This window comes from Westerdykella ornata (assembly GCF_010094085.1).
Source record: "Westerdykella ornata strain CBS 379.55 unplaced genomic scaffold EI97scaffold_51, whole genome shotgun sequence".
NCBI lineage: Eukaryota > Fungi > Ascomycota > Dothideomycetes > Pleosporales > Sporormiaceae > Westerdykella > Westerdykella ornata.
The window spans coordinates 1-113,150 of record NW_022986901.1 but is presented as its reverse complement, the minus strand read 5'-3'; the positions used below and the strand labels follow the sequence as shown (position 1 = coordinate 113,150).

Below are 113,150 nucleotides of genomic sequence, written 5' to 3'. Positions count from 1 at the left end.
ACAAGCTGGAACCAGTCTTGTATAACCTTAGGATCCTCACAGAGAGCTCTCTTGTAATCATACTTTCGATTGAACTTAATTGTAAGCTCTGGCTGACGTTTGACAAAGGTTGTAGCCCAGTTCTGGCCGACTGGATCTCAGTGCCGTGCAGCCAGCAAGGAATCAGCCATATCTTTGACAGCAGCAAGCTGGGGAGGAAATCCTCGCGTGTCAAGATCAAGGATATGCCGAACAATCACCTCTTCTTCCGTCTTTAGTAGCTTCATTGAGTTGGGTATGCAGTCACATCGAAAGATCGCTCCAGCGTGTCGGTCTCGTAGTGTTGTTCGAGAGATGTTGTAGATCTGTGCAGCGTGCCGTTCAGAGATATTCGCATCTTGCTTAATAGCCTGGATCGCAAGCTGTACATGAGCTTCTTTTGAAGAAGGTAGATTATTGTGTTGTTGAGGCATCACGAATATACCGTAGTTGACAGTACAATTTGGTGGGATCTTGGCATAGTGGACGGCTCGCCCGTGTGGACGGCTCGCCCGTGAGGTACGTTAAAACATGTAGAAAGAAACACTTATGCACGTTGCAGTTAGAAAAGAACATATAGTAGAAACGATTACGCAGCCTTTTATTTCACTTGTTTACTCTCAACAGCAATTGGACATGTATTTGAATTATTAACACCTGTTCAGCAAGGCTTTATATTCAACATGGTTGCAACAGTATATTCAAGATCCTACTTGGCGTCTTACGGGTAAGGGATCGTATGAATCATGAGATGTTTTCAAGAATGCACACGTTGGAGTCATTGGAGCATGTGTGTACTTGAACAGAAACCATATATGTACGGTTGATTGGCCGAGGCCGTTAGTTCATGAATCCATCCCTAAACATTACCTGGTACCCTCTCGCAATTGGCAACACTTTCCATAATCGAAAGCGCCGCCGTCTCCAAATGCTCCAACAGCCCACCAAGCGCCCTCAACCTCGAAGCTGCCGGCACTATGCTGCTCAATTGTATATCCTCGATTTCCAACCCAGTCGTACAGGGTGACATCGTTCGGTAGATGACAACGGCAAACCAGCTGAAGTGCTTGTCGAGTTTTGAATCTCGTGGACGCTCTGCGAAGCCGTCATCGTGGGCGTATAGGCAAACGAAGTGATCTTTGTATTGTGGCCAGAGGATGCGGCTAAGGCGCTCGATTTCTTGGATGAGGTTCTGCTCTTGGGGAGTTATGAATTCGATCTTGGATTCGCTCATGGCGTTCTTCGTGGGAATGCGATCGAGGCTGGATTCATCGCTGTGGATAAAGCATCCAGCGGAGCAGGGACAAAATCTGCTTAAATGCAGAAACCGTCGTTTGCTCTAAGCCAACTGCTACATCATATGGCATGAGCTTCTGACAATGGTGACGGAGTCATCCGTGATGAAAGTCAATGAAATTAAGAGACAGAGGGAAGGGGTACGTGACTACTGTCTGTGTGTGGAAACTGGCAACACGGTGTACCACCTTTCATCCACGTCAACCTCCATGACAAGAGGAGAAATCGAGCTCTTGACCAGTCAGGTACATGCTGAGACGCCAGTGACTCTGGACTTGCAACATGAGTAGATACATTTTACATTGGCCCGCTTGGGAATCGTCAAGTATTCCCGTTTGGCTGTCCTCAGCCATGAGCCTATCATCTGCCACCCTACGGGGAAGTTGACCAAGTGTTCCGCTCGCAAATGCCCGACTTCTTACTTGCCGACTTATGCAACGTGAAAACCACAAGCAAGTATGTGTGACTATGGTGGGATCCCAAACGGTACTTTTGGGGTTTCCAACCTGTGCTCGTTCCGTTCAGCGGATCATTGTCATAGAGGTTATCACACTATAGGGATATAAAAACATGACACTTCCTCCACGAACACATCGCTATCGGAAAAAAGACCGTTAACATTTGCTCCTTCCACGTGTTCATCAGAAACCAAGCATGGACTTCACACTATCCTCTCTCACAGACGACATGGCAACATACCTAGGCACTCTGACCGAATACATCACCCTGAAATTCATCAAAACCGCCGCCGCAGCGGAATGGCACATAACAGAGGAAAAAGTGCGTTTGACAATCACCTACGACGCGGAAAAGGGGCAGTGGAGTGCCTACCTCTATCATAATGAGTATCCCAATCCTAATCCAGAGCTACCTCCCCTGCTTCCGGATACGTTTGCGCCGTTTGGAGTTGAGGTACGGCCCTGGAGGTAGCTGTGTTTGGTGGAGATTCTTAGGCAGTTGGAGTGTGCGGCTTTTGAGAAGATGAGTGAGTTTTGGCGTTCGCCTGGGGAGGATGGTCAGGGTGATCTGTGAATCGGTCTCAGGGCTGCAAAATTATGCGTTCAGTTGGAAAACTTGTGGCCTTGTTACATGAAAAACGGAGGTGAACGAAATACTAAGCATTCTCGAGAATCGATGTTTCAATTGTGAAGTCTGCTGTATTTGGTTTCTCATAACGGTGATTGCCCACGCGAAATGGGAGAGAATGTACATGATGGTACCTGGAGGCAACGGAGTAGCCTAATTGATACCGTTACTGTCTCCAAAGTTTAAGGTTATACTACCTTTGAATAATTTCTGCAATTATTTCCTCCTACTGGCGCTAGCGCCGTGATACATTCAATACTCAAGATCCTTGGAGCGGTCATAGGCAGACTGAGATTGATCTCAGCCTCTTGAGGAGAGTCTCATTCTGTGGTAACTGTAGTCTTCGCACTTGAACTCCCAAGTACTAGAACCGTGTCTATCATTCGGGATCGTGGCCAAGTACAACGGTACTTTCTATTCTGCCAACTTCCTTGAAAGGAATTTCTGTGCAAACAAAGCAACTATTGAGATCTTGCATTTCGTGATGTGGAAGGTACAACTCCCTTCCGAAGGGGTTGGAACTGGTCCACGGCATGTGACTTGGCAATACATGTGTTGCGCGAGAGGAAGCGTGGCGACTTGGTCACTTGAAAGGAGTATAATCGGCTTGTACCTTGTCATTCGACGGGACTTTTGATTGGGTGTCTCGGACGCTTTGCTTCTGGAGCGCGTGTCCAGCCAAAGCACAATCAACACAGGAGCATATAAATACCCTTGCAAGAGAGCAACAACAGATTTCTAGATAATTCTTCAACACTGTCCGATCCAGTCTTACCTGGATCCTTTTCAGATCCATTACTGCTCATCCATGGCCTCTCGCTCAGAAGAATTCCACACAATCAAACTCATCGAATGAGCCGCGCACATCCTCAATCTAGCCACTGACGAGCAAGACATATACTGTATCCTTTCTGCAGTAGATACTCTAGATTCTGTCCGGTACGTGGCGCATGTCATGTCTATATGAGCGACACCAGCTACGACCCAACAGGATCCAAACCAACCCTGGGAAACGTCTTCTTTGAGCCCCATTTTTATGGCGCCGACGAGACGAGGTGTTCTTGATGGGCTGCTGGAGCATATGGAACAACGAGTCAGTTCGGTCCACAGACATCCAGGTTTGATTCAAAATGACGCAACTCCAACTCAGAATGGGGCAACTCCGTCAGTTGCTTCTCCGGATGGTGGCCCGAACTAGGCCTGTGCCGACAGATATTGCGCTCGTCTTGGAATATTGGACGGCGTGTTCCGCCTCATTCTGCTCATGATGTATGTACTGTGCTGACCGCGTGGGACAATCTTCATCCCGGGTTTACGTTCAAGTTTGTCTGTCTTCTGTATCGATAGATTTTTATCGTAGCTCGACAATTGAATCAGAACGAGGAGGCGTTACACTCCCGCTATTCTGTATATGACTCACAGTCACTCAGTTGCAAAGACCACGAGCCAGGAGAGAACCAAATTGTTTTCGGATACCGAGATATAGTACACTGTCGATACCTTCCCATGCAGAAGAGCATTTAAAGCAGTCCGCAAGCAAAGCAAATACTTTTAATCGTGTATGGATACACGCAGCCGGTCGAGAGCAGAAGCAAGAGTGGAAAGCAAAGCAAGAGTGGAAAACAAAGCAAGAGTGGAAAGCAAAGCAAGAGTGGAAAGCAAAGCAAGAGTGGAAAGCAAAGCAAGAGCGGAAAGCAAAGCAAGAGTGGAAAGCAAAGGAAGAGTAGAAAGCAAGAAGCAGAAAGCAAAAGACAAAGACCACCACATCCTCCACTCTCCATCCCGTAATCCCAAGCATTCCCGTCCCCACGGCCCCGCATTTAAAACCAAACCCTTGTCAAACCCTTATCAACGTCGGCTATCATACTCATGTGGCTGTGCCATGAATTCCCTGCCAGTATCCAATGTACTGCAAGTGTAGTGAGTCCGTGTTTGACCGTTCTCTGATTTCCATCATCATCCTGCCGATATCCAATGTATCACAGGAGGTATTTTCGTCTCCAGGGTCACTGAGGGTGTGCTCGCCATCCAGTGTGGCGGCATCGTCGCTCCCTTTGGCATCCAGTGTACCGCGGGTGAGTCTTTGTTCTCGTGCTCGCCATCCAGTATGGCAGCATCGTCGCTCCCTGCCGTATCCAGTGTACCACAGGTGAGATCTCTGTTATCGTGTTCGTCATCCAATGTGACGGCATCGTCGCTCCATCCGGTATCCAATGTACCGAGGGCGAGTCATTCTTTTTGTGCTCACCATCCAATGTGGCAGCATCGTGCTCCATCCGGCATTCAATATACCGGGGGCCAGGTCGTTATTCTGAGAGGGTATCATGGAATTGGGAAAGAGAGTGATGAGGATGGTGATTCGCTTGTGTCATAGGAGCGAGAGAAAAGTGTGCTGATGATATCGTGAAACTGGTTCCGCCTCCGAGAATATGAGCGCCCTACTGCGATGGAGTGAGCATCCAATGTGCATCATCTCCGGGACACTCTTAGGTAGCCATGGCATCCATGCCCGGAAATGGCTCCTGAAAAGGTGGATCGGATTACCTCGGATTAGAGGGCCGTTTTGAAGGGCTCATGGAAGCCTTGCTCATCTCGTGGACATTGAGATTCGGATGGGTCTGGCGGACATTCCTGGTGCTTCGCCTGGGAGTGGCGGAAGCAGCATTGGCGTTCTTGCTTCCACGGGTCCGGCGTACGTTGCTGAGCGAAGCCTGGGTATCAGCAGCCTCTTGCAGCTCATGGGGGTTGGGGACAGTGGTACGCGGAGCCGGGGTTGCGAACGTGGAGGGCTGAGTGTTGGTCACGGACTGTTCAGGCCGGGAGGTGTAGGGCGCCTTCGTCGGCGACCTGACGCCGGATGTTGCCTCCAGATAGGGTATGCTTGACAGATCCAGCTTGGTGTTCGGGCGGGCCCCAACTGCGGTCGGCGGGACAGCGTCCTCTTTCACTGGTATCTTGCGGGCGTCGGGCGTCCGAGCAGGAGCTAAGCCGAAACGGTATTTGAACTGGGAAAGCAAGGTCTTGCGGCGCTGGGTGGGTGTATCATCGTCGGTGGGGAGACTGTCGGTGTTGCCCACCGTTTGAAGGCGATTACTGTCAACCAGGAGGCATTTCTTTTTCATCTCCGCGGTCTGTCTGGCATCCTTCTCCCCTTGATGATGTCCCAGATCAGTCTTTCCCTCCGCTTGTCGCCCAAGGTCCTCCTGACCAACTGCTGCCTCTGTCTCATGCTCCTCTTGCACTGACGCTCCCAGACCAACCCCAGGCTCAACTCCCGTTCCAACAGCGCCCACAGCGCCCTGGGTCTCAATGGTCTCTCCATCCTTCTCCTGCTCCGCTTCCTCCTGTTCAACTTCCTCCCGCTCAGGGGCGTTCTGGTCGTCCTCTTCATCCCTTCTCAAGGGGCTTTCTGGCTGCGGACGGGAAGATGCGCTTTCGTATTGGGACTCCGCCTCGGATGAGTACTCCGGATTGTAGGGGGCGGTCATGGACGCCACGAATCGCGTATCAATCTGACGGTCCTTCATGTACGAAAGGCCGTTCCCGTCGCCAGTACTGGAAGCAAAGGTGGTCGAGGTACTTTGGCCCACCCCCTTCGGATGCCCAACAGTTTCTTCAACATTGTCACCCCGGTCGACAACAGCCTTGCCCTTGCCCTTCGCTGACACCGGATTGGGCCGAATCTTCTTGCGCGCATGGGTAGAACCCTCAACGTGGTCACGATCTTGGTTATCCGTCCTCTTCCGCTTGTTCGTGGGGGAAAGACGGGCCTTCTTCAGGCGGAAAGTTCGGAGGCGCTCATGATCCTCCTCGACATCAGCGAACTGCCTCTTACGGCTGCTCTCAGCTTGCACGGCTTGCACGGCTTGCACGATCGGAGTACCGTTGGAAGTATCGTTTGGCACGAAAGTCGGATTAACACCCTGCGAGACCTCGCCAACAACCCGGTCGATGTAGTTCTGGTTAGGAGGCCCAGCAGAAGGCCCAGCAGAAGGCCCAGCGGAAGGCTCGTCTGAGCGCTCTTCCGCTCCCCTCGAGTTCGCCCTCCGGACCTGGTTCTTCCTTGCTCTCCTCTGCGAATTCAAGGCATTCTGATTAGCCCTCCTCAAGTGAGCCCGAAGAGTGGCGTCGTCCGCGGCCATCTCTCTCAAAGCGTCCACCATGAACTGGGCCTCTGCCTCGACTTCTTCTGCGCTTACCCCAGCGGGTAGAGGGGGCAGTCGGCGATTCCTCAGGAGAGTGGTGACGGATCCCGAGAGGTAGGCTCCGAGGAAACCTGCCCTAATCACGACCACCCAGTACTCGGACGGCAGCTGGTAGTCGGCTGGGAGACGGCGGGTGATGGATTCGACAATATTGTAGAGGTAGGAACCAACACTACGCAGAGGTCCACCGATGGCTGAAATGGTATTGCCAATGGCGGGTGGAAGTCGGGATCCAAAGGAGAATGGGTTGGGAACAGCAGAGTTGAAGGACCCGGTGGCACGCGCGACTCCAGCGACTGTCTTTGTCACGGTCTTGGTGACGGTAGCCTTTGCAGCACCCACGACAGTCTTCGTCGAGGTAGCAAGCGGGGTGCTGGTGGCAGTCTTGGTGATCGTTTTGGTGGCAGTCCTTGTGAGCGGAGTCGTGCTGAATCCGCTACGCATAGCTGCACCAAGCAGTGTTTGTGGGACGCCCCTCACAGTTGGGAGACGGCGCGTGCCGGCAGCCGCACGACGAATCCTGTCAGGCATGAGGAGTGAGGTTGGAAGGATTGAAGAAAGAGGTATATATGAGTGTAAGAAGTGGGTTTGGAAGCGGTGTTAAGTCACAGTGTGTGGTTGGGTCGATCGCGGTGGTTGTGAGTTGTCACGGTTGCGTCGCGAGCGGCTGGTTGAGGAGAGAAAAGTTTGGTGGGCGAACGAAGAATATAACGGGCAGGGAGGCAAGGTGGAAATTTGTGTACGTAAGCGTTGCTATGACGGCAGCCCAATGTTTTGGGAAGGGCACGCGAGTTGTGGGCTTTCACTATTGTTTGTTTCTGTTGTTATTGTGGAGCGGTAGTGAAAGACCGAAGTGTCAAATTTGCTCCCCACGAGGTGACACCGCGGAGATTGGCAGCGGAATATCAGTATCAGCGGCATACAGACGTCTACGGGACTTGTTTAATCGGAAAAGTTCCATAAAACTGTTCTAATGGCTGTGAATGTACTGTCATTGGGTTGATAGGTCTCGGCGATACTGAGCACTTAGAATAGAATGGGCAAAATAATCGCCATGACCTTCAATTGAGGGAAACCGTATGCACAATGGCCCAATATAGAGGTGCCGTCCTACGGTCTCATTACTGCGATAATCTAACCATGTGGTCTGCTTCTGTGGTATCTCAAGAGTCCTGGGAGCGGACCGCCCATCGCGAGGCAATACAAACACCTCACACATCCCGCCGATTCCCGGTCGAAACCAGAGTGAGCACACCGGCAATATCTTCTACTCTCCCCCAAGGTCTCATATGCAGCCTCTCCATAGCATTTGACACATTGTCAGTCTGGCCGACCAGCGACATCAACCCACATATACGTCTCAGGTTCTGTGTGTTCAGTGACTATACTTAGAACTTGTTCTCCAACTGAAAACCGTAGCCGGCCTTGACGGGGAACATAATCTTTTCTGAATCTCTACCGCCCGTATAATGTTCACTATCGCCCTAAGCATTGGGAGGGGAAGCGGAAGCGTCATCGTCTGCATATACATCGTTGTGGTTATTCGAAAACATCGGCGTGTAACCACCGTCACCGGAATCCACGCCGTCTTCAAAGGCTTCAATAGACCAACGCTTTGCTATATCGTCCGAAATCGCCGCCTCATCTGCGTGATCTTAGGTTGTATTGTCTGGGCTCCTCCTCCGCGTGCTTTGGATAGCCTCCGGGAACTTTCAAACGTGCAGGATTCGACTCAGAAAACGTCAAGACATCCGCAGAGCTGCCAGAGTTTTCCTCGCCGCCATCACCGGATGCCGACGAAGACGGGGAGACCACATATTGGTATGGTATGCGTAGTACATGGTCAGCGCCAGCCAGCTCGTCCCCTGACGGGAAGGCAGTCATAGTCTCATCGTATTCTTCAGGCCATGGCGGGCTATCCCTCCGCCTACGCGTCTTACGTAGCTTTCCTTCTCAGGCTTGTCTTTCTCAACATTGATTCCAACGTTCGGCGGCTCTTGGGTTATCAGCAAGACCTGGCGCGACTCCTGTCCCTCCAACTAAATATTTGGTAAAGTCCGGAAATCTGCTGACACCTACCGGTGAACCTTCCCAGTCATCAACCGCTTTCTCCTCGTGAAGCCAAATCATTCCCGCCTGCTCCATACCACCGTCTCCTCCGCTCTTCCTCAAACCCATCAGTCCCAATCCCAGCATCCCTGGTCCTCACCACATCAGTCCTCACCTTCTCTACCTCACCCTCCACCTTACCCCTATCATAACAATCCCTCTCGCCGCCCTCCATCGAAAACTCGCACCGAATCCCCCTCTTTCTCAAATTCCGCTTATACCATCCCCTCTTCAAGCCCTTCATAACGGTCTCACCCTCCTTCCTCAGAACCAAATGCCGCTCAACCAGCATCTCCACTTCGGCCTCCACGATGCGCTCCCACAATCGCGTCGGTTGCGTCCATAACGCTTCGTACTCAGGGTGGGACTCTAAGATACGCAAGACATGGAAGACGGCGAGCTGGGTTTTGGATGAGTGGGATGATTGCAGTTGCCATAGGTGGTGAAATGTGGCGCGTGCGAGGAACGCGGGTAGATGGTGGGTTAGGAGGTGGGAGCAGAAGGGGACATAGGGGTTCAGGCACGATGGGAAAGAAGAGGAGTCCTTAGGAGAAAGGAGCCACTGGGTTAAGGCTTCTGCAAGGTTCGAAGAGTGAGGTCGGGGGTGGCGCTGAGGCCATAGTTGTATGGGCGGAGCGGTTGTGCTGCTGGTTCAAGTTATAAGCAGTGTAAGGAGGGCCATATGCGCGGCTGTCAAACAGAACCTTACAGTGAGCGCATAGATTTGCAATCTGGGGGTCCGGAAGTTGTGAATTACTCTGACGTGCTCTAGGGTACTGGCTATGCTCTATGCGAAACATGAAAGAAACAGACAATGAACATGGTCGTCAAGCCAATGACGGTGTATACCTGTGCTGGGAAGTCGTCGAACAAAGAATGCCAAATGCGGGGACGGACACCCTATGAGGCAGTCCTGTGCTCCCGCTCCTCAGCCTCTTTCGCCCGTTTCGACCTTCGCATGCGTTCTTCTGCGGCTCGAGCTAGTATGTCGCGCCTGCTCAGGTTCCCAGCGGAGACCGCACCTCCAGCACTACTAATGACACCCGCATCACTCCCGCCACCACCCAAGACAAACTCCCCTCCCGTCCAGCCCCCATGATCATACACATCTTCCTCTGGGCCTGGGGCATACTCTTCGTTCCCAACGCTCCGCCCTCCAGCTGTCCAATCATCTCTCATAACCTCCTTTTCAATCTGCGTACACAGATTCCAAAAGTTGCGGTCATGCGGACCCCAGACATTATGCGCTAACTCGTGACACAGCGTCTTTCGTATCGTCTTGTAGTTCCGATACCCGTCATATGCATCGGTTCTTAACCGCAGCTCGATAACTTCCCCCTTGTTCCTATTTAATCCAAGAGTTCGTGACTCATGCGTTGTATGCATCGCCGGATCCATCTCCGTCAACAGAGGAACGCTGAACTTGTGCTTCCGCATCGCGGCCTTGATTCCGGGGTCATCGCGAAGCCGTTCGAGGAAGCGGAGCGATCGCTCAGGATTCGGGAGGTATGGTAGCGGACGGAGAGTGTGGAATGTATATTGCGCCTCGTCTTGCACCTTCTTCCAGTCCCGCGTTCGAGCTGGAGTGGCGGCTTTCACGGGACCTGTTCTGCGAGGTGCTACGGCGGCGGATATACTGGCGCTCAAGGAGGAGACCTCCTCAGTGGTACTTCCGAGAAGCGTGATCTTCTTTGAGGCGAGTGAGGAGACGGGTATGGTCGCATCCTTGAACGGCGGCTTCTGGAGGCCGAGTTTCGCGATGAGGAACTTTTGATTCGGAGGTGGTATTGAGAGCTCGGTAGCTACTTTGTCTGAGAGATCTTGCAGGGTGGCATCTCGGTGTAATGACAGTGTTACTGGCTTTCCGTGATGGGTGAGTGTTAGCTGGATATCGCTGGATGTTGCTTCTGTTGCTTCGTGCATCGCTACGTCATTCTGGGGGCTGTTCTCCGTAGTCATTTCGCGGAACTTCTGTAGCAGGACAGTTAATGTCGAATAGAGCTTGGTATGAGGTTAGTGAAGGAATCAAAGTCGACCTCAGCCAATCTGGCCCTGATGAAATACTCTCTCATGACGTGAGGTTGGATTTCTGAAGGCTTCCACCGAACGCCTCATCGGTGGATTTGTAATCCCTGTCCGATCGATAGCACGTGATCATCCCTGCGCCACTCCAGGGCTGGTTCAGTCTTCCAGATCGGGGTCAGCAATCTGGGGTAAACTTAATAGTTGTCAAATACTATTACGGCCGTTCCTCCAAAACGATTTGCATGTTTTAATCTTGCGACTGCAACTTTTAGACCGCGGAACCGAAGAGTCTCCAAAAGTCGCTCCACCGCTAAGTAGATCCAAGTACACCCAACGCCACCCCTCAAAGCACTTCTACCCTTACAATGCGGGATATCACCAATTCTATCGGAGGATACGACATCCAGAGCCCTACGCCGATACATCCATTGCCTCAGTGCCATTAACAGCAAACGAAACCTCCCCTGCGTCGCCAATGAGTCTCTTCTCGGACTCTGTCACGAACTGCACAGGGTAAGCACACGCTTAATCTTCTAGGAGGGTTCGAAAACTTACCTTTACGCTTCTCGTGGGATCGAAGAAAAGCGCAAAGCTGCGTTGTATGTCTTCGACGCTCACGTTGGGTCCGTTTCTTTGCGCTCGTAGCAGATCAGATGTGGTGATCAGATTACTAGCATATCGCAGACCCGTTTCCCGCCCGATTCGAGTCAGAAGAGCTAGCGCATCGGGAGACATGTCCACTTCCTCTTCTTGTGCCCTTATCGAGAGAATCTGCTGCATCTCCTCCTCCGAATAGGGGTGCGTGCTAACAATGACGACCCGGTCGAGGAAGTCCAGTGGCAGACCGTGCGGTGACCGGTAGTTCGTTCCTCGTATCTGCGTATTGCCTCGATTGCTTGCCATGATAACAATGGGTGCGAGTTCGTCCTCCAGAGCGCGATTGATGAAAGAGAAACACTCCATGTCGAGCATGTGCACCTCGTCAATGAAGAGAACTCCAGGCACGACCTCCGCCTTCCCTTCCTCCTTCCATTCAGCCACTTTCGTGTTGATCTGGTCCCGTACCTCGCTTCGGATTTCTCCTGTGTCGCCGGAGAAGAGTGCCAGGAAGCCTTGCGTACGGGAGTTGATTACGTCGATTTCGTGTAAACTGACGGTATGGACAACCTCGCGCCGCTGTTGTAGCTCTCCTTCGGGACATTGCACGAATTTCGTATCTATGCCCATCGCATCGTAATCCCTCGCCCTCGTAAATGATCGTCCGAGCTTGGTAATCTTCCCTGAAGCTTTGTCGATAGAGATAATATCGCCAGCTAACACCTTCTCCTTCGTCATCGAGTCGATCATCTTGGTACCCATGTCGTAGATCGTCTCCATGTCGGTGGTCTTTATGGTAAGTTTGCCTTGTTTGTTGCTCTGCGACGTGGCTCAGCATCTCGTTATGCTCCAAAGTCTTCGTTGTATGCTTACCCCCGTCACACTGCGATCTATCTGAATTTCCACCACCTCGCCTTCTATTACTTCGCTTTCCTCCGTAATCCGCACGCCGATGGACTTGCGAAACGCTTGTGTGAGGGCCTCCGTCTTGGACAACTCGAGTGAGAATATCTCGGATGACGAGAGCATTGTGAAAGGAACGTCTGAGCCTAGCGATTGTGCCATACCCATAGCAATGGCGGTCTTGCCTGTGCTTGGTGGGCCAGCAATCAGGACTGCACGACCTGCGATCTTGCCCTCCTTCGCCATCTGAAGGATCACCGCCGCAGCCTTTCGCGCTTTCTCCTGGCCAACTAGTCCTTGCGAAGCGGGTTTCGGTTCAAGTGTATCTGGTTCGACGCCAAGGCCGCGAATGTGAGAATGTGCCGCAATGAGGTTGAGCCCTCGGAGCTCCTTGCTCTCCGCAACGGTAGTGATTGGCTACATGATTAGCAAATGAACTGTTCACCTCTGAGCGTTTCACATACCACAGCCATTTTGAACAGCGTGACCCACGTCAGATATCCTCAAGAGCGTCAGCGTTAGTACGTTGTTGATGCTGCTTGACTGAAAGATGTCAAGCGTCGGATTAACCTTCTTCCATTGCACGAAGCTCTTGCTTGGCGCGTAGGAAGTTCTGACACCTAAATGGCTCCTGCGCTCGCCACGCGTGACACGAGCCAGTGACGACTTCCCATAGTTTTAGCGCCTTGGTCCGAGCGCCCGTACATAAACGACGCGACCACGAACGCAAGGTCTGTTGTAAACTCTACTGTGCCTCTCAGAGAAAGTTTACGCCTGAAACGGCGTGTGGTATGTCTGGACCACGGGTACCACCTTCTACGTTGACTGCTACACCTGCCAAAGAGAAAGGGAGGGGCAGAAATGCTGCTCTACCCCGTACCGATACGTACGTGTAACCGTTTCGTTTGTTTTACCGCCGTCAGGTTTTCCCGATTAACCATACTTGCTGTACAGCAACACTTCCAAGACCTCCTCTATGCACCCCGACCGTATCGAGCGGTTAGCCCAACCAGATGCGCCCAGAGGGCCTGCCAAGCGGAAGGAGGCACCGTCGTCCCGAGGGAGCAGTCCTCCTCATAAACAGAGACCACCTCCTCGCCCTGAAGACGGAGCGTTGAGGAACTATTCTGCAGAGCAGAGAGGACGATCAGCAACGGAACCAGAGCGTGTGGACCCCCGTCGAGATCCCCGTCGCAATGGGAGAGTTGCTGTTCGTACTCCTGGACCGGAAGCTACTCCGACTACACTGGGCGATGGCTATTTCGGAAATCAGCAGCCGAACGCAGCACAAAGTGCCCCGAAAGTGCCATCAATGGTTGGGACACCTACTACGGAAACCCCACCTACAAGAGGAGTAAAGGAGACTCTACCAAATAAAAGTATAGTTAACGGCTCGTCTGCGAGCGGTGCACTACAACCAAGGCTTCTAAAAGACCGAGATGGGCAGTCCTCGTCAGACCCAATAGCGCGTCTCCGAGAGCACAAGGACAGAGCTGCGCTTCGCGCACGAGAGGAGAGACTGAAGGTCGAAGATCTGCTTCGCCTGCGAGAGGAATACGAGAGATACAAGTCAGCAACGGACGACCAGATCAAGAAGTTTCTTGACATGGTTAATCGGCAAGTCGAAGACTCCAACAAGCGAGAAACTCAAATCAGCAAGGAGCGAGAGTCGTGGCTCCAAGAAATGCGCAAGGAGAAGGATGAATGGCGCGAGCAAGTGAGAAAGGAGAGAGATGCGTGGCGCAAGCAGCAAGAGGAGATGTCTCAGAAGCAGAAAGGGCCAGGCGCCGCAGCTACAGATCAACTCCAGAAAAGGTTCAATGACCTCAAGTCTGACGTTGGCAATCTGAGGAAAGATTGTCAAACCCTTCAGACAAAACATCAAGCCTTGGCCGAGCAGCGAGATACGCTCCTTAAGGAATACGGCGCCCTTCTCAAGCAGGAAATCGGTGCTCATATCAAGATCGAGAAATTCGATGCGGTCAAAAACGATGTTGCAGATTTAAAAGCTGATATGAGATCCCTACAAGACGCCCAGGGCAAAACCAGGGACTCATTAGAGGCTTTGCGCATGGAAACTACCGAGATCAAGAGTGCTACCGGCCGACAACTTAAGGAATTGGCCAGCACTCAGGAGAAGGTAGTAAGGAGACTGGACAAGCTCGAAAACGCTCCGAGGAATCCCGAACCTATCAAAAACGACACTGCTGAACTAAAGCCTGTTGTTGAGAAGCTTGATGAGAGATTGGCTGCGATTGAACAAGACGTGAGCAGACTCAAAGACGATGATGGGCACGATATCCTGGATTCTGTCATCAAACTCTGCGCGCCATTTGAATCGGCTATCAAAGAGCTGCAGAACCGCCCATCACTTCGGACGGAAACCGAGATAGCACAGTTTCGCGAACAAGTTGCGGACAACATCATGTCCAGGCTGTATCAGTCGCCCGAACTACAGGCCAAAATCGTCGAAATTGTTCGCGCCAATCAGGCAAATCTTCTCCACCAAGCTCTTGCGGAGCAACGTGAGGGACTTCGCACTCAAGTTTGTGAGGAGGTCGGTACAGACTTACAGGGCCGCATCCAGAAAGAGATTACGGCTCAGTCTGGGAAATTCCAGGCAGACCTTTCTCGTAACCTCAGTGAGGAGCGGCAGTTCATGACCGAGCAAGTCCGCACGGCAGTGGTTGCTTGGCTATCCGACAACAAACAGTCCATAACCGAACCTCTTCTCGCTCCAACAAAGACGGCCCTGAAGCACCTGCAGGACAGAATGGATAACATATCCACCAACGAGTTATTCCAGCAGATGGTGCATTTCATGCAGTCGGAATATAATGTCCCCACCATCATCAACAGACTCAACGAGGTACTGGCCTATCAGCAGGTTCTGGAAACTACGACGTTGCCAGTCCTTCAAACCGATGTGGCAGCTGGGAAATCAGCTCTCGACAAGCTCGAAGCGAAAGTCGTGGAACAAGATAAGGCACTCTTGGAGCAAGCTGCCAAGACCGCAGCGCTTTCCGGTGGAGTTGAGGAGCATGCGAAGCAGCTCACCAAGCTGGAGGAAGTAACGAGCGATATGAAGGGTTTCTGCACGCGTGTCCCGTTCGTGGAAGCGCGCATGGCGAGATCCGAACAAATCATTAGGGCGCTGAATGATAACAGCGATCAGCCTCTGGAAGGCATCGACTTTGATCCTTTGGCGGAGACAACGGCCGAGTGAACGACTATGCGAAGGGGATCCCGCCCCGTCGTGATATAGCGGAGTGTTGGCGTTCGAAAGGTTCAACGAGTCTATGACTCTCATAAGCGATGTCTGGATTTGTGGAGGTTTCTCCTCGGTTTGGCGTTCAAGGTTGTTTGGATGGAAGACGGTGTTATGAAGGCGACTCTTCCGGCGGGATTTCTTTTGTCCAAATGGCCTTTCTTCTGAGCATATCATATACCCCTTTCCTTTTAGGGCGCATAGGCCCTCTGCATGTACATCGATGGTACTCATGTTCCAAGCGAAAGGCCACCAAGTGTGTGGTGTACTTTTTGTAGAGGAGGGTAATGAATTACAGGAATTATTCTCCTATATGCGTTTTTCGAGCATTGATGGGACTTTCTTATGGAATGGATTTTGTCCCAAGAGAGTTTAGTATTAGGCCGAAATATCACATCTGCCCCGGGGTCCCCACCAGTTGACTCGTGCCCTGACCCTTGCGTCGATCGGAAGCTCGGACCACCGCTTATTGAAGCTTCGGAAATCTTTTGGAGAGCAGCACTCACCGAGCTTCACGCTCTCTACTTTGCAACTGGACACCGATAGGGGGCATCACGGGCGTTTGGATAGCATACCCCCCAGTTCTATTAACCAGCGGTTCACAAACACGCAAAGAACACAAGAGCAGGGAGACCCATCCCGCTTCACCCATGGCACCACCACCTCCTCCATCCACGACCTCAATAGCAAACGCAAAACCAAAAGCAAACGCAAACGCAATCACACCTTCAAAACCCTCCTCCACTGCTCCTCCTCCCAATCCCAATCCCAATCCCAATCCCAACCCAGAAAGCACGACCGCGCCCTCCGATCTCTCCACCGAACAACCACCAGCACCAAGCAAGAAGCGCAAACGCAAAGCCACCCTCGCGCAAAAACCGCACATATGCCACAGCACCACGTTCCGGCACCCGCGCTGGTCGTATATGCACCTCGAGCTCGTGACGCCGGGCACGGCTGCCGCTGTTCGGAGTAGGTGTACCTCCGACCTCGTCAAGCAAGGAGACCAGTCTGAGGGTGAACGAACCCAAGGACACGAACAAGAAACCCCAGACACAGACACAGACACAGCCATGCCCGACCTCCCCCAACCCCCCACCTCCACCTCCCCTCCCCACCAACCATCCCACCACCCCCCCTCCCTCTCACCCCTAACAACACTCACCCTCCTCACCCCGCCACTAACCACGCACCTGGGCCTCCTGGGCTCCGCAATCCCGCTCGACATACTGCACACGCGAGGCCGGCACGTCTGGGTGCGGATCCCGCGGCAGGATGCGGGGGCGATGCAGGCCGCGTTGGCCGGGTGGATGGGTTGGTGCGGGGAGGATTTGGTTCCTGGGGAGAATAATGGGAATGGGAATGGGAATGGGAATGGAGGGGGAAGAGTGAGGTATGCGTGGCGGGTGCGAGGGGTGGGCGGGACGATTGTTGGTGTTGGCGTCGGGGATGGGGAGGCGGATGGGAGTGATTTATTTGGGATATGAAGAGAGATATCGATATCTCTACATGATTCATGCTGGCACGCATCACCCCGAAGAGCTCGGCCGCTTTCCCGAATAAACTTGAAATCGCTAAAGTAACTGCATTACTATCACTGCGCGGCGAAAGCAGAGAACGACACTACCCCTTCTTACAATCCTCTGCCCCCCATCCCTTCCCTGATCCATCCAGTTCGACGTCTTACTCCTCCTCCGCCTACGACTTGAAAATCCTCTCCAACCGCTCCAGCAACAAATCCGCATGATGCCTCTGAAACACCAGCATCGGCCTCAACCGCACCGCCCTCTCCCCACTCCCGCCAATATTCACCCCCTCGCCCTTCGCCCGCTTCAACACCTCGTCCCTCCGCGGACTATCCCACGCAATAAACGTGCCCTGCCCCTTCCCCCTCAAATTCCGAATCTCATCCGGATACCGTTCCGCCAGCCTCGCCAGCCCGTCGTACAGGTACGCGCCCGTCTCGGCGGTATTCCTCACGAGGTCCAAACGCTCAATCTCCTGGATAATGGCGCGGAACAGGATCGCGCGCGACGGATCGCCCATCCACGTGTTGAACTGGCGGTACGGCTTATTCGGCCGGAGTTCCGTGTTCCCGTAGTAGTACCCGGCCGTCTGCGCCTTCTTGGAAAACGTCACCATATCCGGCGGCGTCTCGAGGCCCCAGTGCTCGTGCGCCCAGAACTTGCCCGTCGCGCCGACGCCCGTCTGCACCTCGTCGACGATGAAGAGGATGTTGTGTTTCTTGGTCAGCTCGCGGAGGCCGCGGAAGAAGTTGGGCGAGGCGTGGTTGTCGCCGCCTTCGGATTGGATGGGTTCGACGACGACGGCGGCCGGCGGGTGGTGCCATTCCTTGATGAGGCGCTCCGTTTCCGCTAGGCAGCGCTGTTCCTCGGCCGCGTTTTCCGAGGCGTACTGGTCGAGTGGGTACTTGCACTGGGGGAAGGGGGCGCGCGGCCAGTCGAAGGCGGGGATGTCGAGTTTGTGGATGGGCTTGGAGCGGGTGGTGGAGAGGGAGCCGAAGAGGCGGCCGTGGAAGGCCGAGCTGAAGGAGAGAATGGAGAGGGGCGGGGCGCCGGGGGCTTGGTTGATCATGGACGAGTTGATCTCGTCTTGGGTAAAATCGACGTCGCGGCCACCTCGCTCTTGTTGACGCTTCCACATGAATGCCGCCTTGTATGCGAGTTCGTTCGCATCGGAGCCAGTTGTGCCTGTGAAGACCTGGTTGAGCCCCTTGGGAGCGACCTTCAGAATGCCCGTCTCGAGGATGTCGGCCCAGTCGTGCTGAGGGAAGTTACCCAGTGCAGGACGATTGATGATTGCGGAAACCATCTGAGGCGACGTCGCTGCTTTCCTCAGTGCCGGATTGTTGTACCCGACGGGGATAGATGCAATCTGAGCATACACATCGAGCAGCACATTGCCATCCGGATCCGCGACACTGGGAAGTCCGTCAGTCAGTTATCATTGCCTCCTCCAGAAGAACCTTCGTTCTTCATCAAAAAGCTCCAAACTTACTAGTTCCCCAAGCTCTTGGTGTAATCCACCATCATGTTCAACGCCCTCGTATCAAACACCTTGTTCAACTTCTCGATTGCCCTTTTGCTTTCCGGCCCGGGAATCTCAGTCTTCACGATTGGCTCCTTCGGCTCGTCGGGGAAATATGGCTGTGTTGCAGAAGCATAGTGTCGTCGCCATGCCGTTCCTACTGTATGCCTGGCAATGGCGCGGCCGGCACCGCCGCGAGCAGCGCAGAGGCGGAAGGCCATTGGAGAGGGTCAGAAAGGCAGAACGGAGAGAAAGAGTGAGAAAGGAGAGGAAGGCTTGAGTCCACTGAGAAGCGGGCGGATACGACGCTTTAAACTCTTTTCTAAGTGGTGTGAGGTGAGTTGCTATTGACAAATGACGTTGGGCTATCACAGCTTCCCTCGGCGGGGTTGCAGCCGTCACTAGCCGCATTGAGCTTGAGCACAGTACACGCCGTAGACGCCCGTCTCCACTCATACTTCCCCGCACAACAGTTTGGAGAGCAGCACTCAAGGAGGGACATAATGTCAATCCGTGCCACAAGATCGATTACTATACAGATAAAGGACACCCTTGCCAATACCTTGAAACCTTTTCATTCCCGAATGCATTATATATGCAAGAAGGTAGTGCATAGACCGAGTTCCTGAATGTCTGGCCCACGTCTGCAGCCACCGAGATATAACCCTAGAAATCCCAAACTCCAGTTCCAATTCAGCAGATTCAGATACTGCTGCCAAGAGAAAAGAGAAATGCAAGACCAGACGGACGCTTTATTGTTAGACAAATGTGGAATGGAAGTGCAAGTATACACCGGCTTTCCAAAACGAAAGAATATGAATATGCCGACCGATCCCTCCTTTACGCTCACGTCGTAGTTAGGCCCCACCGCCTTCTACAGAGACCTCTCTTGAACCGCGGACAGATTGTTCTGTCGCAGCATCGTCGTTGCTCTCATGCTTACAAGATCCATTGGTCGTCGTGGGAGGCGTTGCAAGTTGGATTGGACTGGTGGTCCCTTCTGACTTGACGCCCTCCAAGCCAAGATCTTCTAGACTTGCCGCGGCCCCAAGGTCGGGCGCCTGAGGGAGATGCTCGAACGAGGTAGATTCATCGTGATCCACGTCCATAGGCATGTCACTTGCTGGAGGCGGTGGGGGTGGAGGTGGCGGCGCTGAGTCGTCATCCGTTCGCGATTTCTTGGGCGACCCGACATCGTCGTCGTCTTCCCGCTTTCGCTTCAGGTCACTCGAAGGGGAGCCGCCTGGTGACGCATTGGGAGACTTTGTGACATCGTCATACGAGACATCCGGAACATCTTGATCGGCATCCGGGCTCTCCTTCGTAACCGGTGTCTTGGGTGTGTCCGACGGGCCGGAGGACTTGTCTTCAGGCTTTCCCTGCGACTTCTTCTGGTGCCTAGCGGCCCTCTCTTTGTCTCGGATGGCCTTTTTCTCTACCGCCTTGTCCATGTAGTCCTTGACGAACTTCTTGACCGTCTTCTCGTGCTTGTGGTCCAGCTTTGCTGTTGGATCTTTCACCTTGCCATGCTTGTAGTCACCACGGACGAGTTTCTGGGCGACCTGCGACACCGTTAGCGATATTGGAAGAACACATGGGGTTCATACATACGTCTTTAGAGAGCCTCTTGAGGTCCTCCTTGTCCAGTTTCTTGCGATAATGTGCGACGACCGACATGACGTGCGGATGTAGCTGTCAAGAGGTCAGGTACGAACGCATACTGTTATAGCAAAGAGGACTTACAGTTCCTTCATACAGCTTTTGCTGCTTCTCTAGTGGGAGGCTCTTCCACTTTTCGCTCTTCGACGGCTTCTCCGACTTTTGTTCGTCAGCCGGTTTCGGTGTACCGGATGCTGACCCGTTGCCATTGGACGAAACGTTCTGGGTGATGCTAGATATGATCTCCTGCAGTTTCTGCTCGTTTGTCTTCGCCTTGGGAGGAGGCGGAGGTGCCTGAGCAGGCAAGGTCGGCCTGGTCCATTGCGTGACACCAGAACTGTTGTAATAATAGATGGCTCCAGTATCAGCGGACGTTGCTTGAAACCAGCCTGCAGGAAGGGCGTTGAACTGCGGCCGCGGTCGTGGGGGTCGAGGGCCATTGAAAAACGGGCCGTTTCGAACAAATGCACGGGGAGCCGTTGGCGCTCCCGAAGCTGCAGGGCCTTTGGGCGCAGCAGCAAGAACCGGCGACTTGGACCGAGAGCGTGATCGTTCGCGTTTCCTATCGCGACGGTCGAAGTGAGCGTCCCAAAGCGGAGTTGCAGCATTCGGATCCCTCTTCATGCGTGGTATCCTGTATGCCACCTCCAGTTTGCTCCACGCCTCCAGCAACCTCGCTGCTTCACTCTGTACCCGCTCGTCCTCGAACGACTTGAGGCTCTCTATCGTCTCTTCGATCTTGGAATCTTGAATCTTGTTTCGGGTGATTCGAGGGAGTCGATGTAGTATGTCAAGCGCTTGTAGGATGACATTGACATCATCTTTCCAGGCGGTGATGGTAGACTTCAGAATCTCATAGCCGTGGACTCGGATGACTCGATGCGCCACCTTCTCATCGTCTATGCTGCCCTGTAGTCGACTCAGAAGCTTAACCGCAACCCACTTTTCCGTGCATTGCCGCAGTGCAGCCATAACCTTGTTCACACCACTCTCTTCCAAGCTCTTGGGCATGATATCATTGACATATTCTTCATCGTCCTCGGTGGCCTTCTTCTTCCGCGGCTTCTTCGCCACGGCCGTCTCCCAGCTGTAGCTGTCATCAATTCCAAGGGCCTCAATGGTCGCATGGGATAGCTTGGTGGCATTGTCGGTCTGTGTTCTCCCTCCGATGAAGCCTGTGCAGTTGGGTTCCCCACAATAACAGGGCTGTGGGTCGGCACCGTATCGGTCGACGTTGTAGTTGAAGACCAACTCCTCGCCGGCTTTGATTTTCCGCTCGGCAAAAATGCCCATGCGCAGCTTGTCCCCCACCACCCACTTGTCGACATAGCAATTGGGGTTGCAGGAGTGGTTGCAGAAGCGACCGAGGTTCCCTTTCTTTGTCGCGTCGACAAACTCGCCCTTGGTGAGCGACATGAAGTAGAAGTGCTTGATACCTTCCTGATCATACTGAATCATGCGCCGGCGAAAGGTGCGCTCGTCAATGACTTCGCCAATGTACTCGAATATGAAATCGCCTGGTCTCAGATCGGTGTTGGCGCGGAGACCGAAGCCCTTCTTTTCGGTTTTGATGACTGCCACGTCGGCATACTGCCTCCGTTGGAAGCGCTGGTTCTGGCACTTGCGACCGCAGCTGCAATCGCCCACGCACTCCATTTTGGTCGCACGATTGATGCAGTCAGAATCCTCACCGCAGGCATTGTTGGTGTGCGTCTCGGGGTCTATCGATCAAGTCAGCTGTGGCGGCCGGGAGAGTTGGCCTCGGAAGGCGCGTGGCAGACTCACCCCACTCCTCAGAACAATCGCACTCCAGCGCATGGTCCGTAGTACCCAGGGACTTATTCCCATAAGTGCATTCCGGGAGAACGATGAATGTATCTGTCGCGTCTTTGGTGGCATCGGGTAGGTCAAGGTAAAGTGGAGGCGGTTTGAAGATGATTTTCTTAGAGGCTGTGCGGGACAGCTTGGGCGCCTTCCCGGGCTCCATCTTCAAGGTGATGTCGCCGCCGACGGTCTCCTCGCGGTCTTCTGCACTAGGCGAGGAGGTGGTTGAGGGAGAAGATTTGGTTGGCGACTGTGAGGTTGAGTCGGATTTGGGTTGGGCGGGTATGGTGAGCGGTGGAGAGGGGGTGAGCGCGAGCGGGTTTTCGTCGACGTGCTCAACTTTCACCGCACCATCACCGACGCCCGGAAGGGGCGGGCCATCCTCGATCTTCATGTGACGCAGCTCAGGCTCCAGCGGAGCAATCTTCTTTTCAGGGTCGCTGTCCGACATGGCGGCAGGTGAATGGAGCGGGCCTCCGGGTTGTGGTTGTGGGAGGTTCAGGGAGACGAGGCGTTCGAGTGCGAGGGACGCTAAGCGATGAGCCGGTTCCTACAGCGCAGCAACAACCATGCCCGCGCTTTCCCAATGAAAGACGATAACCTCGAGTGTGGAAGAAGGAGCGCAGCGGCTACGGACGCTATGAGAGAAAGCCAGCGTCGCAGATTTCGTGGGTGATTCCGCCTAAGGCCCCAAAACGTCTCCGCAGAGCCAAGGTCGTCTGATCGCGCACTCTCCCAAAAGTACAACACTAGTATCCTACTCTTGACTATATCGCGAAGGCGGGAAAAGAGAATCGAACTGCATGCGAACGCGAGCGCTGTGAGAAGGGAACGGCGGGCATGCGGTGGGCATCCGTTTCGTCGGGGGAGCGGTTGGAGGAGACGCGGGAGAACAATTGAAGGGATTCGTTGCTGGATGGGAGGGTTGTGCTGGCCGAGGGGCGGCGCGTGTGAAAGGGGTTCTCCTTTGGAAGAGCAGAGAGCTGCCGCTGGATGTAATCGACTGCTCAGCTCGGTGAGTACCTTCGCGGTTCGTTTGTCCTTGCGCGAAGGCTCACGGGTGTCGATGAACCTTGGGCGGGTTCCGGCAGCCATCTCGTTTCGGCTCCGGGGGATGGCTTGGCATCTCCGCTGCTCCCACTTGTCTCTGAAGGACGTCCAGAGGAGGGAGTGGATTCTCCGCACAGAATGAAATCGAGTCTATTTGGCGAAGTACGACTGTTTTGACATGAGTTAGCTGTCTTGTCCTTTTGCAGTACTTGGGCGATCGCGACATTGGCTGCTCACAGTAGACATGTGAACTGCATTCTCCCATGTAGATACAAACACATATTTCTTTCGCATACATAAAAAAATGATTTATATACGCGGATTCTGAAACTCAGGGCGACTGACTGGAATGCGGAAAACCCCATATCTGTATTGCGTTTTCATCCGATATGAGTGCTGATGGCGTCGTATCTCTGCCTCTGCGTCGTTCCTCGCAATTGGGCAAAGGTAGAGAGCGCTCGCAACCTCATTGGTCCGAGGGCTCGATCGATGGTTATCCGCTTATGGAAACCGTAGTTGGGTAGAAAATTGAAAAAGGACCCTTCCTGCGGCTTTGCGTGTACCTAGGGAGACATGCTCGATTGCAGCAAATGAGACAGCAAACAAGCGATTGGTGTGGGCTTGAACCATGGTAGATAGCCGTCACGTCTCCCAATCGTTCCTCGAGTCGCACAAGTCGCCCCGTCTATCTGATCATTGGTGACTGGTCGCAGACAACCAACTCCACGTGGGAGATTGTCAGAATCTTGCAAGTGCGAACCACGCACCTGGTTACTAGCAAGTGGAGAAGTATCAGACATGTCCAACGATTGCAAAGCCTCGACCCTGCCAACAGATATGCGCAATGAATGCCGCTCTCACACGACCTAGGTAGTCGTTGACAGATCGTGAGATCAGCATGGAATCATCTCCGGAGCGGCGTTCCGATCCAGCAGCGCTATGTGGAGATGTGGTGATTGTATCCGCGCTCGACACGCGATGGACGTATGGAGGCAGAGTCCGGTGCACCCGTCCTCAACCTTGGAACTATGTGAAGCGCCAAGGCTTAAATAAATGAACTCTGCAAATAAATTGCAATTCCCGTGTTGTCTATTTTTACGCAGAATTTAAGCGCAGATATCGTAGCGAATTCATACTATTTTCATGCAGATATATGTCTCTGCACGAAATGTAGACGAATCTATGTACCCAAGATTCGGATAGTCGCCTAGGACGGAGTGTGTAACAATGTTGCATAAAAATGGTTCACTCTGCACAACGAACTGTACAATGCTCTAATAATGCCAATTGAACATTAGGAGAGATCCTCACGCGCCGTGTGCTTAGGAAAATACAATGCAACTCCTAACCATGTTCTCCGAGTTGCTCACCCACCCTGCTGGTCAGTCGCGATGTGCCAGTCCCAACAAAAACAACGAGAACAGCCGCATACGCAGCCGTAATGCCTAGAATGTCTCGCCATGAACCCTGCGACACCAACGCGAGCCCAATTGCAGCTATCACAACTGCGATAGAGGTAGTGACCAACTGCTTGACGGGAGCATCAGGTACGGTCATGACAAGCACGGGTGCGATGAGCGCCACTCCCCCGAAGATTGCTGCCATGACTCTGCCGAAGAGGTTGGCCGCCCATGGGTTATTCGATCTAAGTGGAATGTAGGCATTATCCCAGCTACAGCGGTGATTGTCTTTGATGAGGTCCCTAAAGTCTTGAGGAAGGATGTGCTTGTGGTAGGCTGTGAGCTCCCCTCGGAAAGGCTGCTGCCAGTGTTTCAGCACGCGCTTGTAGTCTTCAATAGCTGCGCCTGCTCTCTTCCATTAGTATTTGGTATCCCAACAGAAGAGTCTTCAGCAAACGGTCAATTCTTACTGTATCCTCGTAGCTTGGTCCTGATCCGCAGCAGCTGGTCTCTATCTGTATCCTTCTTCTTTACGATATCGGCAAGTTCGCATGCCAGCTCAACTTCGAAATAGTGCAGATTCATATGGTGTAGTCTCCCAAACGATAGGAAGTTAACGAATCCAAACCTGGCGTCGACGTTGTCATCGTATCGCTGTTCCATACATTCGTTGGCTAGAATCTTGAACAACTTCCCTTCCAGCTCCTTGACGGCAATATCCTCATGATATCGATACATGGGAGGTGTCAGCCTCGCCTTGCGGGCACGTCCAAAGAAAGCCGCGATGGCCTGTTTGATCTTTTGCAGGTTCGTACTTTCGGCTTTGCTCTTTTCATGACAGGTGTATTCATAGCGTGCCTCCTCGCAGATAGTGAGAGGGTCCTTGTTGCTAGCAGACTTCTCGTTAGACGCGTTGCCGTTCGTATCCTGTCTTTTGCTTGCGCTTGACGGCGGTGCTAATGTTGCAGTCCTCCCTCGACCCTCTCCAGCCTCCAGATCTACAAGCTCTAGGTCAGACATTGGCGGTTCACAACCGTGCCCAGGTGCGTGTGCACGGCGCTTGACTGACCCTCTAACAGTTCAAATCGATAATTTGACGTATGCGCGAGCCGCAACGAACAACTAGTCGTAGCGCATTTGTGGGGACGAGGGGTCGGAGTTCTCCGGAGACTTGTTACTGGACGCCGTTGGTCGACTACCATATGAGGGTCCAGGTAAACTGCGGTAGCAGTAGAGCTGAAAAGGATGAGGGAATCCATAGCCGGGGCAATGTCGTTATATTGTCAAGTGGGGACCAGTAAACGGAGATATCATTATCTCTGCTCTCTGTTAGATTGGTTGAGCGATCGATGTCGGCCAGACTAGGAGCTAGATTCATTTCGAGAGCAGAGACGTAAGCCAAGAAGTGTGTTTATGACTTCGGAAATCACATGTAGTGATGCCGGTGGAGGCAATGGTACCTAGTTAGGCCCAAGTACTGTTCAAGGAGTAACTAAGGCGTTGAACCTTTCAAAATCTTAGCAGTGCGCAATACGGTAATTGCAATGGACATACCCGAGCCTTGGACTGTGTGCGATGATGACAGACAATCAGCCATTTCTTCGACAAAGGAAGAAGAAGATGGCATAATCGGCTTCAGAGGTATCCGCCATGAACAGAATCCGCGGAATGGCAATGGAGACCCGTGGCGGCGATGCTGGAGCGTGTGGATGCACGATAGCGTGGGACACGTGGTTAGTGGAGGGAGAAGGCCAGTGTGGGTGGGCTACGTGGCATGCAGGGTGAGGCCCATGGATTGGTGCTGGTATATAAACGCGTATAGAATCCCGCTTCTGAAGAAGTTTTATGGCAAGTCGACAAGCACGAGAAACTGCTGCCTTTTGCACTTTCTCGCTTCTCGAGCGTTGTGTAAGCGCCCAGGTCGAACTGGATTCAAGGCGGGAGAGAAACGATGTGGTTTATGGGCACGACGGCGAATCGAGACGCTGAACGGAGGAACCAGCTCCGGTCCATGGAACGAAGGGACATGCTGCACACCTGAGGCGGACGATCTGGTATAGGATCTGAGGAAAGCGACGAGGTGAAGCGAAGAGGTTCGAGTGGTGAGACAGAGGGGGTAGCGGAAGGGTAGTGGTGGTGAGGGCAGTGATTGGGCAGCGGGGGTTCGTCTCAGAAGATCCCTCGTCGTTGCGCCATCCCGCGGCTGGAGAGGCTTGGCAGGCCCCGCAACCCGTGGAACCTCGTCCCTGGCTGTTTGGCGCGAAACAGCCCCCGGTCAGTCAATCCGAGCCTCCCATCGGCGGATCAGCGACGCGGCGCGAAGATGAAGAAGAAGATGAAGCCAGCAATTACTCGTTCCGGCAGCATCACGGATGAAGACGTTAGTAATAATTGGCACCACGGCGCGGACAAACGGCTTGAGGACGCCACACTGCGATTCTGAAGAGCTGATACCATGCAGGATGCAAAAACGACCGGGAACGCGTTCGCTGAGAGGACAATTGACCCTCGACAAATCTTTCCCGTGGCCCTTTTGGGGAGAGCTACAATAACAGAGGCCTCCATCCGAGCCATGCTGGGACCGCTCACTGCTCACTGCTTCTGGGAGAAGAGTTGACTGACGCACTTTCTGCTGGGAATGGTGGACCGCGCGCGCGAAAAGACAGCCCCTACCGCCTGCATCCCGGTCAATTTGGAGCGCCTTCCCCGTCCGCCTCTCCCACCACTCCCGGCCACCCACACACCCACCCTCACCCTCACCAACTCTCTCCTACGACTCTCAACTCTTCCTCCTCCTCCACTCCCTCCTCATCACCACTACCGCCGCATCTCCCCCACCTCCAACCCTCCCCGTCCGCAGTCCAGCCTCATGGAGAGCCTCTCATAATCGCTCCTCTCCCTCTGCCTGCGCTGGCATGAGCAGTCGTGTCCCTTCACCCTGCTCCTGATGCGCCTCTCCTTGTTCCACTCGTTACCCTTCCCTTTTCTCACCCTCGTTTGCTCCCCTTCCCCCTCCTAGCCGCCCGCCCTATAGTGCGGGGGGTTCGCCTTCGCGCGCGCTTCTGCAATTACTTTACGGCCTCGTCATCGTTCATTGCTCCGTTTGCCTGCTTCCCTTCATCGCCGTTTCGTCCCAAGTCCTTTTCTAGCCTCCTCCCCCCACTGTGCCTCTTTACGAGACACGACATGGAGCCTGCCCGGGAGCCACCGTGGGCAGAGCACGAAAAGGTTCGTGCCGCGACATGCCGCTGCCTCCCCTACCCCATATTCTCCTCGCCCAATTCTACCCCCAGCTAGAACCTGAGCTGATTGTACTCGCCTTGCAGCGTTACCTACTCGCCGAGATATTGAAGTCCTCATTGTCCTCTCACGCCCTGCTCAACATCATACGCGACACCGGTGTCCAGCCCAGATGGAGCGACTGTCCTCTGCCGCTCGGTACGTGCCTCCTTCGTGTATCTCCCTATCCTGTTCCTCTTCCCTCGTACCACCCACTACCCTCACTTCTCGACACCTTCATGCAGCGCTTGCCACTGACATGCCAATCGCATAGGTCGTCCCCTCCGGTCATGTCAGATGGTCTATGACGAGATGAATGCCACCTATCCTCACTCGGACTACAGACAACCGCGTCAATTGCCCGCCCCTCCAGCGCTGCCCTCTGATATGTCGAGGAAGCGCCCGCTTCCCCAGGAGCGCCCCCTCCAGCCAGAGACCACGACGACGTCCATAGGCGCCCGCATGATCCAACCACGACCCACGAGCATGTATGGCGGTCTGTACATGGGTGCCCCTCCAATACTCCCTGCACAGATGACGGCGGGGGAGCCGGTGAACAAGAAGAAGCGTGGGCGCCCGACAAAGGCAGAGTCTCAGGCAAGGGCTCAGGCGGCTGCCGCACGTGGCGAGTCCTATCCACCGCCACGGAAAGGCAGACCGCCCGTGTACCCAACAGAGCCCCCTCCACCTGCAGCGGAACCGCCAGCGTCCATAGCGACTCCTCCTGTTGCGCCAGCTCCTCTCCCGGCCCAGGGCACCGTAACCCCGCAACAACCGCCCGTTGATCAGTCGTCGGACACGTCTTCGGGGAAGAAAAGGAGGGGCAAACCTACACCTCTGGAGCTGGAGAAGCCGTCAAGGGAACGGAACGAAATGCAGTCACCTTCGGCGTACAGCTTAGGAACCGGAGACCAAAGTCGAAGTCAAGCGTATTCATCCTTTACGCCCATATCCGCTCCGTTACCTTCGGCTGACTCTCGAGATCGTGATGCTCGAATGGAGGGCGTCGAGGACACCCAGGCCCGTACCACTACACCTCACTCGTTTAAAGACACGGTCGGCATTTAGGCGTTTTCCTTGCGCCTCTAAAAGCACGAACGGCGGAATTGTCTTTTACAAAAGCGTTTGGATGGAACTCTTTCACGCAGTCATGATGACCTTTTCTTACGCCATGATTCCTTTACGGAGTCTGCAGCCCTGCTCTGCAGAACCTTTGACGCATGGCATGCGCACCGACATTTAATGTTGTGAGCTCTCTTCTTTCCTCTCGTCCGTCTTCAGGAGTCAAAATATCCTTGACGCTCGCTCTCAGCATTTCCTTGCAAAAGCTTCCTCTTCCCTTTCGACGTCTCGCTCCGCATGACGTTCAGGATGTGACGAGCAAACTAACTAATGTCTTACTATTTCGATGCTTTTATGACTCAGGACATTGCTTCCCATAGTCTGGAGTGGACCTTTGCTATCATGCGCGCATGTACAATAGCGGTTTGTCATTTCTGGTCATGTTTTTCCGTCAATGTTTTTGCTTCTCAGTTCGTCTTGGATTTTATCTCGTTGCAACGGCCTTGTACAAAAGTACGCTTAGCAGAGTATCTATAGTAGAGACCGATTACGGCTCCAATCCCGATCCAGTCTGGAAAGTCCATTGGCTCCCTATTCTCTCAGCGAGGCCTGTTAGCCAACCCAGGGCTCTGCAGGGCACCATAGGTTCACCTGTGATGCAGAGGCTGCAAGACGGTCCTCCTGGAAGTCGGAGAAGTCTGTCTGAGAAACACAACGGCAGAACTAGGTTTCGCGGGAGCACAGGAAGTGGCTCCGGTTCGCGCGTTTCAGCTTTTCGTGCCACTCTGCACCACCATGACCAGCGGGGCCGGAACACATGACCTCTGTTATCGCAGTGCATCGGATGAGTGCCCCGGTCCAAGACTCCGAGCCGCTCATGGTTCTAGTGTATCCTAGCGAGCATGATTGACTGATTAGCAGACATACAATATGCACTTAAGCGCCGCGAGAAACGAGGTCCCCGATCGAAGCGATCATCCCAGGTGATCTGACTGTATCCCAAGGTCCGCTATAACTTTTTAGTTGGTACGAAGGGGAGAGGAAAGAATAGCGGCGAGACAATGCACCGATCGCCACTGCATCCTTAGTCTGGGCGCTTGCGGCTTATCCACCAAGTAGGTAGCACCTTTTCTGATCGAAAAGAGTAACTTGTTCGACTTGCTGCTACTGCAGATGCAGATGCATGTACGTGTGCGGTTTTGGGTTAGACTTGCTGCAGATGTTGCAGATGCAGCTGGAGATGGGAAGCGGACAGGGATGTAAGTTAAGGAGTTTGGTTGGGCCCGATAATCTGATTTGATACCGAACGGGGTACATACGGGTAAAGAGGAGGGTTTGGAAAAGGGCAGGGATGAGAGGGCGTTTAGGTGCATGGGATCGGTTAAGAGAAGAGAGGGTTTGGAAAATGGGTGTTTGCAGTGGGTTTCACTGAGAACTGAGAGGAGGAGGATCAAGAAGATAAGCCTACTTAGTTTTTGCTTTGCGAGTTGTTCCCCATCACCTGCGATTGCAGGAACGGACATGTCGATGTGGAATTCCGCAAAACCCATACACCCTCATATAACACTGCTGGCTATGCTGATCATGATCGACGCTTGTCCCGCTCGGATCTATATTTATCGCACATTATAGACATGTATGTACAATAGATCTACCGTCCAGGTAGGTATAAGTTTATAACGGATAATAGCAAATCTATTCTATAGTACCAGCTTCTTTTTTCCACGCGCCCGGATGAGAGGACGCTGGCCTGGGTCTTGGCGGGTAGGGATCGAGTAGGGGATTGCATGTATGGGTGTGGGTAGGGGTAGGGGTGTGGGCGGCTATGGGGTTTGGGATATTGGGTTGGGTTATGCGGTACGGGTACGGGGTTAGGTGACGATGAAGATGACAATTGGATTTGGTGATTGGTGTCGTTATGGATTTGTGCGTAGAGCTGAGATGTTTGAAAGGGGAGTGTTTCCTTTTTCACTTTCCTTGTAGAAAATCTAGAAGTCCCCTGTTATAATCATACTACTGTACGCATGCATCTTGGTCGAAGTGCAGATTGTGGGATACTTCTGGGGAATAAGAGGGGATTTTTTTTGCTACTGTTATAAATTGTTATATCGATTCTATTGATATGTAGGTTGTGTAGATATTTATGGATATGTCGTTAAATCTTAGTTCTCTCTTCCCCCCAACGCCTCCAAAACAACTCCCTCACACTCCCCTACAACCTCCTTCCCCAGTAATCCCGCTTCACAAAACTCCCCCAACAGCTTCCTAAACTCGCTCCACACCTCTTCTCCCCTCCCCCCACTCCCAAACACCCCCTTCGCAACCATCCACCTCGCAAACTGCACCATCGCACCGGGTAAATGGCACGCACCGCCCACGCGCTCGCGCCTCATGAACGGATTATACAGCGTCAGGAACGCCTTCTGCGCGTCTGTGAGGCGCGGGTTGCTCTGGATGCGGTGGATGCTTTGCATGTCGACGATGGGCATGTCGTTTTCATCTTCGTCGTTGTCGTCCGGGGGCAGGGGTTCACCTGGGATGAGGGGCCGCGAGGTTAGCGGGTGGAAGAAGGTTGTTGAGGAGTGTGGGACGGTGAGGATGCGGTGGGGTTTCCTGCGGTTCCGTTCTAAGGGGATGCGGTTGTTGGGTCCTTGTGAAGTCGATGGGTTGGTGGATTGGGATGTTGGGGTTACGGTCTCGATGTCGGTGGTTTCGGCGATGGAGAGTTGGTCGAGGGTGAAGGTGACTGTTGTGGAGCCTCCGCCTATTATCGAATTGGGGTTGCTGGAGATATGGGGTGCTGTAGGACGCGTTGGTGTTCTGAGGGAGACCGGCTTTGTGGACGGGTGTAGGGAGCTTGGTACGCGTTGTTTTGCAGGTTTCTGGGCAGAGACGGCCGTCATGTTTTTCATTTCCACACCCCCTTCTTCAACGCGGGACATTTTGCCGACAACTGTTATAGCGGCCGCAGAAGTCTCATCTACATCCATGGCCATCGTATCAGTCACTCGTCCACTACCCGGCGTAGTTACACTCGAGCAAGCCGGGTCGCTAGTGATAACTTCCAGTTCGCGAGTAGTGTCTCTGGTTGTGGTTGCTGATTGGGGTAATGCAATTGGAGGTTTTGATAACGAAGAGAATCGAATCGCCTCCCTGAGCCATGAGTCGTCTCCCTCTTCCAGGTAAGCTCGGCGGTTGAAGGGGCGTGTGGGTGCCACTACGATGAACTCTTCCTCTTGTGGAATATCGTTCTCCCCCTCCTCGAGCAACTCTCCAAACTTTGTTGACGGTTGGCGAGCCTGAAACCCGTCGGGTACTGCAGGCAATGCGCTGAATCCACCCCTCCTCTGGAACTTCGCATCGAAGTACCCGTGAGAGGTGTGCAAGTGGATCCGGAGAGAATTGTAGTCAAACCATGTAGTTCCACAGTGGTGACAACGCGGTCTTTGATATACAATCTTCCCAATCTCGGACTTGCCCAAGGTCTTTCTGGGGTCGTTGTGCGAACCTCGTTCTACACGTTTCCTCCTCTGGTTTGCTAAAGCGAGGGGTGAGCATGCTTTGGGCCGAGTATAGCCCATCATTATTTCCAAGCCCAACGCTTCCGCGGTGTAGCTTTGCTTGGAGTCTGCTTCTTCTTCGAGGTCTACTCCGCACGTGGCGCGCAAGGGTAATATTATCCCGTCTTTCGGACATACGAGAATATCGTCATACGACGCGCTCCATCCCGATATAGGCCGAGTAGAGGCACCCATCTCTCCAAAAGCCGTCTGGATTTCTTCAGCGGTCAAGTCATCCTCGAAAAGTATGTCGATCCTCAAAGTATATCGACACATAGGATCTACCCGTGTAATCCGCGATTGGAAGTCCGATTCCGTAAAGACGAAAGGTGCAGCGTTTACTAAGGCTGGTTTCCCATTACTAGGTGTTGTACCTTTGATAGACGCTGATTGGGTTATTGATACGACCGTTTGAGGTCGTCGATGAGCAGGGGTTGCAGCACCGATCTGCCATATCTCCAGCCGGATTTTGAGATTGCCGTAGAATAGAAGTGGTCGTGGCAAAATTGGCTCGTGGTTCCGCTTTCCAAGAGAAGCACTCTTATTTAGCGGCTGGATCGTCTTGACAATAACTTGAAAGGTGCTGGCTTTGTGATAGCGCGCTATGTCTTCGAGACTGCACAGCAGGTTTCCCCTCCATAAGCGGCCAATTCGATGTTGCACCGCTTGTGTACTAGGCCGCCCTTTCTCTAACTCTTCCTGATGCAGCTGTAAAGCTCGATGTTGGTTCCTGGTCAGAAAAGTGGGGTTCCTGCATACTGCACGCGGGCCGTCGTGCTTCCCAACGAATTTCCTATCCTTTGAAGTATCACGAAATGCGTTTGACTTGCATCTGGTGACCATACTCGAGCGTCTGCCAGTTGCGGTCAATTTTGTCCTATGTTGATGTGCTGGAGTTTAGTCTTCAGATTCGAGGAAAATACTAACCAATACCCTGGATCATAGTCGTGGGCTTGCGTGTGGGTGCCTGAGGAAGGAGGTCACCAGTTTGCAGGATGAGTGACCTTCAGTTGTAACAATGTAATGAGGTTGCTTTGAGCCCGGTTCAACCTTTCTAGTCCGGCTGTGCATGGGTAATTGTGAGGATAGAAATCCAAAAGCTCCAAGTTCCGAGCAAAGAGTCCTTAGAAGAGTGGAAGGAGCGGTAAGGTCGGGGATACCAGTGTTGACCGAGGTAACTCAGAGAAAAACCTCCTGAAGAGCATATAGCTCCCCAGAACTTAGCAGGAGTGGTCTGGTTTCCGTTTTCATTTCACGTCCGTTTGAGGATCTTGCTAGCAGGTGCCAAGGGTTGAATTGCCTGTCTAGGCAAGGTTGGTTGTCGCGAAAAGCACGCCAGATCACCTGATCCGGTTTGGCGTCTGGACCTGAGCAAGTTACTTGACTGTTCATTATCCTTTCATCGCATCCAGAGGATTGAAGCTACATGTTCAGCCCCGAGCTAAAAGATGCAGAAGCAATTGGGAGTGCTTTCACGTGAATGTTGGCTTACGGTAAGCTTGAGCTGCCAAGGTGCATGTGCGTGGGGGAGGTGGGGTGCACATGCATGACGATCGGAGTGGTCCGTGTCCCTTCGACCTCATCGACGCTTAGGAAGCGGACATTTTCGCCGCGTCGCTCTGTCGGCCCTTCACACAATGTACATGCACGTTGGTCCGAGACTGCTGCCGCTCCCTGGAATCGCCCTTCGCTCCCCAGATCCTGAAACTCTCACAACCTTCCCCCGGCTCAGACATACCCCAACCTTCGCCTTTGACATTGCAACCTTCCATCACTCGCAGCCATGGCGTTGTCGCGACCTCGAAGACCCGTGAAGCCCATCAGCTACAAGGAGTCTAGCTCCGACGAAGGCTCCTCTGACGATTCTGACACGAACTCATCCAGGATCAACAAGAATCAGCCGACCAGGAAATCAACAGCACGATCATCCAACCCCAAGCAACCTTCGCTCAGACAGACACGACATGCTGTGTCATCTCAAGGCTTGGGCACCACGGTTGCGCCCTCGACTCGACAGCTCCGGACGAAGCGAAAAAGATCATATCGGGAGTCCAGTACAGAGAATGACGAAGATTCAGAAAAAGAAGTCATATCAAAACGGAGCGATCGGCGATCGCCCGCGGGTTTCGGTTCGTGGAAGCGCACAAAGACGCGACATGTGGTGCTTCCTCAAGAGTCGACCTCTTCTTATAGGCCTCTGCCACAGCGGGCTTCCAAGAGGCGGAAGATGATATTGGAGAGGGACGAGAGTCCAGAAGATGAAATCATACGGCCACCCCACTCTCGGGACGAGCCCATGGCGCGCATGCTTTCTTCCTCCCCGAGGGATAAGAATCTGCTAGCTATGCACTCGGAAGTCCTCGCGGGGCCCCATCAGTGGCATCCATATAATGAGGCGCTCCACAAGTCCCTCAACGGGCAATCCAGTCAGGCCAACCATTCCCAAGTCACCCGCTCATCAACTCAGCCCTCCAGCGCCATGAATGGTGATAGGGAGATACCAGACTGGCTGCGCCTCGATTACGACATCGTTGTGGACATTTTGACATACGCAGCTGAACCTCTCCTGGACGAAAACTCCGCGCCAACCTCGTCCGTAGCATGGCTCGCGAGAACAGCCCTGGTCTGCAGGACCTGGTCGAAACCGGCCCTTACAGCTCTTTACCGAGTTCCTCCAATTCTCGACAAAAGATGCCGACCGAACGCGAGACTTATTCAGCGTCTCACAGATCCCCAAACTGATACCTGGATGAATTATGCTCACCAGGTCAGGCGGCTGGAGATCGATCGCACCAGGATCTCGCCGTTGAGCGCGTACCTTTCTCCCCTTGTATCGTCCCTTAGAGCGGTGAAGGAAATCGACTTCTTCGACCCTAGCGATAGGCCGCCCTATCGAGAAGGCAAGGCGCGCATGCGTCGATGGTTCTACCCGGATACACTCTTCACTGCCATGGAACAGGCCGAGATGCGGTTACGCAGTTGGTCCTGGAACAGCACCTATTGCGCCAGAGGTCCACTTTGGATGAAAGACGTCCATGGCAATCGCGCGATGAGGACTCTAAGGGACATCACGCTGCGCAAGTTTCAAGCTGATGAGCGCCCACCTGGAAACAGCGAGCTCGAGGATAAGAATTCCCGAACCGAAGAGCTCATCGCCTCCTCTCTTGCTGTACTCCCATATCTGGAATCCATCACGTTCGAGTCTTGTACCGCGGTTAACGCACGGCTACTTCCGCTGTTGCCCGACAGCTTGGTTAACCTGAAAATCGTAAACTGCGGAGCACTCAATTCACAAGCCTTAGAAGCGTATCTAATCTCCCATGGAAGGCACCTGAAGACGTTGACGCTGAATCACAACCAGATGCTGGATCTGGACTGGTTGGTCGGCCTTAAGATTTGGGCACCCTGTCTGGAAGTGCTCCAAGTTGACACCCACTTCTACAACACGCTTGCTACCTCCACAAGCAATGAGCCCCTCTACGATGAACTTCTCACCGTGGGCGCAGTCCCAACATGGCCATCTACACTTAGGATCCTCGACATGCAGTTCCTTCGAAACTGGAGCCCGGTTGCGGCTGTCGCGTTCTTCCAGTCCCTCATCGACTCGGCCCCAGATTTGCCGCATCTGCAAGAGCTCACGATCACCGCCATTGTAGACACCGAATGGAGAGAGCGTGCCGAATTCCGGAAGAAGTGGACACACGCGTTTGAGAAGGTGTTCAAGCGGAAGTGGGAGCCTCCTAGCCCGCATCTCGTGTCGCTGGATGCATACTCTCAATGGAAAGAGTCTCAACAGGATCCGTTCCGGGACAACGCTGTCGACGTGCGGGGACATGATTCCCTGACAACCTCCAGCGACGAGCACTCCACCGCCGCCTCCCGCACAGCGACCCGCTCCGAGAGATGGAGTTCCAAGCGCCTGCGCAATCGTACCCGTCGCTCCCCAGGCCGCTACACGGAGACCGACAGCTCTAGCGAGCACACGTCTGACGAACCCGACAAGGAAGATGCCGAGCCCCTTATCAAGTTCGTTCAAGGCAAGTGTCACAAGGTCGAATTCAAGATTGACAATTCGCGACCCCAGGAGCAGATTTTCGATGAAGAGGATTTCCTGGACGATGATAATAGCGAGGAGGATGAGGAGTGGAATGGAGTGGATGAGGAAGAGGATGAGGGTTTGGCGTGGTAAAAGAGCTTGGCTTATGGGATTATGTTCATCCCATTCGATTGTGTTATTGTGAGTTTACCTTTGATGTTTGGGAAGATGATCTTTGCGACATCCCTTCTGGCTCGGCGTTTGGGATACATGGGCGGATATCGAGTGCGTTCATATGGGATATACCTCGACCGTGAAGGTCATTCGGATACTGGCGGTTGCGATTCTACGGCTTCTCAATCCTTATACTGGTGTTATATCTGGCGGACTTTCCTTCACATCAAGACGGTAATCGGTTTACAGTGTCTGAAACCTTATGGTTTGTTTTTTCGCGGGCTCCCTTTCAAAAGAAGATGGTCATCGTTTTACGGTTCCCGCATCCTTATGGTTTATACTTGGCGAGCTTTCGTACAATCAAGACGGGTTGTCGGTTTACAAGGTTAAACTTAGTTGCATCAACCATGGGGATGATGTTGGGCGGTAGCGGATATCGGTGTTCTGGATCGTCTCAGTGGAGTGGCTCGGGGTCTCGCCTTGACGTTTTAGACTTTATGCTCACAGCTCCAAAAGTATCTGTAGTAATACATCACTCGCTTCTACCCAGCTTTATATAAGCCGCGTGAAGGTGGCTAGTTGGAAAGCGGAATATCTCTTGACGGTTTCGTAATCGCATATGCGAGAGTATAATAAAAAAGAATATGTTCGACTAAATCTAAACTCATGACTGAGAGGATTAATAAACAAGATCAAGCATGCAAGTACTAATAAATCGATCAAGTTTGCAAGAGAGAGCCCGTTAGCTGTTCACACGCTCCCGAAGCCAACTACTCGTTTCTATGTCCGACACCCGCCCGACACGTATATATATCCCAAGCCCACATCTCCCTCAACAGTGGGTTACCATCCGGGCTGCTGTGGTCCGCCTGCATGTCCTTGCCCTTGTCCATATCCATATCCTCCAGGACCTCCTTGACCCGGAGGCGGTGGGCCACCGTATTGCTGGTGTGGCGGAGGAGGTTGTTGGCCATAGCCACCTCCAGTGTGAGGGGGCGCACCTCCGTAAGGAGGATTACCACCATACTGGTTCGGCGGGTGAGGACTGGGGCCGCCGTAGCCAGCTTGTTGACCATAGCCAGCGTTTCCTTGGTATTGGCCTGGTGGCGGAGCGCCATACTGGTCATATTGCTGTTGGTGTTGCTGGGGAGGGTAGGGAGAGTGCTGCTGTTGTTGCTGGGAAGGGTAGGGTGAGTGTTGTTGCTGTTGTTGATGGGGAGGATAGCCTTGCTGTTGTTGCGGGTATGAACCTGACTGAGGGGCCGGCGAGGAGTAACTGTGCTGACCGCCGGACGGCTGGTATGCGGTGGGAGGTGCGCTGCCTGTGTATGTTCCGCCTGAGGAAGTGGACGCATTGTGGTTGTATCCATAGTCGCTGGAAGGTTTGTGCTATAACACGGGTCGTTAGATGCCTTTCGTCACTTATCAACACAAGTACGTACCGAACCGCCTCCAAGCACGTTTCCAATCAAGCCACCAATCCCTCCGGCTTGACTTGAACCGTGGCCAGACTGCTGCTGGTTTCCATGACCATGCTTGCCGCCGCCCAATACGGCTCCGGCTATCTGGCCGACAAGGTTTCCGCTGCCGTGCCCACTGCTACCATGTCCGCCACTGTTTGAGTGCTTCCCCCCTCCGAGAAATGAGCCAGCGAGTTGGCCGACTAGGTTGCCTCCCCCTCCGTGGCTGCCATGCGACTGTTTTCCACCGCCTGTGAGCGCATTCAACGCGAAGCCCTAGAGATGGTTGTCAGCGGGACTGTGCTCTTCCGTCGTTGAGGGAAGCGCGTACACCAAGGCCACCAGCGCGAGAGCCAGTTGGACCATCGACGCCCCTCGTCCCTTCAGTGTCCCCGGGTGGGTTATACGGGTCTGTAGATTGCGCAGGGGTTCCTTTCGGTGAAGCACCACCGTCGTTTTCGGTCGGCTGCTCCCATTGCGACTTCCCAGTACTGATTTGGACGTCTGATATCATCAGCCCTGAAGTCGTAGTGACCGCTCAGAAATGTACGTACAGTAATATCTTCTAGACCTGTTGGAATACGGGTTAGCGAACAGTAATAGGTCGTAGAAGCAGCCAAACCCTACGTATTGTCCCATTGAGCGATCCAGCCCGGAGGCAGCTTGGGCAGGTTGGGGTCCGTAGGACCAGAATCTGGAGAGACGGGAGGTTGTGGTGGAGTCGGCGCCGCCATGTTTACCGTGGAGAGAATTCAAAGAAGCCCGGAATCGCCGAGGGCTTTCAAGGAGGTTGAGCAGTGTTGGTGGGAAGTTAAGGGGAGCTGCGTCCTAATAGGGCCGATCGCGAGTTCTGGCCTGTGTTTCAACGGCTTGCGGTGAATGCTTCAGGGCACAGCAATGTTGCTCTTGGCGCAAAGATTAAATGAAAGTCAAGTAGCTCGAGCGTGAGGAAAAGGAAGAGAAGGCAGCTTGGGAAGAAGTCCAGTTCTATTAAGGGGCCTGAGACAGCTTGATACATGGTAGACAGAAGACCCCTCCTACCCCGCTAGCGTATGCACAGCCACAGCCACTGCACAGCCTCTGTACCGCCACAAACGTATACTTACGCGTTCCTCAGCTGGAGCTTTCTCAATCTCCTCACCTGATGTGGACAGATGTGGATAGCGAGTGACATATTAGGGAATGCCTCTACAGGGTATTTGTCACACGGCATTATTTCGTTCATCTTTATCCTGTACTTCACCTGCAGCAGAAGAAGAGTTGGACTGGGCACGGAAAAATGCGGTCAGCTATTTGCGATTCACGTTAACTTCGCAATTTCCAATGTTGACTTCATATTTCACATCGTGTCCCACACTTACAAGCAACGGATCTTGATAGCATTGATGCATTACCAACTCCGGCCTTTTGAGACCCAGTATCGCGAAATGAGTAGAGAGTGAAGCATCATGGCCAGCTGATCGGCAACACTTCCCGCTTGAGTGGCACGGCTTTTTAGCACATTATGTCGAATACGGGCATGGTTATTAGAGACATAGAGGAAGCATGATTCTTAAAGACAGTTTCTAGCTAGGCGGAACGTGGTCATAGCTGGCATCGCTTTACTACTTGTGCTTCGCAAAGGCATGGATTCAAAGCAAAATGAATGTGTTCGGGATTTCTATGGCTCTAATTCTACGTAAAATCTTCAACAAAAAAACGCGCGGAGATACAATAAACGCCGGACTACCCAGTCTAGAACATATCGAAAAGCGGATGTCGTTGCGCTGTACGCAAATGACAATGATATACTCGTAACCTCGGACTTGCGAAGTTACTCAGTCAACCTAGTCGACAAAAACCATAGGAGTGCCAGAGGCGCCAGGAGGAGCTGGCTCTGCTTCGACGACGGGGAAGTCGCGCTTGTTGACACGGCACTGGTTTTCAGTATTGGGACCGAGGTTCTCATAGTCACGGTCTGCAGGATATCACAGTCAGCCGTATACCTCTGGCTAGTTGTTGGAGGCAACACTTACAGTTCTTGTAGAATTTGGCGCCTAGAGACTTGATGTACTCTTCGTAGGATGGTTTAGGCTCTTCCAGTCCTCCATAATGGGCCAAGGCATCGTGGACTTCTTTCGATCCTTTGAGGACGTAGACGCTTTCATCGCCTACCCAGAAATACGTGTCCGCGTACTGGATATTGTTGCATGCAGGTGCTCGTTTCTCCAGATCTTCATGCGAAACTTCGTAGGTGGTGCGACCGGCAACTGATCTCTTCGAGATTGCGCCCCAACCGGCGGGGAATTTGACATCAGTGCCATATACCAAGTTCAGACCCCGTTGGTATTGATCTAGAGCAACTTTGTATTCTGGATTGCCTTGGGCCTCTCTGAGTCCTGGCTTCGGGCAATTGAACAAGTCAGTAGCGAGATGGTACCTATTAGTACGCATTAGAACTGGTCTAGAGTGGAAAGTAGGTTATAATAGGGCCAGATACCACATGGCTCCGTCTCTGCGCTGCTGCGTCCCGGTTCCTGACAAGCAGATCGAGGATAATGGTCCAATAGCGGTTGCCATCGCAGACCCGCAAGCTCGACCATTAGCAGGCCGAAACCACGACCCGATGTCGCATTGCTGAAGGTTCCGGAACTTGACGGATCCAGTGCCGACTCGTAGTTCAAGGCCTTCTAGGGTACGATAGCTATCCCGAAATTGGCAACATGTACTCGGCGCCAAATTGTAACAGCCACCGATCTGTTGGGCTCCACAGTTACGAGATCCGTAGTTTTCAACGTCCACTGCATGGGCGCCGATGGCAAGAAGGGTGAGAGCCGAGATATATCGAGCCATTGTCAGGTAGATGATGTGAGGAAAATTGGGTATTGAATGAGATCGATTGCTGGTTGGAAGTAGTTTGCGTTGTCTGAGACGAGGCTGGTATGAACGAGGTTGGTTTGGATTTCCGAGTCTGTGACATCGAAGACCTTAAATACATGTTCCCAATGGCTCAAGAACAAATTAAGTATAGGACAGTTCTCAATGCCTTACACAGATTGCTCCTTCCGGGCGAACAGACATCGTAAGGCGTCACTGTGTTGGTGATCGTTCCAGGAGTACGTGAAGCTGCATTCCGGACCACAGGGTACTGCGCCTTCTCTCATCCGACAGAACAACCCCTTGTACTTCTTCTCCAAGTCAAATCACCTATTTCAAGTAATCCAATTGGTCACAGTCTAAATATACTCCTAGAGCACTGCGTTTCAAGGCTGGTTTTACCTGGACACTAGGCGCTGCCAGGCCAGTGACAGCATCAGCTATACCCCTGTGTAGCCGGTGGTTGTTCAGACGGATGTGAAAAGGTGGAGTACACACGCTGCGCCTTGCAATCGTTGTGATGTTCTGGTAGCCAAGTAGCGGAATTTCTCGTACGGCATGCTGGAGATGGTTGTGGCATGTGTAAGACGCGTCATTGCGGAAGTGGCGGTTCACATGTAAGATCAGTTGCAGCGACGCACAGGGAACTGACGACAAAAAAAAATGCGAGGCTTTCTGTTTTGGCCAGAAACACTTGTTTCTTCCATCATTTCGCCTCCCTCGGATTGTGTCGACTCATTCGCTCGCCCCACCAAAGATAGAAAGCTTTCGAACGGACAACCTCTTGGGACCCTCGTGGACGGTTTTGCGCCCTTCATCCGTTCCGTGGATCTGCACCGCTATCAATCCCGCCAGCTCCGTTTAGCACAGCCTAGGCTGTCTTGCGCACAACAGGTCCTTTTGGGGCGGCTACTAGCGGAACGGGACACGTACTCAAAAAGAAGAGCAATACATCTGAAGTTGCCGTTTCATCAAGCTCATCAACTATTCGACTCGCATCCTTCTCAACCAATCAGAAATCTCCCACCTGACTGCATTTTAACGCGATGGAAACTTCCGCTCATATCCAAGGTTACCAGGATGCGGACATTGCTTGCCCAGATGCCACGCGCTCAATGACAGGGGCCTGGATCTTGCCGGGCAGCCTCGAGGCGCGTGTGAGTGAGTTGAAAACCCAAGATCCGTCTCGCACGCCAGCACAGTGCTTTCAACTTCTGGGAGCGGTTTGGAAGGAAAACTACTACGACCGTTCGAATGATCACCAAATGGCGTTTTACTTCAAAGATCCTATCCAGACACGACGTACGAGGGTAGCTGATGGCATCGAGTACCGTGGGGGATGGTGCATGACTTTGGACCAGAAAGCCGAGGCCGGTAGATTGAAAGCTGTCAATCAGGACTGGGAGTGGTCGCGATGTTATCAGGAGGCCGGAGGAAGATGGGATTCCGGATGTGAGTTACGCCACTGTTTTACCGCATTATCCTCTGACGTTAGTGCCAGACTTCAATCACATAACGAATGAAGATGCGCAGTATGCAATACAGCACGCGCAGTGTAGCGATCCTGAAGATAGCATGTTGAGGGAGGACTTTGGGGTTTTGAATTCTGGCAATCCAGAATAGACATATGATTAGGTCCAGGAATTTTTGGTTCGATGTCGTTAGGTAGCAATTGAGATTGTACTCATTGGAGACCTACAATCCACGTATTGACAATTGGCTACATTCGTGAATATTCAGTGGTGCCTGTGACCAGAGTTGATTATTGGAGCCCTTCATCTCTGAGTCTTGCATTCAAATGTATGATGAGAGTTGTTACCGGTGGTGTTACTGGTACCATGACCTCTTGCCCCTCGTTGTTTGGTAAACTCGCACGAGACTGCAAAATGCTATCACAGGCGGTGTTCGTGATCAGATCACCAGAGCCTCCTGCTCCTCGCTCTTTGTTAAACTCGCACGAGACGGCAAGTGTTAGTAAATTGAACGGCTCTCAATCATATCGGCGCTAGATTCTAGCCTTTGCCTTGATCGCACGGCCTGTTGTATATGTGGCTGCGCAACTTGCACTGTTTCTCCATTATCAATGAGGTTACTGGATGACATCATCGTGGGGCGGGTATACAAGTTACTTTGTATAGTGGTTGCGTGCTTAGGCTTTCCGCCCCAGAGCGTCTACCGCGGTCGGGACGGTATACATTTTATAGCCGTTCCGCGCCTAGTCAGCTTCCGTCTATCCATAGATCTTAGTCTAATGCCTGCCTCTACAATTAAGGTGGGCAAACCTACTGCTGCGGCCTTAGCATGAACCGTAGTCTAACCCTTAGCCCTATCAGTATGTAATAGGACAATGAATTTATTCAAAAAAGTCATGTTTGCAGGCGGACAAAAACTGTACCCTACGCTACGCACTCGTAAACCCGTGTGCACAAGCCTCAAATCATGTGGGAGCTATGGCCTTGTGCCAACGTCGGATAGAAAAGCCTAGACTAAGCGCGGAACGGCTATAACATGCATACCCGTCGGTCCTGAACGCGGGCGCAGTGTTTCACATTGTAATCTAGCAGTTTGGGGCGTACCGCTCCAGAATTCTCCCCATCATATATCCGCTTCGCAAGAACATACTATGTTATTGGGGCAATGCATGGACTATGTATACGAAAAACTGCCAGTTATGTGATCTGTAAAGAACAGGGGAAAGCAAGCTCAGACTGAGAAGCCACAATGATGGCTTCCTTCAAGGAAGTTCTCGAGACGCATTTGGCGATTACAAAAGCCCCATGCGCATAACAGCCGTTCAGTCAGCGCAGCCTTGCCGCGGACTCTCGTGCGATGCGAGGTCTTAGAGCCTTGCAACAAGAACTGCAGAAGCCACCATGGTCGCTTCCCTCGGGGTGGTTTCTAGACGGATTCGAGGATTCCCAGAATAAACCTTGAACTGCTCGGTCGGCCTCGTGTGCATAACAGCCATTCGGTCAGATCAACCTCGCCGCAGGCTCTCGCACGATGGGAGACCTCAGAGCCTCGATGAAGCAGACGATGTCCTCCCCAAGGAAGAAAGGATTCTGATCAGACGTCATACATCTGATTCAGTGGAGGCTGTTCTCTTCGCCTCAAGGTTAGCGGGCTGTTGATATCGAGACATGAACACGTAGCCTTCCATTACTCTCCAACATATATAACACTAGGAACCGCCCATCCACGAACTTGCATAACCGACAACCAAACCGTCAGTCAAACAGCTCCTTGTAACCTATCCTTCAACTCAATCTTACTTTACCCGACCCAGAAACAATATCCTTCAACCCATTTTTCACGCCAGCGAACCTGAATACCACAATGTACACCTTCAATCTCCTCGCTTTGACCGCTGTCACTCTCGCTGGGTTCTCCTCGGCTGATTGCTATGGGGATGGACCATCATGGACCGATTCAGCTAAGACATCAATGCTCAAGGAAGAACAACTCAACAGCATCTGCTCCGGACTTATCGGTGACTACATACCCGGTGAGAGGCGCAGAACATGCTTGGAAGTCGTGGATATAGGAAAGCTAGAAGTCATGGTCCACCTTGTCAGTAGCAACTTCAGGACTATGGGTCTCGCCGAATGTAGGAGCGGGGTTTCGAAGGAGATCAGCGGATGCACGCATGGTGGGAAATCGAAATACACGAATTGGGAATATCAGTAGGTTTTTCTGCCGCTCGGTGGCGCACCCTCGACTAACTGTTTTTCACAGGGCCGACCTTAACAAGGGAAAATGCACCGCCCCTACACCCGAGAAGCGATCCCATGCACGCCAGTTCCAAGCTTGAACTATGAGGTGACAATCCAACAACAAGCACACATGGGAGGAAATCAAACAGGGTTCACTTACGTCTAGACTGTCGATGGAAGACCTTTTGTTATCTGTTTACCGTTCTGCTTAGAATGTCCGCTCGTTTATGTTTATAGAGGAATGTTAAATGTTTTTGCTTCTCATCGAGAAATGTTTCTCTGTGTTCAGTCCTATTGTGAAGCCAAATATTCTGATATCCAATGGCCTGAAGATACGCACGACTTGTGCGACGGGGAAGTTTCGTCAGCACATATAGAGAAGGCAAGTGACATTCTGTATATAGTAGCTAAAAGTAGACTTGTAAATTGTACAGATATAGTAGCATGCGACTAGTTATACTTAACTGATCGCTCATCACAGAAATTATTAGAACCAAGCAATTCCCGTTTATTATGACGCCAAAAAATAAATAAATAAGTAAATAAGCACTCATCATACGTATATTATCGTCCCTCGGCACAGTACAATACCATCTACGGAAAGGAAAACGCTCCATAGTTTGGCTGGAATTGTTGTTCATGGTAGACAACAGCACCCTGATGTTCGGACCCACTCGCGGCCCAACGCCTTTCTCTCAGAACAACCCGAAGGCGGCGCGAAGCTAGAAAACCCAATTGCATATTCTAGACTTAACCGGAGGAAACTAGTAGAGAGGCAAGTACCTGAAAGCGGAAACAGTTAGCACAAAGACGGAACGACATCGTGACCTGCATAGCGTCATAGGTTGTCCCAGAAACCGAGGATATGGACTTCCAGACGTAGCACTTACTATAACCTTCCATATGGCAACGCTGAAGATAGACTCCAATCAACTTGTCTTTCATCACCACATATTGCAGTTCATGCGCAACTACTCACGCCTAATACGCACCACCCGCTCTTGTTCATGATAGTATTTTCTGGGCAGAAAACCGGAATGTTGAATGGCTTCCATACATCTCTATAACCCGCTCTCCCCGAGAGACCGCTTTTGGTATAAACCACCAAATGACACCAGAATCCTAATGCAATATCCATGACTTTAAGTCCTCCTCATACGGGAGGCCGGTAAACAATGCTCCCACTCCCAGAATCTAATGATGGAACAACCTGATATGCTGCTCCACGAACGTAATCCCCAGCTTCTCCGCAGTCTCAAACACGGCCGAATCGTTCTGACTACCCGTTGGCGCGGCAATATACTTGGCTCCGCTCCGCGCAGCACGGAAGACGTTATCAATGAAGGGGAAGAAGGCGTCTGAGCTGACAGCCACACCCTCCAATTTCGCAAGCCAGGCCTTGCGCTCCTCAGGCGTGAAGACCTGGGGCACGTGGCCCTCTTCGAAATGCGATTCGAAATCCTCGCGCTCAATGCCGGAGTCAGGGACCAGGCCACTGCAGAGGAGGTCGATGGCGTTGGACTTGGACGGGCGCTTGGTGCCCTTCTTCCACTTGAGGTTGAGCGTACGCTCGTGGAAGCGCATCCACCAGTTGTCGGCCTTGTCGCCTGCAAGACGAGTGCAGTGAATACGCGCTTGGATATGTTAGTATGTTATGGGAGCTTAAGATGGATACGTTGCTCACATTGCTGACCCGCACCCAGACCGATAACCTGGCCGTTGAGCGCATAGCATACGCTGTTTGACTGAGTGTATTTGAGCGCGATCGTTGCCACTGTCAAATCACGGAGCGCGGATTCGGGAAGCGGACCTGAGCCCTTAGGTACCATAATGGTATTGAAGGTCTCAGAAGGCACAATCTTGGCATCATTGCGATGTTGTTGTAGCGTGATGCCGAAAACTGTCCTTGTCTCCTCGGGCCCCGGTACATATTCCGGATCAATCTGCAGAACCAGATACTTCCCGCCCTTCTTCTGTTGGAGGATCTTCAAGGCCTCCTCGGAATAGCCCGGTGCGATGACACCGTCAGACACTTCTCGGCTGATGATCTTCGCCGTGGGCACCTAAAGAACGTCAGTATCACCGAATTTGGGACGATGTTTCTGCACCGTACGTCTACTTCTTCTGAGAGAGCGATCATGTCGCCAAAGCTGGACATGCGGTCCGCACCGCGTGCCCGGGCATACGCTTGGGCGAGGCCAGAACTTTCAATGCCCTCAATGTCATCAACCATATACACCTTGCGTTCCTCTTCGCTGAGAGGAACACCAATAGCGGCGCCTGCCGGAGAGACATGTTTGAAGCTGGCAGCAGCCGGATAGTTCAGAGCTTTACTAAGCTCCTGGACCAAGGGCCAAGCATTAAGGGCATCGAGCAGATTGATATATCCCGGCGCACCGCAGAGGACTTTGAAGGGCAGGTTCTTCTCTTGTATGAAGACGGTCGCCGGCTTCTGATGGGGGTTGGCGCCATATCGCAGAGGCAACTGCTGCTCCCCATTGCCTGCGTACTTCTTGCGGAAGAAGCCAGAGATGGCGTTATCATAAGCTGCAGTCTGTTCGAACGCCTTGAGCGCATACTTCTGCCTGCTCGTCTCCGATACCTCACCATCCTTCTTCAACTCAGTAAGAAAATCATGGTAGTCCTTGGGGTCGCTGATGATAGTAACACGAGCGTGGTTCTTCGCCGCAGCGCGTAGGAGCGTCACCCCGCCAATATCAATCTCCTCCACAGCCTCGGGTATAGTAACGTTGATACGGGCAACCGTCTCGGAGAAAGGATACAGGTTGCACACAACAAAGTCGATCTTATCGATGCTGTTTGAGGAAAGGTCCGACTCGTCCGATTCTAGGTCTCTTGCGAGGATACCGCCGTGCACGGCTGGGTGGAGGGTCTTCACTCGTCCACCAAGCATTTCAGGAGCTTTCGTAATGGCTGACACATCCTCGACAGGAAAATTGGCTTGTCGGATCATCTTCGCAGTACCGCCGGAGGCCAGAAGCCTGACACCTTGGTCATGGAGGCCCTTTGCCAGGTCCAGGAGACCTGTCTTGTCATATACAGACAGGATAGCTGCGGAAAGTCAGTTATGAGAGCTCCTCTACCGTCCAATTGGCATGCTGTTTACCTGTTTTCTGGCCGCCCATTTTGTGTCAGCTCACGCGAATCTGTGAGTGAGATTTTGCAGAGGGGAAGGGAAATATATCAACAAGTACGAGTAGCAAACCCTTGAGTGTTGATTGAGCTCTAAATTTTGGAAGAGTTTCTGCCCCACCTTCACGTAGTCTGCCCCTCGTCCGATTTCGGCAAGGCTCGAACCTGATGTCGTACCCCGGATGAATAGTAGCGCCGCGCCGGCTTATTACCCTCCAGTACACAGTACAACTCCAACTCCTCCAACTCAGTAACCAACTCCTAGCAAAGTGGACTCCATGTTTGGAGCTTGGAGAGAACTCATTATTCATTCAAAGACACCAATGCCATTTTACAACTTCCCAGGGTCCTTGCTATATTGTACTAATCTGTACTAGTCTATACAGCTGAGCCTCGGTTGTATATCATCTCAGATCCGTACAAGGCGTATGTAGCAGTCTCTCGTGCATACCCATCATTGCACAGCTTCAAAATGGAGACAGGCACGGAAAGCCTGATTAGCCACCTCAAATCAGTCCTCCTCGAACTCAATGCCAACCCCTATCCCGAAGTACCTTGCCCACCCAACACTCCCCGTCGAGCCTCTGTAGCCATTATTCTCCGAATCCAACCAAATTATTCACACTGGCCTGCGATCTCGTCAGCGTTACCGCCTATACAGCATCCGAGTACAGGGCGCCGGAAGTCTTCCAGTGCAAGCTCAACCCATAAGCTTTCCTTCCAATCGATACTCGACGCTTTCTTTTCGCAAGATTGGGTCCGTCATGGCGATCCGGAGATGCTGTTTATAAAGCGTGCCACACGGGAGGGCGACAAATGGAATGGACATGTTGCTCTACCAGGCGGCAAGCGAGATCCGGAGGACGCAGACGACGAAGTGACAGCCGTGCGCGAGGCCATGGAAGAAGTAGGCATTGACTTGTCCTACGCGCACGCGTTGGCCGTCGGAAACCTCCCGCAGCGCGTCGTCACAACCTCATGGGGCAAAGTTCCACTTATGGTGCTGTGCCCCTACGTGTACCTCCTCACATCGCCTGAGTACCCGGCTCAACGCCTGCAGCCGACGGAGGTTGCTTCAACGCATTGGGTGTCACTCCGCGCACTCATGTCTCCCGCCCTTCGTACCTACGAATATGCTGACGTGTCGAACCGTCTTGCAAAATCGGAACTTGGTATCAAACGCTGGTTTCTGCAGACTATGCTCAGCCAGATGATGTTCGCCGCCATCCGTCTCGTTCCCTCCGCAAGTACGTACTGCAGCTCGATACCGGGTTTCATCCCGGCCCCAGATTCCGCACATCATAACACGGCATTTGGAAAACTGAAAGAAGTGTTACTGGGTCCGGAAACTGCATACCCGACTGCCCGCCAACGACCGCCCCTTCTACTGCTGTGGGGCTTGACTTTGGGAGTCGTATCTGATTTCCTCGAACATATACCTCCACATAACGCCCTAGAACTGTGGACATACCCAACCTTCACCAACTGGGACGTCCGATTTACAATGTGGGCCATGTCCTACCGATTCAGGAAGCGCAAAGCTGCAGAGATGAGCTCAACCGAAGTCCGTAATAGAACTGTCGGCACGGCACATGATGGACCAACTGTAGATGATGACGTATCCAGAGGGAATCTGCCTGAGCAGGTATCCGACGATGCCACCGGACAAGAGAAGCCCGGAGAGGTGGGCATAGCCGGGTTAGGTGTGGGTCGGGACTGGGGTAGACGTGGAAGGGACAAGATGATTGCAAGGGGTGCAGCTGTGAATTCCATGCTCGAGGGATACTATCCGATTGTTAGGAGGGCAGTAGCTGTTGCCTTGATAGGGAGGCTTTCTCTCGTTTCCCTTGTACTAGCATATCTCTGGAAGAGATATAGAAGGAATACATAGACGAGGGACTGTGTAGGTGATACCCTATGTTTCTGTAATATACGGGTCCAATTAGACGGAAAATTTCAACAGATGAAAAATATAGTGTCAGTGCCTGGAGGGCATTGGTGCGTTCAGTTAATAGAGAGCATAGGTCTGCATTCACCAAACGACGCGTTCCGCAGCTAGTTTACGTTATGCGGTATATTTTCAGAGCGGGATAAGAAGAACATCGAGGGTTCTGCTATTCCGAGGCGCACACTTTAACTTGGGTTGCCAGTTGGTATATTTCGTTCAGTGTTCACGCTGTCCACACTCTTTCGCCTCGGACTCCGCAGATGCATGTAACGCGCGGCGCAAACAAGAGTGGAAATAAACGAACGTGATTTGCTATGCCATACGACGCGCGCGCGTAGAGCGTGCGGCGTAGACATCACAAGGTAACGGCGTCGGCTGTGCAGGCTCCCATGAATGAAACTTTCAACCTCACTTCAGACGCGCAACTCTTTTAGAACTGCTCGCACAACGCCATAACAGCTGCACAAGAACGGCCATCTATATCATTCCCGGCATTCGAGATTGACTTCCCCAGCTCTCCAGCATCTCTTTAACCTAACACCGGTAGTGGTTATTCAGTGATCGCACGTCCAAATGGCACACTGGAATTCGACGTTGATGCTATTCTACTTTTTACATATTCTCTCTACAGCGTTCCAAGTGAATGCCCATTATTGGTTCTTTCCTCGCGCTCCTGGCGTAGCCTTCGGCCTGACACCTGATTATGGGCAAGTGTCCACTTTGTCCATTCCCTCCCATTTGTTCACGTCTAACACGAGTCAACAGCGTAGCTGCGATCCACCTCAAAGACGGAACGACTGTCCCCATAGCTCGGATACAGGGACGTCCCGACTACCAGGCTTTCATGAGGAAGCGAACGACCTCAACTACTCACGACAGTAGCACCCTCTGTCGCTGGTTCTCCCCAGTCTTGAACGTTCTTCCGTCGGCCTTGGGATTGGACGTTAATATTTGCCACCATCCAGATGTCAACAGCGTAAAGACCCTGCTTGGAACGCTCAAGGTAGCAGTAGAATCATATCTCGGCACCAACTTCTGCTATGCCGCACTCAGCTTCGATCACGTTCAAAAGAACTATGAGGAGAGCGTTGCTCGAGAGGCTCTCCGAGCTCTGGGGGTTAGTCCAATACTCGGCGTTATTCAAGCGGCCAAGTGCGAAATACTTTCACGCGAACCCAGGGGGGAGCCTGATTTTGACGCCCCAGGTTACGAGATTCCAGAGCCTCGGACTGTCCTTGCGATAGACTACAGCCTTCATTGGTTCAATGTTGGAATGTACACCTTCGACGAGGGTGTTATTTTGGACCCAGTCGAGGGCACTGTGGTTGGGCCTACAATCGAGAAGGACAATCAATTGCAGGCACTGAAGGAGTCATTGGAACATCTGTTCGCCAAGCCACCGCCGGAATTCAATCTCCCTGAAGATATCCACCAATTATTGGTGTATGGTGACGATTCGCACAATGAAGCTCTCTATCCCCTGTTGGAGAACTTCCTTGGTGCAGACTTGGTTCGAAATGCCAACATCTCCACTTCGGTATTCGATGGTGTTGCCTTCCTGGCAGAGGCAGCACATGACTACATGAATGACGTTCAATTTGAGGAAAAGGTTCGTCCTCATTTCGGTTGTATGTGGCGGTCCAAGTTGTATCGTAAACCAGGCCATAGTGAGCTATAGACAGCGCGATATGGGAAACTGTTTGGAAAAAGCACCCTTAGGCATCAACTTTTCTTGTCGCTAGACAGAGAAGTATAGAGTGCAGCGTTTTGACCCACTTGAACCGCATCACCAACTCACCGCCATTCACTGCAACACCATTGTTCCACCTGCAACTTGGTACCTTCAAAAGCACCGTCAAAACGAAGTCGTTCCTCATTATTTTCATTCTTGCCGTTGCCAGCGCCATCCCTAGCGCCCAACTAGTATGCTAATGCACTCCCTCCGTTTATGCGCCCCGCCTTTCTAGCATTGCTAAAACATCAGACAGTTGAGAGACGATGGATACGTAGGTGGGCCAGGATATACTCTGTGTAAATAATGAAAACTCGAGAACCTACTGTGTGCCAAATCGGAGCATGAAAGGACAGCTCAATGCCGTTGTAAATTCGAGTCGGATTGTGGATTAAGTAGCATTGTTTGACTCCGCCTGGGTTGTCCGATGACCGGCACTATATGCCGCCGCAAATCGCACCCAAAAGTTGTGTTCTGCGAAAGGCCGTGAACCATAGTTCGCTCGGAAATGTTCACGTAGACTGCTCTTCAAAATGTTTGCCTTGGATCTGTTCCTCTGGTGGCGTATTTTGTATCACTTCTCCCCACCTATAACTGACAGATTTTTACGAATACCCCTCTTCATCAAAATCATCGAAAATCCAATGCTCGGATAGCCTCGCTCGTTCCTCCTCAGACTCAGCCGCTTCAAGCGCATCAGCCTTCAGCTTGATTGCACGTTGTTTTGTCTCTTCATACAGCTCCAAGGGTACCCATCCCTCGGCGCCGATGCCAATAACGTCCCTACAAGCCTGGAGCTGCTCGTCTACCTCAATCTGCGCAGCATTCAGACGTTTACACTCGGCCACCTCCTCTTCTGTGAACGAAATCGGGCAAGGAGCCCTCGATTCACCTCCTGCGCTCGATTCCGGAGCGACAATATCCGACCAGTTCTCCGTTAGGTAAATGAGGTCAGCTCTGAGTGTCACGTTATCGCCTTCCCAGGGGGAACTCGCGTGATCAAAGAGTTTGCGCCTCAAGATGCTGAAGTCGTAGGCTAGAGCGTCGTAGTGCGTCGAGTTCAGTTTCGCAGTCATTGCAACGTAGAAGTAGTGAAGTTGACGCCGACGTAAGAGCAAGACCTGCTCGAACTGTTTGCTCTCGCTCAATTCGGGAAGTGTAAGAGATTCGGAGACGTCATCGCCGTAATTCTGGAGGCTGTTCGGAATGCCACACTGCAAGAAGAGCGGGAGTATTGCGCAGTGTTGCCAGTCGATCAGACTAGTGATTTCGAGTTCCTCAGAGACAAACACATTATTTGGTTGGAGATCGGGATGTCTTAGCGTCGGGCGGGTAAGGGTTTCGTTGCTATGCGGAATTAGATAAGGCGCAATTCGCAGGTATTTGTCCAGACTGTCAAGATGATCTAAAGGCGATTGCTTTTGATAATTGTAGACCTCTCGCCGCAGACGTTGGAAGGGGTGAAGCGGTTTGCCAAACTTTGTCAAATATGCAATTTCCTTCTTGGCCCCGGCTATAAGTGCCGCTGCTGGATCTGTATCTTTTGAATACTCAGTTGAGGTTGCCGGTGGGGAATAAAGTAGTTTGTAGCAGATGATCAATAGGAAAGTAAATCTGGCTATGTGAATAAAAGCGCTGGCACGTACATGGTCCACGATCAACCTGGATATCGCTCCGTTTTCCATGCCACATGCTGAGTCTTGTATCAGGACCAATGCAAAAGTCGCCATCGCCTGCAGAGTTCGAGATAGCAACCCCAACTTTACTGGACCCAGCTTGCAAATCCTTGGTGTAATACAGACTACCGCTTGCTGGAAGATCAAGAGCAAACAGTCGAGACTCCAGCTCCACGAGCTTGGTGACAACGGTAATTCTAGCCTTTTCAGAAAGGTCAAACCATATGTCACCCAAGTTGTTTCCTCGGATAAGCTCCATGAAAACATATTCGGTGCCAGCAGCGTCTCCGATGTAGCCGAGTAACTGTAGATCCGAGGGACAGGTATGCCGTGTGAACGGAGAAAGTCCATCGTCGCGACTTCGCTAGCTACGACAAGGTGTTTCGGCTCGGTGATTGGATAAGGGATGCGTCCAACGAACTGAAAGCCGTCACGCATCGTAAGTAGGAAAGTTCGATTGAATCCCCCTTCAGGTAATTTTTCAAAAGACGTCACGTCTTCTACGTTTTGATTGACAGCCGCGGCCGCGAGGCGCTTCAACTCCGATACATCAAAAACACGTCTTCGTTCAGAGTGCCTCAAGGCGTCATTCCAACTTCAGTCGATTGTCAGTAATGAGCGTTGGCTTTAGCGAATGGCGTTGACAAACATCCACCGCCCTGATGTGTATTCAAATAGCTCAGCAGGTTCTTCCATTGAGTACTGAGCCAGAGATCGAGTCGATCCTGTGCAGAAACTCCTAGCTCTTAGGAATTGTACCGTCCGTGGAAGAAGACGATAGAAGGCACCTGCAACTAGACGATTACTTGACTTTCGATAAAACGCCATGACACGATTGCGGAGTAGCGCAGCGCAAGAGAAAGGATTCAGTCGCTGCAGCGGATTGCAACTCGACCGGAACGCTGAGAAGGCAGCTCAAAAACAAATACTACGCTTTAAAGCAGGAGGCCTCCTAATTTAACAAAGTATAGCTTGTTAGCAATTAGTAGCGTCTTAGGTCTCAACTGCGCACGGTGCATTTTCGCAGAAAAATTCGATTATATAAGCGATCCGTCTAGTAGTACACAACATGTGGCTTTGTTTTTAAAAACCGAGAGACGCTACCGAACGCCGGAGATGATGCTACCGAAGACTGTACATGAGAGGAATGGTATGTAGGTGCAGGGGAACGGGTGCTGCGGATGCAAGGATTTGGAGTAACGGTTTAATGGGAAGCCTTTGCCTCCTTAGCCTGCTCCTCCTTGCTCGCCTCTTTCTGTTGGGCCTTCGCCCTTTCGGCCTCGCGGGCTTTCCGTCGAGCCTCTTCGGCCTCAATCATATCTGTCGTGATGAGTCAGTCAACATGTACTAGAAGTTACAGGGACGTAGGAAAATAAGTGAACGTACCCCTCCACTGATCCTCTCCAGGATACCGCTCATGATGTATCCTCTTCTCAATGAGATGCTTGTGCTCCGGATCATTCGGATCCACCACCTTGATCGTCTCCCACCTGCCCTTGCCCTTATTCGCATCACTTGCCTCGAAGGCGAAGCTGGCCAGCAGCACCGCCAATGTCGATCCTTGTGCATACATACGCGCCTGGACGAGTTTTTGGCTTGCACTCAGGTACGGGTTGCGGTTGACCATGACCCACGAGCCGCCCATGGAGAGCACCCAGAAGGCGAAGATGATGGGATAGCGGTTCTCCTCTGCCCATTCCTTGGCGCGTTGGAGGGTGGTTTTATTCGCGAGAAGGGCGCGCTCGCGCTCTCGCTCGCGCTCTAATTCGCGGCGCTTCTCGGGATTGTATTGTAGGTCGTAGTTGGCGGACGCGCGATCGGCGGCAATGACGGCTGAAATCGTAGATTAGCATCTTCCAATTGGGAAGGCTCAAGCCGAGGGATAGCATACCAGCGAAGGTTCCTGTAGAGGAGACGAGGAAAGCCTTGAAGGGAACAGTGAGGCCTCTGATAACTGGGAATCTGCGGTTCGCATAGAACATGCCAACGCCTCCCAGAGCGGTGCCAATGATACCGCCAAGTATTCCGCCTTTGATGGTGGCACTGTAGAACTTCATTAGATTTCGTCGCGCTTGGAATTGCGGCGCGCAACGCTTGACGTACTTGTAATGCGCCTGTTCCTCTTCCTTAGTAAGGACCTTCATCTTTCCAAATTATCTCAGTAGCAGTATCAAAAGCCGGCGTATCAGAGTTGGTCGAATTGGATCTGGCAAGTAAAGTTGCGTAGTGTAAATGAGGCAAAAAAGGTGTAGAGGGAAGGGGGCGACAAAGCGTTGGTTTTGTAGGCAGCTTGGACGGCGGAGATGGTATTTCAAAATGCTCATTAATGGTGACGTCGCCGAGCGTCCGGCCGCGGTCTAGCCAACATGAGGTAAGGCTTCTCGGCAGAAGCCGCAGCAATCGGCTTATTAAGCCGAAAGGGATCACTCCACCTGCTCATCTGTCGGGCACCACGCGGTTGTCCGGCACTTCAGGTCAGGGGTGGTCCGGGCAAATGCAGGAGAAGAAATCGGCAGGGTATTGAGGATTCTGTGATTATTGATTATATTGAGGTTGTTCACGCTGAATGCCTTGAGATACCGTTTTCAGTTGGCATCGTGCATGCGAGGGTTACCTCTCTGGATGATGAGCTATTAAGGAGACTGTGATTTCAACATATTTTGCCCACAACTAAAAAGTTACAGTTCCTGCCTTAGCAAACGACAGGGAAATGGGTTGAAAGTCCTCCTTAATCCCACAACTATTTTTCACAGCCGCGTGTGGTGTTTGTGGCGTTGGTGGATCATGCCGCCTCGGCATCTTCAAAGTGCCGCAATCGGCATCACGACAACGCCGGATACCCTTCCCACATTACATCTGGATCTAAACAAACTTCCGCAATACAATTCCAAATGCGTCTAGTCTAAACAGCCGCTTCCAGAGACGGTCGAGATGCCGTCGACCGACAAATTCTACCAAAATTCAACTGTCTCTCTCGTCTAACCTCTTCAGCATATATATGCTGCTCTACACTTGGAACTATTGTTGTGCGAAAATGTAATAATCCAGGTTAAGCTGGAGCTCGACGGCGGTTAAAAAGCACTAATCCCGCTTCGTCCAGCGGTCCCCTCCAACCCCAAAAGATCGCCACAAAACCCTCTTGCCCCGCCATATGCGTTGGAAGCCTACTAAGCCTACAAAACGACAAAAAAAAAGAGATTTTGATGGCGCGGCTGAGAATCGAACTCAGATTAACACGGCCACAACGTGTTGTGATACCATTACACTACCGCACCTTTTTTTATTTAAATTTCTACATTTAATCAACTATATAGCACAATTCTGGTGCTGTGAAAGTACGAAAGGCAGCGACAGGTTGCATACCCCTCACTTTCAAGAGATGCAGCGCTCATCACAACATGATCATGCTTAATCTCTAGTCGACCTCACCTTTTCAACAGCAGCGGCTTCGCTGACGTCCAAAACCTATCACAGTGTACCGACTTCAATGGCGACATGCGTCACTGCATCATTACACCCAGCAACCATCAAAGGTCGGGCTCGGACAACCCGCCCAGTAGTAAAGTACCGGCTCTTGATCCTTCTCTTGCCAGCATTGTTGCTGGTGCGCAAATGGAAGGTTCCAAACGGAGTTCGATGTTCCTGGATCCGGGTTTAGGCTCATATTCAATGATAGCTCCAGCAGTCCAGGAGTACGGCGACGATGGGCATTCAAGCCCGAAGAATGTGATATCATCGCTGGAAGAGACTATGCCGGTGATACGATCTGAGACACCTGTGGCTGTCCAAGACAAGGAAGAGGAGGGATTCTGAGTACTGGGCCTGTCAGCGAGGGTAGTAGAACATTTGAGGCACCCTTTGATCCATGAGGTGTGAGCTTGGACCCTATGACCCAAATACGATGCCGTGGGGTGGATATGTGCAAGTGTGAAGCATCCGTGGGCGCCCTCACAAATATGCATCTGTGTGTCGTGGTGATTTAGGTGTGGCTCATCTCTGGTGTAACTTTTCTTAAACACACTGGATGAGGTTGCTTTCCACAATGCATCTAGATGTTGCTAATAGCCATGTAGTTTGGATCACAAGATTAGAGCGAAGGAGTCCGTCGACACGTATAATCGGTTTCAGTAACACTAGACTTGTATAGCGATTCTGCTTTCATGCGCATGCTTGACTTCTGGTGAAGACTGACAACTTTCTCGGCAAAGCTACTTAGTCAGTTCCGTGGGCATCTTTCTTCTCATTATTTCATGTTCATTCTTCGGTCTATTGGGAAGATGACTTCACTTTCAGCTCGCCGTGAGCAGTATCATCGTTTATGCCCCGTTGTCCCGGTCAACTATGGTTCCATCTCACACCTAAGGGACAGAAACGGGTGAACAAGCGGGCTCAAGCTGTTGGGGTAAGTGAAGAGGGACGGAGTTATACCATAAAGTAGAGAATTAAACAAGGTTAGTAGTACATAATATGTGCCGATCATGGTTGCGAGGGTGCTGAAAAAAAGTGATAAAGACGGTGGGCAGACAGCTTAACTGGGGACGGCGACCCTGATGCAGAGATAGTGACTGTTCCTAATTGCCGGGATGCCGGTACTTGAGGTACATCTGCTGTCTTTGTGATATTTTCAGCACTTGCCAGTTTTGTCAGGTGAGTGGAAGGCGACGTGGTCGAAATGGACTGGATATTGGAATCCTGCACCTCAGCATCCGGCCCCCAAATCGGGGACAGAGACGGCAAATGACGATCGTACTTTGGACTCCTCTCGACATTGTTGTCCTTACTCCAGGGAGCGGACGCCGCTGCTAGCGTTGACGGTACGACGGGATATCTGGAAGGGCGAGTCCCGTACACGGGATGTTCCCGAAAGTTGTCTTCTTCACCAGGAGCTATATTACGTTAGCATTAGCTGAAAACCCGGGGCCTGAAGATGCGGTTCGGAACACCGTCCTGTCCCCAACAAGTTTGGGTACGGAATATTGAGGACATCGCTTACATGTATCAAGATCCTTCAAGGCCCGGATATACATTTTCACGCACGCTGTCCTGTCCATTGTCTTATGGTCGTCATTTTTATATGTCCGCGAAGACGCACGAGACCTCATCCAAGCCTCCAGTCCCGCTAGTGGAGGAAACTCTATCGGGTTCTTGTCGAACTTCAATATTATCAGCTGGTCCATGCCCACCAGAGCGTACGGTAGGCGCGTGATGCTATTCTTCGACACTGCAAGGACCTTCAATTGTCGCAGTTTCGATATCGTCTCAGGTATAGCCGTCAGCCTATTCTTTGACATATCTAGTATCTCTAGCAAAGGGAGCTCCAGGACGGGCGGTGGCACAGCTTCGAAGCGGTTATCCCGAAGATTCAGGTAACGTAACGTTTGACACATTGTTATACTTTCTGGTAGTCGGTTGAAACGGTTACTGGAGAGAGATAGTCTCTCAACAGCTCGGTGGATGACATCGACAATGTGCTGTGGTAAGGAGTCCATCTGCAGATGACCCAGGTCGATCGTTAAACCGGGAAGATCGCGCATCGGAGTCGAATCAGTTGCCCCCTCGGCTTCGGTACGTTCGGAGAAATCTTTCATTTGCTGCTGCACAACCAGATCGATTTCTTTAGATTTCTTACGATCGATCCTTGCATCTTGCGAAGGAGAGCGAACCTGTTGGGGGAAAATATTGGTCCCGGGCGACTTGGGGGTGACGGTGCACACTTCGTTCATCAACGTTCCTACGATTATTCTGCGATCATTCATAGGTTTCTCCATAAGCCAGGTGCGCACGATATCGTAGAAACTGTCAGATAGGATGCTTAATCTCCGGTCGCTGCTCAAGGCAGGAGATGGCAGACCTGGAAGTGCTGGTTGAGAGACGTTCGCCGAAACGGTTGGCACGTGAGGCATCGGAGTCCGCGGCAACTGGGGGCTTTTGTCGGAGTATGTCGACTGTGGATTGCGCTCAGCTAACGAGGATGTGAACGTCCAGAAGGAGGTGCGCCTAGGATCCAGATGGCTGGGCAGGGTGGGCGTTCCTTGTTTCGCAAATTCCGGAGCAAGGACGGAAGACCAACGCTGGCTTAGCCTATGCTGATCCTCGGACATCAGTTGGGATAAACTCTTGCTATATCGCGATATCTGTTCTTGCACAACATCGCTGTCAAAAGCGGAAGCTCTTGAAAGACTAGTTCGGATGGAGGCAATCTCGAGGAGTGCGGATTCCAACAGGCTGTCCGTAGAGGAATCATTGAGAGGGGCGAAACCGACGTCCGCTGCGTCACTAGGTGGTTCCGTATCGCTCGAATGGTCCGCTGAAAGATCCACCTCTTCAGGATTTCGGTCGGCATCCTCCTTCAACTGTCGATGCACTTCGTTGACGTCAATTAAAGAAGCCCGATGCTCATTCTCAAGACTCTGCAGGAGTGCTCTATCTCTCTCATCCTCAGCAATTACATCAGGAGTAATTTGAAGAGACCTGGAGAGCAGTTAGCTATATGCGAACTCATAGCAACCACCGACACCTGCATTCTTCTAGTCACTTTTTCCGCAGTATTCAAGGTCCCAAGCATCAGCGCTAGATTCGACTTGTAGGCTTCAAGTGCAGCTCTGAGGAGGGTGATTTTCGGCTTCTCGAATATGGCCCACTGCACCCTGCCCTTGAGCCCAAACTTGCCATCCTTGCCTTTTGAAATTTTGAGCATGTCCTCGGATGCCTTTAGAATTTCTGTGAACATCTCCAACGAGGCATCGGTCATGTCTTTCGTCTAGACGAGGGTTAGAAAGGATGAGTAAGGTGGGAAATAACTCACCATCTCAATACAATGCGCAAAGTATTTTGAATTCTGCACTTTGGCCAGAGTATCCCCCAGCGTCTGTACGACTGCACAGAACGTGCGAATCTCGCTGGCTATCATCCTCGCCTCCTTGGCCGCCGAGCCAACATCTGCTGCGAGCTGAGAGAGCACAAGAGTGACCTTGGTGCCTGCAGAGACGATGCCGATGATGCTGGCTGCTAGTTCGGCCATAATGAGAAGATGTCATAGGGAATTGTCCGTCGTAGGTGAACAACATTGCGAAAAGGAGAAATCCCAGGGAAAGTTGATAGTCTATAATACGATGCGCGAGGCTGAGTTCAAGGCCTTGAGAACTGACCGGAGTGTGGCGCAGGACGGAAATGTGGCGTCTGGATACGGTTCTCGTCAAAACGCGATATGAACGCTGGAACATAGAAGATGACGACGTAAATATCTGTCGGTTCTACAATGGGCATCGGGCCTCTGCTTTGACAACTGGTTAGGCAGTGTGCGTAGTTGGACATGGTGGTGGACGTGAAAGGAGTGGGCCAGGGCCACCTGAACTTCTTGCAGAAAGCATGCACTGTACGGAGTAGTAAGTTGTACGTGGATTCCAAGTGTAAAAATGTCCCATCTCGCACCACCCGAGATTCAATGAAGACATACAGTACATAGATAGTAGTTCGAGCAATGACGTTTTGTTTTCATCGGCCTTGGGAAGGGGACCTTCCTTCCTCGGCAAATCATTTCCCCGACGCATCTTATCATCCCGGGGCCCATCTCCCATGCCTCCAGCTCCCTCTACCACCACCCATCCCTCACCCCCGAACCACCACCCAAAATGAAACTCCCCCTCCTCCCCCTCACCCTCCTTCCCCCCCTCCTAACCGCCGCCCTTCTAACCCTCCACATCCCCACGACCCCCCTCGCCAACCCCTCCACCCTCCCACCAACAACCCACGCAACCCTGCAATCCGCCGGTCCCCCTCTCACCGCACACCTCACCCGCTCCAACTCCTTCCTCTTCATCGACGTCCCCCCAGGAAGCTACCTCGCCACCATCCACTGCCGAGACTACATCTTCGAGCCGTTGCGGATAGACATTACGCTTGAGGAAGCTGGTGAGGGAAGAGATGAGAAGAAGGAGGTGATTAGGGCGTGGCAGACGTTTTTCGGCAACGAGTGGGAGAATAAGGGGGAGAGTAGGGGTAGTGGAAGTAATGGGGCGGTCGTGGTGGAGGTGAGGCCTGTGGCGAGGAAGGAGTATTATGAACAACGTGGAGGATGTAAGTCTTTTAGCGTCATGCAATTGCGTAGTTTTACAGCTCTGCTAACGGGGATTATAGTTTCGCCACTCTCCTTCCTGAAGAACCCCATGATCCTCATGGCGCTCGTCTCGGGGGTTCTTATCTTCGGCATGCCGTACCTCATGGAGAACAGTACGTCCACCCGCTCGCCTATACATACACCCTAGACTCTCCCCCTCCCCAAGCAACCGCAAGGCTAACTCAGTACAGTGGACCCAGAAACCAAAGCCGAATTCGAAGAAATGCAGAAGAAGAGTCCCCTAACGAGCGGCGCCAACCCCGCCGAGGCGCTGCAGAACTTCGATCTCGCGTCGTGGATGGCGGGGAAGAAGGACTCCGGGAGTGCGGCGGCGAGTGATAAGAAGAGGGGGAATAGTCCGAATCCGCAGGGGAAGAGAAGGGGGTGAGGATAGCGGTAGAGATTACGGATCTGGACTTTTTGTTTGTTGGGATGCGCGGGTTGTGTGTATGATTACATGGACTGGAGGGAGTATAGAGCCGGGTTTGGGACACAGGGATTTCGGTCATGATCGGATCCTTGATTACTTGAGCTACATACTGTTAGTGAGGAAATAAGCTTTCGATCCCCCCTCCTCACAGCGCAGGCAGGCAGGGTATCTACGAAAGGCGGGCGCACACCATTAGCTACTGTACCCGTTCACCCCAGCACGGGCACTAGCAGTTGCTAAATAGCAAAAACGTATAATATAAATAGAAATAGGGCTACGGACGGATAAGTCGGATATTTATTGTAAACAGGGAAGGGCATTGGACAAAGGAAGGCAAGGTTCTGAAACCCGCATCAGATTCATCCATACCTATGCTCGCGCCACGCCCCGGCATCCCTCTAGGCTTATATCAACATCACAGGACCTTGTTGGCAGCTGCCTGGACACTTAGCCAAGTCAATCCCTCACATCAACATGCGCACACTCTGAACCTTTGAAACTGTTTCCATTAACCCTTCCTCCTCGAGTCGTCATTAAACAACGGGTAATCCGTCTCCAAACGTACGCTCCCCGGATATCTATATCTATCTTCTTGACAGACGGGAAAACTGGAAATGCGGGTGGTGCAAGCATGTCGGGATGCATCATAAACTCGTCCGTCGTTTTCTTTTTGGCCACGCGCCTCTCGAAAAGCCCAGTCACGCAGCCCGTAGTAGATCCCGCATTCCGCACCGCATGCTCTTGATTCGAAAAAGGCGTGAATGGAAAAGAAGGAACATCAGAAACGAAAAGATACCAAATGCTCGAAACTAGCCTACTCCTCTTCAGCGCCGAGTTCCATCTTGGCTCCCTTGGGCGCCAGCTTCCGCGGCTGGGTACCCAGGCCGTTCCGGTTCCTGAAGAAGAAGACGCCCTTGCCCTCGCCCTGGGCGCCCTCGCTCGGCTCCACCCACTGGCACCATCTCGCGCTCCTCCACAGGGCCCTCAAGAAGCCGAGCGAGCCGCCCTCGGTGTCGCTCCGGTAGTGCTTGCCCATGACCTTCTTGATGGCCTCGCTCGCCTCGTCGGCGTGGTAGAAGGGGATGGTCGAGACGTAGTGGTGCAGGACGTGGGTTTCGATGATGCCATGGAAGAGGGTGCGGCCGATGAAGCCGAATTCGCGGTCGATGGTGGCAGCGGCGCCGCGCGTGTAGGTCCAGGTGTTGGCGTCGTAGTGGGGGAGGGTGGGATCGGTGTGCTGGAGGTAGGTGATGGCGACTGGGAGATGGTATTAGTACGGGGGTGCTGATGCGGAGTTGGGAGACAATGAAGACTTACCAAGCCAGTGGTTCACCCACAGATACGGGATCCCGTACCAGACCAACAGGTTGATCCAGCCGTAGTTCTTTCCGACGTACGCGAGCGCCGACAGAGCCAAGCCGAGACCGAGATCGCTGAGCAGGATGAGGTGCTCGTCCTTCTTCTCGTACAGCGGGCTGGACGGCAGGAAGTGGTTGACGCCGCTGAACCAGCCATTGCGCTTGCCCTTACCCTTGCCCTCGGGCTGGCGCTCGTGGTAGTTGTGACCGGTAACGTTGGTGCAGAGGTACAAGATCCAGCCGGCGAGCTGCTGGCCCACCATGTGAAGGGCGGTGGCGATGGGAGTCTCCTCGGTAAGCTCGTGCAGGTCGTGTGCGAACTTGCCGATGCGCGAGGCGTACTCCTCCCTGGTCTTAGGCACGAAGACCATGTCGCGCTCCATGTGGCCGGTGGCCTTGTGGTGCTTGCCGTGCGAGATCTTCCAGGAGAAGTAGGGGACAAGCAAGGCGGAGTGGCAGAAGAAGCCAACGGTGTCGTTGAGGACCTTGGAAGGCGAGAAGGACTGGTGGCCGCACTCGTGGGCGAGGACCCAGAGACCGGTTCCGAACAGACCCTGCACGAAGGTGTATCCGGCCCACAACGCAGCCCGCACGGCAGTCGAGGGGACGTACTCTGGGGTGACGAAGCGGTTGAAGAGGAAGAAGGTGGCGCCCATCATGGCAACATCGCGGGCAACGTAGAAGAGACCCCTTGCGCCGGAGCGCTCAAAGCAGTGCTTGGGAATCGCATCACGCAGCTGCTTGATGGTGTAGTCGGGAATCTCGAACTCGTTGCCGTACGTGTCGAGAAGCTTGCCAGTCGAGGGCTTTACATCATCGACGGAGCCCAGAGAGGAGAGGGACGTGGAAGAGGCCGAGCCCGTGGGAGAGTCAATGGGCGATACGGACACCGAGTTTGCGCTCGATGAGACGACCGAGTCGGAGGTGATGTTCCTCCTGAGGAGAGGGTGTTGAGGACGTGCAGTGGAAGACATTTTGTACTGTGTGCGTGGAAGAGACTCGTGTGGTATCAATTGAAGGAGAACTGGGCCGACAAGAAGACCAGTGGTAGCTCAGAAATGAGTGTGGGAGTCTATTGACGGAGGAGGGATGTGGGGTGAGGCGGTAGTGATTGATCGATAGGGTCGAGGCGGGCCGGCGCACGGAGGGATAACAGGTAGGGGAGGGTGGGTGAGGAATTTGCAGCACGCTGCAATGACTGTACGGTACGGAGTACCCCGAGGTAGGACGAGATGAGAGTAGGGGGTGAGGAGGGAGGGAGAGCGACTTGCAAAGAGGATGAGCAGAGGAAGAGAGGGCAAAGGAGACGGGCTTTTTAACAGCTATGGCGCAGGCGGTATGGAGAAATTGACGAGACCCTGATGTTTCCCGGAGTGGTTTAGCTCACGCGAAAACGGCGTTCTCGACGGGACCTGAGACCGGGGGGGGAGGGCGAGAGGGGATCTACTACGTAGGAATGATTGGAAAAGGGACCTGCAGCAACAAGTGGCAGGAGCCAGCTGGACCACTGCCGTCCGCTTCGCCGAGTCGGCCGGGGCAAACATGATTGCAGTCGTGCCTCTCAACACGAGTTACAGGACATGTTGAGTCTCTTGCGCGCAGACTCAGCACGAGCGTGAGCCTGAGCGGTGGCAAAACGAATTTCTTGAGGCGTGGGAGGAGCATAGATCAAGAGCACTCGCCATGTTTCGGCGGTGGGTTGACCAGCAAGCGCGGATTGCGAATGAAATTATGGACACTCCTCACCACCGCCTCGCTTGGCGGCTTTATGGGGTAAGGCGGCAGGATAGACCGCTTTTTGGTTTCTCTGTCTTTGCTGCACTTTCTGTTGGCCCAATTGGAATGTGTGACTTGGCCGTGCGCACATGTTCTGTGTCTGGGCTGGCTGTTCGTGGTCGACGTGTAATAACCGAGGCCCTGAGAATTCACCAACGACCATTCGCCATCCTTATTCTCGGTCGTACGGAGACTGATCGACAGATATCGAGGTTCATTGAGTGGAGAATTCAAATCGGGACGTCTCTGCTGGCCTGCAGCGTGGGTGTTACGGGTTCGGGCGCAACTCAATGATTCTCGTTGGGGCGAGAACAGAAAATCGGGAAGCGGGCAAAAAAAATTCGAGATGCAGATCCCAAACCCCTGCTTCGATGCAGGGACGAGATGCAGCGGGTACGCTAGTCTGCGTAGGGCTGCCAAGGCGAGCTTCTCTCGCCCCTGATTTGCCCCCCTCGCCTGTGGCGGTGCGCCCGAAGTCGGGGGAGCTTTGGTCCTGATTCCGTCGCCTTATCGATAACGATAACAGCACGGAGCACCGGGAGCAGTGGGAAACGAGGCTGGCTGAGATGCGGGGCGATTCGATAGCCTCGTCTACCTAGGTACCTAGGTATCATCTGTATCCGTACTGTGTACTGCCATCCTGTCAAATATGGGACGACTGCCATTCAAAAGCCTCATATCCTTATCGAAAAGGGTGTTATACCACAGTATGTTATAGCAGCTGCCACGTTTCGGTGTTGTTGTACCCCGTACCGAGCATACCACAGTCATAATAATTCGGCACACTATCAGTGTTATGAGTTTAGGTCTGGACTCGGCTTGGCAATTATCCAGAGGCACCTGGCATCTTGCGACGGCGGTGATGTCATCGTTTGACTGTACTGTGTAATATGTATTTCAGATGCCTTATCTTCGTACATCTTTACTCTTCATCGTTCGAGCAGCCTATCATTCCAGCGTTATAGCCCCCACCGTGAACATTGCCCTCTTGTGCGCTGACAGTAAGACGTTGCAGACTTGGCGGCCAAGTTCCGCCTAGACGCTACGTAACTTGGGATTTCTTCTCTCTGGGCGACAACCCGCAAACCACTACCTGTTCAGCATCCCCATACACCGCGTCTACGACACTTTCATTGCACCGCGGATAGACCATCTGCTCCCTATACACTGCTCGGGACTATTCTGTCCCATCACGTATCCGTTAGGCACCATCGTTCAAAGTGGCGGTCTTCAGAACGTTCAACTTCACCACATCCATCCTCCATGATTCAATAACAATTGCGGGATCGATAAAATCTCAACCAATTGCGAACGCTTGTAGACGCAGAAGCAAGAGCAGTCCTCCGGTTCCCTAACACTCGCTTCTGGTCGTCGCAGACGACTTAGAACACTTGCCAACACAGCTAAGAAGCATATCTGCTGGTATCCACCATGCCCACTCTTGTGGTTGACAACTTCAACATTGTCTGTGCTACGCTGGGAGGATTCATCACACTCTTCGGTCTTGTGTCGTATCTATGCAAAGAGAAATTCTACCTATCCGAAGCACGTAAGATAGCCTCCATGTCAAGGTCGGAGCTGTATCCTCACCCCTTCCAGTAATCTCCCTCGTCGCCGGACTCATCTTCTCCCCCCACGCAACCAATCTTGTCCGACCCGAAGAGTACGTCCTGGGTTCTCCTGGAGCCCTCAACACCGTCACTCTCTACTTCACTCGCCTTGTTCTTGGCGTGCAGCTCGTCCTTGCCGGCGTCCAGCTACCATCCAAGTACCTCAAGAAAGAATGGAAGAGCTTGGCATTGCTTCTCGGCCCTGGCATGGTTGCCATGTGGGTCTGCACCAGCCTGCTGGTGTACGCTTTTGTCCCCCATATAAGCTTCGTTCAGGCCTTGGCTGTTGGCGCTTGTGTTACACCGACGGATCCTGTGCTGTCGAACAGTATTGTCAAGGGCAAGTTTGCGGATAAGAATATCCCCAAGGACTTGCAGAGGATCATCATTGCGGAATCGGGAGCGAACGACGGGTTGGGATATCCGTTTCTGTTTCTGCCGCTGTTTTTGATTCAGCATGTTGGACATGGGGGCTTGGGTGCTGATAACAGTGCGGCGAATGCTATGGGGAAGTGGTTCGGTGAGACTTGGGGATACACCATCATCCTCAGTGTCATATATGGTGGTGTGGTGGGTTGGTTGGCGAAGGAGCTGCTGCACTGGGCGGAGGAGCGGAAGTACGTTGATAGGGAGAGCTTTCTCGTGTTTGCCATTACTTTAGCAGTAAGTCTGAGGCGAACGTTACTACAGTCTTGCTCTACTGACTGCGTTTTAGCTCTTCATAGTGGGTACAATGGGCATGGTCGGCTCTGACGACGTCCTCGCCTGTTTCATCGCCGGCAACACCTTCACCTGGGAGTAAGCAATCTCCCCTCCTTCAATCAGACTCATCCACCTACTAACACTTCACCAGCGACTGGTTCCGCCTTGAAACCATGGACGACTCCTTCCAACCCACCATCGACATGCTCCTCAACGTCTCCATTTTCATCTGGTTCGGCGCCGTTTGTCCCTGGTCTTCCTTCCTCAACTCCCACGTCATGCCCCTCTACCGCCTCGTTCCACTCGGCATACTGGTCATCTTGCTCCGTCGCCCCCCCATCATCTGGGCCATGCACAAGAAAATCCACCAGATTGAAGAGATGCGGCAGGCGCTGTATGTTGGATTCTTTGGGCCCATCGGCGTCTCGGCCATTTTCTATCTGTACGTGGCAGAGGAGTTCCTTGACGGGATCAAGGTGGATGGAGAGGTGAGGGCAGATGCCGAGTATCTGAAAGAAGTCCTGCATGTGGTCATCTGGTTCCTGGTCATCTGCAGCATCGTCATCCACGGTCTCAGCATCCCGCTAGCGAAATTGGGCTTCTATCTCCCGAGGACGATTTCCGAGGCCATATCCAGAGATAGAGACGATGAGCCCGATGTGCCGTTCCATATCAGGGAGCATGACGGGTGGGCGGGACAGGGGCTGAGGAATCGATTTGGAGGCGCGAGTGGCGGAACCAGTACGCCGGCTTCGCGACGGGTGAGGCAGATTGGGAGGTCTATTATTCGGGGCAATGAGTCTACGCAGTCGAGTACGAGGAGAGAGGCTTTTGCGATGGAGGAGAATGTGACGAGCGGCAGAGACAGTGGGGGCAAGGAGAATGGCAAGGCGAAGGAAGAGTTGGTGTCACCAGCCGTCCTTGAATCGAATGATGGGCTGGTCGATGGTGGCTCTGCAAAGGAGCCACAGTCCGCACAGCGGACGATCCGTTTCCCGGATGAGTCGCATGAGAGCCTCGCTGCGGAGAGCAAGAGCGGCGGAAAGGGCGAGTCCGGCTAAGAGACGGATGGCACAAGTTGCAGGCGTTGAGTGACAAAGTATGATCGAGGATCCATACGAAATTAGGTTTGCGGGAGTAGCGAAGAGCTGTTGTAGATATGCCAGAGCTTAGTAGGTGAGGTGCATGTTCATGTCAGATGCAATAGTATAGATGGGAAGGGTTCATAGGATATTAGACGTAGCGAGACTTGGTCATGTATGTTGTTAATGGCTATCCACAAACGTAGTTCTGCAAGAGTTCTTGAGCTCTCTTCCTATCAGTCTGAGGCTAAGGCAGTGAGACACGAAGCTTTCACGTTCCGGGCTTGGGCGCGTTGAAACCATGAATATCATAAGACGTAGATGGAGCTTTCATTGAACGCAATAATATGGCACAGTATAGAGGCTTTTGAGAAAAATGTAGCATCGTTGGTAAGGAACGCGATATCATCAGACGAAATCCTCATCTGCTCCAGCTACGACGCCCCGCGAGTCGCGCTCTCGAACAGGTAATAGAGGAAAGTCCAGTGAGAAACGGTATCCGCCACTCTTGCGAGCGACGTCTACCGTCTAGACCTTCCTACAATAAATTCTGCCCTTGAATGAGTTGAAGAAAGAAAAGGCGTTGGGGATGCTCGGAAAAACCTTCTTATACCCGTGGGCCAGGGCCGACCAACCAATCAGCCCCCGCGGATTATCCCGCTAGCTGAGACCTACGAAACCACCAACACTGACGTCCGACGAAGCTCCCAGCAACAAACCCATCCCCCTCGCCCCTCCACGCGCCCGTCACCATGCTGCGGCAACCAATTCTCCGGTCGCTGAAGAGAGCCGCCCCGAGGGCGAGCCTCAATGGCTGCCGGGCCTTCTCTGCCTCAAGCTCGAGGCCTGCAGAGGTGGAGCTCACCATCGGTTCGTTGGCCCCCCAGGTCTATCTGTCCCAACGTCCAGCTAACCAGCTTCATAGATGGCAAAAAGGTGTCAATTGAAGGTACGCCCGCTCAAAGTTTACCAGCCTCCATCCCCGTACCGTCTAACGCGGCCCAGCCGGCTCCGCCCTCATCCAAGCCTGCGAGAAAGCCGGCTCCACCGTCCCCCGCTACTGCTACCACGAGAAACTCATGATTGCTGGTAACTGCCGCATGTGTCTGGTGGAAGTGGAAAAGGTGCCCAAGCCGGTCGCCTCATGTGCGTGGCCGGTACAGCCGGGAATGGTCGTCAAGACCAATTCGGCGCTTGTGCACAAGGCGCGTGAGGGCGTCATGGAGTTCTTGCTGGCGAATCATCCGCTTGATTGCCCAATTTGCGATCAGGGTGGTGAGTGCGATTTGCAGGATCAGTCGATGAGGTATGGATCGGATAGGGGACGATTCCATGAGATTGGCGGGAAGAGGGCGGTGGAGGATAAGAACATTGGGCCGTTGATCAAGGTGGGGATATCAGTGTGCGGGTTTGGAAGGTTGCTGATGATGGCGGCAGACCTCGATGAACAGGTGTATTCATTGCACGCGTTGCGTCCGTTTCGCCAATGATGTTGCGGGCGCGCCCGAGCTCGGCTCAACCGGCCGTGGCAACGACCTTCAGATCGGAACTTACCTGGAGACCATACTAAACACCGAGATGTCCGGAAACGTCATCGATCTATGCCCCGTTGGTGCTTTGACTGCGAAGCCGTGGGCATTCAAATACCGTCCCTGGGAACTCGCACATACCGAAACCATCGACGTCCTCGATGCCCTTGGTTCCAACATCCGGGTCGACAGCCGCGGAATCCAGGTCATGCGTATCCTTCCCCGCTTGAACGACGATATCAACGAGGAGTGGATCAACGACAAGTCGCGATTCGCCTGTGACGCGCTCAGCACGCAACGTCTCGTGAACCCGCTCATCCGTGTCGACAACGAGTTCCAACCGGCCTCCTGGGAGCAAGCACTCGTGGAGATTGGCGAGGCGTACAAGAGAATAGCGCCCAAGGGCAACGAGTTCAAAGCTATTGCTGGTCATCTTGTCGATACGGAGACTATGGTGGCTATGAAGGATCTTGCTAACAGGCTTGGCTCTGATAACTTGGCTCTGGATCAGCCCGGTGGCAGCGAACCCATTGCCCACGGCATCGACGTCCGCTCCAACTACGCTTTCAACTCCCGCATCTTTGGTGTAGAGGAGGCTGATGTCATCCTCCTCCTAGGAACCAACCCCAGACACGAGGCCTCCGTTCTCAATACCCGCATCCGGAAGCAGTGGTTGAGGTCTGATCTGGAGATTGGCCTGGTTGGCGAGGACTTCGAGAGCATATTCGAGTATGAGAACCTGGGTTCAAATGCCAACGACCTGAAGGCAGCACTCTCCGGACCCTTCGGCAAGAAGCTTCAGTCTGCGAAGAAGCCTATGATTATCGTTGGTAGCGCGGTCGCAGAACACCCCGACGCCAAGTCCTTCTTCGAGCAAGTTGGTGCTTTCGTCGAAAAGAACAAGGCCAACTTCCAGACACAAGAATGGAACGGCTACAACGTTCTCCAGAGGGCCGCTTCCCGTGCAGCTGCCTATGAGGTTGGCTTCACAGTGCCCTCGCCCGAGGTTGCACAGACGAAGCCCAAATTCATCTGGTTGCTCGGTGCCGACGAGGTCAACGAGGCTGAGTTGCCCAAGGACGCCTTCATCGTCTACCAGGGACACCACGGTGACAAGGGGGCACAGCTTGCCGACGTCGTCCTTCCTGGCGTCGCGTACACGGAGAAGTCCGCCACATACGTCAACACCGAAGGGCGCGTACAGATGGCTCGTGCCGCCGTTGGCCTTCCGGGCGCTTCCAGGGAAGACTGGAAGATCATCCGCGCTGCATCAGAATACCTCGGCGCTGAGCTGCCATATGACGACGTTGAGGCGCTCCGGGACCGCATGGAGGAGATCTCGCCTGCTCTCAGGCGGTACGATGTAGTGGAGGAGGTGGCACTGCCTGGCTTGAGCAAGGTGCAGCTGGTGGATCAAAACAAGGGCTCCAAGCCGACGGGAGCGCCGCTCAAGAAGCCGATTGAGAACTTTTACTTCACAGACTCGATTTCAAGGAAGTAAGTAGTTGACGTCCATTCGGATTGTGGTGATTCGTAACTGACATTCATAGTTCTCCGACAATGGCGCGCTGCTCAGCAGCCATCGCGGCGAAGAACCCCGAAACGAACTTCATGGCGCCTGGAGAGCCGAACCCGCAGGTGGCGTATGGACCTGATCAGTCGGCGGGGGCTTTGGCGGCCAATGTGTAAAAGAAGAATTCTGAACTTGGGGGGTGTGGGGGGGTTAGTGGATTTGTATATAGGGTCGCATGGTCTCCTGCTTTTTTGTGTGTGTCTCTTTTGTGCGAGGGGACAGCGATCTGACTGGCATCAAGATGGTAGATGTGTATAACAATACCAGAAAGGTCATATTTTCAGGTTTTATTCCTCTTATGCTGGCTGGGATTGGACTATCTGGGAGAACTGCTAACTGCCTGCCTGCAGGAAGGGAGATTGCGAGCGGATATTCGAGTCGGATGGAAGAGGAAGGAGAGAGTGTTATCGTGGCGCTGCGACGGAACTGGGAGAGATGTCTGTCAGAAGGAAGCCACAACATGCCGCTTCCAACATCGGGTCAGAGCAGCACTGCCACTACTTACTCTTCGCGAGGCATCAGGCTGGAGGCAGTGTGATGGTCGTACGCTCGATTGTGGCGTATATTGGTGGGATACGGACCTATTGCAACTCATTCATCGTCTCAGCCGCACGCAGCCACCGAGGCTGGAGATAGTTTGTTTATAACCGTCGAACTCTGGGGGTTGGATACTGATGCGGTTTTCCTGGTCCGACTGAGTCCTTTGAACTTTCGGCTTCAAAGTTATACGTTGACAGGCGCTGTCAAGCTACCCTAGGGCAATTGCGACGTCTGCTATACTCCTCCAACGGGGTGTACAACTGGATGTGAAAAGACGCCGACCGTCCGTACGCAGCTCACTCAATGGATATTCCGGTGGACGCGGATTCCCCGGAGTCAGTGACGTTTTGGACGCTGGCATACTACTTGGAGCAAGAGAGTAGCATGTCAAAGGTCAGGGCAGGGGTGAAGTACTATTTCGACTCGCAGACATTCCATATTGGGAACGCACTCGACATCCCTGATTACTTGAGAAGGTGCTTGGAGAAGGCTGAGGAGACGAAAACTCCGTTCATCGTGTGAGGATGGGTGATTGAATATTTCATTTACGGCAAAGCTAATGGGCCTGGCAGGATTCTGTCAATTGTGGGAGAACCCCAATGGCTTTCGGCAGCGCTGAGTTCGGCGCTGCCTGGAGTTTCTCACGGCTGGATACAGGATTTCCTCGATTTTGAGACGGCGCGGCACATGTGGGAGCGTGGCACGGTTGTGCTGCCGGTATTTAAGAAAGCCAGAAAAGGTATGTAATCCTTCCTCCCTTGCATTCCTGAAGATAAATGCTTAACTTGATTAGATTTGCGCTTCTTCATGCAATACCCAGACGTGCGCTCAGACTGGCACTACGACTTCCAAAGCAGCCATGACATAGACGCAAAAATCTCCTTCAGCCCCGTCGCCACATACGTAGGCTCCTCGAGGTCCGAAGACAATAACGAACAACAAGGCGAATCCACTCCCATCATCGCACTCGCCTGCCGGGATGCAAAAGTCGCAGACGCCCTGCAGCGGCACTGCGTAGCGGGCAACTGGAGCTGCGAACCGCTCTTCTCCTGCCCAGCGCGAATCTTCGTGGACCTCTTCGCCCTCCTGGCAGATTGGTCGAGAGTGTGGAGATGCGCGCGGGAAGAATTGGCTCTGCGGGACGCGCAACTGCATGGAGGAGGAGGGGAGAAGGCAAAAGCACCGTCCGTGTTGCTGCAGACGAGGGCGCTGCATAGGGATACCGCCAATGTGATTGCGTTGCGGGAAGAATTAAGGTTGCATGTCAGTGCGTTTCAGCGGTTCGAGGCGCTGCTGCAGACGGCCCAGGTCTCGTCTTCCTGCACGAGGGTTTTTGGGGGTGGGGAAGAGGTTAGGGATTTGCAGGAGCGGACGGCGGATTGTTTGCAGAATCTGGTGCATCATCAGGAGAGCTCTGGTGTTATACATCGGCAGTTGGAGATTTTGTTGAGTTTGGTATGTATGCGTGATGATGGACTGTCTCGTTTTTCACGTCCGGTTGAACGGCTCGCTGCGGTTTCTCGTGGGAGCTGGGTTGCCTGTTGAGCGCAAGTCATTTCCTGCAATCTGTTCGGGTTAGGGGAAAGATGGGTTTTGAGGGTTATTATGCCTCGATATACGGCTCTATAAAACCTATAGCTACAGCTGTCTATAACTGGGCAATTCCTAGCTGTTGAAAAACCGCAGGACGGAGGAATTCCAAAGAGGCTGTTCACTCGGACGTGGAAAACCACAAGAGGAAGGAAAACTAACAGTTTCCAGGCCTTCAACACCGAAACCGTCTCACAAGGACAAGCAGTAGCCCGCCTCAACGCACTCGCATTCGGCTTCCTGCCACTGTCCTGGGTCGCCGTAAGCCTCCCTTCACCACCCAAACCAAACCTCCTCCCCCTAACACAAAGAGAATATCGCAGACGCTCTTCGGAATGACCAACTTCGGCATCTCCTCCGTATGGTACCCGCTCTGGGCCTTTGTCGTCGCCGCCTTCGTTCTCCTCGGTTTCTACGCCCCCCGAGCCGTGCAGGAATGGCAGAAATTCGAAACGGCGCTTTCTGTCAAGAAGATCCGCGCATTCCTCTCATTCAGGGAAGAGGAGAAAACCGATGTCCAGGGTGTGAGGGAGAAAGCACCATCTAGGAACCGCCTAACACGGCGGCGCCGAAACGACGGCTACTCTCCAGCGCCGCAACAAACCACGACCACCGACGCCCCCTCCTCACAACCTTATCTCGACATCGTTCCCGAACCCGACGCTTCCATGCTGGCGAGTGCCGCCGCCGCTGCTGCTCCTACACCTGCTCCTACTTCTCGCCCGCGTTTCCGTTTGCCGCAACATCCACCCGGCCAATCGCGACTCGCACTCGCCCAGGTGAAACGAGGTATCGATCGGGGGAGACGCACGTTGCTGGTGCGGAAGCCGTCGCCGATGAGTCATTTGGCCGTCAATAGGCCGAAGGGGGTTGGGTGGAGGGAGTGGAGGCGGGGGATGAGGGAGATGGAGAGGGGGGATGGATGAGGGGGGTGGGGAAGGGGGTTGTGTAGGCTTGTGTACAGCCTCTGTTCAGTGTTCACATCCAACTGAACACCCCCCTACACTTCCTCTGTACTGCTGCTTTCTACATCTAATTTAAACAGCTGGCAGGGCAGCAATATAGGAGGTACTGCAATTAGCTTTGTAGCGTGCCTCTACATATAGTAGTATGTTTAAAAGGAAAATTTCACCTGTTGTATTATTAGGTTGTAGCTAGTTAGCTTGTGCTAGGTAGGTAATTCCACCTATAGAGGAATTGCAAATAGATGTTTAGTTAGACGTGGAAAGCTGCGGTATATTCTGGAAAGAGACGGGTTGGGGAAGGTGCAGTGGGTGGGTGGAGAAAATTGCAGTGTATGGGATTTCATGTAACAGTGCGTCGAAAGTGCCTAGATTGGGCGTTCATGTTTTGCGTAGAAGCGATGGGGAGGGGGGGGGGGAAGAGGGATATAAAGCGGTGTTCCCTTCTACCACTTGTGCCTATTTCTCCTTCCCCTTCTTCCTCTATACAAGCGGGAGTAAAAAAGATGGTGAAATTTTGATTGAAATGGCGCCTGGCGCTTCCAAATGTTCATTGCGCGGCGTTCGATTGAGAAAATGGGTGTACGTTGGTGATGGCCTGGTCTCCGTTTGTCTGTGTGTTTGGGGGCGCAAATATGCTCCTGTTGAGCACATGGGATTCTTGGAAGTGGAAAAGAGGGGAGTCTTGATGTTCTCGACGAGGAGCTCGAATGGTGGTGTGCATGTGCGTGGAGCCATTCGGCATCAGTCAAACTCCAGAACGAATGTGTATGTGTTCGGAACAGCCATCACGACGACCCTCATGTTCCTAGGGAAAAGAGATATTTAAAGGCCTCGTCTGTCTGCTCCTCCTTCTTCACAGGCACAAGGGAAGAGGTTTCCTCTAAAACTTTCAGGCTACTCGTTCATGTGGAGGATTTCTGAGCTCAAAAAGTCAGAAAATACTTCATCAATGTCTTTCGAGTTGTCAAACGGAGTCATTTAAAATCAGGGACCGATGTGTATGTATCCGGAGAAGCGACCACCTCGACTCTCATATTCCCCATAATCCCAGAATAAGAGAAAGGGAAAACCAAATTTAAGCACCTCTTCAGTCGTCTCCTCCTGCCTCTCTTCTCTCTTCCTTACACGACAAAAGGGAAGAGTCCTCTCGAAAACAACGAGTCCAGGCTCTTATGTGGAGGTTTTCTGGGCTTCAAAAGTTAGAAGCGACTTAATGTTTTTCGCGGTGTGAGACGGAGTAGTCTAAAATCAGGGACCGATGTGTATGTGGTTGGAAAATCGATCAACATGGGCGCCATGTTTCTTGGGAAGAAGGAGAGATTTAAGCGCTTTGTTGGGCGACTCCTCCTGATTCTTGTCTCTTTTCTTCACAGGCAACGCTAAAAGGGGAAAGTTTTCTCCAAAAATACGAGGCGGACCACGGATGTGGAAACTCTGCGGACTCAAAACGACGAGACAATGAGATAATGTTTTCCAAGTTAGGAAACGGGGTTGCCTAAAAATCAAGGACTAATGTGTAGGTGTCTGTGTTTAGAAAAACGATCACAACCTCCCGTATGTTTACAGGGAAAGAAGGACAGATTTAATCGCCTCGTCGGTCTGCTCCTCTCGCTTCTTCTTCTCTCTTCTTCACAGGCCAACGCCAAAGGGGGAGAGTTTCCACTCAAAGTAAGAAGTGGGGCTCGCATGTGGAGGATCTCTGGACTCGAAAAGATCAAAGAAGACCCCTATGTTCCTGGAGTTGGGAAACGGAGTCGTCCACATCAACACATTATCGAGTGCCACGTAGGTGGAAAGATCCATGACTGAAAAAAAAAAAGAAAAACTTATTCTTATGTCTTTTTCGCTTTCCGGTCGAGTCCGACGGCGGTCGGGAGAAAGTCTGGAGTAGCCGCAGCTGTGAGGAATGGTGCGATCTTTCAAGGCAGCCGTCACTTCGTCGAGGAAAAAGGAGCTCCATGGGACTGTAATTTCTAGAGCTACGGAGACGAGATTATGTTTGGATTAGCGAAAGGGCATACACATTCCACGCCGTCTGCACTTGCACTTCTTCGCATGTTCCACACACACTGCCACGGAAGCAGAAGCAAACAACGTATATGGGAGCGCATCTATGCGAATCCTCAACCTGAAACAAATTTCATGGAAATACGAATCGTCCCATGTCTTGCCATTAGCTTACGAACATGAATGGGGAATGGGTAATGGGTAGAGAAAAACTATGGACGTTGGCAATGATGGATCCGCTTCAAGCCGGCAAGATCAACTCGTTCAGGATGCTATGTCGCGTTTCGCGCGACTAGACTATTGCGCCAGGACAATAAAAAGGGTGAGCCACGAGGTTATGAAAATTCCAGGTTCTGGAGTTTGGGACTTGAAAACGAGGCATGGCAGACAAACGTGGGTCCTCCAGAACTCCTTCTGCAAATGCACATGATTCCGAGTCACAGGAGTCCATTTATTAAGGGTTCTTCTAGGAAGACCTTGGGTTGTTCTTACTTTCTTCACACACACGCGCACACATGTTGCTGCGTTGTCCTCTAAAAACGCTATTTCGAATTCATGTGTGTTCTGAAATTGGAAACAGCCGTCTACAAAACTCATGTTTCTTCTCGTCTTTGCAGCGCCTGACCACTAAAAGAAGCCGGAGAAGAAAAGGTTCTGGAATCGAAAATTATAGCGGTGGAAGTGTTTCAAATTGGCGCATGTTATGGCGCAGTCTCGACAACGAGAGCTCGTGTCGGCCTATGCCTGGAATAGGTACGGTCTGTAAAATGCAAAGAGGATGGTAAACAGGTTTTAAGCTACCCGGGGCATATATATCGCTCTAGGGATTGCTTATGGAGAGCTTGTTTCGCTCGCATTACCCTGGAATCCAGGCGATGTGTTCGTAAAAAAGCCGAGATCATCCGACATGTCCACTCTTGAGACAGAACCACATCAGCAACTTAAGATGTTTTCTGTTTGGCTCCAGAGCGATTAAGGACTCAAAGCCTTCAAAGAAATATACGCATGAAGTGAGGTGCTGAATTGTTAAAGCGTACGGAACTCAAGCTATGGACGGCCGAGACGTGCATCTCAAGAATGTCAAGAAAGCGTTCATGTTTGTCGAAGAAATGAGTCTAGAACACGTAAACCACACTCTGGCCTCACTCATGTTCCTAGTGTCTTCCCTCTTTTGTTTATTTGGAGAGGAGCCCACGGAAAACCTGAAGAAGAATGACGCACAGATCTATATACCCACTTGGAACATTGTTGTGCAGCCCTTCGCAGTTCACTATCTAACAAACAAGAGATACGCAACGCTGATGCAGGATACAAAATGGCTGGAAAAAGGAAAAGCAGTAAACTACGATCTATTCACAGTGTAGAAAATGTCCGGAGAGTTACCATTCCCATGGGTAGACACGCAACCCAATTTCTAATGGTTGGATGCTCAGAATACCTTGACAACAAATTAATGTTTTCCTTTCACGCTTGCAGCTCCCCCGTTTCCTGAGTCAGAAGTATCTCAATCCAAACACATGTGGCGTGAGAACTAAATTTCCACCAAACGCGGCGATGTGTAGGATAAGTTGGAGCTTTGAAGTTAGCAAACAGACGCCAACGCTCCAACCAGAAGGCTTATGTAGTAGATGTCTGGCCTCGACATCCATAACACCAATATCGCGTCTGCCGTTGGGACCCGCGAGGCAGTTCGATAGCTGAGCCACATAAGAAAATTACTCAGCGTTTAACGGCTTGTCCGTCTCACAGTCCGGCACTCATGCCTGAAACCATTTCGATATCGATGAATGTGTATACTAGGACCTAGATCCTAAAAGCGAACATGGCTGCCAGCAAGAAGGGCATACGACAGAACAAGAAGTTCTACGCCCTAGACATGATGTTCTAGATCTACAAGACGTTGGTACCTAATTTATGTTGCGTATCAAGGAAAATTCATTCTTTCTCCCTTTTCCTCCGACGGCTCGACAGGACTATAAACTCATCGTGGTCAATTCATGTCTCAATCTGCGGACTTCTTTTGAACCAGAAAAACACCGGACGTGATTGAACATGTGCAAGTCCGCGCATCTGTCCAACCCTCTTACAAATCTAGTGTAAGGGAAAAAAACAGAGGAGGAAGGATGCCGGGAGCTTGGTTATGAGACTTGGAGGCAATCGAAGAAGATGCTGAGCAAGCGGAGTACCCAGATTGCGATTCCATTCGGCGAGGAATATATTGAATTGATGGATAGTTAGGGAGTTTTCACTGGCTTCACTGACGCAAAACCATCCGTACTGCCCCGCTCTGATGACGAAGAACCTGAACGCCTTAGTCTTATGCATCACAAGTGCAGATTATGTGGTGAGAGATTCGCATCCAAAACCATATTGCTCAAACATGTTGTGCACTGTCCGAGGCCAGCGAGATACAACTATGTCAATCTCAGATCGCACATTTGCAACCGTTTCTTTAGAGTAAAGTTGAGTGCAGACTTGCCACCGATGTCCCACCGTCTCCTTGAGTCTTGTTACCACCTCCGCCCTGCGCCTTCGTGCACAACTGCAAAGCCGCACTCTTGAACGTCACAAAACAGTTTCCTCAATACTATGTCCTTCAGCTGGCAGTCACTTCGCGAAGGTACCGCAGACGTCATTAACTTTGGCGGTCCTCGAGCCTACGCGCACTGCCATCGCGGATGGAACTGCTGTGAGAGGAGCTGCTCAATCGCACAGTGCATACCTTCTAGAATAAGGTGGAATTCCATTTATGAGCCATTTCAGGTGCCTCCAACATCAAATACACAATGGAAAAAGCCACCATGCATACACATGACAAGCTTGGCTGGTTACACACGCTACTTGTGGCTAACAAGTTGTTCCCCTTAGTCGAGCAGCATCTTAGCAGCCAGAACACTGCATTCGTCGACCACAATTCAAAGACTGAAGCCTAAAAGAGATGTGTAAGAGGGGTGGTACAGCTGTGACTTGCAGTTTCCCTTTCTCTTGCAATGAAAGGACACAACGTTGTATTCTATGCGGGTGGCCAGCAGAGTGCGGCCGACTGCGGTTGCGGAAAATACCGTCGGCTCCCAACGATGAGCCACTTGAGTACGCTCGAAAGACATAAAGTCGGGTGCGCTGTGCTGATGTGCAGACTTGAAGGACTTCTGCCGTCCTTTCTTCCTCCGTTTTTACTAGGTTTTCCAAAGATGGATATCGGAGTCAAAATGTGTTGCTTTAAGATTCTGACTTCAAAATGTAAACATCTGGACAGGATTCCATATCCTCCAGAAACGAACAAAGCGGAAGTGGGGAGTAATATATGTACGCCCTCAGGGTATCATTTGAAATTCGAAAAACCTGGGACAGGCTGCTATGTTGAGGGGGACACATCATCTTGTCCTACAGTCAAGACGGCTTATCAAATGTCTGACAATAATTGAGTTTCTCGGTCCGCACTTGCCTACCTCAAAATAAAGACATTAATCAACCTCGCGATGCGCTGCAGAAGCAGGAGACTATTAGTCAAAATAAAGAATCAAAAGGACACTAAACCTTTAGATATTGTGGTCGCAGCCAACGTTGGTTCCCGCATACTCCTATATCCCTCTTCCCTCTAAGACTAGACGCAGAAATAAAATGCGTCTAATACTATAGAAGCTGCATTGGCAATTCCCTTACCAGCAGAATTGAACGTCACGGCGGATGGGGCATGGTGCCTTTGGTTGGACGAGCAAGCTGAAGAGATACAGAAGAACCGCTTCTGATGCAGATCATGTCGCAGCTCCAGAGAGCTGCAATAATTGAGAGCTCTTCAGCAGACTGTTCATGTCCTTGCCTCTCTCTCCAGACCCTAGGGTATCTGGAAAGAGCAACGATGTCCAGCATGCAACTCCCATCTGCAATCCCACTCGTCCCGTCCATTAGCTGTAATAACAAACACCAGGAGAAACGCATTATGTCTCAATCAAAAGCGTGCAAAACAGGGGAGAACACAATATCTGCAGAGCTCTATTCATTCATGTCAACAAACAAGATCACATACCTTAGCCCAGAAATGTTCTACAGCCTAGTAGCTCTTCTTAACATTGTATGTCTTTCCAAACACTACACTCTACAACAAGTTTCGACAGTTTCTATGTCTGCACCTCACATTCATACGTTAGACGGAGCGGGCAATTTCAAACCCGACGATATTAACGAATGTCGGAGATTATCGAAGATTCAGAAACGATAGGCAAAAAGGTTCCATGTTGTCTGGAAACCGGCAATTCTCTCTCGCTCCTCAAACTCCGAATTCTGGACCGCTATGTCTGTGGACATAGGACAAAGTCATCATTCACATCTCCAATCGTCCAGGTCCTAAGACGGAAGAACTCTAGTCGGGATAACCGCATGTGTCCGAAGATCGCTCCGAGCTCAGCTATAAAAAGCAAAGCGAAGCGTAGTATAAGACCATTCCTCCCCTTTCCCATCTCTCACAACATGGCAGACAAGTTCTATGACATCTGCCAACGGCTTCTGTGTTTGCTGCTCCCTTATTACTAGATGAGAGAAGAAAAGGGAAAAAGCCCAAGCAGAGCATATGCCCCTTAATACATGAGCGGGCGGACAGCGACGAAGAGCAAAAATTCGAGAAAGACTACCGATGTAGTGACTCAGCGAGCTTTGAAGTTTGACACATCTCGTGGAGACTATTTCCTACAGACTGACCTCTTCTTTGTTTTGCGTTTTCTCCAAAAGGGGTATCTTCGACCAGATGTCAAGCACACGTAGAAGGCCTGCATTATCACTTCCCAGCTCCTGACGAGGATCGAAAAGGAACTAGAAATGCGGACTTATCCCCGAAAATACGAAACAGTCCAGATAATGAGCAAAGAGCCTACAAGCAGCAGTAACAGCAGGATGAGTACAGATAATGAGCAAAGAGCCCACAAGCAGCAGTAACAGCAGGATGAGTACAGATAATGAGCAAAGAGCCCACAAGCAGCAGTAACAGCAAGATGAAGGGAGATTTCAAAGTCGCCTCGAAGGAGACTATGTGTGGGAGCTGTTGAACAGAAAGAAAAATAAAAACACTATGGTAGCATCCCCATCCTCCAGTTTATCTGCCTGAGATTAGAAGAAGTTATAAAATCAGACAATGGTCCCGTAACGTTGTGGAGTACCCGAGGGCCGGAAATCCGAAACGCCGGGGTGACCGGGGCATGAGGAGAGATATTCGGGACGGCCACTATGATCATGTGGAATCTGAACGCAGCCGCAAACGCAAATGGATTCATACACATTAAGCCTCAATGATGGGCACAGCAATAGACCCCGCGTGAAGGAAATATTCAAACTGCAGAACGGACGACATCATGTACTGAAGCAGTCAGTTAGAACCGAAAATAACACCAGCATGGTCCGCTACGACTGAGACAGACAAACTTCCTTCCAGCAGCGGAGCCGGATCCAAAATCTACAATCACCCAACGCCTCATGGTGTTCTTCTAAGACTCACGAATACAGGGGATATGTCCTGACTACAGAAGGGCTACAGATTCAGAATGTTCGCGGAGTCACAAATGGACTTGCAAAAGAAAGCTGAAAGGTTCCCAATCGAAATTGATGAGTAATCTAAGGGCCTTCAAATACCACTAGGATATTTGCTACTACAGCTCGTATCTAGAACGCAACCCAGGTTTGCAATAAAACACCAAAAAGCCTAAAAGGCTCAATGCATGAGCCTTCTCACAAGAGTTCGAAACCCAAAATATGCGAGCGGCTTCATGGTGCCCAACAACCGGACTCTCGCCCGGTTGGGAAAGAGCCAAAAAATTCTCCACCGACTGATGTTATGATTGACTCTGAAGTCCCCATCGGATACAGCTAAAGCGTTGCGCAACAACATATGTTGGACAAAGTACTCCCTCACCTGCGACTCCGGAACCCGGTTCTTTAGGAGCAAGCTGCCGTAATTCTGAAAAATCCGCGGCCTTCGGTCCAGCAGCCACTGTTATCGCGCCGATACTCACGGCATACCTCACGACCGCGAAACTCAGGAAATGGCTCGGCATTAGAAATAGCGAGCGCGAGAGGGTCGACAACCGATTTGATCAAAGCGATGCACAGTATTCGACGCTGAAGATGTGCGTGCTCAACGAACAACCTGGGCAAATAGCACTCCTGCTCACCTGCGACTAGCGAAACGCCTGCAAAGCTCGATTATGACGGCACCGGGCGACTTCGAAGCCCCTGGATGAAACAAAAGACATCGTGATATCCAGGAAATGCCTGCAACGCACCCTCTCGACCAAGACCACGGAACTTAAAGATCGACTACATCGTCAATGATGCGGTTCCAAACTCCTTGAAGCAGCTTGCAAATCTATCGCTTACTTCCAACATGTCTGAGCGACCCGGCTCTCCTCCTCGCTTCTAGATAAAACTCTCTTCTAAACCAATGTACCAACCTGGTAATGACAAACTTCAGAGTCGTACCATAGAACCAAGGAAGGCGCTCTTTCGCCATGACTGGGGAACGGCAGTTCCGCTCGCCTTTTATGACGGACCTCAAGAATCACCAGAACAATAGCATGAGTGGTCCTAAACCGCTCGCACGGATCCTGAATCATTCTCAATATGCAACCATGCCTAGGAAGTTAGATCCTCGTTTGCATGTGAAAAAGATAAGCGGCATAAAGACAAAAACTCCAAGCAAACAGCGATAAATTCTGTCAATGACTGACTTGCCAGTCTCTGGGTACGATTAGAAAGATACTCGAACGGTCAAACAAATCTAGAACATCCACATCGATGACCGCAACCACGGAGCCAAATTTGCAACTCGCCCCATTTTATGAGCGGTTTCAAACTTGCATTGATCCAAAAAACTCGCCAGATTCGTCAAGCATGTCTGAGAAACTGGACGCTCGCTCGCGGCAGACACAAATTCGGCGAAACATGCTCAAAACAACAACAGACAGCAACATGATCGACTTCTAGGCTTCTGTCTAAGATCAAAACTCACCGAGAAGGTGTTATGTCTGGGTAAGCAGGTCCTCATCACACGCAAAATCCAACAGCGCCCTTAGTCGAAACCAACTTCCACATCCCACAAAGAGAGACGGCACAGGAAATTGGCGACGAACTAGTCGATGGTCAAGGAACCAGATCCTCGCCTGCAAAACTCCTAAAACCTCCTAGGCTATACTTCTTTCGCCAAGGTTGATCTTTTTGGATTTAACTCAAAGGTAGACATCCGGGAGATCATGTGTCCGGATAAGCACCAGCAAAGAGTCCGTGAAAAACGGCTCAAAAATCTCTACATGTGATTCCCGACTGTTTGCACCAATCTGTAACCATCAGTCCAAAGGAATTATGAGGCAGACGGTGACTCGCTCGCGAAACGGGAAAAAAAAAAAAAAAAAAAAAAAAAAAAGAAAATGCAAGTGACTAGCGGATGTGTGACCTCCAAATTCCTTTGGGTCTTTCGAAAAGGTTCAGGGCCTTGATGGATGTCTGGAAAGGAAGTCTCTAGCTGCTCAGTAGGTGTACGCGGAAGCATTCGTGATGCCAGATTATGAGCGATCTCTGAGACACAGGGACAAACCAGAAACTCCGGGTCAGTGCGAAGCATGTCCGAGGAAGAGGGCTCTAGCCGTTGACAAGAAATCGCTCACCTGCAAACGGATGAGTACTTTCAGAATCCTTGCACGCAACCGCAAACTTGCAGTCATTCTCCACTGTCCCATTGTTTGGAGACGCACACGCTCATTCTCTTAGAAGGACCTAAAATCTGAGACACCGGGACAAACGGAAAACTCCAAGTCAATGCGAAGCATGTCTGAGGAAGAGGGCTCTCGCCCTTACCAAAAAACCAGTCGCGCAGAAAGAGATGGGTACTTTTAAAATCCAAGCATGCAACCGGAAATTTGCAGTCATTCCCCCTATGTCCCATTGTTTGGAAAATCGGACTCCTCATTCTCTTCGAAGGACCTAAAATCGACAGGATACGATGGAATGAGCAGTTTCGGGGTCTCTGGCTCCCTAGGGTAGACGCAAAAAGCCCTTCTATGGAGATTATGTTGAAAAACCTAGATCCTCGACCCAATGACGGATGACCGCATCCAAACTCCCGAGATCTCACATCCATGCGTGCCTTCAAACTCCTCATCAAAAACCAAGACGATGGAGACGGTCAAATGTACCCCGTATACTACAAAAGCGGACACTCATTACCCCACGCTGAAATAGAAATGTCCGAGAAAGGAGTGACTAATCTTTGCCAAAGTTTCCAGCAGATCATGTGGAGAATCCAGGCACAACCAAACCAACTGGAAGTGGGCTGATGCGTACCTTCACACTCCTTCTCAAAAACCATAAACGACAAAAGGGGTTAAAGGTATCCTCCAAGTCCTACAAAAGCGAGCACTCATAACTCGCTTCAAAGATACTGTGTCCTAAAACCTGTTATTGAACGGTTTTATGTTCCTAAACACTCCAGCGAGACCCAAAATGCTGACACCAGGCGGCCATGTCCCGATAAGCGAATCTTCGCCGCAAAAACCCAGCCAAAATAATTCGCCAACGGCGATATGACTGCCATCCACACTTTCTGGAGAACTGCCAGAGTTCGTTAACGACGACCTCTATGTGTCGTGTGTCTCGTCGCCAAAACAGACAGGGAAAGGAGGATAACGCAGCTAAAAGAAAATCGCCAATAGCAATAAAGTGCCATCCATCCCATTCGTTATGCAGAACTGCTGGAATTACTAGACAATGACGATTACACCCCGTATGTCCCGTGGCCGAAACGGAGAAGGGCAAAAGGTGAATAACGCAGCCAAAAAAACCGCCTCCGCCCATGTGACTGCCGTAGCCCTGTTTCCACAATATCAACTAAGGGAGCAAAACATGAAGACAAACAAAAAGGAAAAGAAGTGGCAGCCATAATGGCTGGACCCTCGCGTTATTGCCACCACCACCACATGAGAGACCAGTATGCCCCCCGGGCGATGGGGATTTCAAAGTGGAGACGCGCACGCCCATGGTGGCGAAGGCCAGAAAAGCAAATTGGACGAGTCTCAAGCTTCAGTTATGTTCGGAAGAAAGGGGCGCAGCTTCGAAAAATGAGAACAAAATGTATCCCAGCTAAATGTTGAGGGAGCCGCGAGATTAAAATAAATATGATCGAAGATGACCCATCATGCGAGACGAGGGGAAGACTAGTTCTACAAGAGCAAATGGGGAACCTGGATGTTGCGTCGACATAGCCGGAGAATACGGAAATAAATGGCCGCATTTATGGACACTTATGGCCATGCCGGAAAAAGAGGGCAGTTCTTGAACGGCATGCTGAGCCAAACGCTCACGTCGATCGACAATGGCGAGTGGGGAGGTTGGAGCGGGGTCGACGGCGCCGTGATTAGAATCTCGAGCAACCGGAGATATGTGGATAAAAGCCAAAAAGTGGAACGAATGGGAGATGCGTGGGGAGAGGAAGGGGAATAGTGATAGATGGTGGTGATGCTGATGATGTGCAGTACATCATCGTTCCTTTGGACCAGGACAGGACTTAGCGTGGTCGTGAGGAAATACGAGCAAAAAGAGCGTAGCATGTCCCATCAGCACATAAGATTTGCATATAACTATATATGTTTCTCAGACATCGATTGTCGACTGCTCGTCCAGCGTCCCTGTGTTGTCGGCTCATGAAGACCTTATATCCCTCTCCTCAATCTATACCATGCATCTATAGTTATATAGTACCCTCATCATCATCACCAGCACCACCTACATGTTTTCCAAAATCTACCAAGTAAATAAGAGAGTAAAGAGAAAGGAAGAATATAATACACACAAGAATTACCCATACGAAACGCCCACCGCACCTGGCGGACCCCTTCCCAAGGCCCCATTCGGCCTCCACGTCTCCTCCTGCTTCGTACCCGGCATCATCCACCCAGAGGAGGGATTCTTACTACCCCCGCCACTGGCATCGCCATCATTTCTCTTCTCCTCCCTCGGCTCCACCACCTTCCCATTCCCACTCGCACCCGTGGCAATCGGATACGCGCCCGTTCCCATCGGCACAGGACTCGTCACAAACCCGTTCTGCCTAGGAAACCTATCCTGCGTAGAAACCGGCAACAACGTTCCCTGACCCTTCCTCTGCGCCAACCTGGCCCGCCTATCCGCCTTCGCCGCATCGCTCGTCCTATCATAAAGATACAAGCCCGCAAACGTCAGGAAGAAGCCCACCAGCTGCACATTCGTCATCGGTTTCCCGAACCAGATGATCGCGAAGACGATGACGAAGACGCGCTTAATGAGACTCGCGACCGAGTAGGTGACGGGGCTGACCATGCTGAGGAGCACGAAGGCGACGATGTTTTGGCCAAAGTGGAAGGTGCCGTTGAAGAGGAACTCGAGGACGAGACGGCCGTGGTCGTAGGCGCCGGGTTTGTCGGAGAGGGAGATGGAGGCGTCGTTGAGGAAGTCGCTGATGAGGCCGAAGCCTTCGGACCAGAGCCAGAGGGGGAGGGTGAAGAGGAAGGCGAGGCCGGAGGAGTAACAGAGGAGATTCAGTTTGTCGGGTTTGGTGAAGCGGGTTGGGGGGAGGCCTCCCTTTTCCGCCTCGGCTGCGTCGTTGAAGATTTGCTTGGAGACGATGTTTTGGGTGACGAAGAGGACGGCGGAGGCGAAGGCCATGACGAGGCCCATGAAGTTGGCGGAGAAGTCGGCGGAGCAAGCGAGGATGACGCCTAGAGTGAGAGGGATGAGGGAAAGGTAGGTGGGGATTGAGTACTCGATTTTGAAGAAGATTCGGTATGCGGCGACGGTCATGAGGGGGGAGAGGCCCTTGATGGTGTGGACGAGTGATACAGGTATTCGGCGGGTGGCGTCGGAGCTCAGAATATGTCCTCCAACTTGGAAGAAGGCTAGTGGGAGCGTGGTCATGATGAGTTCTCGTGTGGGAGGCCGGATGCCGTATTTCAGAAAGGGCATGACGTGCTTAAGGCGGGGGTATCTCCGAGCAAGAGCAGCCAGAAACAAACACCACCCCGAGACAAAGGCGAATTGTACGATTGTAAGCGTTACAGGCTTAGGGAGGGCGGTGAGGATTGCTTTTGAAGAGGTGTTCGAGGATATGGAGGTCATGTACCAGACGCCGCAGAGTACCTAGAGGTGTTAGATTCGATGTGTCTTGCAAGTGATTTGCGCAACGTACAATGAGTGTCGGGGAAAGGGGCGCCTTCAGCGCATCTGCAATCTCGTGCGCATTCTGACTGACGCTTGCTTTCCGTGTCCGTATCGTCCTGATGGCCTCACCAAGGCTCTTCTGTCTTCCATGCCTTCCGGCAGTAGAATGCGCAGACCCATTCATGTATCCATATCTCGGCTCCTTGCGCGGCTGCCAGCGGTCGGGCAAAGCACTTCCGTTCGGCGGCGCGCGACTGGGACTGGCTGTGCGGGACGAGCTGATACCCAGCGGCTCCTCTTCATGCGTGGGGAGAAGATCTGGCTGGAAGGCGGGAAACTTGAACGTGGCATGGGGCGAGTCCTGGGAAGCCATAGCGCAGGGCTCCAGTATGCTTAGGGGAGAAGCAGTCGAAAACTATATCTAGGCCATGGCAATGATGACGGAGGGTGGAGGGGAGGTTGGTGTGTCTTCGCGATGTCTCCCTTTGGGAGCGAGGAGGATCGGTGGTGTACGGTTAGGGCGCGGCGGTATGCTCGGTGCGACAGAAGGATTCGACCCGTCGGGTAGGGAGACCCAAATGACAAAACAGGCGAAGGAACTGGAGAAACAATCCAGGTGTTTGAAGTGATGCTGCTCGCAATACTCCGTACTTCTTTCAATCTTATTGCTAAATTCGGACTGTCCTAATGCGGGCAAGCGTGATGAGGCGCAGGAATTCTTGGCAGCGGAGTCCGCCATCCCCTCCAACCACACATCGGCTGAGGCGCCACGAGGGACTCCACCTTGCCCACGCCAGGCCCACGCCGTCATGTCCATTTCGTCCCGTCTCGCGCTGCCCTTGTGGTCTCTCTTCCTCTCATGTCTGCACGCCTCCTGTGTCGCCGGTGATTGTCCCAGTATGGGCCGGCGCATGGTCTGGCTAGACGGGCGCCAGGAGAGCAGCCCGCTTGCAATCAGCTCTCAATGGCAGGTTTTGGGACCATTCCAGATTGGAACACGAGGCACGCAATACCTTCATCCGTGTGCAGCGTGACGCGAACTGGAGCTGACCCCGTTTCCGTAGAGGGTTCGTGGGGAGCAGATCCGCTCGAGTGTCTGGGAGGGTTTCGACAGCTTCGCTATGATCCTGATGCGCGGTTCCGAAGTTCGCTGCCCAGCAATGGTACTGCGACGTGGTCTCTTGTTGAGGCCAAACACGCGACCAGTAGCTCGACGTCTGCTAATGTGTCCTTGAGTATTGGTTACGACAATGTGGACTGGGACTTCCTCAAGACCGTCTATGGTTGGGCAGCGGTGCAGTATCAAGCGTGGGCAAGAGGAGATATTGTAGTCCGAGGGAACGACACCCAACACGTCGTTCTGTATACTGATGCCATCGCCGAGTACTGGGTTGACCGTGTCCACTACTTTGGCGGAGACTTCTACAGCTTCCGCAAGGCACCTCCTGTCCTTCATCTTGCCCCGGGCAGACATCAGATCGATCTCCGTCTCTGGAGAGATGTTCGGGCATTTGGGGGTATCAACGAGCCTACCATCGACGTCCTCGTCGGCGTGGAGAAAGTATCTGGGAGTTTGGAGCTGTCACGGCCGGGTGTGTTGCTGGCAGATGTCGTACACGGAAAGCTAGCCTCACCGCTAGCCTCAGTGTCTGTTCGGAACAGTGGTGAGAGCGATCTAGTGATCGTAGGTGTGCAGTCTTCTGAAGTAAGATATTCGTTTATATCGACACTTCCACTCTCCCAAGCAGCTCTCTCACGTTGTAGACGGCGATTGACCGGTTTCCAGCACAACTCCACCTTCTATAACTTTTCCGAAACAATCCTTGTGGCAGGCCAGACTCGTCCTCTCTCCTTCAATATTTCTCTTCCTCATGTGAACGTCTCTTCTCTTGAACTCAATATTATCTACAAACCCAACAATGGTGACGGAAAGCTTCAAACCCTCAGTGTCTCTCAGCCTCTGTCCCCAAAGTCTCTCTTTAGTCCGCACAAAATCACTTATCTCCATCCCGGCGGTATGGTATCATATGCCATGCTTCGTCCCCCAGCACAAAATGCTGCTTGTTCTCCTGGCAGAACTCGACTTCCAGTTGTCATCGCCAATCATGGAGCGGGCCTTGAGGCAGATAGTCCTCTGGTCGCTCACGCTCTCGATCCGGTCTCTGATCTGTGTGCGTGGGTGTTGTTCCCTACGGGCGTTACGCCTTGGAGTGGGGACGATTGGCGTGAGTACATGTTTTACTCTGTTCCTGCTAACTGTTCTTCTCGCTGACAACAGTCAGATAACTGGGGCTTTGCGGATGTGGAAGCTGCAGTTACTAGTATTCCATCATGGATGACGAATGTTGCATGGCAAGGCCCAGGCGTAGATACCAATCGATGGGTCATGACTGGGCATTCAAATGGCGGTAAGCTCTAAGTACGGTCATCCATGCATTTGCTGATCAAGATAGGCCAAGGGACTTGGTACGCTCTCACTCATCGTCCAGATAAGCTCGTATCGGCAGCACCCTTGTCTGGCTACGCCTCAATTCAAAGCATGCTTCTCCTCCTGGTATCCGTTTCCTCTTACTGATCATTGCCAGAGTACGTCCCCTATGAGTTATGGCAACCCGCAGATCCCCGGCGCACCTCCGTCATCAGCGCCTCCCTGAACAGCTACCGGCACGAGATGCTCATGGAAAACGCGAAGGGCATTCCTGTATTCCAACAGCACGGCGAGCTAGACGATAACGTCCCCGCATACAATTCCAGACTTCTGAGCCAACAATTGATCCAAGCGGGTACCAACTCCAGCTACCATGAATTTCCTGGCCAGAGTCACTGGTGGGATACGGTGATGACGACGGAGCCTTTGAAGGGCTTCTATCGACAACAGGTTGCGAGTAACGAGTCGATTCCAAGGCGACTGAAAGAGTTTAGCTTGGTGGTTGGGGATCCGGGAGATACGGGACCGAAAGGTGGAATTCGTGTGTTGAATCTTGAGGATCCGGGACAGTACGGCAGGCTCACTGTCAAAGGACACATGATTACAACATCGAATGTTCTGAGGCTGGAGCTGGATCCCACAGTCATGGGCTTCGACAGAGTTACTGTTGACGGACATGACGTGGTGTTTGATCAGCTCAATCACGTGCAAATCAGGAGAAGTCAGGACTCATGGCAGGTATGTAGCTCTTATGCACGAATGAAAAAGCGTAGATCCAGTGCTAATTCATATCTCAAAGACTCTCGAGGGTAAAGATGATGGTTCCTACCGCAATGGAAGACAGTTGGGCTCAATAACCTCGATCCTACGGACCCACGGCCCTTTCATCATCCGCCATCAGGGGAAGCAGACCGCTCACGTTGCCCTACAGGTGTCCCAAAACCTGCACCAGTATTTTTATGCGGATTGTAACGTTGTATCGGGCAATGCGTCTCTCAGCAGCGTCGACGATGGGTGTACAGGCAACGTCATCTCTGTCTCAATCGGCAACACCTGGCCAAGCCTTCGCAGTAACTTCCCCATCCTGGTCGACGAGGGCGGTGTATCTGTACGAGATCACGCCGGACGAACGCGGAAGTACGAGGGGGCTCAGCTGGGGGCGGCATTCCTGCGGCCGCTGGACGGTGAAAGGCTCGAACTCGTGATCTGGGGTGCGGATGAGGAGGGGATATTGCAGGCATCACGACTTGTCCCTACCGTCACGGGTGTGGGACAGCCCGACTTCGTAGTCCTTGGAGAGCTCTCGCGGTGGAAAGGTGTGGAGGGCGCGCTCGCTCTGGGCTTCTTCGACCATGACTGGAGTGTAACGCCGTCGTCGGTGGTGTCGTGAGGACGTCACAAAGCAGTCTGTGAACGCGACAGGTAAACAAGCAGCAGTTTTTCAATCTCACCTCAGTCCCTTTCACCGCGTGTCCGCTTTTTCACCTCCCCTTCAATTTCCTCTGAGAAAATATTTTGCGCGTCTCGAGCGCGTCATTGCCCGCGTGGCGGGAGTCTGTCGCGCCTTCCTCTCCGCTCCTTCCGGTAGAGCATTATAAAACACACCTCCCCCCGCCCACCCACCTTTCTTTCCCCCCCTCAACTTCCCTTCTCGCCTTCTTCTCTCCCTCTCGTCCTCCTCACTCACGTTCTCCAACTTCCTCACATTTGCTCCGTGTTCCTTCCAATATCACCGCTTCGATCTAATCGTGCCGAGATTGGCATCGCCGCCTACGCTGCCTCGATCTCCCCTCCCTCTTCGCAGAAATCCAGCAGCCGCCACGACAACACGCCCACTCCTCCTGCTCGGGGGACGGCCGGTCTTGCCACCATTTAGCCCACATATCACCATCTAATCTGTTCTTTCCTAATATCTGGTTACCACCCAAGTCAGCTGGCAGCCGCGGGCTATTGTCGATATATCTGCATCTCACCGGCCTTCTCTTTCTGTTCTTGTTTCCCTTCAACCGTCTGCATCTACTTGTCAATTTACGCCCTCAACTAGGTGATCAGCTTCAGTTCACCTACAGCTCGGTCCAACAAGTGAGCTCATCTCGGCTACTGAGTACCTGCATCTTATTGCGACATTTCCAAGTTACCGGCGGTACCTGGTTTCCATCTACCTCATTTCGTCAATCGTCAAGGACATTCCAACATGAGTCTCAACTTAACCTCCGACGGATCTCCAACGCCTCGCAAGACCTTGGGACGTTTCAACATGGCTGACGATCTTGGTGGCAACTCGTCCCCTGATTCTCTGGGAGCGGTAGGCTCTCGCTATGCATATAAAATTCCTATCCAACTCTGGCCGCCATCATTGACCTCGCAGTTGCAGGGCGTCAAGCGGCCCCTCAATCTGTCTGCTCGCAAGCACAATCTCCAAGGCCAGGACAATGCCTCCACCTGCTCTGATGCCACCATTGTCGACCCATACAAGGTACGCGGCGCTCCTCTCCCCTCAAATAAGCCGAGTTTACTGACCATCAGGAGCTAAAGGTTGAGCAAGTCCCCCAAGGCCAAGGCCCGTCTGTTGTCGACGCCCTCCTCTCACGTCTCAACGAACCAGTCCCGCACTTGTCGTCGCCCATTACCCCCACCCCTACTTCGAGCTTCGGGTCCGACGCCGCGAATATCCACTCATCCAATGGCTCCGTGCCCATTACTCCAGCCACCGACGAATTCCCTCCTAGCGCCATGGTGGTGGACACTGCTGAGTTTCAACGACTCAAGGATGAGCTGCAGCAGGCCCGCAACGAGCTTACACGGATGAATCAAGAGCTTCACACCACAAATCAAATCAAGTCGACATTTGATCATGCTATGGGCCCTTCCTCGTCGGACACAGACTACTACTACAAGGGTGAGGTCAGCGAGCAGACCATTACTCAACTGCAGAGTCGCTTCAACGCTTCGACGCGCCCCATCGTAGGACGTCTGGATGTTTGGCCGACGCAAGAGGACAATATGTCTGAGAAGGGCGACCCGAAGAATTTTGGCCCGGCCATCTGGAACAACCCAGGCAGGCAGCCTCAGTATACCCCCGGTTGGGGAGTACCCTTCAACAATCAGACCTTCGGTCCGATCCAGGTATGTCAGCAGTCTGCTGCGAGCAGCTACCATTCGTAATGTTGATGTGACTAACCTTTCCAGCCTCGCCCGGTCACTGGACAGTCAGGCTATCGTCGCAACGGCTTCTTGAACGAGCCCACTCACTTCCCGCTGGATCAGAACTTTCGCGGTGGTTTAGCCTCCAATCCCCCTAGTCGCCCAAGCTCTGCCTTCGATGGGCCTCGCTTCAATTCTTGCACTGGGTACAACAATGCTCTGATCCCTGCCGGGAATGTCAGCCCCACGATGCCGTCCATGCATGCGCCCATTGGCATGTATGGCTCTTCCGCGGCTTTGACTCCCTATGGACGTGGTATGCACATGGGAACGCGCCTGTCACCCGAGGCAGCTGAATTCAGTGTTGAGACGATGCCTTCCACCCCGTGGAATTCTCAGGTATGACCTTTCATCGCGCGTCCCGTCCAATTCAATGCTGATGCTATAACAGGCCCCCAGCGAGTCTGGTCGTTATATCACCCCGGTTGAGCCTGTGAACTATCGCCGTCTCCTTGATCGTAATGCCAACTGCGACTGGAAGTGGATTGTCGACAAGATTATCTGCAACAATGACCAGCAAGCTTCGATTTTCCTGCAGCAGGTAAGATGACTAGTGCAGTTAGGTTTATATCGTTCTAACATCTTAGTAGAAGCTAAAGGTCGGCACGCCGGAGCAGAAGTACGAGATTGTGGAGGCAATCATTGCTCAGGCATACCCACTTATGATCAATCGTTTCGGGAACTTCCTCGTTCAGCGTTGCTTTGAGCACGGTACACCGGATCAGGTATGAAATCTTAGAATCTGGACGTCTCTCTTCATACTGATCTTATCTGAAGATCGTTGCAATTGCGCAAGCCATTCGCGGCAATACCCTCAATCTCAGCATGGATGCTTTCGGTTGCCACGTCGTCCAGAAGGCCTTTGACGCTGTTCCGGAGGAATACAAAGCTACCATGGTCCATGAGCTCCTCCGCCGCATCCCCGAAACTGTGATTCACCGTTACGCTTGCCATGTTTGGCAGAAGCTGTTCGAACTGCGCTGGAGCGACTCTCCTCCCCAGATCATGCGATATGTTAATGAGGCCCTCCGCGGAATGTGGCATGAAGTAGCGCTTGGTGAGACAGGTAGCTTGGTCGTTCAGAACATCTTCGAGAACTGCCTTGAGGAAGACAAGGTGCGTACTTTGCTCACAGTTCGTACGATACAGCTAACCGAGATGTACAGCGCCCCTGCATCAATGAGGTCCTCGCCAGCATCGATGTCATTGCCCATGGACAATTCGGCAATTGGTGCATTCAGCACATTTGTGAACACGGAGCTCCCGCTGACCGCAACCGCGCGATTGAGCACATTCTGCGATTTGCCACCGAGTACAGTATGGATCAGTACGCTTCCAAGGTGATTGAGAAGTGCCTCAAGATCGGAGGTAATGAGTTCCTTGATCGCTACTTGGAGCGTGTCTGTGAGGGTCGTCCTGAGCGTCCCCGCATGCCATTGATCGACAGTAAATCTATCCTTCCTAAGCTTCTTGCTCGACTTGTGCTAACAACCCCACCAGTTGCTGGTGACCAGTTCGGAAACTACCTGATCCAGTACATCTTGACCAACAGCAGCGCTCATCACCGCGAGCTTGTCGCCTCTCACGTCCGCAAGCATATGGTCTCCCTCCGCGGCTCCAAGTATGGTTCACGCGTTGCCATGCTTTGCTGCAACCCTGCCTTGGCTACTCGTCCCGGACCGCCCGCAGGCATGCAACTCAACCGCTATGGGACCTCTCAGCGCAGCAATGGTTACAACGCCTTCCGCGCCTAGAGGCCATCGTCGGCTCAAACGCGATCCGCACCCTTGCGTGCTTTGTGATGTTCCCTACCATGCTCAAACGATTCGGTTTGGTATAACACTCAAAACCAAAAGTATCGATTGGACGAGTATACGTACCTGGAAAAGTTTTCCCCTATTGTCTTTTGCATCTCCGCAGACCTTCGAAAGTTGAAACGCGATGAGAAATACTTGTCGACCATATTCCGAGCGCGGAGTTGAGGAGACTCTGCTCTGTTCCCTTTGGATTCGTATGCGCTAATCTCAGACACGTATCATTGCTTGTTGAAGGGTCTTCCGAGGTTTCCTTTTTTGCGAAGGACGCGACGGAGACGGATATCTGGTTTTCTGGTGTATGCTTAATCTCTACTACACATGGCAGTGTCGGCGGGAGCCGTCATGGTCAGATCACGGACTATCAAAAAGCGGGTATATGTATCTCTAATACAACTTTTGGGGCATCCTAGTTGCTGTGTTTACGATGCGGCCAAGTGATGATCCGTGCAATCAAATGAAGAGTTGCCGTATAACCGCGTGATTAGGGTTAACCGGGAGGACATGCATTCAAGCAGCTGAACTTTCAACCTGCTCAGGCAGCGTAGCGTTTGTTCAAGACGTCTCATGAGACGCCTTGTCACTGGCTCAGACCGCGAGGTTACAACACTCCTGCTTAGGAAATGCTCAGGACATACGAGCGAAGAGCACATCTGTGGAATACAACGGGTAATGCCGGAAATAAACCCAATATTTGCTATGTCGGAAAGAATAATAACAAGTCTGCATTTGCGTCTATCCAGGAATGCTTGCTACCGTCCTAAAACTAGTCAACCACCTACCCTCCCCTCTCTGCTCTCATATCCAACTTTCCGCCTTCTACCCAACAGCACTTCCACCAAACCTTCCCTTGACCCCAACCTCACCCCTCCCCTCCCTACCCCTAGATATCACTCAAGTCCTCCTCCTCGCCCTTCCTCCTCTTCCCATCCCCATCCAACTCCTGCAACCTGATGCCCTCGTCTCCCCTCCCAGAGCGCCCCGAGCTCGCATTCGCCATAGCCATAGCCTGCCTCCCCGTATCCGAGTTCTCCAGGAACTCCCTCAAACGCTCCTTCCCGATATCGATGGCTTGCCTTGACGCCGCGTCCGCCATGCGGGCCATGGGACCCCAGAGGTTGAGTGTGTACGTGACGTAAGCGCCGACGCCAAGGAGGATGAGGAAGAGGAAGTAGATAGGGTTGCGCAGCACTATTCAACCATCTCATTAGCAACGAGAAATCGGTAACCAGAGACAAAAATCAGCAGCAACTCACCAGCGACAATCTCATTCCAGCCCAACGCAAGCAGCAATCCGTAAAAGTAGAGCGGGACCTGCGTGACGCCGCCCAGCGCACCCCTCTTCGCCTCGACATAGACGGCGTCCGCCATCTTCTTGAACCGGACGAGCAAATCCGCCTGCTTGGCCTCACTCATGACGACCATTTCCTCGTCGAGGCTCTTCCCCTCGGCCTCATCCACGCCGCCTATGGGCGCCAAATCGTCCTCATCCGCAGCCGACACCGACGCCGGCGCCTCGCCGATCCACGCATCCAGCGGCGGCGCCGCATCCGTACTACTCAATCTGAACCGCGCGAGCAGCGGTATGAGCCCCATAGTCGCTTCCCGCGCCCGCGTATACGCCCCCTCGATATCATCCGTAGGCCGCCAAATGCGCGGCACACCGAGGTCATCGTAGCGGAAGCGGTCCTCGAAATTCTCGCGCAGCTTGAGCAGGATATTGCCCTCCATGACCTCCTCCTCGATCTTGCTCCTTAGCACCCCCCACGACTTCCTCCGGAGCCGCCACAGCCCGACCTCGACTTCGTCGTTGGACGCCGAGAAGCTTTTCGCGCGCTCCTCGAAGCGCGATTCCGCCTGCGACACCGTGTCCGTGAAGAGCGTCCACACGCGATCCCACAGGTCCTTCTCGCTCGCGGGGCGATCGCCCGTCTCGGGTGCGCCGGACCCCCCGCGCCCGGAACCGAGCCTGTTGAATTCGAGGCCGATGAATTCGTCCAGGCGGGAGCGCACCCAGCGCTCGATGCGCGTCGCGAGGCGCCGCATTTCCTCCTTGCGCAACTGCGACGACACCTCGTCCAACTCTTTCCTGTACAGATTCAACTCCTGGGAATAGTTGCTCCAGGGCGCGCCCTCGACGACAATGGCCTGCGCTTCTTGTTCGAATTTCGCCAGCGCTTCGGATTTCTGCGTTTCGACGATGTCGGCGAAGTCGTAGGTTGCGCCCTTTTTCTGGCCCGTCTTCACGGCTCCGCTGACGGCGGCGCTGAAGGTCTCGATGCCGGATTTATGGGCTGCGGCGAGTTGTTTCTGGAAGAGCGTCTTGAGCCTCGTGTCTACTTTGCCTTCTAGTTCGGCCTTCTTGCGCGTGTAGACACCCTTGTGATACCGACTGGCGTTCGTTTCAAATTCCTTGAGGACCTTGGACCGTGCGGCGTTCATGACGGAGCCTAAATCTGGGATCACTGTTGGTTTACCTATGCGTGCATCATCGGCTTGTTTGTCTTCCAGAGGCGTGATCTTCTCGTCGAATGCGATCATGACTTCTCGCGATATCTCGTCGCAGCGGAACTGTGCTAGAAGTTCCTGTTGGGTCGGCAAGTCCAGGTCTTTGTTGTTGACGATCTGGTCCCAGATACTCTCAGCGTACACCGCAAAGCCGTCCGCGGGGATCCTTCTGTGGTACTGGGGGAGGAAGACGGGGAGGTCTGCTTCGTCGATGAGGCCGCTCTTCTTGGGGTCGGTGTACCCTTCCCTGAAACGCGTGCTCAGTTTCTCGACCTCGGCTTCGAACTTCTCCGGCTGGAGGATCTTGTGAGGGAGGGCGACGAAGGCGAAGTCGAAGTAGTCTTCTATGCGCGAGTTTTCCAGGCCTGACGGTTTCGATATGGACGACCACAGCTTTGAGAGGTCTTGCAGGAGCGTGTTTTGCAGGTTCTTGAGCGGCGTGGTTCCGATATGATCTCGAATGACAAAGAACAGTAGAGACTTGGGAATAGTCCTGGTCTAGTCAGCGAGGCTCTTTCCAACGAGCTCAGTAGACACCAAACATACTTGCTGTCCTTGACAAACAGCTGCAGGTTGACTTCAAACACCGTCTTTAGCAGGCCCATATTCGCCCCTTGATACAACCCCACCTGGTGCTCCCAGATATTCACAATGAGCACCTCGCTCGTCGCCAGCGCAAACAGCGCGCTCTTCCTCTCAAAGTCTTGGTCCTCGCCGCGCTCGCGCCCATCCGTACCCTCGACGTCCATGACCAGGATGTTCTCCGCCATACCCTTTTCCCCAGCCGCACGCTTGTTCTTGCTCATCCATATTCCCTTCGTCGTCTGCCGTCGTTCCTGCTCGGACATGACGCCAAACTGGGTCTTGAAGAGGTAGTTGAGCAGCGTGGATTTCCCCGTCGACTGCGATCCGAAGACGGATATGAGGTGGTAGTTGAAACCGGCGGGGATGACGTTCTCGACGTGGAGGTAGGTGGAGAGGTTCTGGCTGGTATTCCGGTCAGTAAATGGAACAGCGACTGAGATATTAGTCTCCCAAGCATACTTGAACACCTTGTCCTCATCAATAACCTGGATGCCATGCTCGTAGGCGTCCTTGGACGCATCCGCGCCCACGGAGGCGAAGTGCGAGTTCATCATGAGCGATGGGGCGGAAGGGAGTTTGGTGATGCTGGGTCGGCGGCCATTGAGCTGGTCGGAGGTCGCCATGGCCGGTCGGCTCCAGGTATCGAGTAACAATGTCGCAATTGGGCACAGGAGAGACACATTCGAGCACGTTGATGTCACGCTCTCGATGTTGCGTTCCAGCCCTGGTCGACACCCGCCGCGTCTCATTCGCTCGCTTAACCTCGAATCGGTGCACATGTTCGTTCCTGCTCTCTGTGACCAAGGGCAGCGACGACACGCGCTTATGTAGATTGTAGTCTACATGAGCCACATTTCACGTTTGTTTCACGGCGTTGCGGGTGAGGGTTTTGCAAGGCATACTGTGTAATGACGGCCGTCCAGGGTCTGTCTATATCATTGCAGTCGGACAATCATACAGCAGTCGTTGGAGTGGGACCAGCCAGCCTATACGTAGATAGTTATATTAAGCCCGCAACGCGCCATCACTACCCAAGAAAACCAAAAGGGGCCGAAGAGAAACGGAATGCAAGGAGACCGTTGCAGTCAAAGGATTCTCGAAAATGTGCATCATACCGTAGCCGATCCCGGAAGCGCAGAAGGTAGGAAAGAGGGCCGTTACTTCTGCCAAACGACCTCGGCCAGCCGCTCAAATGTGAGCCTGCTGCTGGAGTTCGCTAGAGTTCCATAGCGCCTCCAGATACGCTTCACAACCAAAAGGATGCTCGTTCTGAAACAGAGAGACCTCCAGCGTACAAATAGGACAATCGAGATGCTGCGCAACGGCTAGCAGCAGCCCTTCTTGCCCTCAGCATCGGCTGGCTTGCTGGGATCGAGCACCTTGATGCGCTCCCCACCAAGTACGTTCTGCCCGCTTTCTCCCTGCTCGAGCGCCTTGCTGGATACGATACGGTAGATCTCCGTCAGGATGTTCTGGAACGCCAATTCGACGTTGCTGGCGTCGAGGGCAGAAGTCTCGATGAAGGAGAGGTTGTTCTCACCTGATGGAGGAAATAGTTAGCATCAGGGTCATCGAGAAGGGAGAGAAGAAGAAGACAAGGAATACGCACTCGCAAACTGCTTCGCCTCCTCGGTAGGTACCGCCCGGAGATGCCGCAAATCACTCTTATTCCCCACCAACATGATCACAATGTTCGAATCCGCATGATCTCTCAGCTCCTTCAACCACCTCGTCACATTCTCATACGTCTGGTGCTTGCTGATGTCGTAGACCAACAGGGCGCCCACCGCTCCGCGATAGTATGCGGACGTGATGGCCCGGTACCGCTCCTGTCCTGCTGTGTCCCAGATTTGCGCCTTGATTGTTTTGGCGTCGACTTGAATGGATCGCGTGGCGAATTCTACTCCGATGGTCGACTTGGAGTCCAGGTTGAATTCGTTGCGTGTGAAGCGGCTCAACAGGTTGGATTTGCCGACGCCGGAATCGCCGATCAACACAACTGGAGGGGGTCAGTAGGTGACTGAGAGCGCGGCGGAGGAAGGCGGACCTTTGAAAAGGAACTGGGACGGTGGTCAGCATATGTCTCTGCCATTGAACGTTCAGGAGAAGGGGCTACGAACGTCATATTCATCATTCGCCATGGTTGTGGTGAGCCAGGAGGATGGCTACAAGGTAGAGTCGTGACGGGCGAACAAGTCGTGTATATCCAGAAGAGAATATCAGACACACCCCAAGTGGTCAATGTGTAGCAGCACGAGTAATAAGGTGAGTTGCAGAGTGGGTTATTTGGTTGCCTTCGAGGTCGTCGCTGCGGATAGGGTCGTTGGTGTCTGACGCTCGGGCCAAGCTCGACGGCCAACAATCACATGACAACGCTAAGTTAGCGTCACACCCCGGACGCGCTAGTGGGGCCTTCTCGGCCCTGGGTTGGAAAAGCAGACTTAACGGGGTATAGAGCTCTCACCGTCTCGACAGCTTCCCTGGCACTAAATTGATGACAGGCAGACCGTAGGAATTGATTATTGAGGGGCTACGTCCACTCGGGCTTGGGGATTGACGCACCCGCAGAGAGCCTCTCACCGTACATTCCATGCCAGGTTAACGTCCTTCCATCCCGTCTCAGTGGGCCATGAAAGGTCGATCACTCCGAGCACGTAATTCCAATTGAACTTCGCAAAAACCTTGAACCTAAGCGTAGACTCGAACATGGCGGACAACATGGCGGACAATAACGATGAAGAGGCTGTGTGGGTCGTGGAGGACATCCTGGCCGAAATGACCACTGATGAAGACGGCAAGAAATACTATCTTGTGAAATGGGAAGGCTACCCATGGCATGAGTACGCCTTGCCGATGCGCTCCCCACTACAAGAACCGACTAATTTCTCGTCACTAGAGATACCTGGGAGCCGCCAGAGAATTTCATAGGCAACAGCCTGGAATACTGGGAGCAGAGGAAAAAGGAGCTTGGCGGTGAAGGCTCAAGACGACTCAACCGGTACATACAGAAAAATATCGAAAAGTTCGAACGGGCGCTTGACGCGCATGAAGCAGGTGAAGCGGCGAATGCGGAGCCCGCATTCGAATCGGAGAGACGAAAGGCGGATTCTCCTCCATCGGCGAGTGGAGAGCCTCGTTCTCTTTTCGTGCCTGAGTCGCAAAAGAGGAGGAATAGACCCCTGGTCCAGTCGTCCTCAAGCGAATCAAGCTCCGGTGAAGAGGAAGAGACTCTTGCGAGTGCTTATCGGAAGCGGAAGCGGTCTACAACAGCCCGTCAAACTGAGCCAGGAGATGGCCGCTCTTCTGACGTCTTGGAAACGACAAATTCGCGTAGCACGGCACCTCGCCGAACCGATCAGGCCTCGAAGCCTTCCGGTATAGCACCTGCTTCGCCACTGGTCCACAACAATCCGCCGACCCTACAATCAGGCTCGGATAGCAATCAGAAAAACCTCTCCAATGGGCGAATCAACATAGTAAATAAACCCACTGCAAAAAGGGTTTGGAAAAAAGGCGACGTCGCATTTCGAACGCTGAAGATGAGACACGCCTTCCAGAAGTTCAAGGCACGTGAACTCCCGCCCGACTTTGGAGCGCTGCAATTTCCACTAGAACAGCCAGTGGCTGTTGCCAAACCAACTGCGGAAACTCTTGAAACCGGCCGCCATGACGTCCAACCTGCGCGTATGCCAACTCAGCAGAGAGACAGCCGAGACGACAATCCCTATGGGAGACGAGATTATGGGCGACGGCGCGAAGATGACGCAGAGGAGCGCCCTTCAGTAGAGCAACGAATTGCTCGGTCGCACAAAGTACCTCTGATCTGTCTCGACTGGAGAAGTGGACATTGCGACCATAGCGATGACGCATGCAGATACTGGCATGAGAATATGCCAGGAATGGAAGTCTCCCAATTCGGTAAAGGCGTGCCCCCTAAATACAGGGACCCTCCACTCACCTGTTACTACTACATGGCAACCGAAAAAGGATGTAATAAGCCTGCGAACGAATGCGGATACGCTCACGAGAATACCGGATGGCTAGCAGCCAAAGATGGTGGGGAGCCCAAACAGATTGATAAGAACATGTTGCCTCTACGCGAAACCAGTCAGCGCATCACCAATTCCAAGCTGAAGCCCAAAGACAGGGAGCCTCCTATTACCTGCTGGTTTTATATGATAGGACCAATGGGCTGCGATAAGTCGGCAGACCGGTGTCTATACGCGCATTGGAACACAGGCTTGCTAGGCATGACGGACAAATCGATTGTGGAGATTCCTAAAACGCAACTGCCTCGGTTTCAGCCTCCCTTGCGGCCCGCCGCTGAGCGTGGCACCGTGCCATCACCCAGCACTCCCGGTTTGGTACGGCGACCATCTTGGAAGGATCCTGGAGCGAAGACGTGCCATTTCTGGTTTCATCATGGGCACTGTTCGAAGCCAGCGGCTCAGTGTAAATTTCGGCATGCATATAATGAAGGAGACGAGGTCGCAGAACCCCCGGGCTCTAAGCGTTTGCAAGCGTTGTGGATGCAAGAAGAGGGTGCTATACCAGATAACCCAAATACCATTCCTCTGGGCTCTCCTTCCATGGACGACAATACTGAATCGACTTCTCGATTGGAGTCAAAATTTGGGAACAATGGCTTAAAGACGATGGATGAATCCATCAGCCCACTAGATGCCACCAACGGTGCTTCCTTCATGGGCCAACCTGATCCGTCCAACTCAGCCATTGAGCAGAGCCGCCTCAAGGCAGTTGAAATTTCTAGGCGGATTGCAACCACTGAGACACGCTCTGGTCCGACCGTTTCAACGCCAAGCCCACCGTTTGCAGTGCAATCGCCCCCTTCCATTGAGCAATCCCCTCCGCCTCATTCTCCGCTTTCACCACCGCCGCCATTATCTGGGCCGCTCCAAATCGGTTGTCAAGCCCCTCCAAATTTCTTCTCAAGCCTACACAGGGTCACGTCTGCGGCAACCACACTTCGCGGAAGTGAGTCTGCAGACGCCGCACCAGCTATGATTTCAACGCCTCTCTCCAACGGTCCCAGAGTCCAGTCGCCAGCAACGCTTGCGGCTCCGCTGATCTCATGTTCCGCCATGAAATCGGTCATCGAAAAGGCCTGCAATCTCGATTTCACGACATTGTTCACCAACCGCATAGATCAAAGCGTTTGCCTGGATCGCAAGGCATTGCTGATGTTTCATCCAACCGAACAAGTGGAAGAAATGGAACTAGTAAGACGTTGGCTGCTAATGCACCACGTTGAGGTGTATACTTTGGACGTGGAAGGGTCATGGGATTATTTCAAGAGAAAACTCGACGAAGGAGGCTCAGGAATCATCATAGCACCGCCGCAATTCGACAGGTACTGGGCCATTCCAGGTTTCGGTCAAGCACTCCGGGGAAACAAGCTTCGTGTATGGTCTCATGGGTGCCAGAGCCCTCTAGATTACGACTCTCTATTCGTTGACCGCGTCGACCCAACGAAATACGAATGTGAAGAGGTGTTTCCTCTGGGGGGTATCATCTTCATCACCGACGATGTGCTGGAGAACGCGCCATCTCAGGCACTCGACATCCTGAACCTGTTTATTACAAAGGTCAACAAGTGCAGGAATGAAACGGACTCGTCGGTTCCCTGGGACTACAAGAACTACAGCTCGCTGTTCTGGCGCCTTGCAGTTCGGCCGGACCTGATACAGTCGGCCTTCGACCGCGTTGACGCACTTGAGGCAGAATCGCTAGGCAATTCGAATTCCTTAGCTTGGGAACGAGCCTCACTGCTTGCACACTTCGCTGATCTAGCTGAGCTCAACTTCATGGACCACGTGCAACCTTCGTACATTCCACGCTTGGTCGACCTAAGACCAATCTTGTCAGAACCTGCCGACCAGTCGCAAGCCTATTTCGCTGCGCTCAGTTCATCGCCCACTGGAGCGATTGACCAACAAGTGGAGTATTGGGCGAAGAAGGTGTGTGCGATGCGCAAGAGCTACCGTCACTTTTTCGTGGTCCATACCGAGCCGTCTTCCGAACAATCCGCCGAATGGCAGAGAAAGTTTTGCAATATCGACGAAGTCATTACACCGGAGAAGTGCATTGAATTGCTCAAAGAGGACAGCGAAGGGAGTCGCATTGACTTTATGGAATGGTATCTGCCCAAGGTGGGGATGGGCGAGGTGCAGGAGGCTGAAGCGAACGGTGCTGGCGATCCGATGGATATATCCTCTTCACCTTGAGGGAACCTTTCTCCGCGGTCCCTTTGGCGAAGAGTTCGAGCCCTTTGAGCCAAATGTGGTGTTCTTCCTTCCCTCCTACATGCAATCAGTGGCTCATTGCTCGTGTCTGTCAAATATCTGGTAATCATGCAGAGCAATTCTGTCTTTTATGCGGCGGAAATCATGAATGGATCTGCCATTTTTGAGCATCGATATACCCCACGGATAGACACCTGCCGAATGAATTCAAATATTTAAACTTTTGCTTCCTTCATCAAAAGTTCTTCTGCTTGAAGGATGGTGGTGTGTTTAAACCCAGAATACCAAGACTTACCCTGGCTCAATGGCACGCGGGGTCCGCGTGGAGAATCCCGTTAAGGTTAAACCTTAACTAGACCCATGAGGCTTATCTCAACGCTGCTCGAGAAAGGAAGCTCGGTAAAGACTCAGGACCCCTCGCTACGGACCTTATCTACACAGTATCTCTCTCAGTCACGTCGGTCTTTTCCGTTACACCATCTTCCCGTCTCTCTGGTTCGCACGCGAACGCGAACTTCCGGCATCTCTATTCCGTCGACACCGCAGCTTTGGAGGACACGCTGCTCGCTACCAGCGACGTGGTACTGTGAGTAACATTAGTACATAGGTAGCGTATCCTCCTTTTCTCCACGTTTATTGGTTTACGGCATTGTGAACCGTGGCAGAGCTTTCGCGTGCTTGGCTTGCCTCATTGGGGCGTATCAGATCTCGTGTCGGGTGTGGATGATAAGAACTGACAATGTTATTTTAGATGCATTGAATAGAAACTCAACGCACTCCAACACCTCTCTCGACGCGTACCAGCACTACAACTATGGGGAGAAGAAGCAGTTCTATTGGGAGTCATCGCCGCCGGTCGGTGGAGGATGCTAGTGCGGATGCCGCTGCAGATGCGGCGCTGAAGAAAATGGGGTATACCAGCGAGTTACCCAGGAATCTTAGTATGCTCAGTATACTGGGAATGTAAGTGCAACGCCGATTCGTGAGTTTCTTTCTCTCTCTCAGGGAATGTAAACGTGGAGAATGGATCGCTAATATGTCCCAGGAGCTTCGCCATCATGGCGGTCCCCTTTGGCCTGTCCACTACGTTATACATCACACTCACCGACGGCCAATCCGTTACTGTCCTGTACGGCTGGATCCTTGTTTCTCTTATCAGTTTATGCATTGCCGCTTCCCTAGCAGAAATATGTGCTGTTTATCCCACCGCTGGCGGCGTCTATTACTGGTCTGCCATGCTGTCCACCCGCAAATACGCCCCGGTGGCCTCTTGGGTAACAGGCTGGCTAACCCTTGTCGGTAACTGGACGGTCACGCTGAGTATCAATTTCTCCGGAGGGCAGCTCATTCTCTCGGCAATCACGCTCTGGAAGGAGGATTTCGTGCCGAATCAGTATCAGACCATCTTGATGTTCTGGGCTGTCATGCTTGTGTGCATGGCCGTGAATATATGGGGCGCCAGATATCTCGATTTGATCAACAAGATCTGCATTTATTGGACCGGTGCAAGCGTCATCATCATCTTGATTACGCTTCTTAGCATGGCGGATACCAGACGCAGCGGCGCCTTCGTCTTCGGTCACTACGACGCGAGCGCAAGTGGATGGTATGTCTCTCTTATCTACCCCCCGCATCTTTCTGCTTCATTCCATAAACACCCGCAACTAACGCACTCCAGGCCCTCTGGCTGGGCCTTCTTCGTCGGGCTCCTGCAAGCCGCCTACACCCTCACGGGGTATGGCATGGTCGCCGCCCTCTGTGAAGAGGTCCACTCCCCCGAGCACGAAGTCCCCAAAGCCATCGTCCTTAGCGTCGCCGCCGCCGGCCTGACAGGCATCATCTACCTCATCCCAATCCTCTTCGTGCTCCCCGACGTCTCCATGCTTTTATCCGTCGCCAACGGCCAGCCGATCGGCCTCCTGTTCAAAACCGTCACGGGCTCCGCGGGAGGCGGGTTCGGCTTACTTTTCCTGATTCTGGGCATCTTGTTCTTTGCAGGTGTGGGTGCGTTAACGGCGGCTAGCAGATGCACGTACGCATTCGCCCGCGACGGCGCCATCCCCGGCTCCCGCATCTGGCGCCGCGTCGACAAACGCTTCGACATCCCCCTCTGGGCGCTCGTCCTGTCCACCCTCGTCGACTGCCTCCTCGGCCTCATCTACTTCGGCAGTTCCGCCGCCTTCAACAGCTTCACGGGCGTAGCCACCATCTGCCTCTCCACCTCGTACGGCATGCCGATCCTGATCTCCGTCCTCCGGGGCCGTCGTGCCGTCAGGAATTCGAGCTTCAGCCTCGGGAGATTCGGGTATGCGATTAATATCGCCATGATTGCGTGGATCTGTCTTGCCGTTGTGCTCTTTTGTATGCCGGTTAGTTTGCCCGTGCAGGCGGCGACGATGAATTATGCGAGTGTGGTGTTTGCGGGGTTTGCGAGTGTGAGTGTCGTGTGGTATTTTGTTAGGGGGAGGAAGTCGTTTACGGGGCCGCCGGTGCGGGTTGAGGAGGAGGTTGAGGGGACGGAGGATGGGGTTGTGGGGGTCGAGGCGGCGAAGGTTGTGGAGACGACGGGTGCGGAGCAGCATATTGAGGGTGTGGAAGAGAAGGCGCTCGGTGAGGAGAAGACGGTGTGAGAGGGCGAGGTGGACAGGATTGTTGGGGGTTTGGGCCCAGGAAGGTGTGTTGTTGGGTAACACTGAGGATGCACTATTTTGGATGGAGAGTTTTTGTATTCCCTTCTCTCCATGAACTTGGAGTCACGTATAATCCCAATAGCAAGGTGCGCCCGAACAGCTCAATTCAGCCAAGAAACAACCCGGTTAAACATCCGCGGAGAATACGAAGAAACCGCCGACAGGCGAGCCATCGTGCGTGGCGACGAGAAAATGGAAGTCGAAGCAGATGAGGGGCCGTTAATAGCATATGCATGTCTATCCCATGTCCACAACGGGAGGTATGTATAGAAACGCTATCATATCTACCTAAAATTCGCTGCTGTAAGTGTTGTGAAATTGATGTGAAAGTCTGCTGAGAGCAGGTCCCAACCGGGATGCAGTACATCCATGCTCGTCGACCATCTCTTACCATTCACAGAATGATATCGCCTTAGCCATCTCTTTACCGTCAATGAAACACCTATCAAGTGGTCTCTCGTCGGGTCTACACATTATAGCAGGTCTGTTCGGGCAATGCAACCAAGCATTGTCTCCTGCTTCCCCAACCCTTCCAATGCCCTGAAACTTGCAATCACCTAGGTTTGGAATAGTGAAAGTCCACTCCCCATCAACCACAGACGGTGGTTCTTTTCGATCGGGGCCCTCGAAACTGGTATCGATGGGCTTCGTCTTGCAAGGATTTACACCTTTACCCCCTTCGCCAACGTAGAAGCGCCACCAACATTTCGGCATGGATAGCTGTCCGCGAGGTGTTGCTATCCTGAAAGGTTGCTTCTCCCAGAAGATCTGCAGGCTTTGTGTTGGCTTGGGAGGTTCAGGTGCTGGCTCGTGGTGCGGTTCCGGTTCCGGCCCCGGCGCTGGTGTGTTTTCGTCCGGCGTGTCTTCGAGTTCTCCACCTCTTGCTTCTTGAATTCTTCTGGTGTACCATTCGGGATAATCCGAAGCGGGCCGGAAGGTCGTATCCTCCACCACTGTTTGCTCGTTCTCGCTACTCAGGTGGTCTAATTGATTGGATAGCGTGTCACGGTCGTAGACTTCACTGTTGATGGTGTAGTTGCCGCCGTCAATGAGGAACAACGTGTTTGGAATATCGTCGGTTCCCGAAACGTATGCATGGTCGTCCGCTAACGGAAGTACCGGATAGACGCCAACTTGGTTCTGTATATATTTTGCTGAAACAATCAGAGAGTCTTCCTGAAAATTCAAATGTGTGTCGAGATGTAAATTACGGGCTGCTTACACTGCCCACATGTGTGCTATAGACAGGACACTCACCTGTAGCGTACGCAGCCCAGTTATCATCGTTTCGCCTTACCTGAAGGTATGTTAGTCTACTAAGGACACTAGACTGTCATCGTTGGAGAGCGGACCTGGGTTTTTTCCAAATCGTCTGATGGGTTAAATACTTACGTATGTGTTCCAGTTTTCATTCCGTACAGTGCGAGCTAAAATCTTAGCATTCAACGGTCCATAGGCGTCCACGACATGAAACTCGTCAGGTCCATTGAAGTTGTGCTTCCTGACCTTGATCCTGAGATCATCAATCAGAAGTCTATCATTCGCATGTCCGCCCACCGTTGCGGCATGCAGTAGCTCGTGGAGGACAAGCTTGCCTAGAAAGATTTGTTATCAGCTAGCTGGTAATGATCCCTGATCTGTACGCTCCTCTTACCCTTATTATCCCAATATGTGTGCATATGATATTTCTTTTCCTTCGGTGCGCGTTTCCCATCCTCAATTACCTGCCACAATTCCGGGAGTGTGAAGAAGAGATCGCAGAACATGATGTTAATGTATGAATTGTCCATATCGCGATTAATTTCACAGCGTCCGTTTTCGCAAAGCGTATCCCATTGGTATGCGAAAGTGTTCGGGTTGCAGTCTCCTGGAAAGTCCGGTTCTTTGTCGAGAGGTTGACAGAAGGCATTGACGCGCCATCCGAACCATCCTTCGCCAAAGCTTGCCACGTTTTTGTATACGTTTACGATCTTTTCCCCAGCACCTTCGGTTTGAATATTTGGCCGAAATCTGGCTTAATGTTAGCATATGCTTGTTATCACCCACCGTTGGGGCACTAAACTTTGGTCCCAGAATACTTACAGTCAAACGCGGCTATATCATTGTTCGTGTCCACCTGCTTGATTGCATTCGCCAAAGCCATGGCATCGTTCCAGGAGCGTGAAATTTCTTCACGTTTCCGACGGCCGGTTCGTGGGTCCCTACCAGCACAACCTTCGTAATGAATGCTCACATAACTGATCCCTAGACCACCCTCGTCTCTACTGGACCTCGCAGAATTGTTCGTGGTGTCGTTAAGTAATGCGGTACTTGCCACAGTCAATAGCGATATATTCAAAATCGAAATCTGGTAGAAGTCTGAGCGCATCTTGTCTGAGAATCAAGGAGATGGTTGTATGCTCCACTTGTGCATCCATATCGAAGTATTTAACCACTGACGTGAGGCCAGATTTCGAAATCGTTTGACATTCAAGCAACGTCTCTTTTCCGTGCCAGAGGGATGGGGAAGTCTGAGAGTGAAGGCACAGTGCCACTCCTAAGACCGGGGACACACTTAGGCATCATGACCCACTACTCAACGGGATCCACACACTCCAAAAACTCTTCGAAACTTGAAAGCACACGAGTTGAACACAGCGAGTATCTCTACCCTTATGGAATGCGTCCACGTCCCTTTCTCAACCAAGACGTGTGTGAGCCTTCGTTGCATAATGGGCCTTCGGGCTTGCCCGCAAGAACAAAAGGTGTGGCGAGGCAAAGTGCTGCGGACGGAAGATGGCCGAAACATTCTATTAAAAAGACACTGGGTCCCCGTCCTCATTGGCAGCGGGTCACGACTCGAAACAACGTTGAATTCCTGGCCGAGTCGAAGACGATGCGCCAATATGGCGACGCACTTCATGGTCCATTTTAATTGGCTGGGTCTTGAAGGGGGCCTATTTCCTGCTTACCCTTCCCATTGTGACGCAGATGCGTGTTGCTGTGCCGCATAACCTGCCACGTCTCACACCCGCACCTTTTCAAGATTTGCAAACCCCAATACTCGACGAACACACGTCAAGTGAAGCAACTACCTTTCAATCTTTTCATAACGCAGCCTACCTCGTTGACCGGTCCAACTTTTGGATTTGCGCTTCAAGAACCTGGGAGCATTTCGACGCTGTTCCCCGGTGATACCCTATCACAGGAATTTCCCATCTTCTCTCAGTCGGTTCTGCGGATTAGACTTCCTCATGGGAATATGCAGGCTTGACGAAAAACCGATGGATATGAGAAGTCACTCTGACGCTACCTTCCACGAGGCCCCCGACGAGGGCCCCGGAGGCCCAACAAGCGCCATCTCCAATGCCGCAGAACTTTCTGAGCAGGCCACCCAACCTCCATCATCGAAAGCTCTTCGAGGAAAACTGGCAGCAATAATCCTTAGGGTTGGACTTGGGCTGCTGATATTGACAGCCGGGCTAGTCGTACTCCTTGTCATTTTGCGTCAAACGCCCTTCTGGTGGGACTTGGCCGATGTGTTTTATGCAATAAGACGAAAACTCGGTTTCAGCATGTCGGATTTGAGCAATAAAGACAACAGTGAATGGCATGTATCTATCTGCCCACATCCCGTGGATTTCAACGACCCGGAGCCTTGCTGGATTTTTCACAAGGATGGTAGGACGGATAGGGGTTAGAGGCCACAATCTTTTGGGAAGCTGACTTGGGGGTCGGATATCGGATCTCATCCCAACTTTTTCAACTTGGAACCATGTTTTCAAAAACAGCGGACCGAAAAGACTTTTACAATCCTAACATCGACTCTCAAAGTTAATGTTAAGGACTGGTATAACTTCTTATTTCCTATCTGTGTGTAATGGAGTCTTTGTTTTCTTAGCAGAGAAAAGCGTAGAAACCGGAGGAGAGTGGAATGGACGGTTTGAACCGAAACACCAAAGGAGGGCTTTGGGTAGACAGGCGCTGCTTGTGGGATGTCCTGATAATCTGTTGCTCCTTACCAAGTTCTCCAGGTCCTCCTTTCTCCCAAAAAGTTTCTACCACGCGATTAGCTCAGCCGCAGTGTTTGGCAAACCACTCTCTGCATAACGCAAACCTAAGAGGTGATGCAATCGTCGGCGCTCGATTGTGAGCTCGGTCTATAAGAACGAAAGCTGATAATGGCGAAGTTAGAACTCTTGTTTTCAGCGGCTTGCCCTCTATGCCTCAAGATGTTGCGTATGCGTATGATTACCCTTCCCAAAAGGCTAGCGTCCCCGTCAGTGACATTCAGCTCAACCATGAACATCCGCCACATCAGTTCCCTAGATCACTTCACTCCGGCGGAAAGGCGCCTCTTCTGGGAATATGCGGACGCGAAAAGTCTTCTACCACCAAAACCAATTTCCCAGAAACCGCCTCTTCCTCAGTCACTCCAACCACAAATATACCGTTCTGAATCGTCAAGCTGGGTCGCGCTTGAGAAGAACCAGCGTGGGAGTTGTTTACAGCGTGGCAGCATTCTCAAAGTTGTGTCCTGGAACCTTCAGTGGTCGGGGCCGGGCCCGGCTGAGCGCGCTTCTGTAGCGTTAGAGCATCTGGAACAACTCTTTGGAACGACGCCGGCCAACCTTGTCATAATGCTCCAAAAAGTTAGTCACCAAGCCCTTCAGGCCATTCTGAAGATCCCATGGGCTCAACAGAATTTCGTTCTCACCAATGTTGCAACCCCGACCTCTCTCTACATTGACATTCCTGGTGACTCGTTTATCCTCAAAGTTCCCTACTGGATGGCGGCACCGTATTTTACTCTCATGATGATACCGAGGTATCTGGGAAAGGTAAATTGCTTCCGCGCGCCTTTTGTCACTGATATGGGGAGGGATGCCTTATGTGTTGATATTCCGATATCCACTTCCAATGGGTACACTCGATCGGGGGAGTCCCTTCGTCTTTGTACAACACATTTGGAGTCACTATGGCCGGGAAAAGCATACCGACCAGGCTAACTAGCCATGATCTCAGCGTTGCTCAAAGGATAACTAGCTGCGCAGTGTGGAATCATCGCAGGCCTCGTCGGAGGCGACATGAACGCCATAGATGCGCCGGAGCATGAGCTGCACAAAGCTAGCGAAGTTGAGCTGAAGGACGTCTGGGAGGACGCTCCAGCACCCCCTATACCGGTATTGAAGCCTTTCCAGAAAGACTTCACCTACCCTAGGGTATGGTCGAGCAAGAAAAAATACGTGGGGCTACCAGTCGAAACGTAACAAGAACCGAAAGCGAATGGACAAGTTCTTCTACACCGGGTTGGTGGAAACCGTCGCTCTTACGGAGCCGCAAGACCTTGCGGGAAGATTAGGGCGTGTCGGTATAGGTTTACAGACGGAAGTGGAAGCTGGGGAAGACGAGATGACAGAATCGAAGTTCGTGCGGGGGAAACTTGTGGAGAAAAAGCACAAGGTTTACTACTCCGACGACCAAGCGAGACGAATTTTTTCAGGAGTGGGGAAACGGAACCTTGTGCACAAGAGAATCAGCACCTGGGTTAGCGACCACTTCGGAATTGCGACGGAATCAGGGTAGGTTGATCGATGTAACTGTGGTTCAACAATAGAATCATGTTTGAAGTTTCTATTATGAATTAAACATGCGCAAATACCAGGCAAACAATTTCTTGAAGGGAGGCAGGACGACATGAACGAAGTACAAGTTGCTAGACTCACGACCAGGGTTTCTTCTTATTAACCATATGCTAAACATAGTTGACTCTCTTTAAACTATTAACTACAGACAGACACAAATAGCTGCTATAATGTAACGTATATTTTAAATACCTTTGTTTCTTATAATAAAAGTTATCTAGATTACGTAAAAGAAGGCCCTGTAAGAACAGAGGACTTAGCAGGAGTGCTACTATTAAGAGATTTCTAATTGCGGATTTGACGAACGCATACAGTTGATAGAGAACGGGTAAAAAGAAATCTATAAATATATAATGTGTTTTACAAGCGAGTGGACATTACAAGCGAGTGGACACCCCACCAACTTTGCGCACATTTGTAGGCATATATCTCAACAACTATATAAGATAA

At 52.3% G+C, this 113,150-nt stretch overlaps 38 protein-coding genes and 1 non-coding gene across 39 annotated transcripts; 20 read left to right on the top strand and 19 right to left on the bottom strand.

Moving 5' to 3' along the window:
- Nucleotides 1-4,267: 4,267 nt before the first annotated feature.
- EI97DRAFT_504792 (uncharacterized protein) lies at nt 4,268-7,541 on the bottom strand (the record flags this gene model as incomplete). The annotated part of the gene is made up of 2 exons (XM_033802849.1): nt 4,945-7,541; nt 4,268-4,526 (listed from the first exon to the last, which is right to left on the bottom strand). The coding sequence occupies exons 1-2, from the start codon at nt 7,134-7,136 to the stop codon at nt 4,268-4,270; spliced, it is 2,451 nt and encodes an 816-aa protein (XP_033649268.1). The 5' UTR covers nt 7,137-7,541.
- A 1,905-nt stretch (nt 7,542-9,446) lies between these two features.
- On the bottom strand, nt 9,447-10,794 carry EI97DRAFT_437596 (WLM-domain-containing protein). Its single transcript, XM_033799374.1, has one exon. The coding sequence runs from the start codon at nt 10,671-10,673 to the stop codon at nt 9,615-9,617; it is 1,059 nt and encodes a 352-aa protein (XP_033649267.1). The 5' UTR covers nt 10,674-10,794; the 3' UTR covers nt 9,447-9,614.
- Nucleotides 10,795-10,926: 132 nt separating this feature from the next.
- On the bottom strand, nt 10,927-12,789 carry EI97DRAFT_427757 (TIP49-domain-containing protein). The gene is made up of 4 exons (XM_033797233.1): nt 12,704-12,789; nt 12,210-12,656; nt 11,295-12,155; nt 10,927-11,243 (listed from the first exon to the last, which is right to left on the bottom strand). The coding sequence occupies exons 1-4, from the start codon at nt 12,710-12,712 to the stop codon at nt 11,151-11,153; spliced, it is 1,410 nt and encodes a 469-aa protein (XP_033649266.1). The 5' UTR covers nt 12,713-12,789; the 3' UTR covers nt 10,927-11,150.
- A 183-nt stretch (nt 12,790-12,972) lies between these two features.
- On the top strand, nt 12,973-15,801 carry EI97DRAFT_470992 (uncharacterized protein). The gene is made up of 2 exons (XM_033801805.1): nt 12,973-13,125; nt 13,194-15,801. The coding sequence occupies exons 1-2, from the start codon at nt 13,031-13,033 to the stop codon at nt 15,463-15,465; spliced, it is 2,367 nt and encodes a 788-aa protein (XP_033649265.1). The 5' UTR covers nt 12,973-13,030; the 3' UTR covers nt 15,466-15,801.
- Nucleotides 15,802-16,023: 222 nt separating this feature from the next.
- EI97DRAFT_470991 (uncharacterized protein) lies at nt 16,024-16,994 on the top strand (the record flags this gene model as incomplete). Its single annotated transcript, XM_033801804.1, has 1 exon — nt 16,024-16,994. The coding sequence occupies exon 1, from the start codon at nt 16,158-16,160 to the stop codon at nt 16,992-16,994; it is 837 nt and encodes a 278-aa protein (XP_033649264.1). The 5' UTR covers nt 16,024-16,157.
- A 61-nt stretch (nt 16,995-17,055) lies between these two features.
- On the bottom strand, nt 17,056-18,902 carry EI97DRAFT_437593 (4-aminobutyrate aminotransferas-like protein). The gene is made up of 2 exons (XM_033799373.1): nt 18,526-18,902; nt 17,056-18,448 (listed from the first exon to the last, which is right to left on the bottom strand). Exons 1-2 carry the CDS (start codon nt 18,774-18,776, stop codon nt 17,206-17,208), a joined length of 1,494 nt encoding a protein of 497 aa, XP_033649263.1. The 5' UTR covers nt 18,777-18,902; the 3' UTR covers nt 17,056-17,205.
- Nucleotides 18,903-19,094: 192 nt separating this feature from the next.
- Nucleotides 19,095-22,767, bottom strand: EI97DRAFT_260417 (uncharacterized protein). The gene is made up of 4 exons (XM_033794218.1): nt 22,000-22,767; nt 20,299-21,935; nt 20,167-20,247; nt 19,095-20,117 (listed from the first exon to the last, which is right to left on the bottom strand). The coding sequence occupies exons 1-4, from the start codon at nt 22,487-22,489 to the stop codon at nt 19,413-19,415; spliced, it is 2,913 nt and encodes a 970-aa protein (XP_033649262.1). The 5' UTR covers nt 22,490-22,767; the 3' UTR covers nt 19,095-19,412.
- Nucleotides 22,768-24,432: 1,665 nt separating this feature from the next.
- On the bottom strand, nt 24,433-25,508 carry EI97DRAFT_446390 (uncharacterized protein; the record flags this gene model as incomplete). Its single annotated transcript, XM_033800024.1, has 2 exons — nt 24,433-24,893; nt 24,959-25,508. 2 exons carry the CDS (start codon nt 25,506-25,508, stop codon nt 24,433-24,435), a joined length of 1,011 nt encoding a protein of 336 aa, XP_033649261.1.
- Nucleotides 25,509-25,770: 262 nt separating this feature from the next.
- Nucleotides 25,771-26,797, top strand: EI97DRAFT_260326 (uncharacterized protein). Its single transcript, XM_033794217.1, has one exon. The coding sequence runs from the start codon at nt 26,033-26,035 to the stop codon at nt 26,546-26,548; it is 516 nt and encodes a 171-aa protein (XP_033649260.1). The 5' UTR covers nt 25,771-26,032; the 3' UTR covers nt 26,549-26,797.
- Nucleotides 26,798-27,368: 571 nt separating this feature from the next.
- On the top strand, nt 27,369-29,037 carry EI97DRAFT_260295 (uncharacterized protein). The gene is made up of 3 exons (XM_033794215.1): nt 27,369-27,716; nt 27,815-27,926; nt 28,042-29,037. The coding sequence occupies exons 1-3, from the start codon at nt 27,675-27,677 to the stop codon at nt 28,833-28,835; spliced, it is 948 nt and encodes a 315-aa protein (XP_033649259.1). The 5' UTR covers nt 27,369-27,674; the 3' UTR covers nt 28,836-29,037.
- Nucleotides 29,038-29,749, top strand: EI97DRAFT_260296 (uncharacterized protein). Its single transcript, XM_033794216.1, has one exon. It carries the CDS (start codon nt 29,240-29,242, stop codon nt 29,648-29,650), a length of 411 nt encoding a protein of 136 aa, XP_033649258.1. The 5' UTR covers nt 29,038-29,239; the 3' UTR covers nt 29,651-29,749.
- A 1,242-nt stretch (nt 29,750-30,991) lies between these two features.
- On the bottom strand, nt 30,992-32,665 carry EI97DRAFT_462600 (uncharacterized protein; the record flags this gene model as incomplete). The annotated part of the gene is made up of 1 exon (XM_033801280.1): nt 30,992-32,665. The coding sequence occupies one exon, from the start codon at nt 32,663-32,665 to the stop codon at nt 30,992-30,994; it is 1,674 nt and encodes a 557-aa protein (XP_033649257.1).
- A 1,507-nt stretch (nt 32,666-34,172) lies between these two features.
- Nucleotides 34,173-36,578, top strand: EI97DRAFT_453517 (uncharacterized protein; the record flags this gene model as incomplete). Its single annotated transcript, XM_033800461.1, has 2 exons — nt 34,173-34,508; nt 34,566-36,578. 2 exons carry the CDS (start codon nt 34,173-34,175, stop codon nt 36,576-36,578), a joined length of 2,349 nt encoding a protein of 782 aa, XP_033649256.1.
- A 610-nt stretch (nt 36,579-37,188) lies between these two features.
- On the bottom strand, nt 37,189-39,059 carry EI97DRAFT_437586 (uncharacterized protein). Its single transcript, XM_033799372.1, has 5 exons — nt 38,687-39,059; nt 38,614-38,630; nt 38,391-38,563; nt 38,042-38,335; nt 37,189-37,988 (listed from the first exon to the last, which is right to left on the bottom strand). The coding sequence occupies exons 1-5, from the start codon at nt 38,791-38,793 to the stop codon at nt 37,443-37,445; spliced, it is 1,137 nt and encodes a 378-aa protein (XP_033649255.1). The 5' UTR covers nt 38,794-39,059; the 3' UTR covers nt 37,189-37,442.
- Nucleotides 39,060-39,870: 811 nt separating this feature from the next.
- On the bottom strand, nt 39,871-41,234 carry EI97DRAFT_260195 (uncharacterized protein). Its single transcript, XM_033794214.1, has 3 exons — nt 40,539-41,234; nt 40,075-40,478; nt 39,871-40,016 (listed from the first exon to the last, which is right to left on the bottom strand). The coding sequence occupies exons 1-3, from the start codon at nt 40,889-40,891 to the stop codon at nt 39,886-39,888; spliced, it is 888 nt and encodes a 295-aa protein (XP_033649254.1). The 5' UTR covers nt 40,892-41,234; the 3' UTR covers nt 39,871-39,885.
- Nucleotides 41,235-41,573: 339 nt separating this feature from the next.
- Nucleotides 41,574-42,582, top strand: EI97DRAFT_470982 (uncharacterized protein). The gene is made up of 2 exons (XM_033801803.1): nt 41,574-42,367; nt 42,417-42,582. Exons 1-2 carry the CDS (start codon nt 41,962-41,964, stop codon nt 42,536-42,538), a joined length of 528 nt encoding a protein of 175 aa, XP_033649253.1. The 5' UTR covers nt 41,574-41,961; the 3' UTR covers nt 42,539-42,582.
- Nucleotides 42,583-44,096: 1,514 nt separating this feature from the next.
- On the top strand, nt 44,097-44,868 carry EI97DRAFT_504780 (uncharacterized protein). The gene is made up of 2 exons (XM_033802848.1): nt 44,097-44,598; nt 44,651-44,868. Exons 1-2 carry the CDS (start codon nt 44,252-44,254, stop codon nt 44,724-44,726), a joined length of 423 nt encoding a protein of 140 aa, XP_033649252.1. The 5' UTR covers nt 44,097-44,251; the 3' UTR covers nt 44,727-44,868.
- Nucleotides 44,869-45,593: 725 nt separating this feature from the next.
- Nucleotides 45,594-47,908, bottom strand: EI97DRAFT_437583 (AICARFT/IMPCHase bienzyme). The gene is made up of 4 exons (XM_033799371.1): nt 47,756-47,908; nt 46,742-47,700; nt 46,313-46,691; nt 45,594-46,262 (listed from the first exon to the last, which is right to left on the bottom strand). The coding sequence occupies exons 1-4, from the start codon at nt 47,772-47,774 to the stop codon at nt 45,823-45,825; spliced, it is 1,797 nt and encodes a 598-aa protein (XP_033649251.1). The 5' UTR covers nt 47,775-47,908; the 3' UTR covers nt 45,594-45,822.
- A 121-nt stretch (nt 47,909-48,029) lies between these two features.
- On the top strand, nt 48,030-49,808 carry EI97DRAFT_437582 (uncharacterized protein). The gene has a single exon (XM_033799370.1). The coding sequence runs from the start codon at nt 48,254-48,256 to the stop codon at nt 49,670-49,672; it is 1,419 nt and encodes a 472-aa protein (XP_033649250.1). The 5' UTR covers nt 48,030-48,253; the 3' UTR covers nt 49,673-49,808.
- A 494-nt stretch (nt 49,809-50,302) lies between these two features.
- On the top strand, nt 50,303-51,503 carry EI97DRAFT_427737 (uncharacterized protein; the record flags this gene model as incomplete). The annotated part of the gene is made up of 2 exons (XM_033797232.1): nt 50,303-50,442; nt 50,495-51,503. 2 exons carry the CDS (start codon nt 50,303-50,305, stop codon nt 51,405-51,407), a joined length of 1,053 nt encoding a protein of 350 aa, XP_033649249.1. The 3' UTR covers nt 51,408-51,503.
- Nucleotides 51,504-52,066: 563 nt separating this feature from the next.
- Nucleotides 52,067-53,396, bottom strand: EI97DRAFT_446381 (uncharacterized protein; the record flags this gene model as incomplete). Its single annotated transcript, XM_033800023.1, has 2 exons — nt 52,067-53,001; nt 53,108-53,396. 2 exons carry the CDS (start codon nt 53,394-53,396, stop codon nt 52,067-52,069), a joined length of 1,224 nt encoding a protein of 407 aa, XP_033649248.1.
- Nucleotides 53,397-54,341: 945 nt separating this feature from the next.
- Nucleotides 54,342-55,281, bottom strand: EI97DRAFT_453511 (uncharacterized protein; the record flags this gene model as incomplete). Its single annotated transcript, XM_033800460.1, has 4 exons — nt 54,342-54,457; nt 54,524-54,970; nt 55,029-55,180; nt 55,241-55,281. 4 exons carry the CDS (start codon nt 55,279-55,281, stop codon nt 54,342-54,344), a joined length of 756 nt encoding a protein of 251 aa, XP_033649247.1.
- A 1,060-nt stretch (nt 55,282-56,341) lies between these two features.
- EI97DRAFT_t91 lies at nt 56,342-56,412 on the bottom strand. Its single transcript has one exon. It is a non-coding gene; the product is annotated as a tRNA-His (tRNA).
- A 1,149-nt stretch (nt 56,413-57,561) lies between these two features.
- Nucleotides 57,562-60,292, bottom strand: EI97DRAFT_259995 (uncharacterized protein). The gene is made up of 3 exons (XM_033794213.1): nt 59,943-60,292; nt 59,659-59,897; nt 57,562-59,608 (listed from the first exon to the last, which is right to left on the bottom strand). The coding sequence occupies exons 1-3, from the start codon at nt 60,156-60,158 to the stop codon at nt 58,024-58,026; spliced, it is 2,040 nt and encodes a 679-aa protein (XP_033649246.1). The 5' UTR covers nt 60,159-60,292; the 3' UTR covers nt 57,562-58,023.
- Nucleotides 60,293-60,735: 443 nt separating this feature from the next.
- On the top strand, nt 60,736-62,043 carry EI97DRAFT_259900 (uncharacterized protein). The gene is made up of 3 exons (XM_033794211.1): nt 60,736-61,213; nt 61,274-61,366; nt 61,445-62,043. Exons 1-3 carry the CDS (start codon nt 60,769-60,771, stop codon nt 61,639-61,641), a joined length of 735 nt encoding a protein of 244 aa, XP_033649245.1. The 5' UTR covers nt 60,736-60,768; the 3' UTR covers nt 61,642-62,043.
- Nucleotides 62,044-62,414: 371 nt separating this feature from the next.
- Nucleotides 62,415-64,369, bottom strand: EI97DRAFT_259949 (uncharacterized protein). The gene is made up of 2 exons (XM_033794212.1): nt 63,001-64,369; nt 62,415-62,940 (listed from the first exon to the last, which is right to left on the bottom strand). Exons 1-2 carry the CDS (start codon nt 64,013-64,015, stop codon nt 62,498-62,500), a joined length of 1,458 nt encoding a protein of 485 aa, XP_033649244.1. The 5' UTR covers nt 64,016-64,369; the 3' UTR covers nt 62,415-62,497.
- Nucleotides 64,370-66,248: 1,879 nt separating this feature from the next.
- EI97DRAFT_387310 (uncharacterized protein) lies at nt 66,249-68,190 on the top strand (the record flags this gene model as incomplete). Its single annotated transcript, XM_033796113.1, has 4 exons — nt 66,249-66,366; nt 66,417-67,090; nt 67,143-67,225; nt 67,281-68,190. 4 exons carry the CDS (start codon nt 66,249-66,251, stop codon nt 68,188-68,190), a joined length of 1,785 nt encoding a protein of 594 aa, XP_033649243.1.
- Nucleotides 68,191-68,897: 707 nt separating this feature from the next.
- On the top strand, nt 68,898-71,904 carry EI97DRAFT_437575 (NADH-quinone oxidoreductase). The gene is made up of 5 exons (XM_033799369.1): nt 68,898-69,081; nt 69,137-69,160; nt 69,217-69,599; nt 69,649-71,237; nt 71,291-71,904. The coding sequence occupies exons 1-5, from the start codon at nt 68,964-68,966 to the stop codon at nt 71,427-71,429; spliced, it is 2,253 nt and encodes a 750-aa protein (XP_033649242.1). The 5' UTR covers nt 68,898-68,963; the 3' UTR covers nt 71,430-71,904.
- Nucleotides 71,905-72,041: 137 nt separating this feature from the next.
- EI97DRAFT_470971 (uncharacterized protein) lies at nt 72,042-74,369 on the top strand (the record flags this gene model as incomplete). The annotated part of the gene is made up of 5 exons (XM_033801802.1): nt 72,042-72,371; nt 72,426-72,592; nt 72,647-73,308; nt 73,615-73,704; nt 73,767-74,369. Exons 1-5 carry the CDS (start codon nt 72,157-72,159, stop codon nt 74,367-74,369), a joined length of 1,737 nt encoding a protein of 578 aa, XP_033649241.1. The 5' UTR covers nt 72,042-72,156.
- An 11,630-nt stretch (nt 74,370-85,999) lies between these two features.
- On the bottom strand, nt 86,000-88,216 carry EI97DRAFT_427719 (TPT-domain-containing protein). Its single transcript, XM_033797231.1, has 2 exons — nt 87,613-88,216; nt 86,000-87,563 (listed from the first exon to the last, which is right to left on the bottom strand). The coding sequence occupies exons 1-2, from the start codon at nt 87,955-87,957 to the stop codon at nt 86,247-86,249; spliced, it is 1,662 nt and encodes a 553-aa protein (XP_033649240.1). The 5' UTR covers nt 87,958-88,216; the 3' UTR covers nt 86,000-86,246.
- A 177-nt stretch (nt 88,217-88,393) lies between these two features.
- On the top strand, nt 88,394-91,479 carry EI97DRAFT_486935 (uncharacterized protein; the record flags this gene model as incomplete). Its single annotated transcript, XM_033802170.1, has 6 exons — nt 88,394-88,586; nt 88,649-89,809; nt 89,867-89,992; nt 90,038-90,121; nt 90,170-90,750; nt 90,812-91,479. The coding sequence occupies 6 exons, from the start codon at nt 88,394-88,396 to the stop codon at nt 91,400-91,402; spliced, it is 2,736 nt and encodes a 911-aa protein (XP_033649239.1). The 3' UTR covers nt 91,403-91,479.
- A 727-nt stretch (nt 91,480-92,206) lies between these two features.
- EI97DRAFT_446372 (ARM repeat-containing protein) lies at nt 92,207-94,970 on the top strand (the record flags this gene model as incomplete). Its single annotated transcript, XM_033800022.1, has 7 exons — nt 92,207-92,488; nt 92,542-93,138; nt 93,202-93,555; nt 93,608-93,757; nt 93,807-93,941; nt 93,994-94,332; nt 94,383-94,970. 7 exons carry the CDS (start codon nt 92,207-92,209, stop codon nt 94,968-94,970), a joined length of 2,445 nt encoding a protein of 814 aa, XP_033649238.1.
- Nucleotides 94,971-95,751: 781 nt separating this feature from the next.
- Nucleotides 95,752-98,808, bottom strand: EI97DRAFT_427713 (GTP-binding protein Sey1). Its single transcript, XM_033797230.1, has 4 exons — nt 98,583-98,808; nt 98,085-98,525; nt 96,287-98,031; nt 95,752-96,221 (listed from the first exon to the last, which is right to left on the bottom strand). Exons 1-4 carry the CDS (start codon nt 98,744-98,746, stop codon nt 95,914-95,916), a joined length of 2,658 nt encoding a protein of 885 aa, XP_033649237.1. The 5' UTR covers nt 98,747-98,808; the 3' UTR covers nt 95,752-95,913.
- A 198-nt stretch (nt 98,809-99,006) lies between these two features.
- EI97DRAFT_407637 (ras-domain-containing protein) lies at nt 99,007-100,441 on the bottom strand. The gene is made up of 4 exons (XM_033796629.1): nt 100,244-100,441; nt 100,171-100,183; nt 99,733-100,122; nt 99,007-99,663 (listed from the first exon to the last, which is right to left on the bottom strand). Exons 1-4 carry the CDS (start codon nt 100,262-100,264, stop codon nt 99,449-99,451), a joined length of 639 nt encoding a protein of 212 aa, XP_033649236.1. The 5' UTR covers nt 100,265-100,441; the 3' UTR covers nt 99,007-99,448.
- A 140-nt stretch (nt 100,442-100,581) lies between these two features.
- Nucleotides 100,582-104,586, top strand: EI97DRAFT_470965 (uncharacterized protein). The gene is made up of 2 exons (XM_033801801.1): nt 100,582-100,963; nt 101,020-104,586. Exons 1-2 carry the CDS (start codon nt 100,830-100,832, stop codon nt 104,366-104,368), a joined length of 3,483 nt encoding a protein of 1,160 aa, XP_033649235.1. The 5' UTR covers nt 100,582-100,829; the 3' UTR covers nt 104,369-104,586.
- Nucleotides 104,587-104,819: 233 nt separating this feature from the next.
- EI97DRAFT_437569 (GABA permease) lies at nt 104,820-107,235 on the top strand. Its single transcript, XM_033799368.1, has 4 exons — nt 104,820-104,993; nt 105,138-105,349; nt 105,432-105,992; nt 106,065-107,235. The coding sequence occupies exons 2-4, from the start codon at nt 105,201-105,203 to the stop codon at nt 107,014-107,016; spliced, it is 1,662 nt and encodes a 553-aa protein (XP_033649234.1). The 5' UTR covers nt 104,820-104,993; nt 105,138-105,200; the 3' UTR covers nt 107,017-107,235.
- Nucleotides 107,236-107,895: 660 nt separating this feature from the next.
- Nucleotides 107,896-109,252, bottom strand: EI97DRAFT_349320 (uncharacterized protein; the record flags this gene model as incomplete). Its single annotated transcript, XM_033794820.1, has 5 exons — nt 107,896-108,209; nt 108,334-108,373; nt 108,469-108,671; nt 108,731-109,060; nt 109,159-109,252. Coding segments are annotated over 5 exons (981 nt in total), but the record flags the coding sequence as incomplete, so codon positions are not given.
- Nucleotides 109,253-110,150: 898 nt separating this feature from the next.
- EI97DRAFT_259428 (uncharacterized protein) lies at nt 110,151-110,989 on the top strand. The gene has a single exon (XM_033794210.1). It carries the CDS (start codon nt 110,310-110,312, stop codon nt 110,754-110,756), a length of 447 nt encoding a protein of 148 aa, XP_033649232.1. The 5' UTR covers nt 110,151-110,309; the 3' UTR covers nt 110,757-110,989.
- A 367-nt stretch (nt 110,990-111,356) lies between these two features.
- EI97DRAFT_462575 (uncharacterized protein) lies at nt 111,357-112,641 on the top strand (the record flags this gene model as incomplete). Its single annotated transcript, XM_033801279.1, has 3 exons — nt 111,357-111,896; nt 112,110-112,277; nt 112,339-112,641. The coding sequence occupies 3 exons, from the start codon at nt 111,357-111,359 to the stop codon at nt 112,639-112,641; spliced, it is 1,011 nt and encodes a 336-aa protein (XP_033649231.1).
- Nucleotides 112,642-113,150: the final 509 nt, after the last annotated feature.

Coding starts and splice junctions, on each gene's coding strand:
- EI97DRAFT_437575 (XM_033799369.1), top strand. CDS start 68,964: ATGCTGCGGCAACCAATTCTCCGGTCGCTGAAGAGAGCCGCCCCGAGG. Junction 69,161..69,216: donor CAAAAAGGTGTCAATTGAAG/GTACGCCCGCTC, acceptor AACGCGGCCCAG/CCGGCTCCGCCCTCATCCAA. Junction 71,238..71,290: donor ACAGACTCGATTTCAAGGAA/GTAAGTAGTTGA, acceptor TGACATTCATAG/TTCTCCGACAATGGCGCGCT.
- EI97DRAFT_427713 (XM_033797230.1), bottom strand. CDS start 98,746: ATGGCGACCTCCGACCAGCTCAATGGCCGCCGACCCAGCATCACCAAA. Junction 98,526..98,582: donor GATGAGGACAAGGTGTTCAA/GTATGCTTGGGA, acceptor CCGGAATACCAG/CCAGAACCTCTCCACCTACC. Junction 98,032..98,084: donor CTGTTTGTCAAGGACAGCAA/GTATGTTTGGTG, acceptor TGACTAGACCAG/GACTATTCCCAAGTCTCTAC.
- EI97DRAFT_260296 (XM_033794216.1), top strand. CDS start 29,240: ATGTACAATAGCGGTTTGTCATTTCTGGTCATGTTTTTCCGTCAATGT.
- EI97DRAFT_260417 (XM_033794218.1), bottom strand. CDS start 22,489: ATGTCGGACAGCGACCCTGAAAAGAAGATTGCTCCGCTGGAGCCTGAG. Junction 20,248..20,298: donor AAAAGCTGTATGAAGGAACT/GTAAGTCCTCTT, acceptor ACCTCTTGACAG/CTACATCCGCACGTCATGTC. Junction 20,118..20,166: donor TCAAGAGGCTCTCTAAAGAC/GTATGTATGAAC, acceptor ACGGTGTCGCAG/GTCGCCCAGAAACTCGTCCG.
- EI97DRAFT_427757 (XM_033797233.1), bottom strand. Junction 12,156..12,209: donor TAGATCGCAGTGTGACGGGG/GTAAGCATACAA, acceptor GCCACGTCGCAG/AGCAACAAACAAGGCAAACT. Junction 11,244..11,294: donor ATCCCACGAGAAGCGTAAAG/GTAAGTTTTCGA, acceptor TACCCTGTGCAG/TTCGTGACAGAGTCCGAGAA.
- EI97DRAFT_260195 (XM_033794214.1), bottom strand. CDS start 40,891: ATGGCTCGATATATCTCGGCTCTCACCCTTCTTGCCATCGGCGCCCAT. Junction 40,479..40,538: donor CGCAGAGACGGAGCCATGTG/GTATCTGGCCCT, acceptor GCGTACTAATAG/GTACCATCTCGCTACTGACT. Junction 40,017..40,074: donor CGCCAAATTCTACAAGAACT/GTAAGTGTTGCC, acceptor GATATCCTGCAG/ACCGTGACTATGAGAACCTC.
- EI97DRAFT_259900 (XM_033794211.1), top strand. CDS start 60,769: ATGAAACTCCCCCTCCTCCCCCTCACCCTCCTTCCCCCCCTCCTAACC. Junction 61,214..61,273: donor TTATGAACAACGTGGAGGAT/GTAAGTCTTTTA, acceptor CGGGGATTATAG/TTTCGCCACTCTCCTTCCTG. Junction 61,367..61,444: donor GCCGTACCTCATGGAGAACA/GTACGTCCACCC, acceptor AACTCAGTACAG/TGGACCCAGAAACCAAAGCC.
- EI97DRAFT_437583 (XM_033799371.1), bottom strand. Junction 46,692..46,741: donor CTCTCTCAGAAGAAGTAGAC/GTACGGTGCAGA, acceptor GACGTTCTTTAG/GTGCCCACGGCGAAGATCAT. Junction 46,263..46,312: donor TCTGGGTGCGGGTCAGCAAT/GTGAGCAACGTA, acceptor AACATATCCAAG/CGCGTATTCACTGCACTCGT.
- EI97DRAFT_260326 (XM_033794217.1), top strand. CDS start 26,033: ATGGACATACCCGAGCCTTGGACTGTGTGCGATGATGACAGACAATCA.
- EI97DRAFT_437582 (XM_033799370.1), top strand. CDS start 48,254: ATGGAGACAGGCACGGAAAGCCTGATTAGCCACCTCAAATCAGTCCTC.
- EI97DRAFT_470965 (XM_033801801.1), top strand. CDS start 100,830: ATGGCGGACAACATGGCGGACAATAACGATGAAGAGGCTGTGTGGGTC. Junction 100,964..101,019: donor GAAGGCTACCCATGGCATGA/GTACGCCTTGCC, acceptor TCTCGTCACTAG/AGATACCTGGGAGCCGCCAG.
- EI97DRAFT_437596 (XM_033799374.1), bottom strand. CDS start 10,673: ATGACTACGGAGAACAGCCCCCAGAATGACGTAGCGATGCACGAAGCA.
- EI97DRAFT_259949 (XM_033794212.1), bottom strand. CDS start 64,015: ATGTCTTCCACTGCACGTCCTCAACACCCTCTCCTCAGGAGGAACATC. Junction 62,941..63,000: donor GTGGGTGAACCACTGGCTTG/GTAAGTCTTCAT, acceptor ACCATCTCCCAG/TCGCCATCACCTACCTCCAG.
- EI97DRAFT_259428 (XM_033794210.1), top strand. CDS start 110,310: ATGGGAATATGCAGGCTTGACGAAAAACCGATGGATATGAGAAGTCAC.
- EI97DRAFT_437586 (XM_033799372.1), bottom strand. CDS start 38,793: ATGGCGGCGCCGACTCCACCACAACCTCCCGTCTCTCCAGATTCTGGT. Junction 38,336..38,390: donor CTCGCGCTGGTGGCCTTGGT/GTACGCGCTTCC, acceptor AACCATCTCTAG/GGCTTCGCGTTGAATGCGCT. Junction 37,989..38,041: donor ACGTGCTTGGAGGCGGTTCG/GTACGTACTTGT, acceptor CCCGTGTTATAG/CACAAACCTTCCAGCGACTA.
- EI97DRAFT_504780 (XM_033802848.1), top strand. CDS start 44,252: ATGTACACCTTCAATCTCCTCGCTTTGACCGCTGTCACTCTCGCTGGG. Junction 44,599..44,650: donor TACACGAATTGGGAATATCA/GTAGGTTTTTCT, acceptor TGTTTTTCACAG/GGCCGACCTTAACAAGGGAA.
- EI97DRAFT_259995 (XM_033794213.1), bottom strand. CDS start 60,158: ATGGCCGAACTAGCAGCCAGCATCATCGGCATCGTCTCTGCAGGCACC. Junction 59,898..59,942: donor TTGCGCATTGTATTGAGATG/GTGAGTTATTTC, acceptor ACCCTCGTCTAG/ACGAAAGACATGACCGATGC. Junction 59,609..59,658: donor GAAAAAGTGACTAGAAGAAT/GCAGGTGTCGGT, acceptor ACTGCTCTCCAG/GTCTCTTCAAATTACTCCTG.
- EI97DRAFT_427719 (XM_033797231.1), bottom strand. CDS start 87,957: ATGGCTTCCCAGGACTCGCCCCATGCCACGTTCAAGTTTCCCGCCTTC. Junction 87,564..87,612: donor CCCTTTCCCCGACACTCATT/GTACGTTGCGCA, acceptor TAACACCTCTAG/GTACTCTGCGGCGTCTGGTA.
- EI97DRAFT_470992 (XM_033801805.1), top strand. CDS start 13,031: ATGTCTGGACCACGGGTACCACCTTCTACGTTGACTGCTACACCTGCC. Junction 13,126..13,193: donor GCTCTACCCCGTACCGATAC/GTACGTGTAACC, acceptor CTTGCTGTACAG/CAACACTTCCAAGACCTCCT.
- EI97DRAFT_437593 (XM_033799373.1), bottom strand. CDS start 18,776: ATGGCCTTCCGCCTCTGCGCTGCTCGCGGCGGTGCCGGCCGCGCCATT. Junction 18,449..18,525: donor ACCAAGAGCTTGGGGAACTA/GTAAGTTTGGAG, acceptor CGGACTTCCCAG/TGTCGCGGATCCGGATGGCA.
- EI97DRAFT_437569 (XM_033799368.1), top strand. CDS start 105,201: ATGGGGAGAAGAAGCAGTTCTATTGGGAGTCATCGCCGCCGGTCGGTG. Junction 105,350..105,431: donor ATGCTCAGTATACTGGGAAT/GTAAGTGCAACG, acceptor AATATGTCCCAG/GAGCTTCGCCATCATGGCGG. Junction 105,993..106,064: donor GACGCGAGCGCAAGTGGATG/GTATGTCTCTCT, acceptor AACGCACTCCAG/GCCCTCTGGCTGGGCCTTCT.
- EI97DRAFT_470982 (XM_033801803.1), top strand. CDS start 41,962: ATGGAAACTTCCGCTCATATCCAAGGTTACCAGGATGCGGACATTGCT. Junction 42,368..42,416: donor AGGAAGATGGGATTCCGGAT/GTGAGTTACGCC, acceptor CGTTAGTGCCAG/ACTTCAATCACATAACGAAT.
- EI97DRAFT_260295 (XM_033794215.1), top strand. CDS start 27,675: ATGGAGCCTGCCCGGGAGCCACCGTGGGCAGAGCACGAAAAG. Junction 27,717..27,814: donor CGTGGGCAGAGCACGAAAAG/GTTCGTGCCGCG, acceptor CTCGCCTTGCAG/CGTTACCTACTCGCCGAGAT. Junction 27,927..28,041: donor CGACTGTCCTCTGCCGCTCG/GTACGTGCCTCC, acceptor CCAATCGCATAG/GTCGTCCCCTCCGGTCATGT.
- EI97DRAFT_407637 (XM_033796629.1), bottom strand. CDS start 100,264: ATGGCGAATGATGAATATGAC. Junction 99,664..99,732: donor GGAGGCGAAGCAGTTTGCGA/GTGCGTATTCCT, acceptor TTCCTCCATCAG/GTGAGAACAACCTCTCCTTC.